Source organism: Pseudophryne corroboree, chromosome 9 (assembly GCF_028390025.1).
Source record: "Pseudophryne corroboree isolate aPseCor3 chromosome 9, aPseCor3.hap2, whole genome shotgun sequence".
Lineage (NCBI taxonomy): Eukaryota > Metazoa > Chordata > Amphibia > Anura > Myobatrachidae > Pseudophryne > Pseudophryne corroboree.
Genome location: NC_086452.1, coordinates 446,031,883 through 446,176,061, shown reverse-complemented (window position 1 = coordinate 446,176,061; position 144,179 = coordinate 446,031,883). Strand labels below are relative to the sequence as shown.

Genomic DNA, 144,179 nt, shown 5'->3' with positions numbered 1-144,179 from the left:
AATCAATATATATATATATAATATCACTAGTACTGCAGCCGGACAGGTATATATATTTATTATGTAATGACTGATGACGGACCTGCTGGACACTGTCAGCTCAGCAGCACCGCAGACTGCTACAGTAAGCTACTATAGTAGTATGTATAAAGAAGAAAGAAAAAAAAAAAAACAGGTAGGTGGTATACAATATTATATATATATTATATACAATTATATATATATATATATTAAACTGGTGGTGATTATTAAACTGGTGGTCAGGTCACTGGTCACACTATCAGCAACTTGCAAGTAGTACTCCTAAGCAGACAATCACAATATATATTATACTGGTGGTCAGTGTGGTCACAATGGCAGTGTGGCACTCTGGCAGCAAAAGTGTGCACTGTACGTTATATGTACTCCTGAGTCCTGCTCTCAGACTCTAACTGCTCCCCACTGTCAGTGTCTCCCCCACAAGTCAGATATACATTATACAGTCACACTATCTATCTATCACTTCAGCAAGTAGTAGTACTCCTCCTAATGCTCCCCAAAATTACTACTGTGTCTCTCTCTACTCTAGTCTCACTCTCTTCTCTATAAACGGAGAGGACGCCAGCCACGTCCTCTCCCTATGAATCTCAATGCACGCGTGAAAATGGCGGCGACGCACGGCTCCTTATATAGAATCCGAGTCTCGTGAGAATCCGACAGCGGGATGATGACGTTCGGGCGCGCTCGGGTTAACCGAGCAAGGCGGGAAGATCCGAGTCGCTCGGCCCCGTGTAAAAAAAAATTAGGTTCGGGCGGGTTCGGATTCCGAGGAACCGAACCCGCTCATCTCTAGTTTGTATGAGAAGAGAGTGGTCAACAGTGTCAAAAGCAGCAGAGAGATCTAGAAGAATAAGTAGTGTGTAATGGCCTTTTGATCTAGCAGTGACTAGATCATTCACTACTTTGGTCAGTGCCGTCTCTGTGGAGTGTTGGGCACGAAAGCCTGACTGAAGTGGGACCAATAAGTTGTGCGAGTTAAGAAAGTGTGTAAGGCGAGTGTAGGCAAGCCTCTCAAGTAGCTTGGAGGGACTGGGTAGCTGAGAAATGGGACGGTAGTTAGAGAGTGGATGTTTGGTGTGCCATTTTGGTGTTATTACAACGCCTTTCAAATGTTACATCATGGGTACTGCCCTAAATAGACCAAGTAGGGGGCATTCAATTCTGGGTGATACCCAGCGGCGCACATATCATCCAGTTTTCCCTTGCAACTCTATGGGAGTGAGGGAAAACTTCCAATGCCATAAGATGCGATGTGCTGTTCCGGAACAACACATTGCATTGATGACGGGGAATTGAATCACCCCTAAGCATACTTGCCTTCTCGGGAGACTCCACCAATGGAAGAGTATGCAGATCTGCTGCATCCCGCCCCCTTCCTAGTGAAGCGGGCAGGATGAGGAGATCATGCAGGCAACTGCAGTGCCATAAGGAGGGAGCGGAGCCTAATGACACAAATTTGCATCATTTAGCCCCTCCCTGCCAATGTTAGGGGCAGAGTCTAGTGATGTGCAGCCCGGCCCCGCCCCCTGCACTGGCAAGCAGCGTCTCCTATCTGGGCTTCTCCCGGAGAGGAGATTTTAAAGGTAGGCAAGTACGCCCTGTAGAGAGCCATGCTTCAATCTCTATTACTACAGTGTTAATTGCAGTATTGAGCTTATATAGTAAAAGCCTATAGAAGTGGACTAATTAAGCCTGCAGTATTAGAACAAGAGCATACATCATACCCAGTGGCCCCTGTGTCTAGGGGGGGCCCACACCGCACTCCCTGCACCCATTAGGAGCTGATTGGCTGGTACTTTGAGGTCTATGTACTAAGCCTCAGCGAGAGATAAAGTGGACGGAGATAAAGTAGCAGCCAATCAGCTCCAGTCCTAACTGCCATGTTACAGGCTGGGTTTGAAAAATGACAGTTAGGAGCTGATTTGGCAGAAACGCTTCCATTGTGAGCAGGAAGCCTCATTACTGACACCATAATTAGTCATATTCTTCTCTTTGATGCAGAAATTCTACACTGCTCTCCCCTTACATGTTATTACAGATGTCCCACTCGGGGAGCCCCTGCAGACCTCACAGGAGAAGAGACCAGTGTGCTTACATCTCATTATTTCTGCACACATTTGTCCATCGATGACTCTCAGAATTGCTTGATGACAGCTGGTGCTCAGGATGCTATAGAGTACTGATGAGTCTTACCATAGCGGGGAAGTAACGCTGCTGGCTCCACCATGAGCATATTATACCACAAGTAACATGGCCAATGGTCTGCTCCCCTGTGCACAAGCGGAGGTGGGGCTTCTCTTGTACCTCAAACCCTATTAGAGAGTGTTGATGCTACCAGTAGGGTGCAGGCAGGGCCGGTTCTTAGCTTTGTGGCGCCCCGGGCAAAATATAGGGGCGTGGCTTCAAATGGGGGCGTGGTCACGACGCTGAAAGAAAAGATTAAAAAAAAAAAAAAGTATACTTACCATCCCCGTTCCTGATCCAGACCGCTGCAGACCCCCTCCGCCGGCGGCGCCGCTCTTCTCCTCTCCTCTCTTCGATCTATGGGAGAGACGTTATTACGTCTCTCCCATAGAACAGTATAGACACTAGAGGTCAATTATGACCCCTAGTGTCTGTGCCACTATGCTGTGCGGTGCGCGATGACGTCATCGCGCATCGCACAGCAAAGGTCCTCTACATGAAGGGAAACTAGACCGTAGCGTCTAGTTTCCCTTCATGGAGAGGACCTTTGCTGTGCGGTGCGCGATGACGTCATCGCGCACCGCACAACTAAGGTCTTCTCAATGAAGGGAAACTAGACGCTACGCGTCTGGTTCCCTTCAAAGCGGGGGGGGCACAGCAGGGCACTGCGGGGGGCACAGTGGCGGATCTTGCCCTGGTGCGGCGCCCTCCGGATGGCGCCGGCGCCCTCCGGATGGCGCCGGCGCCCTCCGGAAGGCGGCGCCCCGGGCAAAAGTACCGCTTGCCTGTGGCAAGAACCGCCACTGGGTGCAGGGCTATTCAGGTGTGTGTGTGTGTGTGTGTGTGTGTGTGTGTGTGTGTGTGAGTCATGCAAACGCTATGCCGCCACCCACTGGGAGTGTATTTTAGCTTAGCAGAAGTGCGAACGATTGCAGTCGATTGCAGAGCGACTACAAAAAAATATTGTGCAGTTTCAGAGTAGCTCCAGACCTACTCAGCGCTTGCGATCACTTAAGACTGTTCAGTTTCGGATTTGACATCACAAACACGCCCTGCGTTCGCCCAGCCACGCCTGCGTTTTTCCTGGCATGCCTGCGTTTTTTCGAACACTCCCTGAAAACGGTCAGTTGACGCCCAGAAACGCCCTCTTCCTGTCAATCACTCTGCGGCCACCAGTGCGACTGAAAAGCTTCACTAGACCTTGTGCAAAACTGCATCGGCCTTTGTGAAAGTACGTTGCGCGTGCGCATTGCCCGCATACGCATGCGTAGAAGTACCGTTTTTTTACTTCATCGCTGCGCAGCGAACATTTTCAGCTAGCGATCAACTTGGAATGACCCCCAATGTGCACTGCAGGGGGGGGGGGCAGATATAACATTTGCAGAGAGAGAGTTAGATTTGGGTGGGTTATATTGTTTCTGTGCAGGGTAAATACTGGCTGCTTTATTTTTACACTACAATTTAGATTTCAGTTTGAACACACCCCACCCAAATCTAACTCTCTCTCTGCACATGTTACATCTGCCCCACCTGCAGTGCACATAGGGGGTCATTCTGACCCATTCACTCGCTGCATTTTAACGCAGCAGAGCGAACGGGTCCCTGCTGCGCCGGCACAAGCAAGACGGCCGAAGGCTGTAGCAGGGATGCGATCGCCTCTGCCTGATTGACAGGCAGAGGCGATCGCTGGGCGGGAGGGGGCGGAACGGCGGTGTTTGCCCGCCGTTTCGTGGGTTTGGTCCGGCCAACGCAGGCGTGGCCGGACCGAACGGGGGGCGGGCCGCAGCGGCTGCGTGACATCACATGCAGCCGCTGCGGGCTGGGGAGCGATGAGTAGCTCCCGGCCAGCACGCTAAAGCTGCGCTGGCTGGGAGCTACTCTTGAAGTGCAAAGGCATCACCGCTGTGCGATGCCTTTGCACTTCTGCAAGGGGGGGCAGGCACTGACATGCGGGGCAGGCTAGCCCTGTGCAGGGTGTTCCCCGTGCATGTCAAGGAAGAAGATCGTAGCTGTGCTAAATTTAGCACAGCTACGATCAACTCAGAATGACCCCCATGGTTTTGCCCAACTTCTAACAAATTTGCTGCTGCTATCAGGTCTGAATTAGGCCCCTAGTCCACAGCTCCATGTTTGTTAAACTGCCTCCAGTAGGGATGGCCAGTCTCAGAATACTCTCCTGAAAGTGGGTGTTACATAAATACAGTACCTACAATGTGTTAGATCCCAAGTTATTAGGGATTTATGGGTCTATGGGGGTCATTCAGACCTGATCGCACGCTAGGTTTTTTCGCTGTGCTGTGATCAGGTCAGAACTGCGCATGCGTATGCACCGCAATGCACAGGCGCGTCCTACGGGTACAAAGTGGATCGTTGCTGGGAGATGGATTTAGCGAAAAATCCATTCGCATGGGCGATCGCAAGGTGATTGACAGGAAGAGGGCGTTTGACCGTTTTTTGGGTGTGTTTGGAAAAACGCAGGCGTGTCCAAGCGTTTGCAGGGCGGGTGTCTGACGTCAATTCCGGGACCGGACAGGCTGAAGTAATCGCAGCGGCTGAGTAAGTTCTGGGCTACTCAGAAACTGCACAAAACTTTTTTGTACCGATCGGCTGCACATGCGATCGCACACTTGCGAAGCGAAAATACACTCCTCTATGGGCGGCGACTATCTGATCGCAGCGCTGCAAAAAACAGCTAGCGAGCGATCAGGTCTGAATTAAGTACCAGCCAACCAGATCCTAACTGCCATGTTACAGGCTGTGTTTGAAAAATGACAGGAGCTGTTTGGTTGGCACTGTATCTCTCCCTACTTTATCACTCTCCAAGGCTTAGGGGGAAATTTACTAAGCTCCCGATTTTGACCGAGATGCCGTTTTTTCATCAAAGTGTCATCTCGGTAATTTACTAAACACTAATCACGGCAGAGATGAGGGCATTCGTAATTTTTTGCAAGTCCATGTAAAAAATTACGAATGAATACACCATCGGTCAAAACGCGGCTGTTTAAGTATGAATCTCGGTCATTTACTAAGAAGTGCAAAGCAAAAAACAAACAAACACTGCCGTGAAAAATTACAACTCGTAAAAAAGTGCTAAAAAAAAACAGACCTACTTTTTTTTTTTGATTGGATAGGCATGCAGGGATCCATGAGATCCGTGCATGTATATCAGTGGGAAGGGGTGGGAAAGTTGTTATTTTATTAAAAAAAATTGCGTGGGGTCCCCCCTCCTAAGCATAACCAGCCTCGGGCTCTTTGAGCCGATCCTGGTTGCAGAAATATGGGGAAAAAAATGACAGGGGTTCCCCCATATTTAAGCAACCAGCATCGGGCTCTGCGCCTGGTCCTGGTCCCAAAAATACGGGGGACAAAAAGAGTAGGGGTCCCCCGTATTTTTAAAACCAGCACCGGGCTCCACTAGCTGGACAGATAATGCCACAGCCGGGGGTCACTTTTATATAGTGCCCTGCGGCCGTGGCATCAAAAATCCAACTAGTCACTCCTGGCCGGGGTACCCTGGGGGAGTGGGGACCCCTTCAATCAAGGGGTCCCGTCCCCCCAGCCACCCAAGGGCCAGGGGTGAAGCCCGAGGCTGTCCCCCCCCATCCAATGGGCTGCGGATGGGGAGGCTGATAGCCTTTGTTGTAAAAGAAAAGATATTGGCCCTCATTCCGAGTTGATCGGTCGCAAGGCGAATTTAGCAGAGTTACACACGCTAAGCCGCCGCCTACTGGGAGTGAATCTTAGCTTCTTAAAATTGCGACCGATGTATTCGCAATATTGCGATTACTAACTACTTAGCAGTTTCAGAGTAGCTCCAGACTTACTCTGCCTGTGCGATCAGTTCAGTGCTTGTCGTTCCTGGTTGATGTCACAAACACACCCAGCGTTCGCCCAGGCACTCCCACCATTTCTCCGGCCACTCCTGCGTTTTTTCCGGAAACGGTAGCGTTTTCAGCCACACGCCCCTGAAACGCCGTGTTTCCGCCCAGTAACACCCATTTCCTGTCAATCACATTACGATCACCGGAGCGAAGAAAAAGCAGTGAGTAAAAATACTTTCTTCATAGTAAAGTTACTTGGCGCAGTCGCAGTGTGAACATTGCGCATGCGTACTAAGCGGATTTTCACTGCGATGCGATGAAAAATACCGAGCGAACAACTCGGAATGAGGGCCATTGTTTTTAGTAGCAGTACTACAAGGCCCAGCAAGCCTCCCCCGCATGCTGGTACTTGGAGAACCACAAGTACCAGCATGCGACGGAAAAACGGGCCCGCTGGTACCTGTAGTACTACTACTAAAAAAATACCCAAAAAAAGACAAGACACACACACCGTGAAAGTATAATTTTATTACATACATACACACATACATACATACTTACCTTAAGTTCCCACGCAGGTCGGTCCTCTTCTCCAGTAGAATCCAAGGGGTACCTGTTGAAGAAATTATACTCACGAGATCCAGGGGTCCAGGCTCCTCGGGAAATCCAGGGGTAATCCACGTACTTGCATAAAATAAGAAAACGGAAAGCCGAGCCACGAACTAAAAGGGGCCCCATGTTTTCACATGGGACTCCTTTCCACGAATGCCAGAAACCCACTCTGACTGATGTCTAAGTGGGTTTCTTCAGCCAATCAGGGAGTGGCACGTTGTAGCACTCTCCTGATCGGCTGTGTGCTCCTGTACTGACTGACAGGCGGCACACGGCAGTGTTACAATGTAGCGCCTATGCGCTACATTGTAACCAATGCTGGGAACTTTCTGCTCAGCGGTGACGTCACTTTAGGTCAACCGCAGGGCAGAAAGTTCCCAGCATTGGTTACAATGTAGCGCATAGGCGCTACATTGTAACACTGCCGTGTGCTGCCTGTCAGTGAGGACAGGAGCACACTGCTGATCAGGAGAGTGCTACAACGTGGCACTCCCTGATTGGCTGAAGAAACCCACTTAGACATCAGTCAGAGTGGGTTTCTGGCATTCGTGGAAAGGAGTCCCATGTGAAAACATGGGGCCCCTTTCAGTTCGTGGCTCGGCTTTCCGTTTTCTTATTTTATGCAAGTACGTGGATTACCCCTGGATTTCCCGAGGAGCCTGGACCCCTGGATCTCGTGAGTATAATTTCTTCAACAGGTACCCCTTGGATTCTACTGGAGAAGAGGACCGACCTGCGTGGGAACTTAAGGTAAGTATGTATGTATGTGTGTATGTATGTAATAAAATTATACTTTCACGGTGTGTGTGTCTTGTCTTTTTTTGGGTATTTTTTTAGTAGTAGTACTACAGGTACCAGCGGGCCCATTTTTCCGTCGCATGCTGGTACTTGTGGTTCTCCAAGTACCAGCATGCGGGGGAGGCTTGCTGGGCCTTGTAGTACTGCTACTAAAAACAATATCTTTTCTTTTACAACAAAGGCTATCAGCCTCCCCATCCGCAGCCCATTGGATGGGGGGGGACAGCCTCGGGCTTCACCCCTGGCCCTTGGGTGGCTGGGGGGGGGGGACCCCTTGATTGAAGGGGTCCCCACTCCCCCAGGGTACCCCGGCCAGGAGTGACTAGTTGGATTTTTGATGCCACGGCCGCAGGGCACTATATAAAAGTGACCCCCGGCTGTGGCATTATCTGTCCAGCTAGTGGAGCCCGGTGCTGGTTTTAAAAATACGGGGGACCCCTACTCTTTTTGTCCCCCGTATTTTTGGGACCAGGACCAGGCGCAGAGCCCGATGCTGGTTGCTTAAATATGGGGGAACCCCTGTCATTTTTTTCCACATATTTTTGCAACCAGGATCGGCTCAAAGAGCCCGAGGCTGGTTATGCTTAGGAGGGGGGACCCCACGCATTTTTTTTTATTATTTTACAGTGTTTAATTAAAAATAAATAAATAAATAAACCCCAGCACGGATCACACAGATCCGGCCGAGATTGATTGTAAAAAAAGTCGGCAGTGTTTTGCTAATCACTGCCGTAAAAATAGAAAAAAAACCACGAATGACATCGACATCGGAACAAAAGAAAAACCCGAATACGACAGCTTAGTAAATTAGTCGTAATCAATTCAAAAAGTTGCAGTTTTACACTTTCGATGTCATTCGTGATTGAACTTTGACCTGAATCTGGAAAATACGAATCTTAGTAAATTTACCCCTTAGTATTTAGACCCTTAAGTATATAAAATGTAATGGTAGAAACCAGGGTCTCAGTAGGGCCTGAGATAAAAACATTTTTGCAAGGCCCTCAGCCCAACAGGTCTGGTAGGAAAGTTGGTGCATAACCATATAACATGGATTTTTGATGTAAGGATGCAAGGGGGTAATTATTCTGTGCTCCATTTAATTTTACAATACATATTTATCTAATTAGCTTTTCCTTATGTATATCTGCTCATGGCCCTCAAAACATTGATATTGAGGGGATGTGCCAAAACAGGGGAGCAATTGTCCCCTTCACCAGCTGTCCAGGGCTCCCACCAGGCCCCTCAAACAAGCCTGGGCCTGAGTGATTAGTACCTGTCCCCCAAATCTCAGTGCCCCTGTATCTGCACTGTGACTACATGATTGGGCAGATGGCTTAGGGGCATACTTGCCTACTCTACCTGGAATGGCCGGGAGGCTCCCGAAAATCGGGTGACCCTCCCGGCCCCCAGGACAAGCAGGCAAGTCTCCCAATTTTTCAGACCCCCCCTGCCCAGCCGCCCATTTTATGAGCAAAGTGGGCGGTTCGAGCAGTCGATGACGCGATTCTTGCTGAATTGCGTCATCATAGCCACGCCCCCTGCAGTATAATGCTGGTAATATCAGCATTATAGAGCGGGGGGGGGGGGGGGGGTGGCTTAAATGATGTGATGCGGTAACCATGCCTCATTCTGTCTCCACCCCGCCTCAAATCCGCCCCACCCCCTCTGCTCATCATAGCCCTGCCCCGCTCCCCTGCGGAGCCGACCTGGCTGCGGTCACAGCTACATCTTTTGAAGGTTACCCGTCTGTGACTTTATGTACATACCGCTACACAGTCCAAAAAGTCCTACAAAGTCCAAAGTGTACATTTGTGCAGTATAAAGTGAGATGTGTTTTCGTTAAATTTAGGGCGTCACTATTCCCGAGGCAGCTGGGCAGCCCCCAGGCTCACCTCCCTGCACGGTTTAGATGCACATGGCATCTAGTCAGGGATCACCCACTGCTTTGCAGTGCAGAACAGCAGTGTTGCGAGCGGGACACTGCGGCCGGCGGGTGGGACAGCGGGACAGTGTCAGAATAGCATGACTTTCCTGCTAGAATTGGGACTGTAGGGAGGTATGCCTTTAGGTGTACACTGTGTGCAATGCATGCGTCGTAGGAGATTTTTGGGATTTTTGTGCATGCGCAATAGCAGAGTCAATCAACTCCATGAGTATCGGCTTTGCATGCAGCTCGGAATCCGGCCCAAAGCACTTGGTGGTCGCACCAGGCACAGGATGCTGCACTGGTTACATAAGAATTAGTTTATATGCAACAATTACACGCAAGCTGCATGATTCATCAGGTCTTCCATTTCCACCATGCAGCATGTTCTATTCCATATGTGTTTAGCTGTAACTCTCTGCTTAGGCAAATGCGGGGGGGAAGTTCCAGTTGCCCAGAAACCCCCCTTCCTCACAGCCTGGCCAGTGGCCACTACATGCAGCGTATAGGGCGGAATGGAGCTGCTGCACATGCCCAATGGCAGCAGATTTTCCTACCAAGTCTTCTTAAGCCTGTATATGTCTGACGTACTGTGTGGGTCATTCAGACCCGATCGCTGCTGTGCGTTTTTGCACAGCAGCGATCGGGCCTGAACTGCGCATGCGCCGGCGCATGGCAGGCAGCCGACGGCTGTGTTAGGCTAGCGATCGCCTCTGCCTGATTGACAGGTAGAGGCGGTCGCTGGGCAGGAGGGGGCGTGCCGGCGGCGTTTGTCTGACGATTAGGGGGCGCGGTCTGGGCAATGCAGGCGTGCCCAGACCATTGGAGGAGTGGGCCGCGGCGGCTGCGCGACGTCGCACGCAGCCGCTACGACCCGGGCAGCGATGAGTAACTCCTGCCAGCGCGCAGTAGCTGCGCTGGCTGGGAGTTACTCCTACAGTACAAAAGCTGCTTTTGTACTTCTGCGACAGGGTAGGGCCTAACATGCGGGGCGGACTAGTCCTGTGCTGGGCGTCCCCCCGCATGTCAGTGTGCCTGATCGGAACTGTGCTAAATTTAGCACAGCTACGATCAACTCTCAATCACCCCCTGAATTACATACACCGCACTTTGTTTGGGCCAACGTACAGCTTGTTACATGCTCATTAGTTATGCATCCAAATGGGCTGGCGACAATCATTCTAAAATCTTTTGGAAACCCCCCTCCAGAAATCCTGCGTTTGCAAAGCTAGTGAGTGACAGAGCTGTACTGCAGGCAATTCCTTTGCCTGTTGCTGAATAGATGAGCTGAAGCCGTACAGATCCCAGACTTTTGCACACACTGAACTCTTCACTGCTGTTCAGACTGGTGGTGAGTTAGAATAACTTGTGGTAAACTGACCCCAGGGAGCCGGTAACAGTAACTCATTAGCTGTTGTTTTCAGTTCCTGCATAGCGGAAAAGCCCCCTGGACATTAAATGGCATCATCGGATATCACTAGACAGGTCTTGTGCAAAAGGAAAAATGATGCCTGTAACTACTGTATTGTAATTATATTGGGTCTCCCCTAGGAAATATTGCATGTTGTACGTTTGCTCTGAATAGTGTATTGGTATTCACTGCGATAGGATGTAAATCTTGCTAATATATAGGGCAAGCAGCTGGGGCGTTTTAAGAGAGTAGGGGGCCAGTGTGCAGACTCCGAGTGGGTCCCCTCCGCTCCACAGCGCCGTAGGCTCCGGCATTGTGTCTACTGCGTGTATGCAGGTCTCCAGAAACATGGCGCCCGCCATAGTCCGGAGGCAAATTTCCAACTGCGAATTTGCCGGCGGATATTTTGGAAGTGACTTTTGGCGCGGCTGCAGCACCTGTCACGGGACTTCGGAAAGGTAAGTATAAAACAACATGGGTGCAGAGTGTGCGGTGTGGGCCCCCTTGGACCCAGGGGCCCGTGTTCACCGCACACATTGCACGCATGGTAGAAACACCTATGGGGAGCAGAGTGGCTGAAGTGAAGCGGGAAGGTACATTTTTTTGCAAGAAGCCAATTATCCTACCAGTATGGTTTTGGAGTGTGGGAGGAAAGTGGAGTACCTGGGGGAAACCCAGGCAACATACTCACTCTACATAGTGAGGAATTGAACTCATGGCCTCGTGGCTGTGAGGCAGTAATGCTAACCACTTTGCTGACCACGCTGCCTCCACAGCATCTAATTTCCCATTTAACTAGCATAACGGGGCCTCAAATGTAGAGTTGGACATGTGCCAGTTTTATTTGGCATAAGATCAGCGATTCTGTGCTGTTTATGACCCACAATGCTTCTGCATCTAAACATGTACAAATATCGTAGACTTACGCCATCTGGAAAGGAATTGATCTGCGTAAGCAGAGTACAGCAAAAGTGCATTTTCATAAGTGCGACATAACCAAACGTGGACGTATCCCCCAAATACATCTCTAAAGAGGTACGACGGGTACTGGAGGGCTTGTGTAATGGTACAAATTTAGTGGGGATACAAAGAAGCAAAGAGAAACAACTATTTCTTTCTGGGGCTTGGTTTATTATTTACAATTTTATTATACACCATAAAAATATTAAATGAACACATGCATTGGATTGTGACTGCATCCAAATGGTGTTTAAAATCAAATATTTGGTTATAAGTAGATTGAAAAGATTGTGTGAATATTCAATTGATTATTGGGTATTCAATATATATATATACATATATATATATTTATATATATATATATATATATATATATATATATACCAAACAGAAACAGGTGGCACTCACAGACTTGTAGATAGGTGGAAAACAAACTTCACCCCGTGAAGAGTTTATTGAAGACAACAGGTAACGTTTCGGGGACACATCCCCTTCCTCAGACAATTAAACAGTGCAAAATCGTGTGTACTTATAGCATACAATAACCCCACTTACCCCCGCATCACGACTCCCAGCTGCGTGGACCACAGAGTGCCAGGGCGTCCCCTGTCCCACACTTCCGGTCTCGGCGTCACGGCCTGCCCGGAAGTGACGCAATCAGGCTTTGCCGGTCCCCATGGCAACGCGCTGAGAGCCCTGCAAGACAACAAAGCATAACTTTGTAACACAATTGCAGTGAATAAAAATGGCACACATACAAAGCGCTCACACGGAGCTGGAGTGTGCCTAACAGTGCAAACACATGTAAAATAGAAACAATCATAAAAACGTGATTAAAATGATTTAAAACAGAACGATGTGTCATCCGCAATTGAGAATAAAATATAGATCATACATTTCAAACCATCTAGTGCAGGTAAGTCAGTAAAATTGTCAAAAATCACTAGAGGCAGTCTGGCCTGAATGGCAAACCCCCAGGGGGGACCCTTGTAAACATTAACTGACCCTGACGTAAACAGGCCACTCAACTGCTTCCTTAACTAAACATAAATGTGATAATAATGTATCCAAAACAACTCCCCAGCACATATTATCCAAAAGAATGTAGATGCTAAACATTTTATAGGAAGGTGCACAGGATCAAAAAAATTAATTAATCCCAGGGACTCATTTAACCCTCTAGGGGCCAGACAATCTAGGCGGAAAATCCACCTAGATTCAAGGTGGAGTAGTCTTTTCCCCCTGTCACCTTCCCGTACGGAAGCTGGTACATGGTCTATGGCCCTGTATCTAAGGCTGGCCAAACTGTGTTGATGTGTGGCAAAGTGCCTTGCCACTGGCTGCTCGCTAGTCCCTGAATGTAGGGCTGCCCGAATGGCAGACCTGTGCTGGGTTAGCCGGACTTTCAATTGGCATTCAGTTTTGCCAACGTAATAGAGCCCACACGGGCACACTATCACGTAGACCACGAACCGAGACGTGCATGTTAATGGCCACCTGATTTTTAAACGTTGGCCCGTGTGTAGATGTGGGAAAGTCTCACCAACTAGAAAAAATTCTACACAAGGACACGGCGTTGTCTAATGAATATGTCGATTCCAGTGCTGATGTTCACCGTGAACTGTTTAAATTAAAGAAGAGGGAGATGGACTTTCTCTACCATAGTCGAACCCTGTCTGACTGCCACTGGGCGAAACAAATACCCCGGGGGTTCAGGGTACATAATATACCCACGATTGGTAGATACAACACCACCTTTTGCAAACGCTGGATCTCAATACTCAACAAATGCTCCATGGACCTCATCTTATTGGTCATCGAGGAGTCCACGAGGGAGCTGAGGTTAACAACAGAGAAGATCAGCGAGTTTGAAAAGGAACACATGACTACCATGACGTCTGACAAATCCACAGATTGGTTATCCAAATTACATACCCAATTGGATGAGTATAAAAACAATTTATTAAAGTACAAGAAAGAAAAGCACAGAAAGGTGGTCACAGATTACGCCCAACATCGGGTGTAAACATGGCTCGGTCAAGCGAACCAGTCCCGGGGACGTGGCCGGGGAGCTGGCAGCGTGAGAAGACCACAACGGGTCCGCTTCTCAAGCACCTCAGCAAGTGACAATGATGAAGCAGGGGGAGCAATCGTCGAAGCAAGACACACGGTGACCCCTTTTGTGGTAAACACCCGGGCAGGGGCCTCCACCCGGGGAAGAGCAAAACGAGACGGGGAGGCCAAGCGAGGAGGCAGAACAGTTGGAAGGCCACCCAAGCACAGAGCCACCTAATTTTTAATTTGTCTTCATATACTCTTCAAGAATCGGAACAACGACTCCTGAGTAAGGGACTTACGTTCATTCCCACTAATTTTGTGGATCCATTTAAATGGAAGGTTGAGTCGTTCAAATTGGCACGTTCACTAAAGATCAAAGAACATTTTTCTAAGCATCCCACTGTGAACACTGAATCATCACTACCTTGCCGTATTTCCAAACTTGGGAACCGATCCAGATTTGATCCACAGTCAAATAATGCCACTCTTAAAACCTTTCACAGACTAATGGATAATGCCATTGGGGTCAGAGCTCTGGCTGTGAAGCATAACCTGCCCAGTGATGAACGGCAAGCACTAAGGAACTTACAACAGAGGACTGATATCATTCTAAGAGCCGCTGATAAAGGCGGCTCGATTGTTATTCAGGACACGTCCTCATATGTTGCCGAATGTGACAGGTTACTTAGTGATAGCAAGACATATTGTCGGTTGGATCATGATCCTACTCCTGGCTTTAAGCAGGAGCTTGATTTATTGTTGAAACAAGCGGTGTGTGAGGGGTTGATATCACAGGTAATTAGTGACAAATTGTCCACAAAATGGCCAGTGGTCCCATTATTTTACACCCTTCCTAAGATCCACAAGGACGCACAGAGGCCTCCGGGGAGACCCATCATCTCTGCCCGGGGGTCTCTGTGCGAACCAATAGCAGTGTTTCTGGACACGTATTTGTAGCCATGCATCCAAGACACCTTTTCCTACTTAAAAGACACCAATATGCTGTTAGATAGATTAGCGGGGCTGGGACTAGTCCCTAGTGAAACGACCATGGTGACTTTGGACGTCACCAGCCTCTATACGTGTATTCCCCACGAGGCTGGGTTGGAGGCGGTTAGACGGCTAATCACGGGTAACAGGCTTTACACAGGTCCAGATGTTGATTTGTTCATTGAATTATTAGCCTTCACATTGACACATAATTTCTTTTTGTTTAATGGGAGGTTCTATAAGCAATTGACGGGGGGTTCGATGGGGTCCCCTGTGGCCCCGTCGTTTGCTAACTGTTACATGTGGGAGGTTGAGAGGGGGGTGTTTTTTGAAGATGTGAGAATTTCAGGAACAATATTGCTCTATTTTCGCTATATTGACGATCTCCTGATCTTGTGGAATGATGATATACAAAGATTGATTGAGATCATTATTAGACAAAACAACTCAAATAGCCCCATTAAATTGACCTGGAATTTCAGTAAATCAGAGATTTGTTACCTGGATGTATGCATACAGCTGAAAGAGGGGCAGTTGGTGACAGCTCTTTACAAAAAACCCACGGACAGGAACACCCTGCTCCGGGCTGAGAACTCTCATCCTAAAGCGATGATCCGTAGTTTGCCATATTCCCAGCTTCTCAGGGTATGTAGGAACAATACCAACCCAGGTACACGGGCGTTACAGCTTGATGAGATGATACTGAAATTCACCGAGAGAGGGTATTCACCATCAGAACTGAGAAAAGCACGAGAGAGAGCTTTGTGCAATTTTCAGAAACAATCTAAGCACCGTTCTAAAGCAGTACCCAGCGACACCATACCATGGGTGACGGAATACAATTCCAATAGTCCCGCGCTGGTGAAGCAAGTCAAGGGGATGTGGCAAACGGTCACATCCGACCCTGACTTGAAGTGTTTTCAAAATAGCAAACTGATACCGAGTTATTCCAGGGGCAGGAATTTGAAAGACTTGGTAGTCAAAACTGATATAACGGGTTTTGATGCCAAGACCGCATCCAAACATTTTTTAAGCAAGAAAAACGGTTGCTTTAAATGCTTAGGATGTACCACCTGTTCCTTTTTTCTAGTTGGTGAGACTTTCCCACATCCACACACGGATCAACGTTTAAAAATCAGGTGGCCATTAACATGCACGTCTTGGTTCGTGGTCTACGTGATAGTGTGCCAGTGTGGGCTCTATTACGTTGGCAAAACTGAATGCCAATTGAACGTCCGGCTAACCCAGCACAGGTCTGCCATTCGGGCAGCCCTACATTCAGGGACTAGTGAGCAGCCAGTGGCAAGGCACTTTGCCACACATCAACACAGTTTGGCCAGCCTTAGATACAGGGCCATAGACCATGTACCAGCTTCCGTACGGGAAGGTGACAGGGGGAAAAGACTACTCCACCTTGAATCTAGGTGGATTTTCCGCCTAGATTGTCTGGCCCCTAGAGGGTTAAATGAGTCCATAGACCATGTATCAGTGTCCGTACGGGGGGGTGACAGGGGGAAAAGACTACTCCAGCTTGAATCTAGGTGGATTTTCCGCCTAGATTGTCTGGCCCCTAGAGGGTTAAATGAGTCCCTGGGATTAATTAATTTTTTATAATTTTTTTGATCCTGTGCACCTTCCTATAAAATGTTTAGCATCTACATGCTTGTGGATAATATGTGCTGGGGAGTTGTTTTGGATACATTATTATCACATTTATGTTTAGTTAAGGAAGCAGTTGAGTCGCCTGTTTACGTCAGGGTTAGTTAATGTTAACAAGGGTCCCTCCTGGGGGTTTGACACTCAGGCCAGACTGCCTCTAGTGATTTTTGACAATTTTACTGACTTACCTGCACTAGATGGTTTGAAATGTATGATCTATATTTTATTCTCAATTGCGGATGACACATCGTTCTGTTTTAAATCATTTTAATCACTTTTTATGATTGTTTCTATTTTACATGTGTTTGCACTGTTAGGCACACTCCAGCTCCGTGTGAGCGCTTTGTATGTGTGCCGTTTTTATTCACTGTAATTGTGTTACAAGTTATGCTTTGTTGTCTTGCAGGGCTCTCAGCGCGTTGCCATGGGGACCGGCAAAGCCTGATTGCGTCACTTCCGGGCAGGCCGTGACGCCGAGACCGGAAGTGCGGGACAGGGGACGCCCGGGCACTCTGTGGTCCACGCAGCTGGGAGTCGTGATGCGGGGGTAAGTGGGGTTATTGTATGCTATAAGTACACACGATTTTGCACTGTTTAATTGTCTGAGGAAGGGGATGTGTCCCCGAAACGTTAGCTGTTGTCTTCAATAAACTCTTCACGGGGTGAAGTTTGTTTTCCACCTATCTACAAGTCTGTGAGTGCCACCTGTTTCTGTTTGGTGCATGTCGGTGGACTGGCATGTCCACAAGGAGGAGCTAATCTGGAGGAGTGCCGGGGCATATTCTGGATATATATATATATATATATATATATATATTATTTATCATTGGTCAAGACCACTACTCCCAGCAGTAGGGTACACTTATTATGCTCAAATATAATATATATAGATATAAAAGCAGTACTAATTTCATCACATACTGTAGATATAAAAGCCTTCACCACCACCACCATCCACAATAGAAGTTAGGTGAGTCCTGTTACATTGCAGGGCTCAATTGCATCTAGGAGCAGGGTGAAACATACGTGAGAGTAAGAGAGATGAATGGTACCTGTGTGTGGGGACATGCACCCTGTTTTCGTGTTGCTACGTTGTTGGCTGGGGGTTGTGCATATAATAAGGAAGGGTCAGGCATAATGACGCACGTTTCACTCATGCAGAGCTTGTTCTCATATCAGCCTGAGTCAATAGGAGTGTATAATTACTGTTTAAAAGATATAATAATGTAAAGAGAATCACATTTTCGTTATATGGTTATCATAAAGGCTTTGATGAACATACTTCATTCATACTTGCATGCAAGTGCAAACCCGATTTTTTCACAGATGAACGATTGTCAGTTTGCGCATGCTTATAAGTCAGACTGCGTCTTGTGACTGCGCTCGAAGAGAGGATTTATTTGCAAAGTGACAGTCAGGGACAGTTTGGGGGGAGGTAATGAGCAGTGGCGGCAGTCCGGAATTCACTCCAACCCCCCTGTCTTGTGTAATGATGCACAAAGATGACCATGATCAGGATCACTATGTAGTGGTTTTTTATTGGCTGACTATTATTGACCCCTCCAGTAGCCTCACAACTATATTATATTTTGGAATAGGGTATTATTTGAGGTATCACCTCTATATATGCACTATTCCTAATATTGTATCCATATTACATAAAAAGTATTTGTCCATTATTCATTATCCATTTGGACGACTGTTGGAAAGTTCTCCCACATCACTCTCTCTACTCCAATGAAGTGGGCGGGGCATGATGGCATGACTAGCTGTGAGAGTTTTTTATTTCTCTTTAACTGTTTCACGTAACAGGGCAAGTTCAGAAAACCACACTTAGGTGGGGAACCTTTGTTAATAATGCAATTTCTACAAATACTCAAAGTCCGTTTCAAGACGGCTACAGTTAAAAATGACAAAAGTTATCTAAAACTGATAGTATCTAAAGTCCTTATTACAATTAAGACCATCATTTGTGGATGTGGTGCTAAGTGGATCATTCTTTAGAATGTTAACATCAAATAGTTATTGCAATAATATGAGGCTTAATATGAAGTCATTTTCAATTCATAAAACTAGTAATAAAAACTGTCATGAATTCACTGAGACGATGCCAATCCCTATAATTGCAGATGTGAAATGCACTACTGCCCAGACTCCATGCTGCAGTTCCTTCAGGGAAGCTTCATTCTCTGTACCAAGATGGCCACCGAAGCAAATACTTGAGACTTTGTTATAATGCCCCAGTGAAAACTGTGATTACCTGCTGATTTAGCCACTGTTCCAGCATCCTGCATTGCTATTTGGTATCTAAATACACTCACCGGCTGGTGAGCTGTATGACACCCCACTCAAGCTCTGATCCATCAGCAGTGTACATGTAACAGTGAGTACGGCTGTACCTGCTATCTATCAATAAACCAACACCACTGGTTAAGTAACTGGGCTGTTCATAGTCTGAGTCACCCGCTAGTGTGTGTCTATATAACTCTGCAATATCAACACCTGCACACACATCATTTCCAACAGTAATAAAGCCAGAAGATGTACAGTACTAATGGATATAGAGAAAGCAGATACGTATATAATGTATACGCCTGTATATGCGTCATTCTAAACATCTGGCTGAGGATTGCTGACAGGTCACAGAATGACTTAATCCTCGCCAAAGAAAAGGCCGGGAGAGCCAGGTAATGATGTGGCTGACACTGGCTGTGGAGAGGTCATCAGGGACAAGCCTCTGGTCCTAGAGTGCAGACCTTTATGCTCCTGGAGATACCAAACCCGATGGAACCTGCTGTGTGCTGCTGTGCAGATGTGTCAGGCTGTGCGTGTTGGGTCCTGCCTGTGCAAAGCTTCTCTCTAAACCCTGTGTTTGCCTCCAGTCTCAGGTTACTTTATCGCATTTCCTGCGACTTGTTGCACGGTATGCTCTATTAACCTTTACATCATAAAAATAAGCCATCAATATATGCCGGCAGGGTTAATGGTAATTATGATAGAACACTGGAAAATGTGATCATCCAAATGTAAGAAGCAGCCCATGATATATTAATAATGGATATGTAAGTCTATTGATTACAGGTGTTGTTAATGAATTGGAAACTATGTGGATGCTTTGAGTATAATGCACCTAAAGTATGTTACTGCAGTCAGCGCTGCCAGGAGAGACCTCAGGGCCCCTGTGGGTTAGCGTCTCACCCATACCCCTGGGTTTGCCCTCCCCCCCCCCCCCCCCCATGCCCCCTTGGTAGGCAGGGCAACAACTATGGGTGTGCAATTATTTTATTTTATTTTTACATTTTGCTTACTTTCACTGTCTTGATTTGAACTGGAACCATACGTACAAAATAATATTTTATCCTATGAATGCCTACCATTTTTTCATATGAGACGATATGGGGGAGATCTGATCTTTGGCGCACTCCTCCCCCTCTGTGCAAAATCTTACTTTTGTGCATTCTTTAAGTAATTGTCTGTCAGTCATTACCTACGCCAGGAAATAACTACTAACTACTGTACAGATCATTTGAAAGAGAGGAGATATGGAGACTATGGCGAGATGGGGAGAGAGACTATGGGGAGGTGAGGAGGAAGATTATAGGGATATGGAGGAGAGATCATGGGAGATGGGGAGAGAGACTATGGGAAGATGGGGGAGAGGGACTATGGGGTGATGAGAGAGACTATGGGGAGGTGGGGAGAGAGATTATAGGGAGATGGGGAGAGAAACTATGGGGATAGAGACTGTGGGGAGGTGGGGAGAGAGATTATGGGAGATGGGGGAGATTATAAGAGATGGGGAGAGAGATTATAGGAAATTAGGTAGAGAATCTATGGGGAGGTGGGGAGAGAGATTATGAGGAGAGGGAAGAGAGATTATGGAAGATGGGGAGCGAGACTATGGGAGATGGGGGAGTGAAACTATGGGGAGGTGAGGAGAGAGGTTATAGGGAGATGGGGGAAAGAAAATGGGAGATGGGGTGAGAGATTATGGGAGATGGGGAGAGAGACTATGGTGAGAGAAACTATGGGGTGATGAGAGATTATAGGGAGATGGGGTGAGAGATTATGGGAGATGGGGATAGAGACTATGGGGAGAGAAACTATGGGGAGGTGGGGGGAGAGATTAAGGGGAGATGGGGGAGAGATTATGGGAGATGGGGAGAGATACTACGGGGAGAGAGATTATAGGGAGATGTGGAAGAGATCATGGCAGATGGGGAGAGAGACTATGCATAATGCATAACCTAGTCCTTAAGCTGCTCCTCCATCCCCCTGCCCCATGCCTTGGACATCTCTGCTTTGCTCGCATACCACTATCAGGCTTCTACCTGCTTGCTTGTACCTCATGTCATCGGTCTGTTGCCCCTCCCCACTAGATTGTTAGCTCTTCAGAGCAGGGCCCTCCTTCCTCTTGTCCTCTTCTTGACACATTTCACTCAGCGACCACCTTTACCTGCTTTCTCTCCCGCTGGTAAAGGCTCATCTCTAGCTATGGCCGCCAGCCCCAAGTAGTACAATGATTACTCCTTCGCTACTTACATCTAAGCTGTATTATGTTGAGAACTGTGTTGCTCTTTGTTACCTGCACTCCATTTTTGTTATTTATTTACTGTTATGCTAAGTTTTGTCTCCCTGTACTGTCCTTTGTACGGCGCTGCGAAACACTTGTGGCGCCCTATAAATAAAATGTAATAATAATAATAATAATGGTGAGAGAAACTATGGGGAGGTGGAGAGAGAGAGAGATTATGGGGAGATGGGGAAGAGATTATGGGAGATGGGGAGAGATACTATGGGGAGAGAGATTATAGGGAGATGTGGAAGAGATCATGGCAGATGGGGAGAGAGACAATGTGAGAGAAACTATGGGGTGATGAGAGATTATAGGGAGATGGGGTGAGAGATTATGTGAGACAGGGTGAGAGATTATGGGAGATGGGGATAGTAACTATGGGGAGATGGGGGATATTATAAGAGCTGGGTAGAGAGATTATGGGAGATAGGGAGAGAGACTGTGGGGAGAGAGTTTATAGGGAGATGGGGAGAGATCATGGAAGATGGGGAGCGAGACTATGGGAGATGGGGGAGTGAAACTATGGGGAGGTGAGGAGAGAAGTTATAGGGAGATGGGGGAAAGAAAATGGGAGATGGGGTGAGAGATTATGGGAGATGGGGATAGAGACTATGGGGAGATGGGGAGAGAAACTATGGGGAGGTGGGGAGAGAGATTATGGGGAGATGGGGGAGAGATTATGGGAGATGGGGAGAGAAACTATGGGGAGGTGGGGAGAGAGATTATGGGGAGATGGGGGAGAGATTATGGGAGATGGGGAGAGATACTATGGGGAGAGAGATTATAGGGAGATGGGGAAGAGATCATGGGAGATGGGGAGAGAGACTATGGGAAGATGGGGAGAGAAACTATGGGGTGATGAGAGAGATTATGGGAGATGGGGTGAGAGATTATGGGAGATGGGAATAGAAACTATGGGGAGATGGGGATAGACACTATTAGGAGATGGGGAGAGAGACTATGGGGAGGTGGGGATAGAGATTATGGGAGATGGATGAGACATTATGGGAGATGGGGAGAGAGACTATGGGGAGCTGGGGAGAGAAACTATGAGGAGGCGGGGAAAGAGATTATAGGGAGATGTGGGAGATTATAAAAAATGGAGAGAGAGATTATGGAGACATGGGTAGAGAGATTATGGGTAAATGGGGAGATGAGGAAGAGATTATTGGAGATGGGGAGAGAGATTTTGGGGAGGTGGGGAGTGAGATTATAGCGAGATGGGTGAGAGAAAATGGGAGACGGGGTGTGAGATTATGGGAGATGGGGAGAGAGACTATGGGGAGGTGGGGAGAGAGATTATGGTGAGATATGGAAGAGATTATGGGAGATGGGGAGAGAGACTATAGGGAGGTGAGGAGAGAGATTATGGGAGATGGATGAGACATTATGGGAGATGGGGAGAGAAACTATGGGGAGGTGCGGAAAGAGATTATAGGGAGATGTGGGAGATTATAAAAGATGGGGAGAGAGATTATGGAGAGGTGGGGAGAGAAACTATAGGGAGGTGGAGAGAGAAATTATGGGGAGATGGGGGAGAGATTATGGGAGATGGGGAGTGAGATTATAGGGAGATGGGTGAGAGAAAATGGGAGACGGGGTGTGAGATTATGGGAGATGGGGAGAGAGATTATGGTGAGATTGTGGGAGATGGGGAGAGAGACTATGAGGAGGTGGGGAGAGAGATTATAGGGAGATGGGGAGAGTAGTGTTGAATTTTCCACTTGGCAGTTGATGAGGCCAGATTATTATTATTTTTTTTATTACTTTTTTTTAGATTTTATTTTGGTGCTGACAGGAGTGGGACAATAGGCAGCAAATTGTGGTCTGGCAGGTGGTAGTGAAGTGTGGGCTGCTTTGGTGGTCTCGAGCTATCCGGACTGGCCCCAAAATGAAGGGGGAAACAATGTGATGAAGGGCTGCCAATAATGCCTGACTCCTAATTCCGCCCCTGGGGGAGAGATTATGGGAGTTGGGGAGAGAGATTATGGAGAGGTGGGGAGAGAGATTAAAGGGAGATGTTGGAGAGATGAGAAAGTGTAGGAAATAAACCCTGTACAATAGCGATCTGGCGAAGAACAGATCCAAACTCCTAATCATAGGCAAACGCAGGGGGGGTTTCCAGTTGCCCAGAAACCCCCCTCCTCTTGGCAAGTGCCAAATTATGACAACAATACCAATGGTATATAATACAATTACTAAAGTCACTGGTGCATCATGCCCAGTGGTAGTAGTTTTTTCTATTAAGTTTGCTGTGTGTGTGTGGTTCTGGGCCCTCATTCAGTGCACTGGACCAAAGAGTAGCTACCAGTAAGAAGAGACAGGTGCCTTACCATGAGGTTGGAGAATGTGTGTTTAGAAAGTGCAGTACTGGTTCTATAATGTTTGTGCATTTATTTATTATAGTATGTTTAACCTTTTCCTGACCACTTATTTATTTTATTGAAATATATTTGATTTAGCCTATACTATAGATCATCTATACTGTATTCCATATTCCGCAGAGTGGGATATTTGCAGATTGCATTAGAAAACCACCCTCTAGAAATCCTGCGTTTGCCACTGCTAGTTATATTATAAACATTTATATGCATCCTGACGGCATGTTGCATCTTGCTAGACAAGTGCCATTGCAGCATTTACACTCAGAACCTTCCAAGGTGTTACGCCACACTGATGACAGCTGTCATTCGCTGCTCTGTGGATGTGTCTTCTCCACCAGTGTGATGATAAATGCCGAGTGCTGAAAGAAACCATCACCAGTCGTACGGGAAACAACTGCATTATTATTTAATACTAGTTACCAACATAACAGTAATGTCTGCGTCAGTGGCTGTGTGCGCCCGAACGGAGCAACACTTGAATTGCTCCATCAGGCACCATCTAATGGTTGCCGGCGTGCAAAACACTTAAATTCCCCCCATAGAGGTGAGCGTAAGCCTTTATTATATAGGATGCCGGAATAGGAACACGGCCCAGCAATTCCAAGATTTTATACATTTAGGGGGTAATTCTGAGTTGATCGCAGCAGCAAGTTTGTTACCAATTGGGCAAAACCATGTGCACTGCAGGGAGGGCAGATATAACATGTGCAGAGAGAGTTAGATTTGGGTGGGTTATTTTGTTTCTGTGCAGGGTAAATACTGGCTGCTTTATTTTTACACTGCAATTTAGATTTCAGTTTGAACACACCCCACCCAAATCTAACTCTCTCTGCACACGTTATATCTGCCCCACCTGCAGTGCACATGGTTTTGCCCATTAGCTAACAAATTTGCTGCTGCGATCAACTTAGAATTAGGTCCTTAGATGGTCATTTTGAGTTGATCACTCGCTAGCAGTTTTTAGCAGCCGTGCAAACGCTAAGCCGCCGCCCTCTGGGAGTGTTTTTTATTTTAGCAGAAGTGCGAATGAAAAGATCGCAGAGCGACTACAAAAAAAAATTGTGCAGTTTCAGAGTAGCTCCAGACCTACTCCTGGCTTGCGATGACTTCAGAATGTTCAGTTCCAGAATTGACGTCACAAACACGCCCTGCGTTCTCCCAACCACGCCTGCTTTTTTCTTGGCACGCCTGCGTTTTTTCGAACACTCCCTGAAAACAATCAGTTGACGCCCAGAAACGCCCACTTCTTGTCAATCACTCTGCGGCCAGCAGTGCGACTGAAAAGCTTCGCTAGACCTTGTGTAAAACTACATCGGCCGTTGTGAAAATACGTCGCGCGTGCGCATTGCGCCGCATACGCAAGTGCAGAAGTGCCGGTTTATTGCTTCATCGCTGCGCAGCGAACATTTTCAGCTAGCGATCAACTCGAAATGACCACCTTACTGCATTGATTATTGGTAGGTTACTGAAAAGACCCTTGTAACTTAATAAAGCAATTCCTAGAAGTACAATGAAGGGATATATGACATATGTTGGCAGACCTCCCACACAGAAGAAAGGGGGAGAGAATTGCGGAGTCTACCTGTGAATGAACAGCCCTGGGGCCCTAAGATCTGTCAGACCGCAGGCTTCAGTTATTTCCTGGAGCAACCACAGCCATATTGAAGCATGAAAGGTCTTAATTCCTCTCCTAAATATTATCCAGTGTTTAAGCAAATATGTTATTCCACTGCCAGCTGCAGGCAGGGCCGTCTTTTCGTATGGGCTCAATGTGCAATTGCCCAGAGGCCCCAGGAATGGGATCCGGTCTGAAGATCGACAGTGTCTAGGTCGACAATGTTTAGGTCGACCACTATAAGTCGACAGTCACTAGGTCGACATGGATGGAAGGTCGACAGGGTTTCTAGGTCGCCATGTACTAGGTCGACAGGTCTAAAGGTCGACATGAGTTTTTCACATCTTTTTTTTTTAAAGATTTTTTCATACTTAACGATCCACGTGGACTACGATTGGAACGGTAAAGTGTGCCGAGCGAAGCGGTAGCGGAGCGAAGACACCATGCCCGAAGCATGGCGAGCGAAGCGAGCCATGCGAGGGGACGCGGTGCACTAATTTGGGATCCCGGTCACTCTACGAAGAAAACGACACAAAAAAAAAAAATTCCTCATGTCGACCTTTAGACCTGTCGACCTAGCACAAGTCGACCTAGAAACCCTGTCGACCTTCCATCCATGTCGACCTAGTGACTGTAGACCTATAGTGGTCGACCTAAACATTGTCGACCTAGATACTGTCGATAAAACGAACCACACCCCCCAGAAATATAAGGGTCCTAGCCTGATAGCTGAGGGTCACCTTTTTCCAGTGAAACCAGATTTTAGAAATTTGGCCATGGGGAACCGGAGATATCCGACTTCAAAGCAGTGGTCTCCATCCGAGCCTGTTAATTGCTCTTCCCAGCCAGATATCTCGAATTCTGTCCAACTTAGGGGTATATTTACTAAAATTCGTATTTGTCCCGATTTGGAGAGAGATTCCTCACGAATGACATCGAAAGTGTAATTGTGCAACTTTTTGGATTTGTTACGCCTCATTTACTAAGCTGTCGTATTTTTTTTTTTTTGTGTTTTCCGATGTCGATGTTATTCGTATTTTTGTAAGGTATAATGCGGCCGATTTAGTGTTTTGTCGGCCGTGTTATGAGTTTTTTTTTACGACTGCGTCACATTTCGGTTACGGCAGTGTTTATCCGTTCCCGGACGCGTTTTTTTTCTAAGTTTCGATTTTGTCACTCGTCCGTGATTGGTTTGATTCGTGATGGAGGAGTGTCTGTGCTCATTGCTATAAAAACGCCCCAAACCGGCCGCACCTCGTGGGTTTAGCTAGTGGAGAGGAGAGAGGAAGGTGTGTTAGGAGTTGGTGAGTTTTGTGGAGTTTGTGGAGGATTTGAGGCGGAGTTTTGCGATTGTTGAGTGCTGTACTGTGTGTGTAAGTAGTCTTGTCATACTAGTTGTGTAGTTATTTAAAAGTCTGTCTAGTTTTTTGTCTTTGTTTTTCTTTTACGTCTATTGTCATTGTTTGTGAGTGAGTGAGTGAGTGAGTGAGTGAGTGTGTGTGTGTGTGTTGGTGTGTGGTGTGTAGTGGTAGTGGAGGAGTGTGTTAATTGTTTTTTTTTTCTCAGTGTTATTTGTTGTTTGTCCGGATTATGTCCCAGTCAGAGGTGAGTGTGGTGGAGGAGGTGAGTGAGAGGGAGGAGGTGAGTGAGGTGGAGGAGGTGAGTGAGAGGGAGGAGGTGAGTGAGGTGGAGGAGGTGAGTGAGAGGGAGGAGGTTAGTGAGGAGGAGGGGGAGGTTGCTGCAGCGGCTTCCACTAATAGTGATAGTGATGGTGTTGTGGCTCCGCAGCCACGCACCACTACAAAGACGGGCCGCAATGTTAAGTTCAGTTACTCTGAAAATATGGCTCTGGTGCGGGAGCTGATGAGGCATCATCGGCAGTTGTTTGGACATGATGCTGCAAAGGTGTCGACACGCAGGAAGACTGTTCTGTGGGGGAAGGTCGTTGCGGCTGTGAATAGTGAGGGTGTGGTGAGGCGGACCGAGGACACCTGTCGTAAGCGCTTCTACGACATCAAGCGCCGTGTGAAGGCAAAGATGGCGAAGGAGGCTAAATCAGCCCGCCAAACCGGGGGTGGACACCCCTTCCGAGCCTCTTATCGAGATTGGGAGGAGCCTGTTCGTACGCTGATTCCGCCTGAAGTGGTTGGTGCAACTCATGTCCGGGATTCGGATCAGCCAAGGCAGGATGGTGAGTTTGTTTAATTTTTTTAAAGTAATTTAAACATCTGTGCTTTGTCCTTAGTTGTGTGAAATGTCTTTGCGCTAATTGTGATTGTTATTTGGTTCTTTCTTCTTATGTGTTGGTGATGTAGTGCAGGCCTGGGCAACCTGTGGCTCTCCAGCTGTTGTCAAACGACAAGTCCCATCATGCCTTGCCACAGTTTTGCTATTAGTGAATGCAAAATGTGTTGCCGGGCATGCTGGGATGTGTAGTTTCACTACATCTGGAGAGACACAGGTTGGCCAGGCCTGATGTAGTGTTACTCTCATTTCTGTTTTTTTTTGGCTTATGTATTGTCAATGTTTCTGGTTGGCTTGTCCTTTTTCTGGTGTCTGATTTTCCAAGTAAATGTTTGTCGGTGTATTTTAAAGAAGTGTGATTACTGTGTTTTATGCATATGTTTATATTTTATCAATTTCAATGGACTTATGTTTATTTTGTGTTGTTCTGGGTTGTCATTTGTGTTGTTTTTGTGTTTTTTCATGCCTTTGTGGATTTGTTTTTTTCAATTTTGTGCAGATATTTGGGGCTAGTGTTTTCTTGTTAGTGTCTAAAATTGGTAACTTAGCGTGCAATATTGTGGCTGTGTAAAGCTACGACGTTTGGGTTTTAAGTAGTATAATATTGTGCATTATGCGCCTTTGTGTATGTATTGTTTGGTGAAATTGTGTCGCATTTAAAGTATACACACCCAATGAAGTCATGCATTCAAGCCTAAGCATCGTTTAGTTTACTTCTCAGCAGGTACCACATATGTTTACATCCCAAAAAGTAATTTGCATAAACATATCAACCAAAGAGTATGTTCATATCGACATTCTTCATATTTCTACAGTACGCAGGAGAAGCAGCACAGCCAGGCCACATACAACATTGCCAAGAGATGCAGATGGTGGCAATGCAGGTAAGATTTAACTGTAACCACATATTCTGCAAACACATAGAAACACAAAATGTTAATGATTATCTTATCACATAGGTTCTTTGGCTAATCCACCTCCACTAAGGCGCCCATCACAGGGCTCGGTTACTGTGGCTACGAGGCCACCCAAGAGGCCCCGTCTTGAGGCTCAAGCTCCAGCACCAGCATCACCACCCTAACGGCGCATCTCCGCAGTGTCGGCCGTGCCACCACAAGCTCTTTTGGCCAGCCCCCAAAGTGAGGATCCACAATCCCCTCAGTTGTCTGGTGAGTAAACCTTACAATTTCGTGTAAATAAGTTAAAAAACAGTGGGGTACATTTATTAGCCTGGAGAAGGCATAAGGAAGTGAAAAAACACTGATATGTGCAAGATGATAAAGGCAGCAGTACAAAATAAACACAACTGTTAATGTACATATTGGAGCTGTTTGCCTTGTGCCTTTAGCACCTTGCACATATCACTGGCTTTTCACTTCCTTATGCCTTCTCCAGGTTTATACATCTGCACCACTGTTAGTACTGAAAAAGCAAAACACCAAATGACCAGTCATACTTGCAATAATAAACAACAACAATCAGATGGTGTTAAGGTATTTTTAGACGGTTAATTGTCATATGTGATGTTGGCCATATGAACACATTTTTTAAAATGTTTTTTTGGGCAAAAAAAAAGAAAAATGTTAAGTCTCATCCAATTGTTTTGCATGGCCAAAAACACCACTTCTAAACATAGGGCACCTTAAAACTTTTTCACCCATTGTTAATGTGTACATTTTACACCACTATATTAGTTAACGTTTTGGCCAGACCACTGACTGGCTTGAACAATGTATGAGTGTATTGGTCAACACATTTATTGTATTGTGTGTGTTGTTCCAAAGGAAGCTTCATACCCAATATGTAAATGTAGTACTTTGTATTTGTTAGAGTTCTTCGTGTTTCAACAGTAATTATGGCTCAGAATCCTACTATTCCCACAAACTTTAAACAACTGAGTAGTGAACGTTAGAAGCCACATATTTTTAATAAAAGGAGACCAACATAGTTAAGTTTAGGCCACAATCTATTTAGCTATTACATTAATATTAAGAAGTAATGCATGTTGACGTAAAGCTATCGTAAGACCAATGCTACATATGTACTAAATAGTGGCTGTCTTCAACCCCATACAGACCCAGGCATCATCACCGAGGATGTCCAGCAGGACCGTGACCAGGAGACCTTCACACTCCACCTGCAGCCCATCGATCCGACACAGCCAAACATGCCTCAGGACATACCCCAACCACCCCAAACATCCCAAAGCCCCCAATTGAGCACAACACAAATGGGCCCTGAGTTTTGGAGCCGTTATTCGTCACAACAGGCACAACACTACGCGTGCCTCACCACCCACAGCCAATACCTGTCAAGTCTGCCCCATCATTTGCCTAGACTGAGTCGCAACTCAGGCAGACTTATAGTGCAGGTGGGCAGAATCGCAAACTCCATGGAGCAGATGAGGGCAGACAACACCCAAATGCAGTCATTCCTCCAACGCATCTTGGATGAACAGCAACAAACACTCATCCAGATCATCCAACATAATCAAATGATCAATGATAATCTCTCAAGAATAATCGCAAACAACACTGTCGTTAATACGCAGCTCACAGCAAGTTTGAACAATCTTAGCCAAAGCCTAAGTGTGTTGGCTTCACACCATGTGACATCGAGCTCGGGGACAACAACACCAAGCCACACCCCAGTTCAATCCCCAGTTCGACGCTCAAGTCGAAGCCACGCCAACGAGCCTGCACAATCATCCGCACCCAGCACCCAAAAAATAAATAAATAATAATGCATGGCCAGAATATGGTGACCATTTAATTTTATTCAGTTTTTGTTGTGCCTAAATTGGTGTGTTAAAAAAAAAAAAATTGTTAACACAGAATATGTGTATTGCTTAATTCGCAACACAAACAACCTCCACATTAGTGTCTAGGGCCAGATGTGTATTGCTATAAATATATTGCCTACCCATAGGTGTCCTCAGCTCAACGTATGTCTAATCTATCACACCCAGCACATTGGCCATGGCCGCAAGATCACATAAAGCTACCCTGACTGCATGCCACTGCGACTCCTGGGTAGGGAAGCAGAGAGAGGCATCTATGTAGCCATCCAAGACATCCAAAACCTAAGTGGCCATTCCAAAATTAAAGGTGAGTGTCATGACCTGTAAGCAATACAATACTGTGTTCTATTACATTACAGAAGCAACACTTAGACGTAGACGTGTATGTATGTGTTAACTCAACTGAATTACATATTTTAAAAAGGTAACCTGTGAGATACTAATTACATCGGCAGTTACAGCCTGGAAGCTGCCAGTAGCCAGAAAGTGCAACACAGGCAGGAGTTTGTGCTGGCCTGAGACAGAGCGAGAGCTCTAGGTTCAGTTTGACAAGGTCATACAGAGTGAAAATATTATTTACATTTAGTCTGCTCATCTGTATAACATGGTCATCAGCAATTTTGTTATCGTTTAAACGCCCACTAAAAAAACAAGCCATGGCCAGCCTACGCGGAACATGTACAACCTGCTGACCCTGTTGATTTTCCTGGCCTGGGTTTATTGTAGCCTCATGGAGCAGTGTCAGGTATCCCCCAGCAAACAAGACAGCAGTACTACACACAGTAGCAGCCATTTCAGATTGAGAGAGGAGAAAAATGTGTTGGGGCCCCTTTTAAAGGTCCAAAAAGTCAGGTGTGACTAATGTAGAATTGACAACACATGTAAACACGCTTCTCAAAAGCAGGTCTACTTTTTTTTAGGCTTTTTGTACGATTAGTAATTTTTTGCGGCCGCAAATCCATTTTCACGGTAGAAAATACAAATACGAATGCTTAGTAAATGACCGAGTTCTATATCTAAACAGCCATGTTTGACCGATGGTGTATTCATTCGTACTTTTACTACACAGCCGTAATAAAAATATGAATGCCCTCATCACTGCCGAGATTTGTGCTTAGTAAATTCCCGAGATGACACTTTGAAGAAAAAACACCAAATCGGTCAAAATCGGGAGCTTAGTAAATATACCCCTTAGAATGTTTCTGAAGGTATACTCCAAAAGCTGAGACTCTCCCCTTTCGGAGGACACTCACAGCTTGCCTCTTCTATGCCCAGAACCAGAGATATCAGCCTTCCAGCAGCTGCTCCCTGCTCCAGCTCCACACGCCTGGTATGCAGTTTTATATTTTAGTTGGCGGATTGCTCTGGCTCCTGAACTCTGATCCCAAAGTCGCCAATATGTCCTGAAAGGTGGGACTGTCTTTTTGTTTCATCCCATTGAAAGCTAAGAAATCTATTTCCAGGAACTGGAGATATCTGCAGTCAAGCAAGCTGCCCTCCCACCGGAAAATGCTGAATATTAATCCCACTCCATTACCCGGGATGCAGTCAATTTACCGACAATCAAAATCCCGATGGTCAAAATGCTGACAGCAATTGACTCACGGTCAAAATACCGACATGGTCAAAATACCGACATTTAAAATACAGACAAGGCCAAAATACAGACATTTATAATGTCGACAGGTCAAAAAGTCGACATGTTTTTCATGATTTTTAATTGAAACCGACTTGTTCATACTTTACCATCTCAGTGGACCTGGAGGGGGAATATAATAGTGTGCCAAGCGCAGCTAGGCACCGTGCCTGAAGCATGGCGAGCGTAGCGAGCCATGTGAGGGGATGCGGTACACTTATATGGTGTCCATGTCGACCTATGTCGACATACACACACAAAAACCCACTGGAAAACGTGTGTCAGCATTTTGACCTGTCGACATTTTACATGTCGGTATTTTGACCTTGTCAGTATTTAAAATGTCGATATTTTGTCTATTTTGGGATTTTGACCTTGTCGGGAATTTGATTGTCGGTCAATTGCTGTCGGGATTTTGACCGTCTGGATTTTGATTGTAGGTATTTCATACCGATCCCCATTATCCACCTCTCCCTTGCATATAAAACACCCACTACCACCCAGTCATGTACTGGGGCCCCTTCATTCAGCCCAAAGCCCCCTTCTACAGCTTAGTGTTCTCCCTCCCGCCCCATCTCCCACCATCTGTGCAGTAAAGGAGTAATTAGCAGAAATAACTGCTCCAGGTCCTACATGCTGAGCGGAAGATAGAACACCCCCTACCGCCCGTGGGACATCAAAGCTGCCGCTGAGAGCACCCCCCACCCCTACCGCTGGAGGATGGGAGGTAGAGTGACCATATTATCCCTTTTACCTGGGACGCTCATGGATTACACAGGTTCTGTGGCTGATTAAAACCAGCTGAAATGTAGGCTTGAAGTCAGCCAGCCACAGAACCTGTGTAATCCCTGAGCGTCCCAGGTAATAGGGATTATATGGTCACCCTAGGGTAGGGGCCCCAGTGCATTGCTTTGCCCAGGGGCCTACACTGCTGTTAAGACAGCCCTGGATCCAGGCATATAGGCCAGATGCCAAATTCCTATTAAATATGTATATGCATCTACTGGCTAAAGCCACAGATGATGGGCATCCCACCGAGACGTCCGCTGGCTGAGGGGTACGCTGCTGTGCGTACAAAGACACACCACCGATTGCACCATCGGACATTGCGCCAATCCTATGGAGGCACAGAATGCCCGCCTGAACATGGCCACCGGTGCCAGTGTAACTGTGACAAAAGACGCAGTCACTGGCAGCAACACACCAGCATCTGGCTAGCTACTCCCCTGTTACCTCCCAGGAACGGCCACTGAAATTGGCTCTCTCTGCAACTAAATGTGTTCTGCGTTACTGTCCCGTTACTATGGGGATACATGCGCTGACTGAAACCAACGATTGCTTGCGTAGAGGCCATCCCTGCATCCACCTCTGAATCAGGCCCAGTATTTATCAGTACACTGCTGTCACATTAGAATGTCAACAGGTTGACACTGATCATATTGACATTCAGTGTCGATATGTTTGCGGCTCCTGGATTGCTTCCAGCAGAAAATATGACTAACCCTCCCCAGTAGTTCCTAACCCTAACCTCCACCCCTGCAGCCTAACCCCCCTAGTGCCTAACTGTAACCCAGCCTTCCTGTAGCCTAACCCACCCCCTAGTTCCTAACCTTAACCTTCCCTCCCATAGCCTAACTCCCCCCATTGCTTAACCTTCACCTGCCTTGCCATAGCTTAACCCTAACCTCCACCCCTGCAGCCTAACCCCCCTAGTGCCTAACTGTAACCCAGCCTTCCTGTAGCCTAACCCTAACCCACCCCCTAGTTCCTAACCTTAACCTTCCCTCCCATAGCCTAACCCTCCCCCTAGTGCCTCTAGTGCCAAACCCTTACCTCCCCTCCCATAGCCTAACCCTCCCCCTAGTGCCTCTAGTGCCTAACCCTTACCTCCCCTCCCATAGCCTAACCCTCCCCCTAGTGCCTCTAGTGCCTAACCCTTACCTCCCCTCCCATAGCCTAACCCTCCCCCTAGTGCCTCTAGTGCCTAACCCTTACCTTACCTCCCCTCCCATAGCCTAATCCTCCCCCTAGTGCCTCTAGTGCCTAACCCTTACCTCCCCTCCCATAGCCTAACCCTCCCCCTAGTGCCTCTAGTGCCAAACCCTTACCTCCCCTCCCATAGCCTAACCCTCCCCCTAGTGCCTCTAGTGCCTAACCCTTACCTCCCCTCCCATAGCCTAACCCTCCACCTAGTGCCTCTAGTGCCAAACCCTTACCTTACCTCTCCTCCCGTAGCCTAACCCTCCCCCTAGTGCCTCTAGTGCCAAACCCTTACCTTACCTCTCCTCCCGTAGCCTAACCCTCCCCCTAGTGCCTCTAGTGCCTAACCCTTACCTCCCCTCCCGTAGCCTAATCCTCCCCCTAGTGCCTCTAGTGCCTAACCCTTACCTCCCCTCCCATAGCCTAACCCTCCCCCTAGTGCTTCTAGTGCCTAACCCTTACCTCCCCTCCCATAGCCTAATCCTCCCCCTAGTGCCTCTAGTGCCTAACCCTTACCTCTCCTCCCATAGCCTAACCCTCCCCCTAGTGCCTCTAGTGCCTAACCCTTACCTCCCCTCCCATAGCCTAACCCTCCCCCTAGTGCCTCTAGTGCCTAACCCTTACCTTACCTCCCCTCCCATAGCCTAATCCTCCCCCTAGTGCCTCTAGTGCCTAACCCTTACCTCCCCTCCCATAGCCTAACCCTCCCCCTAGTGCCTCTAGTGCCTAACCCTTACCTTACCTCCCCTCCCATAGCCTAATCCTCCCCCTAGTGCCTCTAGTGCCTATCCCTTACCTCCCCTCCCATAGCCTAACCCTCCCCCTAGTGCCTCTAGTGCCTAACCCTTACCTCCCCTCCCATAGCCTAATCCTCCCCCTAGTGCCTCTAGTGCCTAACCCTTACCTCCCCTCCCATAGCCTAACCCTCCCCCTAGTGCCTCTAGTGCCTAACTCTTACCTCCCCTCCCATAGCCTAACCCTCCCCTAGTGCCTAACCTTTCCCTTCCGTAGCCTAACCCTCCCCTAGTGCCTCTAGTGCCTGACAGTATCCCTGCCCTCCTGTAGATTAACCCTAACCCTCCCCCTAGTGCAGGTGCATTTTAACAGAGGAGGGGGCCCGTGTGCAACTCAGGGTGGGCCCCCTTCTCTGTACGTCGCAGTAGGTCTCCGGAAACATGGCACCCACTATGTTCTGGAGACCAATTTAGCTACTGCACATGTGCGGTGGCCATTTTGGTGGTGATTTTTGCTCGACTCCTGAAAGGTAAGTATTAAAAAATGGTGCGGTGTGGCTCTCCCCTGGTCCCAGGAGCCTGTGTGCACAGCACCCATTGCACCCATTATAGAAACGCCTATGCCCTAGTGCCTAACCCTTACCTCCCCTCCCATAGCCCAACACTCCCCCTAGTGCCTAACCCTAACCCTCCCCGCCTGTAACTTATCTCTAACCCTCCCCAAGTGCCTAACCCTCCCCATAGTACCTAACCCTGCCCTTCCCTCCCGTAGCCTAACCTTAGTGCCTAACCCTTACCTCCCCTCCCATAGCCCAACACTCCCCCTAGTGCCTAACCCTCCTCGCCCGTAACTTATCTCTAACCCCCCCTAGTGCCTAATCCTCCCCATAGTGCCTAACCCTTCCCTTCCCTCCCGTAGCCTAACCCTAGTGCCTAACCCTTACCTCCCCTCCCATAGCCCAACACTCCCCCTAGTGCCTAACCCTCCCCGCCCGTAACTTATCTCTAACCCTCCCCTAGTGCCTAATCCTCCCCATAGTGCCTAACCCTGCCCTTCCCTCCCGTAGCCTAACCCTAGTGCATAACCCTAACCCTCAGCTGCTGTAGCTTATCTCTAACCCTCCCCATAGTGCCTAACCCTTCCCTTCTCTCCCGTAGCCTAACCTTAGTGCCTAACCCTTAGCTGCCGTAGCTTATCTCTAACCCTCCCCATAGTGCCTAACCCTTCCCTTCCCTCCCGTAGCCTAACCCTAATACCTAACCCTAACGCTCCCTTCCCGTAGACTAATTCTCCTCCTAGTGCCTATCTCCAATCCCTCCTCCCATTGACTAACCCTAACCCCCCCTTCCTTAGCCTAACACTTCACATAGTGCCTACCCCTAACCTGACGTGAACTTGGTAGAAGCTGCTACCACTGGGCATGTGCAGCAGCTCTGCTCTGTCCCTTAAACTGCATGATGTGGCGGCAGCTCTAGTAATCGTATTATATACCATTGTTATTTTTGTTATAATTTGAGCCACTTATCAAGAGAATGGGGGTTTCCGGGCAACCGGAAACTCCCCCTGCATTTGCCTATGTGATTCAGTGTAAGGACGCAGGGCCGGCATCAGACGCAAATGGCCTATGTTTTCAGTCTGCGCAAGCTTCCGATCCAATGGTTACTGCTGTGAGACGCAGATCGAAATTGCGCGCAGATCCATGCAATTTTGGTGGGCATTTCTAGGTTGTAGCTGGAGGGAGTCGGCAAGCCAGATGCAGGCGTGTTGTGGTTAGCGACTACATCTATACCTGCAAATACACTGACACCAGCCACCTTGTTCAGGTGGGCATTCTGCGCCTTCATCGGGCTGGTGCAAAGTCCTATAGTGTGACCAATGGTGTGTCTTTGTGTGCACAGCGGCAGACTAGCACTACAGCCGGTGCGTGTCTCAGTAGCAAGCCCACCAGTTGCGTCATTAGCATACAGGCGCAGGCGCTACTGTAATACAGTCCACCTCACAATCAGGCCAATTATTATTGACTGAAGTTTCTAATTGCACAAACAAATTAAATAATTCACTGTACAGAACTTGCATGATCCTGTACTTCACAATCACTTAAATCATCATTGCTTCATAAATTAGAGAAACTCCGGGCAGAGTCATCCTACAGCAATTACCATTTCCACAAAGCCGCAGAGTATTTGAGCCAACGACGAGTAAGAACAATGATTAGTATGATCTGCAAAGGCACATAGGCAATTTCACTGGAGTATAATTGAGGGAGCAGCTGGCCTCCTGGCCGGGGATTGCAGACATCCCTCGGGGTTGAATGTCTAACGATAGGCAGCAGAAATCTTCCGTTTGGGGCTATCATGTTGGATCTGCTCTAAATATTTATACACAGTCGTTTCCTCCTGTGTTCCCTATGCTGAGTCACCATTCTCTGTCTGCTCACTGATAATATATATTACAGGGATGTTCCACTGACACGTCATGGACCAATTTTTGAGGGATGTAGACAAAATCTTGACATGCACATATTGTCGACGTGTTTACAGTGTTGACATGTGAAATGTCGATATGTGAAATGCCAACATTCTGCAGGGAGCAGCAGGGTTGGGGTCAGCCTACAGGAGGGGAGATTAGTGTTAGGCACTAGAGCAGGGGTGGGCAATTATTTCAGCTGGGGGGCCGCTTAACACTTCCAGTGAATAGTCGAGGGCCACACACAAAATATCTTGTAAATCGGGTCTGAACTGCGCAAGCACCGCAGTCCCTACCTCCCTTCCCCTGAAACTATATAGCAGTCCCTACCCCCCTTCCTCCCCTCCCCTGAACCTATATAGCGGTCCCTACCCCCCTTCCCCTGAACCTATATAGCAGTCCCTACCCCCCCCCCTTCCCCTGAACCTAGATAGCAGTCCCTACCCACCTCCCCTGAACCTATATAGCAGTCCCTACCCCCCTCCCCTGAATCTATATAGCAGTCCCTACCCCCCATCCTTGAACCTATATAGCAGTACCCCCCTCCCCTGAATCTATATAGCAGTCCCCCCCCTCCCCTGAATCTATATAGCAGTCCTTACCCCCCTTCCCTGAACCTATATAGCAGCCCCCCCCCCTCTGAATCTATATAGCAGTCCCTACCCCCCTTCCCCCCCTCCCCTGAACCTATATAGTAGTCCCCCCCCCTCTGAATCTATATAGCAGTCCCTACCCCCCTTCCCCCCCTCCCCTGAACCTATATAGCGGCCCCTACCCCCCTTCCCCTGAACCTATATAGCAGTCCCTCCCCCCCTCCCCTGAATCTATATAGCAGTCCCGACCCCCCTTCCCTGAACCTATATAGCAGTCCCCCCCTCCCCTGAATCTATATAGCAGTCCCTACCCCCCTTTCCCCCCACCTATATAGCAGTTTTTATCTCCCCTCCCCTACCTCCCCTGAACCCATATTGCAGCTTAAGTACAGATCCATGTCAGGTACTGGCTGGGCAGGGGGTTTACCTTTTTTTCACAGTGGAAGATGATCCGCTACCTGATCCCCGCTGCCCATGCTTCACGGAGTCGCTGCTGCTGCCCGCTGCCCGGAGTCACTGCTGCTGTCCGCTCCCCGGAGTCATTGCTGCTGCTGCTGCCCGCCGCTCCTGCTGTGGCACCGCCCCCCGTGCCGCCCAGCGCATGACATCACAGAGGAAATCCCAGTCAGCAGACCCTGTGATGTGACCGGGATTTCCTCAGCGGCGCCGCGTCTGGCAGCAGTGTAGCGCAATGACAAGCGGCTCAGCCAGTCGGGCCGCTTGTCATTGCACACTGATGGAAGACAACGGGCCAGGCAGGATCGGTTTGCGGGCCGCATCCGGCCCGCGGGCCGCATGTTGCCTACCCCTGCACTAGAGGGAGGGATAAGGTTAGGGGTTACGTATACTAACCGCCGGAAGTGCCACTAGTTCCACTGGAAGTCATCATCAGCTGATCGCTAGCCCCGGAAAACACTGATGGAGCCACTGGTAACAGGCGAGTCGCCACTAGACCACCAGGAATGTGTGTCTTCATTCTAATCATGTTGACATTTCATCAGTGTCGGAATGTCGACCTAGTCAATGTCAACACTGCAAGCTCGTTGACCTTACGACCATGCTGACATTCTCATGTCGATATTATGACCATGTTGACACAATAAATGTAGACAAAATATATCACACCCGATTTTGTAACAACAGTTACATAATGATACGAATGATGATGACAATGATGATAAATAATATTATTTTATAGTTTATGTGCTGGACCTTTCGTTAGTGTTGTTTTGAATGGCAATCACAGGCGAATGTAGTCAGAGAATAACATCAAAGTAACTAATAGAACCCACAGAGGGGGTGGCACCAGGCAGGGCCGCCACCAGGGGGGGACTGCCAGGACTGGAGTCCTGGGCCCAGACAGAGCGGGGGGCCCAGGCCAGCAGCATATTGCAGACTGGCAGCCAGTCATGAAGACACAGTGGTGGCATTTCGAATTTGGCGTTGGCCATGTGCCAATCGTGGCTTTTTAATATGGTTCTGTCTTTTATATCTATGTAAAATCAATGTGACTTTCCCTATATATTTAGTATGGATTCTGGTTATCTGTCGTTGCGTGTGTGAATTTATAGCAGTTTTCTTGCCTATATTCTGTTTGTGTATAGTTTTATTTATTATATGATTGATTGACATGTTATAATAACACCCAACCCCAAAGCCCAAACTTTGACAATTTAAAAAAAATTGGTTTACACACCAATTGATGCTCCACCTCTGCTGTAGCTCCACTCATATTATCCACAGTTTCACCCTCCTCCGCACAAAGGGGGTCATTCCAAGTTGATCGCTAGCTGAATTTGTTCGCAGCGCAATGATCGGGCTAAAAAACTGCAGTTCTGCGCATGCGTATGTGGCGCAATGCGCACGCGCGACGTGCGGGCACAGCGAACGATGTAGTTTTGCACAGGGTCTAGCGATGCATTTCAGTCGCACTGCTTGCCGCAGAGTGGTTGACATGAAGTGGGCGTTTCTGGGTGGCAACTGACCGTTTTCAGGGAGTGTGCGGAAAAACGCAGGTGTGTCTGGGCGAACGCTGGGCGAACACTGGGCGTGTTTGTGACATCAAATCCGGAACTGAATAGGCTGAAGTGATCGCAAGTGCTGAGTAGGTTTTGAGCTACTCTGAAACTACACAAATTTTTTTTGCAGGCGCTCAACCGTTACAACAGGCGATACAACCGTTCGCACTTCTGCTAAGCTAAAATACACTCCCAGTGGGCGGCGGCATAGCGTTTGCATGGCTGCTAAAACTAGCTAGCGAGCGATCAACTCAGAATGACCCCTAAAGTAGGGTTGTTGATATTTTTTTTCTTTTTCTTTTTTTGTGGATGGATGGGGACTACCTATGTTGTCAGTACCGGGCCCCACAATTTCTGATGGCAGCCCTGGCACCAGTGTTGTGCTTACTATAGCCAAACCTGGCAGTAGCCAAGGGCAGCCCTAGACGGGAATGTAGTGGGCATCCCTACAATCACAAAATGTAGATATCTAAAAAGATATCCAATGAATTCATGTTATTCTCAATAAACTTTTTTAGAGTTAACTAAGAGTTAAAAAAAACAAACTTCATTCTTTAAATGCAAAATGCAGTACTTTTTACAAAAATAGTATTCATTGGAAAATGTATTTTTATTAAAATTAACTCAAAAAACCCCCACATGTCTGCTTGTCAGTGGTGCATCCGCAATAGACTCTCAGGGAAAACACGTTGAGCGCTGCTACACAGCAGAGGTGATCCTGGGCCAGCACCATGCGAGGTTCTGCTTGCTGGTCATCCTCTAGAATTACAGCTGCTATGGGAGAATGGAAAAGTGCGGATCAGGTTCCTGCCAGAGAATTGTTTTAATTTATCAATGACCTCATTATATGGAACAATGATTAACCTCCAGAGGGACAGTGGGAATAGTTAGCTGTGAGCGGCCTCCTACACGTCTGCGAGCTAGGAAATGAGACCCCGTGTTTCAGGACAGATTGTTCCACAGAATCTCCCTCAGAGCCGGCCCTAACCAATATGATGCCCTAGGCAAGATTTTGGCTGGTGTCCCCTAGCACCACCGCTGGTCCGCCTCTGACCTTGCACCTCTTTCCCAACACCATCACCCCTCATCCATAGCAGTCCTTATTTTGGGGTTTGTACCCCCTATATTTTAAATAGAAACAGTTCGCACATTTGGCGCACAGCCCAAAAAGGAGTGTGTTTTTGCTGGCAAGGGGCGTGGCCACACAATAGTAACCCCAACTCCAATTACGCCACACAGTACTGCAACTTTATTCACTTTTGATCATGCAATAGTGTCCATAATTCATATTACATCCCACAGTAGTATCACTTTACCTTATAAACGTTACTCCTCACAGTAGAGCCCCTTATTCATATTACATCACACTGAATTGCTCCTTATTCACATTACACCACACCATATTGCTCTTTATTCACATTAGACGACACAGTAGTGCCCTTTCTATACGCAACGCCACATAGTAGAGCACCTTATACACATAATGCCACACAGTAGTAATGCATTTATACACATAATTCCACACAGTAATGCCCCTTACACATATGAGATACATTATTAATGTCCTTATAAACATAATGCGCCTTACACATTATGACAACCTTTATTAATGCCCTTTTACACATGACACACATAATGCCCCTTACACATATGCCGAACACTACTGCACAACCAACCCACTCACATGCACACATCACTCACACTGCCACTAACACTGTGACCTCTGCCTCTACTTGGAACAGATGTGTCCTCATAAATCTTGCCTCAATGCTAACGTCGGGCACCTTTATTTATGAAAATGCATCTTATTTGCATTGCTTCTGCTGATTAAAATGATATGCAGCATGCCTATATACTGTGTGAGACTGTGGCTGTATCTGCATATGAAATGCTACACACAGAATATAGGCATGCCGCATATCATTCTAATCAGCAGAAGCTGCTGATGCCCCTAGGGCCTAGGCATATCAAATGCCCTAGGCAATTGCCTAGTTTGCCTATGCCTATGGTCGGCTCTGCTCTCCCTATATAATTATAGTGTTTGATTAAAAAACTCTATCTGTTGCCACAACAAAGAGGCGGCAGCTATTGTCTTATTTATTGGGATAGACCAATATTACTGATTAATTTAACCAATTAATTAACTCAGAACCAAGGACATTACTGTGGATTTAGAAAAATGCGTTAAAGCTGCATACATGCCACTTTGTGATGTCATACGTCTGTTCCCATGTGGCGATTGGTGCTGCTGCTCAGGGCCCAGGGTGTAGGCAGTGGCAAGGAGTGGGGGGAAGAGGGTACTAATTACCCGACCCAGGTCTGATGGAGGGGCCCTGTAGAGGCCCAGGAATGGACCCCTCCCCTCTTACCTAACAGCATATGCTGCCGTGTCCTGGGCTGCAGTGTGGCCGGGGAGGTGCTTAAAATAAGACAAAAATTCTGTTGTTTTTTTAAATGGGTACATGACCACGCCCCCTTTGATTAGGCCACACCCCTTAAGTACCTGGGCCCAGCCAAGCTCTCTACTGCCCTGGGGGACAGCACTTCTGTCCCCTACAACATCTGCAGCATTTAGAGCTACAGAAGAGCTACCTAGAGCATCCCTGCCCTTCCTCCTGGCAGGCCTCTCGGTGTGACGCCATGATGTCACATATTTGGGGGGTGAGCCCAGCACAGGGTGTAAAATTGCCCTGAACACTGAGGCACACTCAACATAGAAGGAGAATCTCTTTCTGATGCAACAAGAGGTAATGATGACGGCTGGCAGCACTAGCCACTTCTGATTGGCTGATTGCAGCTTGACCCATCCCACTGATAGGACTTAAGTCATAAGTGTCGCTGCTATATTATATTAAGTCACGCCCATCTGTTCACATGACCTAATTGATATTTCAGGAGGCCGCCGGTCACAGTACCGATGGCTACATCCTAACACCATCACAATCCCGACAGTCGGCATGCCAACTAACAGGGACTATTCCCACTCGTGGGTATCCACAACACCCATAGAGTGGGAATAGAACCTGTGGCGAGCATACTGAGCCCACACCGCAGGTGCCTGCCGCCCACCCACACACCGCACTCTGGCTGCAGCAAGCGCCATGGGCTGTGTGGGCGCCCGCTGCAGCCAGCACCATTGTCAGACGCTAGAGGTCCCTTTTGTATACTGTGGTGTGTAAGAATACTCAGAACCATGTAGGGGGAAGGTACTCACCAGAATATTGGCCCAACAGATGTCTCCACCGACCCGCCTCATCACGTAACCGCTGGGACTGAGAAGCCATCGCTGCCATTGGGACCAGGTAAGACAACACTACTGATTGCACTGAAATAGTAAATAGCAAATTGGGTGTTAAGAATTATAGCATTGCTATGGGCATAAGGCATCTGCTTTTATATTAGATTGCTTATGCACATGATGGGTTGCTATTGATAAATTGGAATGTTATCTCCTGAGGGCATGGCTGTGATAAATCTCAGTTGTTTGGTTTGTTTGGTTGTTTTCTTAAAAGTGTTTTATTACTAGTCATTGCTGGGGGAGGGGTGATTGGAGTTTGGGTGTAATCAGTGTATTCACATGCTTGGTCCATTACTTAAAGAGCATCAGGACGGCTTAGGCCGTAGGCTTGTGGGCCATTACTTCAAAGGACATTATTCAAAGGATAACTACAAGTTTAAAAATTATTTCGACGTTACACCGACGTTAAACCGAAGGAAAACAGAAGGACAACAACCTATCCACAATCTGGACCACTAAAGGACAACTTTCAAACAAATGTGAGTCCAGTTCCTCTACACCTCAAACTACTCCAGCCTGAGTAACCCATACTTATAACTTAAATCTGAGTTAGGAACGCTGCTAGACCTTTCCACTTCATCTGCAACTACTCAAATTAATGTCTATAGCTTACCAAAACCATCTGAATTCTCACCTGTACCAATGTTTATCTGTCTTTTTACACTATGAAAAGACATCCCCAAACTGCTCACTACAGCTCTCTCTTATGCAAACTCATGTATGTTTTTTGATGTAATGATTGGCTTGTAATTGGCATTGCATGTGTGGGGAAGTTGCACAGTGAAGCATAGTTTATTATTGCATGCTCTCTGGTGTTTACCTCCTTTGATCGTTTGCTCATTGTGGTCAGGTGTACTATATCTTTACATTTAGGGAGGTGTATTCATGGTGTAAAGGACACAGTGTGATTCCTGATTAGTAAAAAAAAACATATATATATATATATATATATATATATCAAACACTGAGCAACATCCCCAAACAGGTAATTTCAACTTTAAACTTGTCATTTAATTTGTACAGTCTGGACATGGCTACTAATAACAAATGCACAGACAAAATTCTTAAAGCTATGTGTGCAAATGCTAGGAGCTTAGGAGACAAAATTCCAGAGCTAATTGCGATAATGACAAGGGATAACCTGGATTTTGTGGCAATTACAGAGTCATGGTGCAATGAAAATCATGACTGGGACATAGCTATACCAGGATACAATTTATTTAGGAAGGATAGAATAGGAAGAATAGGAGGAGGGGTAGCAATGTATGTGAAAAAAAGCATAAATGCTACTTTAATACAAAATATTGAAGACAAAACTGAGGCCCTTTGGGTCACCATAGAAACCAAGGAGAAGGATGTTATTCGCATTGGGGTGATCTATAGACCACCAGGCCAGGGGCAGGATTTGGACAGGAACCTATTGTTGGACATCACTAAAATGGCTTTAAAGGGAGAAGTCATAATCATGGGAGACTTTAATTTACCTGATGTAAATTGGGAGGGGTCTTTTGCAAGTTCAGCTACAAGTGGCAAATTTCTACATTCCTTACAGGGAGCATCTCTCAAGCAATTGGTGACGGAGCCCACTCGCAAAGATTCAATATTAGATTTAATTCTTACAAATGGTGATAGGAAATCTGACATATATGTGGGTGAGCACCTGGGATCCAGTGATCATCAAGCAGTATGGTTTAGTATAAAGACAGGATCCAATTCCTGTCATACAAAAACAAAGGTGTTGGATTTTAGAAATGCTGATTTTGCAAAAATGGGGAGATGTTTAAGTGATTCATTGGCGGACTGGTGGAACTTGGAAGGAGTGCAGGAGAGGTGGGAAAAACTGAAAAGTGCAATACTAAGTGCTACTGATCTTTGTATCAAAAGGGTTAGGAAAAGCACCAGGAAAAGGAAGCCAGTGTGGTTCACAAAAGAAGTATCAACTAGTGTGAAAGCAAAAAAGATGGCTTTTAGGAAATAAAAACAGACTCAAAATAATAACGACAAAGAGGTGCATCTTGACAGATGGAAGGATGCTAAGAAAGTGATCAGACGTGCAAAGGCAGAAGCTGAGGAAAAAATGGCCCAGTCAGTAGATAAAGGGGGCAAAACTTTTTTAAGTATATAAGTGAAAGGAGAAAATCAAATGGAGGAATAATAAGACTTAAGACAGAGAGTGAGCATTTGGTGGAGGGTGACAAGGCAATAGCAGATCACCTAAATAATTATTTTTGCTCAGTATTTACTACAGAAGAAGGGATGGGGCCACAGTTAAGTTGCAAGGACATTCATAAAAATAAGGTAGATGAAAATAAGAATTTACTTACCGATAATTCTATTTCTCATAGTCCGTAGTGGATGCTGGGAACTCCGTAAGGACCATGGGGATTAGCGGCTCCGCAGGAGACTGGGCACAAAAGTAAAAGCTTTAGGACTACCTGGTGTGCACTGGCTCCTCCCCCTATGACCCTCCTCCAAGCCTCAGTTAGGATACTGTGCCCGGACGAGCGTACACAATAAGGAAGGATTTTGAATCCCGGGTAAGACTCATACCAGCCACACCAATCACACCGTATAACCTGTGATCTGAACCCAGTTAACAGCATGATAACAGAGGAGCCTCTGAAAAGATGGCTCACAACAATAATAACCCGATTTTTGTAACAATAACTATGTACAAGTATTGCAGACAATCCGCACTTGGGATGGGCGCCCAGCATCTACTACGGACTATGAGAAATAGAATTATCGGTAAGTAAATTCTTATTTTCTCTGACGTCCTAGTGGATGCTGGGAACTCCGTAAGGACCATGGGGATTATACCAAAGCTCCCAAACGGGCGGGAGAGTGCGGATGACTCTGCAGCACCGAATGAGAGAACTTCAGGTCCTCCTCAGCCAGGGTATCAAATTTGTAGAATTTAGCAAACGTGTTTGCCCCTGACCAAGTAGCTGCTCGGCAAAGTTGTAAAGCCGAGACCCCTCGGGCAGCCGCCCAAGATGAGCCCACCTTCCTTGTGGAATGGGCTTTTACAGATTTAGGCTGTGGCAGGCCTGCCACAGAATGTGCAAGCTGAATTGTACTACAAATCCAACGAGCAATAGTCTGCTTAGAAGCAGGAGCACCCAGCTTATTGGGTGCATACAGGATAAACAGCGAGTCAGATTTCCTGACTCCAGCCGTCCTGGAAACATATATTTTCAGGGCCCTGACTACGTCCAGCAACTTGGAGTCCTCCAAGTCCCTAGTAGCCGCAGGCACCACAATAGGCTGGTTCAAGTGAAATGCTGAAACCACCTTAGGGAGAAATTGAGGACGAGTCCTCAATTCTGCCCTGTCCGTATGAAAAATTAGGTAAGGGCTTTTATAGGATAAAGCCGCCAATTCTGAGACACGCCTGGCTGAAGCCAGGGCTAACAACATTACCACTTTCCAAGTGAGATATTTTAAGTCCACAGTGGAGAGTTGTTCAAACCAATGTGATTTTAGGAAACCCAAAACTACATTGAGATCCCAAGGTGCCACTGGAGGCACAAAAGGAGGCTGTATATGCAGTACCCCCTTGACAAACGTCTGAACTTCAGGAACTGAAGCCAGTTCTTTCTGGAAGAAAATCGACAGGGCCGAAATTTGAACCTTAATGGACCCTAATTTTAGGCCCATAGACAGTCCTGTTTGCAGGAAATGTAGGAAACGACCCAGTTGAAATTCCTCTGTAGGGGCCTTCCTGGCCTCGCACCACGCAACATATTTACGCCAAATCCGGTGATAATGTTGCACGGTTACATCCTTCCTGGCTTTGATCAGGGTAGGGATGACTTCATCCGGAATGCCTTTTTCCTTCATGATCCGGCGTTCAACCGCCATGCCGTCAAACGCAGCCGCGGTAAGTCTTGGAACAGACAGGGTCCCTGCTGAAGCAGGTCCTTTCTTAGAGGTAGAGGCCACTTCTCTGTGAGCATCTCTTGAAGTTCCAGGTACCAAGTCCTTCTTGGCCAAACCGGAGCCACGAGTATAGTCCTTACTCCTCTCCTTCTTATGATCCTCAGTACCTTGGGTATGAGAGGCAGAGGAGGGAACACATACACTGACTGGTACACCCACGGTGTTACCAGAGCGTCCACAGCTATTGCCTGAGGGTCCCTTGACCTGGCGCAATACCTGTCCAGTTTTTTGTTGAGGCGGGACGCCATCATGTCCACCTTTGGTTTTTCCCAACGGTTCACAATCATGTGGAAGACTTCTGGGTGAAGTCCCCACTCTGCCATTGCCCTCCTGCTTCTTGTGCCGCCCTGTCTGTTTACGTGGGCGACTGCCGTGATGTTGTCTGACTGGATCAGCACCGGCTGACCTTGAAGCAGAGGTCTTGCTAGGCTTAGAGCATTGTAGATGGCCCTTAGCTCCAGGATATTTATGTGGAGTGATGTCTCCAGGCTTGACCACAAGCCCTGGAAATTACGTCCCTGTGTGACTGCTCCCCAGCCTCTCAGGCTGGCATCCGTGGTCACCAGGACCCAGTCCTGAATGCCGAATCTGCGGCCCTCTAGAAGATGAGCACTCTGCAACCACCACAGGAGAGACACCCTTGTCCTTGGTGACAAGATTATCCGCTGATGCATCTGAAGATGCGACCCGGACCATTTGTCTAGCAGAACCCACTGGAAGGTTCTTGCATGGAATCTGCCGAATGGGATTGCTTCGTAAGAAGCCACCATCTTTCCCAGGACCCTTGTGCATTGATGCACTGAGACTTGGCCTGGTTTTAGGAGATTTCTGACTAGTTCGGATAACTCCCTGGCTTTCACCTCCGGGAGAAACACCTTTTTCTGGACTGTGTCCAGGATCATCCCTAGGAATAGGAGTCGGGTAGTCGGGATCAGCTGAGATCTTGGAATATTGAGAATCCAACCGTGCTGCCGCAGCACTACCTGAGATAGTGCTACCCCGACTTCCAACTGTTCCCTGGATCTTGCCCTTATCAGGAGATCGTCCAAGTAAGGGATAACTAAAACTCCCTTCCTTCGAAGGAGTATCATCATTTCGGCCATTACCTTGGTAAAGACCCGGGGTGCCGTGGACAATCCAAACGGCAGCGTCTGAAACTGATAGTGACAGTTCTGTACCACAAACCTGAGGTACCCTTGGTGAGAAGGGCAAATTTGGACATGTAGGTAAGCATCTTTGATGTCCAGAGACACCATATAGTCCCCGTCTTCCAGGTTTGCAATCACTGCTCTGAGTGACTCCATCTTGAATTTGAACCTTTGTATGTAAGTGTTCAAGGATTTCAGGTTTAAAATTGGTCTCACCGAGCCGTCCGGCTTCGGTACCACAAATAGTGTGGAATAGTACCCCTTTCCCTGTTGTAGGAGGGGTACCTTGATTGTCACCTGCTGGGAATACAGCTTGTGAATGGCATCCAATACTGCCTCCCTGTCTGAGGGAGACGTCGGTAAAGCAGACTTTAGAAAACGGCGAGGGGGAGACGTCTCGAATTCCAATTTGTACCCCTGAGATACCACTTGAAGGATCCAGGGGTCCACTTGCGAGTGGGCCCACTGCGCACTGAACTTCTTGAGACGGGCCCCCACCGTGTCTGCTTGTAAGGCCCCAGCGTCATGCTGAGGACTTTGCGGAGGCGGGAGAGGGCTTTTGTTCCTGGGAACTGGCTGTTTGTTGCAGCCTTTTTCCTCTCCCTCTGCCACGGGGCATAAATGAGGCGCCTTTTGCCCGCTTGCCCTTATGGGGCCGAAAGGACTGCGCCTGATAATACGGCGTCTTCTTAGGTTGAGAAGCTACCTGGGGTAAAAATGTGGATTTTCCAGCAGTTGCCGTGGCTACCAGGTCTGATAGACCTACCCCAAATAACTCCTCCCCCTTATAAGGCAATACTTCCATGTGCCTTTTAGAATCCGCATCACCTGACCACTGCCGCGTCCATAAACCTCTTCTAGCAGAAATGGACAGCGCGCTAACTCTTGATGCCAGTCGGCAAATATCCCTCTGTGCATCACGCATATATAGAAATGCATCCTTCAAATGCTCTATAGTCAGTAATATACTGTCCCTATCTAGGGTATCAATATTTTCAGTCAGGGAATCCGACCACGCCAGGCCCGCACTGCACATCCAGGCTGAGGCGATTGCTGGTCGCAGTATAACACCCGTGTGAGAGTATATACATTTTAGGATATTCTCCAGCTTTCTATCGGCAGGTTCCTTTAGGGCGGCCGTATCAGGAGAGGGTAGTGCTACCTGTTTTGACAAACGTGTGAGCGCTTTATCCACCCTAGGCGGTGTTTCCCAACGTGCCCTATCCTCTGGCGGGAAAGGGTACGATGCCAATAACCTTTTAGGAATTATCAGTTTTTTATCGGGGGAAACCCACGCCTCATCACACACTTCATTTAATTCCTCGGATACAGGAAAAACTACAGGCAGTTTTTTCTCACCAAACATAATACCCTTTTTAGTGGTACTTGTATTATCAGAGATATGCAATACATTTTTAATTGCTTCAATCATGTAACGTGTGGCCCTAGTGGAAGTCACGTTTGTCTCATCATCGTCGACACTGGAGTCAGTATCCGTGTCTGTGTCTGCCATTTGAGGTAACGGGCGTTTTAAAGCCCCTGATGGCGTTTGAGATCCTTGGACAGGCACAAGCTGAGTAGCCGGCTGTCTCATGTTGTCAACTGTCTGTCGTCACGCAATTCCTTCCATAAGCTCATCCACTCAGGTGTCGACTCCCCAGGGGGTGACAACTGTATAATAGGCAATTGCTCCGCCTCCATCTCATTTTCCTCCTCAAACATGTCGACACAATCGTACCGACACACCGCACACACACAGGGAATGCTCTGATAGAGGACAGGACCCCACTAGCCCTTTGGGGAGACAGAGGGAGAGTATGCCAGCACACACCAGAGCGCTATATATAAACAGGAATACCACTATAAATTGTGCTTTTCCTTTATAGCTGCTGTTAGTATCAAAACTGCGCCAAATTAGTGCCCCCCCTCTCTTTTTTACCCTTTTCTGTAGTGCAGGACTGCAGGGGAGAGTCAGGGAGACGTCCTTCCAGCGGAGCTGTGATGGAAAATGGCGCCTGTGTGCTGAGGAGATAGGCTCCGCCCCCTTCTCGGCGGCCTTTTCTCCCGCTTTTTTGTAAGTTCTGGCAGGGGTTAAAATACATCCATATAGCCCTGGGGGTTATATGTGGTGTATTTATGCCAGCCAAGGTGTTTTACATTGCTGCTCAGGGCGCCCCCCCCTAGCGCCCTGCACCCTCAGTGACCGGAGTGTGAAGTGTGTATGAGGAGCAATGGCGCACAGCTGCAGTGCTGTGCGCTACCTTGTTGAAGACTGATGTCTTCTGCCGCCGATTTTTCCGGACCTCTTCTTGCTTCTGGCTCTGTAAGGGGGCCGGCGGCGCGGCTCTGGGGCCGAGCTCCGAGGCTGGGCCTGTGTTCGGTCCCTCTGGAGCTAATGGTGTCCAGTAGCCTAAGAAGCCCAATCCACTCTGCACTTCAGGTGAGTTCGCTTCTTCTCCCCTTAGTCCCTCGATGCAGTGAGCCTGTTGCCAGCAGGTCTCACTGAAAATAAAAAACCTAAAACTAAAACTTTCACTAAGAAGCTCAGGAGAGCCCCTAGTGTGCACCCTTCTCGGCCGGGCACAAAAATCTAACTGAGGCTTGGAGGAGGGTCATAGGGGGAGGAGCCAGTGCACTCCAGGTAGTCCTAAAGCTTTTACTTTTGTGCCCAGTCTCCTGCGGAGCCGCTAATCCCCATGGTCCTTACGGAGTTCCCAGCATCCACTAGGACGTCAGAGAAAGTACATTTACAGAGGAGAAGGTACTAAGAGAACTTTCACAACTAAAAGTGGATAAATCAATGGGACCAGATGGGATACACCAAGGATACTCAAAGAGCTAAAAGATGTGCTGGTTACACCATTAACAGAATTATTTAACCAGTCACTAAATACAGGTGCTATTCCAGAGGACTGGAAAAGAGCAAATGTAGTTCCACTGCACAAAAGTGGAAGCAAGTAGCTACAGACCAGTAAGCCTTACATCAGTAGTGGGGAAAGTAATGGAAAAACTATTAAAAGAAAGAGTTGTGGAATATCTTAAATCAAACCACTTACAGGATCCAAAACAGCATGGATTTACTGGTGGGAGATCATGCCAAACAAATCTTATTGACTTTTTTGACTCTGTGATGAAAATAATAGATCAAGGGGGAGCTGTAGATGTAGCATATCTAGACTTTAGTAAGGCATTTGACACTGTCCCACATCGCAGACTGCTAAATAAACTTGAAAGCGTGGGGGTGGATTATAAAACAGTTAAATGGATAAGAACCTGGTTGCAGGATAGGAAACAGACAGTTGTAGTTAATGGAGTGCAATCTATGGAGGGAAATGTTACCAGTGGAGTACCCCAGGGATCTGTACTTGGTCCAGTTCTCTTTAATATCTTTTTTGGTGACATTGCAGATGGTATTGAAGGGAAGGTATGCCTTTTTGCAGATGATACAAAGATATGCAACAGGGTAGACACACCGGGAGGGGTAAAACAAATGATTGATGACCTAGGTAGGCTTGAGAAATGGTCAAGAACGTGGCAACTACAGTTTAATGCTAAAAAAATGCAAAATCATGCACTTAGGTCTCAAAAACCCAAAGGCTAAATATAGTATCAAGGGTACTATAATGGAAACTATTGAGGAGGAAAGGGATTTAGGAGTCACTATTTCAAGTGACTTGAAGGCAGGAAAGCAATGCAACAAAGCAATGAGAAAGGCAAGTCAGATGCTTGGTTGCATAGGGAGAGGAATCAGTAGTAGGAAAAAAGAAGTGATAATGCCACTGTATAGGTCATTGGTGCGGCCCCATCTGGAATACTGTATCCAGTTCTGGAGACCATATCTCCAGAAGGATATAAATACATTAGAGAGTGTACAAAGAAGGGCAACTAAAATGGTGCATGGCCTACATCACAAAAAGTACCCGGAAAGGCTAAAAGATCTTAACATGTATAGTTTGGAGGAGAGAAGAGAAAGGGGGGACATGATAGAAACTTTCAAATATATCAAGGGTCTTAACAAAGTTCAGGAGGGAAACATTCTTCAAAGGAAGAGAAATATTAGAACTCAAGGACATACACTGAGACTGGAGGGGGGGGAGGTTCAGGGGAAATTTAAGGAAAAATTACTTCACGGAAAGGGTAGTGGATAAGTGGAATAGTCACCCATCAGAGGTGGTAGAGGCTAAGACTGTAGAGCAATTTAAACATGCTTGGGATAGCATATGAATATCCTTACAAAGAATTAAGGTTCAAAAAGGGTTGAGATTACCTAAAGGATAAAAAAAGGGGCAGACTAGATGGGTCAAGTGGTTCTTATCTGCCGTCAAATTCTATGTTTCTATGTTTCTATGACACTGCTAGACCACCCGGGACGGTTTGTCATTATTCTATCATATCGACATTTCATCAGTGTCCACATGCTAAATGTCGACTTAGTATCCCACCCAACAGTACAAGTGTTATAGTAGCGCACTGCGAGATCTTATTTAGCACCCCCTTAGTACATTTATTAATCCTTCTGGTCTTTTAATTACAACTTCTTCACTAGTATATTAATTTTTGTATATAGATTTTGCTTTCTTTTTATTGACACGTACTAACACTTTACCTTCTCGCATTGTGCTGCCCTGGGGTGGCTGGCCTTTGCCGGTGTGTGGAGTTCTGCACCCCAGGCCCAGACCTAGAGCCAGGGACCACCAGCATCAGGGAAGCCTTGTCGGGCCTTGTGGCTTCATCACATATTTGCAAATATATGTAACTAAGACCTCTGGATTTCTATTTTATATATATATATATATATATATATATATATATATATATATACAGGGGTTAAAGTGGGCCGGAACGTGGCAGAACTGCGTTCCGCCACCTCTAATTGAAGGCGGAACCAGTTCCGCCTCCGTCCGTCCACCAACAAGTAAATACTTCAGGTCCCAGCAGTAGTTGGAGGCAGCAAAAGCAGCTGCCAGCCAATCTCTGCTCGCTGGACCGGCGTCAGAGCCAATCACGGCTCATGGATCACCAGCCAATGAGAAGCAGCCAAGTGGCAGCTTTTCATTAGCTGACGGCACGCGATCCGTCATTGCTTCAAATGAGCGTCCCCTTCGTTATAGCAGGCAGTTGCGGCGGCAGCGCTGCCAGGCAGCCGATCCGTAACTCAGGACTGTCTGACGGCCGCTAACAGCCGCGACCTGATGCTCGTCGGATGCGGAAGGTGGATATGATCATGTGGGGAATGAGCAGCAGGGGGTGAGATGGCGGGGCTGGGGGGGATGATGAAAAAGCGGGAGGTGAAATGGGCAGTGCAGTGAGATGGCAGGGGATGACTAGAGCTGCAGGTGGTGAGATATTGGGGGGCAATGATGAGAGATGCAGGGGGTGAGATAGTGGGGGGCAATGATGAGAGCTGCAGGGGGTGAGATAGTGGGGGGCAATGATGAGAGATGCAGGGGGTGAGATAGTGGGGGGCAATGATGAGAGCTGCAGGGGGTGAGATAGTAGGGGGCAATGATGAGAGAAGCATGGGGTGAGATAGTCGGGGGCAATGATGAGAGATGCAGGGGGTGAGATAGTGGGGGGCAATGATGAGAGCTGCAGGGGGTGAGATAGTGGGGGGCAGTGATGAGAGCTGCAGGGGGTGAGATAGTGGGGGGCAATGATGAGAGCTGCAGGGGGTGAGATAGTGGGGGGCAATGATGAGAGAAGCAGGGGTTGAGACGGGAAGGGGATGATGAGAGGAGCAGGGGGTGAGACGGATGATGAGAGGAGCAGGGGGTGAGACGGATGATGAGAGGAGCAGGGGGTGAGACGGCAGGTGGATTATGAGAGGAGCAGGGGGTGAGACGGCAGGCGGATGATGAGAGAAGCAGGGGGTGAGACGGCAGGGGATGATGAGAGAAACGGGGTGAGACGGCAGGGGGATGATGAGAGGAGCAGGGGGTGAGACGGATGATGAGAGGAGCAGGGGGTGAGACGGATGATGAGAGGAGCAGGGGGTGAGACGGCAGGTGGATTATGAGAGGAGCAGGGGGTGAGACGGCAGGCGGATGATGAGAGGAGCAGGGGGTGAGACGGCAGGGGATGATGAGAGAAACGGGGTGAGACGGCAGGGGGATGATGAGAGGAGCAGGGGGTAAGACGGCAGGGGATGATGAGAGAAGCAAGGGTGAGATAGGTGGGGGAATGATGAGAGAAGCAGGGGGTGAGATTGGGATGGGGTAGAGAGAGGAGCAGGGGGTGAGATTGGTAAGAGTGGCATGGGGTGAGATGGGAGAGTAACACCCCTTTCAGACCGCATAAGGCAGGTTGCACCCTGGAGCCTGACACGGAAGCTCCCAGCGTGCGACCCACCTCAGGCGCCCCGCCGCCGCTGACTACAACCCGGCATATTGTCGGGTTTGTGATGTCAGCAGTGACACAGAGGGGGACGGTGCTTAGAGATCACATGATATCCAAGCACCACCCGTCCATACACAGTGAACAAGTGCCAGGTCACCTCAACCCGGCTACCGTTCACACCGCACAGCGAGTTGAGTTGAACATGTGTTCAACCTTGCTCACTACCCAAGTTGGAATACTGGGTCACTCGACCCGGTATTTCAATCCTGGCACCTTTCAGACCGCACATGAACATGGGTTATGCACATTCATGTGCCAATAACCCGTGTTCAGAGGTGGCGGTCTGAAAGGGGTATAAGAGAAGATGTGGCTGAGATGGGAGAGTGAGGGGCACAGGGGTGAGATAGAGGCAGAGCCTGAAAGGGTAGCAGGGAGTGAGAGGTGTAAGGGGTAAGTAAAGGAGAGAAAGATTTAGGTGATCAGACACAAAGGAAAGTACAGTATACAGGGAGTAAGGGTTGCCTAGGATGAAGATATAGACACAAGGAGAGTGACAGACAAAGGAAGCAAGAAAGTAGAAAGGACACATGGAAGACATAGGAGAGGTGAGCAAAGGTTGTTCAACATATCCTGCTATATTGTGCTTTTCATCTAAATGTAAACACATAAAAATCCCTATAGCTTCGGGGGGGTTGTTAGGGGCATTACTCCTACTGTGGGTATTGTGTGTGTAAAAGGGCACTGATATGTGGGGCAATGTGAATAAGGTTATGCTGCTGTGAGGCGTTATTTTGAGTCGGTACAACTGCGTGGCCACGCCCCTTCCTAGTGATGCCACACCCCCTTGGCGCGCGGGGTATTGAGTCCAAGGACCACTTTAAGCTCTGTATATATATATATTTATATATAGATAGATAGATAGATAGATAGATAGATAGATAGATAGATAGATAGATAGATAGATAAGGTCGCACTCACGTATAGACGCTAAAACAGCAGCTGGGGTGTCATCCACAAATCCTCTCCAGAGAATCCACTTGTAGAAACAAACAATGGAGCACTCTCCAGTCTTTTCTTAGTTAGATATCAACAGGAATTTATTAACCAGACAGCACAAAGTTGACTGTCCACTGCAGTCCATCACAGATTCACAGGTCCTCTCAAACGTTTTCGGTCATAAATAGACCATCATCAGGAGACACAAACTTAAGTACAGAACTGTCCCATCATAGTAAGCATGGGATCCGGTCTGAAGATCGACAGTGTCTAGGTCGACAATGTTTAGGTCGACCACTATAGGTCGACAGTCACTAGGTCGACATGGATGGAAGGTCGACAGGGTTTCTAGGTCGACAGGTCTAAAGGTCGACATGAGTTTTTCAAAATTGTGTGCCAAGCGAAGCGGTAGCGGAGCGAAGGCACCATGCCCGAGGGGACGCGGTGCACTAATTTGGGATCCCGGTCACTTTACAAAGAAAACGACACCAAAAAAAAAAAAATCCTCATGTCGACCTTTAGACCTGTCGACCTAGCACATGTCGACCTAGAAACCCTGTCGACCTTCCATCCATGTCGACCTAGTGACTGTCGACCTATAGTGGTCGACCTAAACATTGTCGACCTAGATACTGTCGATAAAACGAACCACACCCAGTAAGAATACCAGCAGCCTATCTGACCCTGCCTCACCGGCTCCTTTTCTACCCTCTATTCAAACAACGGCGCCAAAATGATGTCACAGGCTGGGCAGAGCCAGACTAAATTATTAATTCCCAAAAGGGAAATACCAGCCACCATATGTATCCCACATCTTACACCCAAACGGTGTACATACCATATACACCTTACACTAACGGTCTGCGCTCCCACATAGGGCGCATCCGCCACTTCCAGCCTCCGTGTTCCACGTCGTATAGAGGCGGAGATGACGTCCCCAAGCGGTTGCCGAGCAACCGTAATTGGGAACACCCAGCATCCATCGGCGCCCAATTGTGACCGCAGTGTGCCCAAACGGAAATGACGTATAGGGATGGTTGCCAAGCAACCACCCGAACGCACATACATAGTAAACAGAAGGAACAGTACTTGTTCCCTACTTTTAAGTCCTAGGGGATATATCATCATAGATTTATACATTTATATAGAGGGACACATATCCACCATCATTAATACTTAGGTTATAAGCCAATCCCACGGAAGAAATTAGTACAGCTATGTACCCAGGGTTAGAATAATGGGATACCATCCTGGCAGACCTCAGGTATAAGCCAGGTATAATTAATATACAGCACCAGATGATTATTTAAACTATACTGTGTAGGTAGTAGGAGCCAGTGAGGTACGGGAGACAGTACTTCATATGACAAAACCACAGATAGACAAATACAAAACACACATATATAAAGAGATCACCTTATACACACACACTCACTCTCTTTCCAGACACTTACCTACAGACGTCTGGCTGGCCGAAGCTGTAGCAGCTCATCCTCCTGCTGCAGCATGGTCCCGTCTAGCGCCGCCCCTTATTCCCATCTAGCTCCACCCCTTTTGGCCCCCGCCCGGCCACTGAGTGTCACACAGGGGAGCGGGGAGAGAGAGGAGGTTTTGTGCTGCCGGCGCAGAGGGGGAAAAGGGGTTGTGTGCTGCTGGCGCCACTGCATGTGTGACAGCAGCCGGCAGCAGCAGGGATAGCCGCAGCAGCTCAGCACAGGGATGCAGAGCAGGGAGAACGCCTCTCCTTCCTGGTGCCTCCCTGCACTGCATCCCTTTGCTGAGCGGCTAGTGCCGGCCCTGTGTGCAGTGTCACTGACACTGCACAGCACTCTCACCTTTTACACTGATTCAGCCAGTCACTCAGTTCTGCCAGCCAGTCACTATTGTTAGCACCAGTGTCCCAACGCGCCGCATTACAGGGAAGTAGATGCACTAAATAAACTACAGCTCCCAGCAGCCCTTAGCACCGAAGCATTCCGCCCCTTAATGCTGCTGGGAGCTGTAGTTTATTGAGTGCATCTTCTTCCCTGTAATGCAGCATGTTGGGACACCGGCGCAAACAATAGTGACTGGCTGCTGTGCGAGTCTCCGGGAGAGCCACTGCCAAAGGGAGGACAGCAGCTTAGCTGCTGACAGGAGGAGAAGCAGGTTAAGCATTACCTCCCCCTCCCCCACTCACAGTACCTCTGGGTCCCATCCGCGGCACCCCCACACACCCCCTCCATCACCAGTGGTAGCTCCGGACCCCTTCCCCCACCCGCAGCAACCCCGCACCCGCCCCTCCCACCGCACCACCACATTCACCCCTCCCCCACCCGGCGCACCCCCCGCAACTGCTCCTCCCCCACCCGCGGTGGCTCCGGACCCCCACCTGTGGCACCACCGCACCAGCCCCTCCCACACCTGTGGCACCACTGCAACCGCCCCTCCCCCTCCCACAGCCCCCCCGGATCCCATCCGCGTCTTCCCCGCACCCGCCACTCCCCCAACCAAAGCACCTACTAGGTGATTCATCAGGTTCTGCGTGCGCTGTTCACCCCATTGCAAGGGGCTTCAACCCCTTAACCATCACACGCCCTTTGTCTGTGCAATATTTAACCACTCACACAATTATGATTGGAGGTAATACTCCCATATAATAAAAATATTGCACGCCACAAGGGTGTGCAAGGGTTAAGGGGGCGTAGCCCCTTACGACGGTGTGAAGAGCGCCTGTAGGGCACGATGAATCACCTAATATATATATATATATATATATATATATATAAAATAGAAATCCAGAGGTCTTAGTTACATACATTTGCAATATATATAGTCTTTCATGTCTTGGTACAGGTACACCTTAGTGTGCTGGGGGACATCGGGGGTTAATCCCTAATGTATTTCAAGTGTGGTCATAATAAATATTACCAAGGCATAAAGTATCAGCTCTTTGGTGACAACAGTAAAGTAATACTGGATTTTAGTGCAACTGTGCAGGTATCTAAGTAAAAGTGGATTATATTGAGAGATGGTCTGATATCACCCCTCCCCCAGTCATTAGGTCGACCACTATTGGTCAACATGCAGTAGGTCAACATGGTCATTAGGTCGACATGGTCAATAGGTCGACATGTACTAGGTCGACATGGAAAAAGGTCGAAATGAGGTTTTTTTAAACTTTTTTTGGTGTCGTTTTCTTCGTAAAGTGACGGGAAACCCCAATTAGTGCACCGCGTCCCCTCGCATGGCTCGCTTTGCTCCCCATGCTTCGGGCAAGGTGCCTCGCTCCGCTACCGCTGCGCTCGGCACAGGTTACCGTTCCCAATTGTAGTCCACGTGGATCGTAAAGTATGAAAAAGTTCAAAAAATAAAATAAAAAAGTGAAAAACTCATGTCGACCCTATTTCCATGTCAACCTAGTACATGTCGACTGATTGACCATGTCGACCTAAGTACTGCCGACCTAATGACCGTAACCCTATCATTGCTAGTTGCTCATGGGGATTGCACATTGAGTGGCATTGCTTAGAGATGAGCGGGTTCGGTTTCTCTGAATCCGAACCCGCCCGAACTTCATGTTTTTTTACACGGGTCCGAGCGACTCGGATCTTCCCGCCTTGCTCGGTTAACCCGAGCGCGCCCGAACGTCATCATCACGCTGTCGGATTCTCGCGAGGCTCGGATTCTATCGCGAGACTCGGATTCTATATAAGGAGCCGCGCGTCGCGGCCATTTTCACATGTGCATTGAGATTGATAGGGAGAGGACGTGGCTGGCGTCCTCTCCGTTTAGAAATTAAAATAGATAGGAGAGTGAGACACTTCATTTACTTACTGGAGCTTAGGAGGAGTTATACTAGTGACTGATGACCAGTGACCTGACCACCAGTGCAGTTTTATCATTTATTATTATTTAATAATCCGTTCTGTTCTTGTTCTCTGCCTGAAAAAAACGATACACAGTGACTCAGTCACACTCACATACCATATCTGTGCTCAGCCCAGTGTGCTGCATCATCTATGTATAATATCTGACTGTGCTCACACAGCTTAATTGTGGGGGAGACTGGGGAGCAGTTATAGGTTATAGCAGGAGCCAGGAGTACATATTAAACAGTGCACACTTTTGCTGCCAGAGTGCCACTGCCAGTGTGACTGACCACTGACCACTGTGACCAGTGACCTGACCACACTGACCACCAGTATAGTATATTGTGATTGAATGTCTGCCTGAAAAAGTACACTCGTCGTGTGACTTGTGTGGTGTTTTTTTATTCTATAAAAATTAAAAAACTCATTCTGCTGACAGACAGTGTCCACTCCAGCAGGTCCGTCATTATATAATATATACCTGTCCGGCTGCAGTAGTGATATATATATATTTTTTATATCATTATTTATCATCCAGTCTACTAGCAGCAGACACAGTACGGTAGTTCACGGCTGTAGCTACCTCTGTGTCGGCACTCGGCAGTCCATCCATAATTGTATACCACCTACCCGTGGTTTTTTTTTTCTTTCTTCTTTATACATACTACATCTCATTATCATCCAGTCTATATTAGCAGCAGACACAGTACAGTACGGTAGTCCACGGCTGTAGCTACCTCTGTGTCGGCACTCGGCAGTCCATCCATAATTGTATACCACCTACCCGTGTTTTTTTTTTCTTTCTTCTTTATACATACTACATCTCATTATCAACCAGTCTATATTAGCAGCAGACACAGTACGGTAGTTCACGGCTGTAGCTACCTCTGTGTCGGCACTCGGCAGTCCATCCATAATTGTATACCACCTACCCGTGGTTTTTTTTTTCTTTCTTCTTTATACATACATACTACATCTCATTATCATCCAGTCTATATTAGCAGCAGACACAGTACAGTACGGTAGTCCACGGCTGTAGCTACCTCTGTGTCGGCACTCGGCAGTCCATCCATAATTGTATACCACCTACCCGTGGTTTTTTTTTTCTTTCTTCTTTATACATACTACATCTCATTATCATCCAGTCTATATTAGCAGCAGACACAGTACAGTACGGTAGTCCACGGCTGTAGCTACCTCTGTGTCGGCACTCGGCAGTCCATCCATAATTGTATACCACCTACCCGTGGTTTTTTTTTTCTTTCTTCTTTATACATACTACATCTCATTATCAACCAGTCTATATTAGCAGCAGACACAGTACGGTAGTTCACGGCTGTAGCTACCTCTGTGTCGGCACTCGGCAGTCCATCCATAATTGTATACCACCTACCCGTGTTTTTTTTTTTCTTTCTTCTTTATACATACATACTACATCTCATTATCATCCAGTCTATATTAGCAGCAGACACAGTACGGTAGTCCACGGCTGTAGCTACCTCTGTGTCGGCACTCGGCAGTCCATCCATAAGTATACTAGTATCCATCCATCTCCATTGTTTACCTGAGGTGCCTTTTAGTTGTGCCTATTAAAATATGGAGAACAAAAATGTTGAGGTTCCAAAATTAGGGAAAGATCAAGATCCACTTCCACCTCGTGCTGAAGCTGCTGCCACTAGTCATGGCCGAGACGATGAAATGCCAGCAACGTCGTCTGCCAAGGCCGATGCCCAATGTCATAGTACAGAGCATGTCAAATCCAAAACACCAAATATCAGTAAAAAAAGGACTCCAAAACCTAAAATAAAATTGTCGGAGGAGAAGCGTAAACTTGCCAATATGCCATTTACCACACGGAGTGGCAAGGAACGGCTGAGGCCCTGGCCTATGTTCATGGCTAGTGGTTCAGCTTCACATGAGGATGGAAGCACTCAGCCTCTCGCTAGAAAACTGAAAAGACTCAAGCTGGCAAAAGCACCGCAAAGAACTGTGCGTTCTTCGAAATCCCAAATCCACAAGGAGAGTCCAATTGTGTCGGTTGCGATGCCTGACCTTCCCAACACTGGACGTGAAGAGCATGCGCCTTCCACCATTTGCACGCCCCCTGCAAGTGCTGGAAGGAGCACCCGCAGTCCAGTTCCTGATAGTCAGATTGAAGATGTCAGTGTTGAAGTACACCAGGATGAGGAGGATATGGGTGTTGCTGGCGCTGGGGAGGAAATTGACCAGGAGGATTCTGATGGTGAGGTGGTTTGTTTAAGTCAGGCACCCGGGGAGACACCTGTTGTCCGTGGGAGGAATATGGCCGTTGACATGCCTGGTGAAAATACCAAAAAAATCAGCTCTTCAGTGTGGAGGTATTTCAACAGAAAAGCGGACAACAGGTGTCAAGCCGTGTGTTGCCTTTGTCAAGCTGTAATAAGTAGGGGTAAGGACGTTAACCACCTCGGAACATCCTCCCTTATACGTCACCTGCAGCGCATTCATAATAAGTCAGTGACAAGTTCAAAAACTTTGGGCGACAGCGGAAGCAGTCCACTGACCAGTAAATCCCTTCCTCTTGTAACCAAGCTCACGCAAACCACCCCACCAACTCCCTCAGTGTCAATTTCCTCCTTCCCCAGGAATGCCAATAGTCCTGCAGGCCATGTCACTGGCAATTCTGACGAGTCCTCTCCTGCCTGGGATTCCTCCGATGCATCCTTGCGTGTAACGCCTACTGCTGCTGGCGCTGCTGTTGTTGCTGCTGGGAGTCGATGGTCATCCCAGAGGGGAAGTCGTAAGCCCACTTGTACTACTTCCAGTAAGCAATTGACTGTCCAACAGTCCTTTGCGAGGAAGATGAAATATCACAGCAGTCATTCTGCTGCAAAGCGGATAACTGAGGCCTTGACAACTATGTTGGTGTTAGACGTGCGTCCGGTATCCGCCGTTAGTTCACAGGGAACTAGACAATTTATTGAGGCAGTGTGCCCCCGTTACCAAATACCATCTAGGTTCCACTTCTCTAGGCAGGCGATACCGAGAATGTACACGGACGTCAGAAAAAGACTCACCAGTGTCCTAAAAAATGCAGTTGTACCCAATGTCCACTTAACCACGGACATGTGGACAAGTGGAGCAGGGCAGGGTCAGGACTATATGACTGTGACAGCCCACTGGGTAGATGTATGGACTCCCGCCGCAAGAACAGCAGCGGCGGCACCAGTAGCAGCATCTCGCAAACGCCAACTCTTTCCTAGGCAGGCTACGCTTTGTATCACCGCTTTCCAGAATACGCACACAGATGAAAACCTCTTACGGCAACTGAGGAAGATCATCGCGGAATGGCTTACCCCAATTGGACTCTCCTGTGGATTTGTGGCATCGGACAACGCCAGCAATATTGTGTGTGCATTAAATATGGGCAAATTCCAGCACGTCCCATGTTTTGCACATACCTTGGACAGGGGCGTGCAAGAGATGCTGTCGGTGGCCAGAAGAATTGCGGGACACTTTCGGCGTACAGGCACCACGTACAGAAGACTGGAGCACCACCAAAAACTACTGAACCTGCCCTGCCATCATCTGAAGCAAGAAGTGGTAACGAGGTGGAATTCAACCCTCTATATGCTTCAGAGGTTGGAGGAGCAGCAAAAGGCCATTCAAGCCTATACAATTGAGCACGATATAGGAGGTGGAATGCACCTGTCTCAAGCGCAGTGGAGAATGATTTCAACGTTGTGCAAGGTTCTGATGCCCTTTGAACTTGCCTCACGTGAAGTCAGTTCAGACACTGCCAGCCTGAGTCAGGTCATTCCCCTCATCAGGCTTTTGCAGAAGAAGCTGGAGACATTGAAGGAGGAGCTAACACGGAGCGATTCCGCTAGGCATGTGGGACTTGTGGATGGAGCCCTTAATTCGCTTAACAAGGATTCACGGGTGGTCAATCTGTTGAAATCAAAGCACTACATTTTGGCCACCGTGCTCGATCCTAGATTTAAAGCCTACCTTGGATCTCTCTTTCCGGCAGACACAAGTCTGCTGGGGTTGAAAGACCTGCTGGTGAGAAAATTGTCAAGTCAAGCGGAACGCGACCTGTCAACATCTCCTCCTTCACATTCTCCCGCAACTGGGGGTGCGAGGAAAAGGCTCAGAATTCCGAGCCCACCCGCTGGCGGTGATGCAGGGCAGTCTGGAGCGACTGCTGATGCTGACATCTGGTCCGGACTGAAGGACCTGACAACGATTACGGACATGTCGTCTACTGTCACTGCATATGATTCTCTCACCATTGAAAGAATGGTGGAGGATTATATGAGTGACCGCATCCAAGTAGGCACGTCACACAGTCCGTACTTATACTGGCAGGAAAAAGAGGCAATTTGGAGGCCCTTGCACAAACTGGCTTTATTCTACCTAAGTTGCCCTCCCACAAGTGTGTACTCCGAAAGAGTGTTTAGTGCCGCCGCTCACCTTGTCAGCAATCGGCGTACGAGGTTACATCCAGAAAATGTGGAGAAGATGATGTTCATTAAAATGAATTATAATCAATTCCTTCGTGGAGACATTGACCAGCAGCAATTGCCTCCACAAAGTACACAGGGAGCTGAGATGGTGGATTCCAGTGGGGACGAATTGATAATCTGTGAGGAGGGGGATGTACACGGTGATATATCGGAGGATGATGATGAGGTGGACATCTTGCCTCTGTAGAGCCAGTTTGTGCAAGGAGAGATTAATTGCTTCTTTTTTGGTGGGGGTCCAAACCAACCCGTCATTTCAGTCACAGTCGTGTGGCAGACCCTGTCACTGAAATGATGGGTTGGTTAAAGTGTGCATGTCCTGTTTATACAACATAAGGGTGGGTGGGAGGGCCCAAGGACAATTCCATCTTGCACCTCTTTTTTCTTTCATTTTTCTTTGCGTCATGTGCTGTTTGGGGAGGGTTTTTTGGAAGGGACATCCTGCGTGACACTGCAGTGCCACTCCTAGATGGGCCCGGTGTTTGTGTCGGCCACTAGGGTCGCTTATCTTACTCACACAGCTACCTCATTGCGCCTCTTTTTTTCTTTGCGTCATGTGCTGTTTGGGGAGGGTTTTTTGGAAGGGACATCCTGCGTGACACTGCAGTGCCACTCCTAGATGGGCCCGGTGTTTGTGTCGGCCACTAGGGTCGCTTATCTTACTCACACAGCTACCTCATTGCGCCTCTTTTTTTCTTTGCGTCATGTGCTGTTTGGGGAGGGTTTTTTGGAAGGGACATCCTGCGTGACACTGCAGTGACACTCCTAGATGGGCCCGGTGTTTGTGTCGGCCACTAGGGTCGCTTATCTTACTCACACAGCTACCTCATTGCGCCTCTTTTTTTCTTTGCGTCATGTGCTGTTTGGGGAGGTTTTTTTGGAAGGGACATCCTGCGTGACACTGCAGTGACACTCCTAGATGGGCCCGGTGTTTGTGTCGGCCACTAGGGTCGCTTATCTTACTCACACAGCTACCTCATTGCGCCTCTTTTTTTCTTTGCGTCATGTGCTGTTTGGGGAGGGTTTTTTGGAAGGGACATCCTGCGTGACACTGCAGTGCCACTCCTAGATGGGCCCGGTGTTTGTGTCGGCCACTAGGGTCGCTTATCTTACTCACACAGCTACCTCATTGCGCCTCTTTTTTTCTTTGCGTCATGTGCTGTTTGGGGAGGGTTTTTTGGAAGGGACATCCTGCGTGACACTGCAGTGACACTCCTAGATGGGCCCGGTGTTTGTGTCGGCCACTAGGGTCGCTTATCTTACTCACACAGCTACCTCATTGCGCCTCTTTTTTTCTTTGCGTCATGTGCTGTTTGGGGAGTGTTTTTTGGAAGGGCCATCCTGCGTGACACTGCAGTGCCACTCCTAGATGGGCACGGTGTTTGTGTCGGCCACTAGGGTCGCTTAGCTTAGTCATCCAGCGACCTAGGTGCAAATTTTAGGACTAAAAATAATATTGTGAGGTGTGAGGTATTCAGAATAGACTGAAAATAAGTGTAAATTATGGTTTTTGAGGTTAATAATACTTTGGGATCAAAATGACCCCCAAATTCTATGATTTAAGCTGTTTTTTAGTGTTTTTTAAAAAAAAACACCCGAATCCAAAACACACCCGAATCCGACAAAAAAAATTCGGTGAGGTTTTGCCAAAACGCGGTCGAACCCAAAACACGGCCGCGGAACCGAACCCAAAACCAAAACACAAAGGGCGGGATGTATTAACATACATCGCCGCCCCTCGCCAGTTACCGCAGCGATGTTGATCGCATATGTACTAACATATGCGATCAACATCGCGATGCGGTGACGGAGGCCCCCCGCGATACCTGTTAGGTGGTCTGCGGGGGGTCTCCGTCACCTCCCCGGGGTCCCCACACTGGCTAGATGCCGGGAAGCAGCAGCAGGCTGCCCCCGGCACCTCCTCCTCCCCTCTGCAGCCGGAAGGACGTCCGGCTGCGTTGCTAGGGGGAGGAGGACACTACCTTCCGGGTCCAGGGCAGCCTGGAGGAAGGTAAGCCAGGGGGAAGGGGGGTCGGCGTCTGCGGCGGGGGTCGACGGTGTCGGCGGGTTGCGGCGGTCGGCGAAAAGAAGCCCATAGGCTTCTATAGGGTTTCGCCATCCAGAGATGGCGAAACCCTGGACGCCGAAAACGCTGCGGTAGGGTCTTAGTAAATATGAAAATGCGGTAAAACCCCCGTTTTCGGGGGTTTTACCGCATTTTTGCTTTAGTACATCCCGCCGAAAACCCGAAAAATTTCCGGCGCTCATCTCTAGCATTGCTAGTCATGTAACATAACACATACAAAATGCAATCCACACAAGCTGGAAGGGTATCCGGATTCCAGGTCGACAACAAAAAGGTCGACACACCTTAGGTCGACGCCAATTGGTCGACACACTTTAGGTCGGCATGGACAAAAGGTCGACATGGACAAAATGTCGACGGGAACAAGGCCGACATGGAAAAGGTCGACATGAGCTTTCACGATTTTTTTCTTTTTTGGAACCTTTTCATACTTAACGATCCACGTGGACTACGATTGGAACGGTAATCTGTGCCGAGCGAAGCGGTAGCGGAGCGAAGGCAGCATGCCCGAAGCATGGCGAGCGAAGCGAGCCATGCGAGGGGACGCGGTGCACTAATTGGGGTTCCCGGTCACTGTACGAAGAAAACGATACCAAAAAAACATAAAAAACTCATGTCGACCTTTTTCCATGTTGACCTTGTTCCTGTCGACCTTTTGTCCACGTCGAACTAAGGCGTGTCGACCAATTGGCGTCGACCTAAGGTGTGTCGACCTTTTTGTTGTCGACCCTCAGTCCCAGACCCGCTGGAAGTACATAGGATCGAAATAATGCAATATGAGGATAGTACTGCGGAATATTAATACCGGAGTGTTTGAGTACTTTAAATTACTTGTCAAAGTCATACTTCCTTTTGTTAAACTGCCCACTTATTGGGAATAATTGCACGAGAGGTAAAGTGGAGAGAGATAAAGTGCCAGCCAATCATCTCCTAGCTGCCATGTTGCAGGTTGTGTTTGAAAAATGACAACTAGGAGCTGATTGGTTGATACTTTATATCGCTCCACTTTATCACTCTCCAAGGCTTAGTGCATCTGCCCCATTATTGGGGGTCATTCCGAGTTGTTCGCTCGCAAGCTGTTTTTAGCAGCTTTACACACGCTAAGCCGCCGCCTACTGGGAGTGAATCTTAGCATCTTAAAATTGCGAACGAAAGATTCTCAAAATTGCGATTACACACCTCTTAGCAGTTTCAGAGTAGCTTCAACCTTACTCGGCATCTGCGATCAGTTCAGTGCTTGTCGTTCCTGGTTTGACGTCATAAACACACCCAGCGTTCGCCCAGACACTCCTCCGTTTCTCCAGCCACTCCCGCGTTTTTCCCAGAAACGGTAGCGTTTTTCCGCACACACCCATAAAACGGCCAGTTTCCGCCCAGTAACACCCACTTCCTGTCAATCACACTACGATCACCAGAACGAAGAAAAAGCCGTGAGTAAAATTCCTAACTGCATAGCAAATTTACTTGGCGCAGTCGCACTGCGGACATTGCGCATGCGCACTAAGCGGAAAATTGCTGCGATGCGAAAAAAATTACCGAACGAACAACTCGGAATGACCACCATTATCAGAACAATTGCACTTTTCAGAGAGTTGCTGGGGCAATGACAAGCCTTGCAATTCATTTACGTTATTTACTGAATAATTATTGATCTACTAGGTGCTTCATCGCGCCCTACGGGCGCTCTTCACACCGTCGCAAGGGGCTACGCCCCCTTAACCCTTGCATGCCTTTCTGGGGTTTAATATTTGTATTATATGGAGTATTACCTGCATTCCTTTGTTAGTGGTTAAATATTGCACAATGAAAGGGCGTGCGATGGTGAAGGAGGCGCAGCCCCTTGCGACGGCGTGAACAGCACCTGCAGGGCACGATGTACAGAATGTAGCGGGTGCGGGGGGGACTGCGGATGGTGTCTGTAGATGCTGCGGGTGGAGAGGAGGCAGAAGTGGGGGTGGGGCCCGGATGGGGAAGGTTCGGGAGGTGCTGCGCGTGGGGGAGGGGCAGAGGAGTGGGGGATGCAGATGGGGGAGGGGTCCGGAGGCACCGCAGGTGGGGGAGGGGCAGGGGTGCCACGGGTGGGAGAGGGGCAGGTGTGGGGATGTTGTGGATGGGTGAAGGGTTCCGGAGGTGCTGTGGGATGGGAAGGGACGGGTGTGCCGGGGGTTGGGTAGGGGACCGCAGGCACCATGGGTAGGGTAGGGGCAGGTACGGGTGTTGCAGCGGATGGGAAAGGAGGTCCGGAGGTGCTGCAGGTGGTGGAGGGGCAGGTGCAGGGGTGCCATTGGTGGGGGAGGGGTGGGTGAGGGGGGGGACCGCTGATGGAGGAGGGTGTCTGCAGATGCTGCGGGTGGAGGGGGGCAGGTGTGGGGGGAGACGTATAAGGGGGGTGAATGGTGGAAGGGGCCTGGAGGTGCTGTGGGTGGTGAAGGGGTGGAGGAGTGGGAGCCACGGGTGGTGTAGGGGGTCTGGAGGCACAGCATGTGGGGGAGGGGTGGAGTGCCGCATGTGGTGGAGGGGAAGGTGCGGAGGTGTGGTGCATTGGGGAGAGGTCTGGAGGCGCTGCGGGTACTGTACATGCCATAAAAGGTAGTTGGAGGGTATGCAGTAACAGGGCCAGGACAGGGGTGACAGGGTCAGTACAGGGTTGACGGGGCCAGGACAGGGGTGACGGTGCCAGGATAGGGGTGACGGGGCCAGGACAGGGGTGACGGGGCCAGGACAGGGGTGACGGAGCCAGGACAGGGGTGACAGGGCCAGGACAGAAATGATAGGGACAGGATAGGGGTGACAGGGCCAGGGTAGGGGCGGCAGGACCAGGACTGGGGTGACGGGGCCAGTATAGGGTTCACAGGGCAAGCACAGGGGTGACAGGGCCAGGATAGGGGTAACAGGGCCAGCATAAGGGTGACAGGGCCAGGATAAGGGTGAAAGGGCCAGAATAAGGGTGGCAGGGCAAGGCCAGGGACATGACAGAACACAGGGCACGGGAGAGATTGGTATTAGGGACAAAACAGTGGTGACAGACAGATGTGTCTTACCGGAGTCACTGCTGCTGGCTGCTGCTGTTCCATTCCAACCTGTTGGGATCTGCTGCTGCTGGAGACTTGGCATGGCTGACTCTCTCAGGCTGGAGTCCTGCTTTCTCTGCCAGTCCGCATCCCTCCCCCCCCTCCTCAGTCACACACCCCAGACCTCGCGCAGCTGCCGGGCACTGTGGTAAGGTGAGACTGGAAATGACTGGTTAGCCCCCAGGAGATGCTGCGGCTGGAGGGAGGAGGGGGTCATAGCATGCACGTGGCGCGGACCTCACGGCTTCCGGGCACTGTGGTAAGGGGAGACTGGGAGTGACTGGTTAGCTCCCAGGAGACGCTGCGGCTGGAGGGAGGAGTGGGTCAGAGCCTGCAAGCAGCTCGGATTTCTGCAGCGCTACCCGCCAGCTAAAGTGTGTGAATGAGCTGGGCGCACTCCACTGCGGGTGGCAGCGCTGCAGCTAGCGGTGGGGTTGCCGGGGCTGGAGATAACAGAAGCAGTATGGAACCTGCACAGCGGCAGGTGCCTCACTAAACTGCAGCTAAGAAGCGTGGAGTGTGTCAGAAAGTGACGCTCCTCCGCACCAGAGAGACCCTGCTGAGTATGCCGATGTGGGGGGTCAAGCACACAGTGAGCCGGTGCCCGTCTGTCTGTATGACATACCCCTCACACACCCCCATACCTCCCAAATGTCCCGATTTTCGCGGGACAGTCCCATTTTTTGGGGTCTGTCCCGCTGTCCCACCCGCGGGTCGCAGTGTCCTGCGGTGGGGGGGGGCAGTTGGAAAGCTCCTGTACTCGCTGTTCAGCTTAGCAGAGCAGCGGTGAATAGTGGAGACAGAGGGAGAGGGGGCATCAGGGGGTACGGATTAATGGGGGGGTTCCAGCAGCAGAGCCGGATTAAGGGGGGGGGGGGGGATACGTACTGTTGGCCCCACAGTTTTAGAGGCCCCCCCGGCTGGAGTAGCTCTGTCCCAGCTCAGAAGCTCCCCCCCCCCTGTCCTGCCAGCAACAGTGGCAGCATTGTGCTACAGTCAGCACACGCTGCTGCATATTGGCAGGTCTGTGGTGTTGCAGGGAGGCAGCAGTCTCCCTGCTTTCTTCTCCCTGTGCGGGTGTGTAGGGGGGAGCGACTGAAAGGATCCCTACCTCTCTTTGATTACCTCGATGTGATGGCCACTGACGTCAGTGAGAGCAATCCTTAACGTTACACATAATACACGACACCATGTAGTTAAGAATCACTCTGCGTTTATTGTTCATAACAATGGTATATAAGGCATCATTGTCTAGGGAGGGATTGGAATGTCCAGGGAGGGGTAGGCAAAAGTAAATACTTTATTGGTTTAACTTTACTGCATAGGAGGGATAAAACAGGCTACATGGGGGGGATGTAGGATACAGCCTAGTACTTCATCTAGGGGTGGTGATTTCACACAGTTCCCAACAAACTATGGGTGGAACTATATTTATTTTATGCAATGCAAGCTAAATCCAAGGCAAAAGAAAAAGAAACAATATTTACACAATGCACAATGACAGAGGAGATTTAACCCTTCAATCCCCTCTTAGAATCATGATTGTTATACGACATGATTCTTCTGTAGAGCCCCCTTTTTGTTTCTCCAATTTTTTTAGATATTGAACATAATCATCGGGTCCCTTACTATCAGAGGAGGTGACAGGACTGGGGGTTATATCATAGTACATCAGGGCCTTATCAATGCCTTTGGAGGTAAGTTTCTTTCCACAGGGAATTACACAATAAACTATAATGCCTAAAAGAATTAAAGTTACAAGTATGAATATGCTTATTTGCACCAGAGCCTGTTTCCAATTTTCAAACCACCCAAAATATTGGCTCCATGGGTTATCAATACCTGAATTTTTCTTGAGTTCTATGGATAAGGTTTCTAACTTGTTTATGGCTAAAGTAACCTTACCATTGGGACCAGTGTTGTCAGGAATATATGTACAACAGCCTTCCACCTTACTAATGTAAACACATGTACCGCCTTTTTCTGCTAGAATCATGTCAAGGGCCATTCTATTTTGAAATGTCATTTGGGAAGTGGCTTCTAGCTGTTCAGCTATACCTTTAAGAGCATCTTTGGTATCATTAACAAATCTTTGTTGATTATAATATATATAATTAATCCAGGCTACGTTTTTATTTACAGTTACTATAGGGAACAATGATTCAAAACCCGCAGCCACCTCATCTCTAGCTTTGAACTCATTTGGAACACCTCTTGGGACCCCTATAGCATCAATGTATACGTGGGGGTCAAAGCTACCTCCTGGGAGTGCTCTTTTCTTTCGATTAGCAGGAGTATTAGAGGGAGGAGTGGGGTCATCGGTGATCATTAGGAGTGGCATTATGACTTTGGCCAGGGCACACTCACCATACCATGGTGTGTCTAATTTAGTTCTAAGCTTCATATCCCCACATATATAATAAATGTCACCTAGTGATCTAGTTTGGTTAACTAAAACAGTTGTTCTTTTATTTGCACAATACCCTGGTGGGAAGGTTTTTAAATTTCTACCTGTGGTAGTGTTAGATGTATAACAGGTATAGTTTCCAGGATATATGGTTATGGTGCTTCCTGGGTTGGGATTTTTTGACAATATGGGATATTCCCTTTTCCACATTTCGCACTGACTGTCATTTGTTTTGGTGTCATTAAAAAGGCTGAAAAAACAATTTTCCTGTTCTAGGGGTATATTAAGGGGCACTGTACCTAGGTGGGGCCTAGATTTGCCACAGACATAACAGTTACTTTTATTATGTTTGCTAGCACTATACTTCATCCATTCTAACCAGAAATTGATGTCAGAGAAACCAGTTTCAATAGCTAGGGTGTCTTTAAAGGTAGGATTGTTAACGGCCATCATATCCTTGAAGGTGGTTATATGAGGTTTCAAGAGGTTGGGGCGTGGTTTAGGGGGCTTGAGCTGGGCATACTTTTCATTGTTAAACATATCCTGTAACAAGAATGGTGTAAGGGATGGGTTTAAAAAAAAGGATTCACCTAGGACATAGGTGCCTGCATCAGTAGACTGGGGATGTTTTATGCTTAATATGAATTTACTATCACATCTGTTTTGTCTATGAAGGGTAAGACGGGTAAGCAGGGACTCACCATATTTGTCTTTTCTTGAGAGAGCCTCTTTGGGCTGGTATCCATAACTATGGCCAGAATTCCATCCCACTGATCCCCAATACGCACATTTATTTCCCCAATATTTACTAGTAACACAAATATAGGCTTCAGTGGGGGTATTACGTGTACCATACTGATCACACTGCCAGGCATAATGTTTGTTAAGACAGGGAGCAATGGTACAGAAATCTATTTTATAGGCGGCAACCTCAGTATTGGAGGAGTTATACCAAAATGTGTAGGTGCCGGATTTTTGTGTAATGTCTACTTCAGCTGTAGCTTGGCAAGTGAGGACCATTAGGATTATCAACATAGTCCCCAGGATAGAGGTAGGGGACAGGTTCCTCATCCTCCTCTGTTCTTCTGTCTTCGCTAGGTGGGAGGTCAGGGCTGTCTGCCCCCGTTTGTACCTCGCTGGAATCACTTGCTTCCCTCTCTAGGTCTGGTCTAGGAATCTTTTTCACTCGGGATGCATGGATCCAGGTGGGGCTTTCCTCTGTCAGGACTGCTGTTCTGGTTACTGCTACGACCTCTGTCTCTGGACCGTAGGTAAAGTCTCCTGGGCTCTTGTTCCTGGGGAGCACCTTCACCACGACTCTGTCTCCGACTTTAAAGGGGTGTGTAGGTTCCTGTGGATTCAAAGGGTTTTTACAAACAACCTCATGTTCAATTTCATTCAGTTTTATTATCAGGGACCTGACATACTCTTCTCTGATGAGTTCTAGATCTCCTTCCTGTATTACTAATGGTTTCTTAGCCCAAGGTGTAGGGAAGGGCCTACCCATTAATATTTCAAAGGGGGAGTAACCCAAAGTCTTTTGTGGTGTCATTCTAATTTCTGCCAAGATAATGGGAAGGACCTTCTTCCATTTATGGAAGGTACCCCCTGTGGCCTTCCTAAGCTTGTCTTTGAGGGTCCTATTCATGCGTTCTACGACCCCTGAACTCTGCGGGTGATACGGGATGTGGAATTTCCATTCCACCTGCAGGGTCTTTACCAGAGCCTGTGTAATTTTTGCTGTAAAGGCGGAGCCTTTATCACTATTGATTTGCAATGGGCACCCCCATCTGGGGATGATTTCCTGAGTTAGGATCCTAGCAACTGTCTTTGCATCCTCAGATTTAGTGGGGAATACCTCTGGCCATCGAGAGAACATGTCTACAATGACCAGGGCATATTCCTGTTTACCAGTACCTGGGATATGGGTGAAGTCAATTTGCAGGTGTGTAAAGGGTGTGGTGGGGTATTCAAGATGCTGATGTTTTGCCTTGTCAGGGTTGTTGGGGTTGTTTCGCAGGCAAGTGATGCATCTACTGACATACTGATCTACTAATGACTTGGCATCCGTGACATAGAAATCATTACGTAAGAGTAAGGTAGTTGTTGCCTTACTGTGGTGTCCTATGCCATGGTAGTGGGCAATAAACAAGGGTGCACTGGACTGGGGTATACAAGGTTTCCCCTCTTTGCAGATTAATCCTGTTTTAGGATTCTTCTGCAAAACTGGGTAAGTCCAGTCAGCTAGGTCGGCATTGGAGGCTGAGGCCTGTAACTGGGTGATCAGGTAATGGTTGTCGAGAGCTGGGGGGGTCATGATGGTCATGTGGGCCTGAGTGATGGGCTGTGAGGCTGCATGTTTGGCAGCAGAGTCAGCAAGGGCATTTCCAAGGGAGACTGCATCCTTCCCCCCGGTGTGTGCCCTGCAATGGAGGATTGCAATGTCAGAGGGTAAGGTTATGGCATGCAGAAGGTCAGAGATGAGTTGGGCATGTGATATGCCTTTTCCATCAGCTCCAAGGAAACCACGGCGTTGCCAAATGACCCCATGGTCATGCACGACGCCGTACCCGTATTTGGAGTCAGTGTAGATGGTGACTGGTTTATTCCGGTAAAGGTGACAAGCCCTTGTGAGAGCAATGAGCTCTGCAGCCTGTGCTGACTGGTAAGGAATGGGCTGTGCTTCCAGAATAATGTCAGGGAGAGTGACAATAGCATAACCCGCTTGGTACGTGGTGTCATTGGGTCTGCTACAGGAACCATCTACAAAAATGACATCCGCGTCGGGGACAGGGACAGGGGACATGTCCAGTCTGGGGGATGTTTCTGACTCAATGGAGGCCGAGCAGTCATGGGGTTGAGGAGGGTGGTCTTCAGGACCTTTGAGCCCCAGTAGAGCGTTGAGAATGGGTGCAGGACCTGAAGAGTTGGTGGCATACTTAATGGTGAGGGAGGGGTTGTTCAAAAGGAGAACCTCATATCCACTGAGGCGCTGAGCTGACATGTGTTGTGTGTGTAACCCTTTTAAAATGGTTAGAACATCATGAGTGGTGTGAAGTATTGTTGTGTGGCCTAGGGTGAGTGTGGTGGCCATTTCAGTTACCATTGCACAGGCTGCAAGTGCCCTGAGGCAAGCAGGCATACCTTGCACAGTGACAGGCATTACTTTGGAAAAAAATGCCACTGGGCGCAACTTTCCTCCATGAAACTGTGTGAGCACCCCCGCCATGGTTTTACAATTGTCCCTTGCAAACAAATGAAAAGGTAGTACATAGTTGGGGAGGCCAAGTGCCGGACTTTTCATTAACATACACTTTAAGCTCTCATATGCAGTTAACATTTCCTGTGACCATTGTACAGTGTTAGGTTTGTCTTTCAGTGTGGCTTGTCTCAAGATGTTATCATAATAGGAACAATCAGATATCCACTGTCTGCAGTAATTTACCATACCCAGAAAAGACAGCAGTTCTCTCTGGGTAGTTGGGGTGACCAGGCCCAATACAGACTGAATGCGCTGTGGACTGACTTTCCTTTCCCCCTGAGTGAGCACAAAACCTAAGTAATCCACATGCTTCTTACACCATTGCATTTTTGTTTTGGACACCTTGTGTCCACATTCACAGAGCCAGTTTAACAGTGATATACCATCCTCCCGGCAGGCCTCCTCAGTTTGACTACAGAGCAGCAGATCATCTGCATACTGTAGCAGGACTGAACCATGGTGAGGGTGCCAGGGCCCCAATGTGGCCTGGAGTACAATGCTATACACAACAGGTGCGTCAATGAAGCCCTGGGGTAAACGACACCAGGTGAGTTGCTTGCCCTCAAAAGAAAATGCAAAAAGTAACTGTGTCTGTGCATCCACTGGAATGCTAAAAAATGCATTTTTTAAATCAATTACCGAAAAAAATGCAGCATCTGCAGGGATAGCTGAAATGAGTGAGTTAATGTCAGGTACAATGGGTGCTATAGGCACAATGAGTTGGTTAATTGCCCTAAGGTCTTGTACAAACCTTACACTGCCATCTGACTTAGCAACAGGGTTGACTGGTGTGCAGTAAGGTGAGATTACGTGTCTGAGAATGCCTTGTTGGAGAAACTGTTGTATCATTGGTCTAAGACCTTCAACCTTCTCTTGTGACAAGGGGTATTGCTTTTGATAGACAGGTTGTGTGTCAGGTTTCAGGGTTGCTCTATATGGTGTGCAAGGAATGAGGCCAGTGTCATAGGGACCCTCCGACCATAGAGCAGGGTTTACTTTGTCAAAATCAGGTGTAATGTCTGTTGCTTCCCACACCGGTAGGTGTGGGGACTCGACCTCCAGGCCACTGCTAGTGGGTGAAGGGAGAATGGAGATTTCGAGTTTGCTAAGAAGATCCCTTCCCAGAAGATTAATTGGACATTCAGGTATTACAGTGAAATTGTGTTTACCCATATACGTGCCTCCCGTGGTTCTGACACTAAGGGCATCTGTCAGGTAAGCATCTGTGGGTATCCCATTGATTCCCATTGAAGGAGCAGTCTTTTCCAAATGACCATCGTACAGGTCGACACACAAAACACTAGTAGTTGCCCCGCTATCCACCAGGAAAGGGATTGCTCTCTTTCCTATAATCAAGGTTAGTAGCGGTGGGTCCTTCCAGTGTCTGGTGAGTTGGGCAAAGGCTGGGATACCCTCCTCCGGGCCCCGTCAGTGGGAGGGGTCCTGCCAGTCAACTCGGAATCGGACATGATCCTGAAAGGGGTTGTTGTGTGACTGTCGGGGATGATCCCGGGAGGGAGCCGGAGCTTGGGGCTGTCGGTGGTTTTGTGAGGGACAAGGGCAATCCCTTGCCCAGTGATCGTCCCTTCCACAGTTGAAGCAGGAGGTTTGTTTCCTGCTGGCAGAGTCAGGGGGGTGGGGTGGCCTGGCTTGTGGGTTTTGATATCGGGCTGGATTACGGGGTGGGCCAGTGGAGTGCTGCTGGCGTCTATCTCCCCGACCTCTCTGATTTTGGTAATTATGAGTTGGGGCATTCTGCAAGGGTTTTTTAACATCAAAGCATCCTGCAGCTTCCTTTTCATATAAGTGCTTTTCAAATTCCTTAATATTATCAGAGGTCCAGGAAGAAACACCTTGCTTAACTGGGACCATAACAGATGGCAACAAGTTATTTACAAAGGTAGAAATTAGTAAATGGTCTGTATCTACAAGAGTAAGACCTGCATCTTCAGACCAACACTTTTTAAACCTCTTCCAAAACTCAGTGACAGTTTCAGTGGGCTTTTGTTTACATGCTACGGCAATAGGAAGAGAAGCTCGGGTTTTAAAAATCTCTTTCATATGGGTCTCAATTTCCTTCCACATCTCCGTTACACCGTCCCCAGTATTGAGAGGGTAGCGAACGGCATCGTTAAGGGTGGTAGGAGTGTTTATGGTGGGAATCTTTTTCCAATCCCACCCGTTGTAATGGTCTATAACCCCATCTATGATCAGCTTCATATCTTCTTGAGTATAGCTGCGTCCTGTGCAAGCCTTTTTCAAGTAAGCTATGCAGCCGTCAGGTGCAACAGTGGGTTTGGGACAGTTCTTAACAATTCTGTCTAAATCCTCTATTTCAATGGGTTTCTTTAACAACTGATCCCCTACTGTCATGAAGGGCAGGTGGGTGGCGACACCGAGGAAACCAGTGCCGGATCGCGTTGTGGAGGGGGTGAGAGGGTTGTCAGTAGCAATAGTTAAGTCAGCGTTGCGGCGGGAGACGGTTTGTCTGTTAGGAGTAGGGGCACTAGGGGCGGGGGTGGTTACGTCTATGTGGAGGGTACTGTCAGGGGGGGCTATTCCTCCTGAGCCTCCTTCTCCTTCCCCTTCCCCTCCTCCCCCTCCCCTTTGCATCGGAATTCGTGACAAAGCAACTGCAGCTAAAAGATCTGTGTCTTTTAAGGAGGGGTATAGGGGAGTGTAAGGCGGGGGAGAAGAATTTTTCAGAAACTTGTTGCTTCTAAATTCCTCAGCTTTATGCAGTCTGGAAGTTACAGATTTTATTCTACGCTGTTTCTGCTTGATATTCTTGTCATACCAATGAGGTGCTATCGTGAGCCATTGCTCTCCTCCAGCACGCATATATGTCATGTCCCATTGTGGGTCATGATCATACCATGGCCAGGCTTCCTTATCTTCCAGACAAAGACCTTTGACCATGTCCATATAAAAGGGATAATTAATACCGTCACGGGGGAATGGACTGGGGCTGCCAACTTTCTCTGTCCATCCTGCTAAGTTATCCACCCAAGGGTTAACTAAATAATAATCTGTGGTGGAGTTACGGGCAACATACTCTTTACATGTCTCCCCTGGTAAAGGTGGAGGATAAATGACTGTCTTACTCTGACCCCCTCCCATAGTAAAGAATACAATCTACACCAGCTTTCTACGCAATTTCTACAACAACTTATAACAACTGTCTATGCAATATCACAACAAAAATGCAGTTTACAAAAAAAACATTCTATGCAATTTCACAACAAAAATACGTTCTATGCAATTTCACAACAAAAATACGTTCTATGCAATTTCACAACAAAAAATGCAATTTAAAAACTTTCTATGCATGCATTAGCTAACACCAGTTAATTAGTCATTGACAATATCACAATATTATCTGTATAATGAGAACATGAAATCTTTTGACGGGTACGCTTACCTTCGTACAAGATGTCAGAAAAAAATACAGCGTTTTAAACAGGAAGCAAGAAAAGAGTTTTGAGTAAAGATATCTGGCAGACGAAAACTTACCAGCCGTCTGAACCAAATATAAGAACTTATCTCACTACAACATACAAGAATATATATATAGACGATCAGATCGAGGTATAGTCTACGTTACGTATAGACCCCAGGTCTATTTTTTTTTTTTTTAAGTATCCCAGATACTAACGTCTTTGGAGAATTGCGCTTTTCTCAGACGTATCTTTAAGTCCCAGACATTAAAGATTATATGGTATCCCTGATACCTGTTTTATGGCTTTACATAAAACTACGTAATATTAAGTCCCGGACTTAAATATTACCTTGTCACGTGTTCCCGGAACACGGAGCGAGTTCAAATTCAGTGTTTGAACGCAATCCCTTACGGAAAAGACAGACAATGAATTCTCTATCTTACCGATTCGGGGGCGATCAACTGAATCCAGGACTGAGCCCCCACTTGAAAGGATCCCTACCTCTCTTTGATTACCTCGATGTGATGGCCACTGACGTCAGTGAGAGCAATCCTTAACGTTACACATAATACACGACACCATGTAGTTAAGAATCACTCTGCGTTTATTGTTCATAACAATGGTATATAAGGCATCATTGTCTAGGGAGGGATTGGAATGTCCAGGGAGGGGTAGGCAAAAGTAAATACTTTATTGGTTTAACTTTACTGCATAGGAGGGATAAAACAGGCTACATGGGGGGGATGTAGGATACAGCCTAGTACTTCATCTAGGGGTGGTGATTTCACACAGTTCCCAACAAACTATGGGTGGAACTATATTTATTTTATGCAATGCAAGCTAAATCCAAGGCAAAAGAAAAAGAAACAATATTTACACAATGCACAATGACAGAGGAGATTTAACCCTTCAGCGACCACCTCCTCTGGATTTAGCCCTAGCTGAGGGGCCAAAATCCCATAAAAAAAATAAAAACAAAAATCGGAATTTGCATAAGGTGGCGTGGCCGCGCGGGCCGCGATTAGGCCACGCCCCCAACCCCCAGCAGACACAGCAATGAGATAGGGCTCCCCTGTCTCAAGTGCCCTGGGCCCCCCGGACTCATAATCAGCCCCTGGGGGCATGCCAGCAGCTCACAGAGCGCTGGGCATGCCCCCTCACTGACGAAAACGGGGACCCTCCCGTGAAGCCACGCCCCCTTTTCGCCGAGTGTTTCCCTCCTTCTGCCTGGAGAAAGCTCCTGCAGAAAGCTGGGAGGTATGCAGCCCTGTCTGTGACATGCCCAATGTCCATGCTATCTGCTTCTGCTCCTAGTCTCCTGTAGATTTGGCCAGATCTCTGTGACTCATTTGACTAACTCCGCCCAGTGTTGTGACTCCGCCCAGCGTTAGCAAATGAATCACAAGGTCACAGAATAGGGCTATTATATAGGAGATTGATGCGGTCTGATATATTTTTATTTTTTCTAAAATATAAGAAGTTAACCATAATTACGGCAGAGAAATGCACCTAACAGCTCAGTATTTAGGGCCTAATTCAGACATTTGAAGATGTCGCCGGCCAGAAAGAGTGAAAATCCGCCCCGTGCAAGTATGCGTACGCCGTGCAAAAAGCTTTGCAAATGCTAGCCAGCTGCAAATCCGTTCGCAACTCACTCACCATCGAATGATTTTTCCAGTCTGTGTATAGTCCAGGACTAAAGGGCCCCATGCACTAGAATAATAATGCCCGATTTCATCCGATTTCCACCTTTCGGGCCGATAAATCGGATGAAAAGTGGCAAATCGGATGTGTTTTACATCCGATCCGATGCGCGGTTCCATGAGCCCCTACATCGTTAGTGCTGCACTCGTGATATGTCGGTTCCCGCAGGCATGGCTGGGATGGCATAAGATACAGCGTATGCAAAAGGGCCGCATACAATATATCCTAGGCGATCCTGACGCCCGGGAGGCTGCCGGGGCGGTTCAAGGGAAATCTTATGTGACATGAGGGTCCGACATGTCACTGTAGTGTAAGGGGCCCTTTACTCCTACAGTGCGATACAAATAGGCTGATTGGGGCCGGAGCTGACGTCACACACCCGCCCTGAACACTCGCAGAAAATGACCAGTTACCACCCACAAACGCCCGCTTCCTGTCATTCAGCCTGCGTTCGCCTAGCGATCAAAAAAGTTGCTGGATTTTTTTGCAGTTTGGCCTCACGCCTGCGCATTATGATCTGTACGCATGCGCAGTCGTTCGACAATCGGCCACTGTGCAATTTCGCACAGCAGCGATCGGGTCTGAATTAGGCCCTTAGACAGGGCCGGTTCAAGCCCGCTCTGCGCCCTGGGCAGGAAACGGGACGTGGCTTAATACAGGGGGCATGGTCAGTTACGCCCCCTGTACAGCCATAGCGCCGCTTAAATGCTGAGCGGTGCTACGCGTTTAGTTCCCTTCACAGGAGGCACAGACGGGGAACACAGCGGGCAGCGGAGGGCACAGCAGTGGCGGATCTTGCCATGGTGCGGCGCCCTCCTGATGGCGCGCCCTCCGGAAGGCGGCGCCCCGGGCAAAAGTCTTGCTTGCCCGTGGCAAGATCCGCTACTGCCCTTAGATCGTCTGAAATTGAACGCAACAATGGTCTTCTGATACAGATCTAAGAGGAGAGTGTCCGTATGAAATCCTCTTATACAGCTCTCATTAGACTCCAGTAAATGGTAGTTCCCTCTTCAGGAGGAATGTCTCCGCAGATGTAAAGCAGAAGCTTTTATGTCTCTGTGTTCACCCAGAGGTTAATCGCATGATGGAAATGTGAACATTATCATTATTATGTGCCAGAGGCTCCGATTCGCACGCTATGTTACCAGGTCCCGGAATGCAGACGACACATCTAAAAAACACATCATTTGATTCTTTTCATCATGTGCAGGTGGAAGCGTCATGCTCAGTGTACACTGGAAGCAAAAGAATCACATCACTCGGGCCAAAAAAACCATCTCCAGCAGCCGTAGGCTGATTTCTGCTCTCAGGCTGGGGTCTTATATACCGGAGGTGTCCTCTGTTTATGGGTTCAATTTAACTCACCTCTAAACTGGTCCAAAACTAGGTCAAAGGGGATTAATACTACTGCAGATGGGGTATTGGCTCAGTAGATAATAGACATGGCCATTGCTATATGGACGGTGTTATGGTGAGCATTGCTGCCTCATAGCCCTGAGGTCTTATGTATGTATATATATATATATATTACTGGACAAATCTTTGCCCGGACAACGCTTTCACCTTTTGCGGAGTGGATACTGTTGCATCCTCTGGTCAGGGCCGGTTCTAGCCCTTGTGGCGCCCAGGGCGAAAATAGGGGCGTGGCTTCATACAGGGGCGTAATCAGTTATGCCCCCTGTAGAGTTGTGCCCCCATTTGTGCCCCCTGTAGAGTTGTGCCCCCATTTGTGGCCCCAGTTGAGTTGCGCCGCTTACAAAAAAAAATAAAAAAATTAATACTTACTATCCCCGCTCCTGATTCCCGACCTGCTGCTGACCTCCGCCAGCGCCGAACCTCGGATCTATGGGAGAGACGTCATGACGTCTCTCCCATAGCACAGCATAGACACTAGAGGTCAATTATGACCCCTAGCGTCTATGTGCCAGTCCCACAATGCTGTGCGGTGCGCGATGATGTTATCGCGCACCACACAGCAAAGGTCCTCTCCACGAAGGGAAACTAGACGGGTAGCGTCTAGTTTCCTTCACAGCACCGGGGGGCACTGACCAACAGTAGCGGATCTTGCCATGCGGCGGCGCTCTCCGGATGGCGGCAGCGCCCTCCAGAAGGCAGCGCCCCGGAAAAAAATCCTGTGTGCCTGTAGCAAGATCCGCTACTGCCTCTGGTGTAGATTTTGGCGCACTACTGCAAGGGACTATCAGACTCAGATGGCGTTGAGTGTTTGGTTGCGAGGTCTCTGTCCTATTTAGTCATTTCCACCTGGTGGTTCCTTACCTGTAATGCTATGTTCCCCGCCTGCCATCGGTGGAGCTGGAAAAGAGGTCGGTGTTTCGGCATGTCATTTGCTTTAGACCAGGGGTGGGCAATTATTTCAGCTGAGGGGCCACTTCACATTTCCTGTCAGTATCCGAGGGCCACACACAAAATAGCAGCTCCCCCCACTTAACAAAAATATAGGGACGTGGCTTCATGTGGAAGGGGTGTGGGCAAAAAATAATACAGATTCATATAAGGCTGCACAATAGTCTCCATTATTCAAATTGCGCCACACAGCGCCACTTACACACATTACAGCAGGTAGAGCCCCCTTTTACACATTAACATTTTATTTAGGATAATTATTGCGCAGCAAGCAAATTATCCAGTGTCTTATAGCCCCTGGGGAAAGGTGTGACACAGTGATAGAACACGGGGGGGGGGGGGGGGGTGACACAGTGACAGAACATGGTGGAGGTGACACAGTGACAGAACACAGGGGGTGACACAGTGATAGAACACGGGGGGGGGGTGACACAGTGACAGAACATGGTGGAGGTGACACAGTGACAGAACACGGGGGGTGACACAGTGATAGAACACGGGGGGGTGTGACACAGTGACAGAACATGGTGGAGGTGACACAGTGACAGAACACGGAGAACACGGGGGGTGACACAGTGATAGAATACGGGGGGTGTGACACAGTGACAGAACATGGTGGAGGTGACACAGTGACAGAACACGGGGGGGACAGTGACAGAACACGGGGGGGTGACACTGTGTCAGAACACGGGGATGACACGGTGACAGAACATGGGGGGGGGTGACACGTGACAGAACACAGGGGTGACATGGTGACAGAACACAGGAGGGGATGGTACAGCGAGAGCTAAAGTTCTCTCCCCGCAACCTAAAAAAAGTCTGACTCCACTGCCCGCACACACAAATATACACACACTATCACACACACACTCTCTCTTACACACACACACACACACACACACACACACACACACACACACACACACACACACACACACACACACTTTCTTTCACTTTTCCCAATAACTTACTGATCTGGCTGGCAGTGGCAGGAAGGATGGATCTGTAGCAGTTTGCCTCTTGTCCCGTGTAGCTCCGCCCCCTGAGGTCCCGTGTAGCCCCCCTCCATCGGCACATAGCCCCGCCCCCTTTTCGGCTGAACACAGCCGTTGTCACTGTGGACGGGAGGAGGAGGCTGCTACAACGCAGCAGGGGAGAGAGGCGCCGCCGGCAGCTTGGAGGTACTGCAGTGCAGAGCAATGACAAGCAGCTCAGCCGGTCGGGCCCTTGTCATTACTCGCTGGTGGGAGGCAGTGGGCCGGGCAGGATCGGTTTGCGGGCCGCATCCGGCCCGCGGGCCGTATTTTGCCCACCCCTACTTTAGAAGTTAGAATGACTCAACCTTGTACTGATAGCCTCTGAGTACGGTATCTGACGTAGAACCTTGTGAAAAATAATGCTAAGCAGAGGCACATAGGGCGGGATGTATTAACATACATCACCGCCCATCGCTGCGGTTGATCGCATATGTACTAACATATGCGATCAACATCGCAATGTGGTGACGGAGGCCCTCCGCGATACCTATGAGGTGGTGTGGGAGGGGGGGTCTCCGTCACCTCCCTGTGCTCTCCTTCTCCTCAGCTGCCGGGAACAAGGCAGCAGGCTGTCTGCGGCTCCTCCCCCCTTCTCCGCACCCAGAAGGATCTCCGGCTGCACTGCTAGGGGGAGGAGGAGTTTACCTTCCGGGTCCAGGCTGTCTGGAGGAAGGAATGCCGGGGGGAGGGGGGGCGGCATCTGTGGCAGGGGGGAGGGGGGCGGTGGGTTGCAGTGGCCGGTGATAATAGGGTATCACCATCCAGAGATGGCGATACCCTGGGCGGCGAAAAACCGGCGGCCGGGTCTTAGTACATTTGAAAATGCGGTAAAACCCCCGAAAAGGGGGGTTTCACCGCATTTTTCCCTTAGTACATCCCACCCATAATAAATTGCAGGAGCTGATAACTAGAACATACAGAAATTCGTTAAACACCACTGTACTTTATTTACTTGACTAGTAATTATCTTTTGTCTTTTATTCCTTCTCATTACATGATATCCCTTGGGAACAAGTTACTATCAATGTGAGTTGTAAGAAGCACTTTTATTATTACTCAGTGCAGTGCTGCCAGTTATTGGAGCTAAGTATTGCTCCTGACCTGTCCTGTGGGCTCTGATCCAGATATGGGCGCAGTCTCTATCTTTCCGCTGTTGAGCAGTTTGTTTGCTACTGAGCATATGCGACAATTCCTGGAAACCGTTAGTGCGCACTTGCAAACCCAAGTGTCCGATGGCATTTCTACAACATCACTAACACTTGAGAAGGGGGTTGCAATCCCTGGAATTTTCAGGGTGGATACTGGGTGGTGACCTAAAACCCGCTGATTTCATGGGCGGGTAATGGGTGTGTCCTAGGTGTGTCTTGCACTGGCGTATTTATAATGGGTGCAGTGCGTGTCTTGGAACACTGCTCCCAATCACAGATACAATGCTTCGGAGACAATCTATAGTTGGATTACAGGAGATTAGCTAGAGCAGACTCTAGGCTACAACAAATACTAGAGTGTTTATAGGGGGTCATTCCGAGTTGTTCGCTCGTTATTTTTTTCTCGCAACGGAGCGATTATTCGCTAATGCGCATGCGCAATGTCCGCAGTGCGACTGCGCCAAGTAAATTTGCTATGCAGTTAGGTATTTTACTCACGGCATTACGAGGTTTTTTCTTCGTTCTGGTGATCGTAATGTGATTGACAGGAAGTGGGTGTTTCTGGGCGGAAACTGGCCGTTTTATGGGTGTGTGCGAAAAAATGCTACCGTTTCTGGGAAAAACGCGGGAGTGGCTGGAGAAACGGAGGAGTGTCTGGGCGAACGCTGGGAGTGTTTGTGACGTCAAACCAGGAACGAAACTGACTGAACTGATCGCAGATGCCGAGTAAGTCTGGAGCTACTCAGAAACTGCTAAGAAGTGTCTATTCGCAATTCTGCTAATCTTTCGTTCGCAATTTTGATAAGCTAAGATTCACTCCCAGTAGGCGGCGGCTTAGCGTGTGCAATGCTGCTAAAAGCAGCTTGCGAGCGAACAACTCGGAATGACCCCCATAATCTCCATCTCAATAGCACAGACCACAGATCCTGAAAGAAGACGCATTAAGGTCCCATACAAGTTGCCATCTGGTGAGAACTTAGATTGCATGACCATGCTTGCAGCCAACCTTCCCCAATATCTTTTTTCTTGTTCAATCCCTACACAGACCAGATCAAACTGCAAGTATGGACTTCACCAAGGCTTATGATGAACCAACAGGTATCTCGTTATCATCATCCATTATCAAATTGGGTAGTTTTCTTAAATAAATGTCCCTGACACTACAGTAATACTCATTGTAGCTCCCAGTGGTGATTTAGCTTCACAACACCTGGAGATTGGTTGCCTATGACTTCTCTAGGGCAGAGGCGTGCAACTTGAGGTTTGGGACAAAAAGTGGGTTCCCAGAATCTGTTTTGGTTACAAACCTGATTATCAGATATTAGTACATTCTGGAGGAATGTAATAGACTGTACCCTGTAGGCATTGCAAGCTTCCGGTGAGTCAGCCCAATGTTTTAAAATGGCAGTCACTTAAAAGGCCAAACCAATTTAGTTTTGCTTTTTATAACTATTGCCCTATAAAACAGCAAGCAGGCCCGCCGGGGACTCGCATATGCCTGCATTACTACATTTACTGTACTGCTCTGTCGGGAACAGAATGCTTTTACCTCTCTGCCAGAAACAAATAGCTTCTGTGGTCACAGAACAATAGTCCACTGGAATAATTCAAACTGCTCTATGAGGGGTGTGCAGTGCATACTGTAGGTAGAGTAGACACAATCTGACTGGTGGTGAGCTGTAATATCTGACTAAAGTTCTTGTGATATGTCAGGGAACAGAACCGTGTATAAGTAGCCCTGTACCCTGAAGAAGTTTCACTTCCTTCACAAAGTCATAATGGAGCTCAACAGAGGCAACTGGAGAGCCATGATCTTCTACGCAGTGGTGTAAGTTCGTCCCAGGCGCCCGGAGGCATGATAAATGTTGGTGCCCCCCTACATATACACACACATACCATATGTAGCTATCCGGCACTCAGGGTGAGCAGTAGCAGCGTGCTCAGGTACCTTTCCCAATAGTAATATAGATACACATAGAAAGTGGACGCACTCCAAGTCAGTCATTACAATAAAACAGACACCAGCATACCATTATAGCACACCTACAGTGCTCCATCACCCGCCAGCAGGTCTCGATGGAGATGCTTTGGCGCAGCGGTGTGCCGATATAATTAGTGTTCACTCTAGGATTTTTTTAGGACAGGGTGCTGATCACGGGGAGGGCACATTTTTCCATTCGGGAGGGCACATTTTTAAGTTAGATGGGCAAACTTAGGTACATACTATAATGCTTGGTGCTCCCATTCCTATAGGCAAAAACATGGACAGTGCGCACCGAAGGCGCGCAGCAAAAATCTAGGGGCGTTGTTTCGTGGGAAAGCGGCGTGGCCACATAATAGTGGCAATTCACATTACACCACACAGTAGTGCACCTAATACACATTGCACCAAGTAGAACCTGCTATACACAATGCGACAGGTAGAGCACGTTATACATATTGCACCAGGTAGAGAGCACTGAGGCACACTGCACCAGGTAGAGAGCACTGAGGCACACTGCACCAGGTAGAGAGCACTGAGGCACACTGCACCAGGTAGAGAGCACTGAGGCACACTGCACCAGGTAGAGAGCACTGAGAGACACTGCACCAGGTAGAGAGCACTGAGGCACACTGCACCAGACAGAGAGCACTGAGGCACATTGCACCAGGTAGAGAGCACTGAGAGACACTGCACCAGGTAGAGAGCACTGAGGCACACTGCACCAGACAGAGAGCACTGAGGCACATTGCACCAGGTAGAGAGCACTGAGAGACACTGCACCAGGTAGAGAGCACTGTGGCACACTGCACCAGGTAGAGAGCACTGAGGCACACTGCACCAGGTAGAGAGCACTTAGGCACATTGCACCAGGTAGAGAGCACTGAGGCACATTGCACCAGGTAGAGAGCACTGAGAGACACTGCACCAGGTAGAGAGCACTGTGGCACACTGCACCAGGTAGAGAGCACTGAGGCACACTGCACCAGGTAGAGAGCACTGAGGCACATTGCACCAGACAGAGAGCACTGAGATTGAAGTTTACAGCTGCAAAATACTTACAAGGTTAATTTAGCCCAGGGGGAATCTCATGTGCTTACCGGGTCCGGCGGCGCACGGCTGGGTCCGGCGGCGCACGGCTGGGTCCGGCGGCGGGGCGGGGTCCGGCAGGCAGCAAACGGCGGGGGGGCAGGGCGCACAAAAGCGGGCAGGGCGGGATTCAGCTGTCTAAAAAAGGGGCAGGGCGCAGCACCCTGTGAAAGACACCTAGCGTGAACACTAGATATATATATAAAAAAAACACACAAACGCCTCATTCACTTAAACACACACGTCTCTTTCACTTAAACACACGCCGCTTTCACACACACACACACACACACACACACACACACACACACACACACACACATACCCCCTTCACTTAAAAACACACATGGCACTTTCACACACACACACACACACACACACACACACACACACACACACATGCCTCCTTCACTTAAAAACACACACGCCGCTTTCACTTAAACACCCACACATGCCTTTCACTTACACACACACATGACTTTCACTTACACACACACACACACACACACACACACACACACACACACACACATTCAGAACGGACACCCCTCCATATATTTACAAGGTAGCGTGTACCCAGACCAGGTGTGTGCTCTGTACATCGTCTTGTAGAAATGCTCAAATGCCTCCTTTAATCCTTTCCTCTCACACACATACCTCTCACACACAAACACACCTCTCACACACATGCCTCTCACTTACATACACATGCCTCTCACTTACATACACATGCCTCCCACTTACACACACACACATACATGTCTCTGACTTACACACACATGCCTCTCACTTACATACACATGCCTCCCACTTACACACACATACACGCCTCTGACTTACACACACACATGCCTCTCACACACCTCTTTTACTTGAATGCACAACTTTCCTTAAAAAAACACATACCTCACTTAAAAATAAGCACACAAAACACAGTGCTCCCCCCCCTCCCCTCCCTTCCAAATACACCTATCCCGGCCCCACCCCCCACACAGTGCCTACCTTTGGCTATCATCAGGCTGACGGAGGAGCAGAGAGCTTCCCTCGGCCTGCTTGCTTAACTAGAAGGGCCCGGGAGGAGCTGCGCTCTGGAGCTCCCCCTAGCTGCAGCCAGTGCCAGCTCTCTGTAAATACAGGAGGCAGCTTCCGTGTCACTGGCACAGCTCCTCCATCTGCAATAGCAGCGAGCGGTCTTCAGGCAGCTGGAGACAGCGGAGGAGATGTGCCCCTTTGCGGTCAGGAGCCCGGCGGCAGCCGACTCCACTGCCTCCCACAGTTCCGCCACTGCTTCTACAACTACAAGAGAGGTCTGCAACAGCAGGAGAGTTTTGATCTGCTTTTGGGGGTAGCACCATCTTGAACCACTGTATTTATTTTTTTTGTCCCCGGAATACGAGGAGCGCTGCAGCCAACCTGTATTCGCCATCACTGAGGACAACGAGGCTGCCATGCGGGCGACAATTGAGGTGGGCACCAGGGTGACCGTGGCCCAGTTAGAGAAGCAGAAAGGCATTGGGATCCATCTGCTCGATACTCCGTGAAAAGCTTCATCTGACTTCAGAACAGAAGGAGGCTCAAGTGACTTGGTGCCGCAACATGCTGACCAGGTCTGATAACGGTCACTAAAACTTTGTCTGGGAGATCATCAGTGGCGATAAATCCTGGATCTACAGTTTTGACCCCGAGACCAAACATCATTCGGCCCAGTGGACCCCAGTTGGAGGTGCGCCACCAAAAAAGTTCTGACATGAGTGCAGTGTGGCCAAGCAGATGGGGCCTGTTTTTGTGCCCAAGACTGGTCATGTAGCTACTGTACCCCTCGTGCAGCAGACCGCCATCACTGGGGACTGGTAGGTGAACCAATGCCTGCCGCAAGTGTTGGAAGCCAATTCCAGGTGCCGTCCAATAATTTACGCTCGTGGGGCCCTTCTCCATCACCACAATGCACCTGCTCACACATCCAGGAAAGTGGTGGATTTTCTTGCCCATGAAAGCATCCAGGAGTTTGATCATCCGCCATACAGCCCAGTCTCTGCAACTTCTTTGTGTTCCCAATTCCCACAAATGAAGCACAAGATGGGCGGGATTCGTTTTGAGTCACCGGAAGCTGCAGTGGAGACCTTCACCCAGCGGGTGTGGTATAAAAGATAGACAGTGTCTAGTTAGACAGTCAATAGATAGACACCATATGTTAGACAGACATTAGGTCGACAGGGTCAAATGGTCGACATGAAAAAGGTACACAGTACAAAAGGTTGACAGGGTTAAAAGGTCGACAGGGTCAAAAGGTCGACATGAAAATGGTCGACATAAAAAAGGTAGACACCATGTTTTTTGCATTTTTGTGGTTTGTGTGGATAGTTTTGTCATCTGGGACCCCCAATTGTAGAAAGGCTTACCCTCGCAGGGCTCGTTTCGCTTGCCACGCTTCGGTCTCGCCACAAGGTTTTTGAACCAACTCTATGCCGTCATGGATAGAGAAGGTATGAAATAGTCCAAAAACATGTTCAATTTTAAAAACATTTGTCTATCTTTTTTTATGTTGACCATTTCATGTCGACCTTTTGACCCTGTCGACCTTTTGTACTGTCTACCTTTTTCATGTCGACCTTTTGACCCTGTCGACCTAATGTCTGTCTAACATATGGTGTCTATCTATTGACTGTCTAACTAGACACTGTCTATCTTGCAGCCGGATACCCGCCCAGCATGTAGAAGACATTCTTGCTTAGGACTGATCCAGCCGCTTCACCAAGTGGTTTAGCGCTTGCGACTTTGCATACACAATACTTTAAAAAAAATATGTTCACTTTGTAAATATAATACAATATAATACTTTTTGCATACATCCCAACTGTCCCGATTCCACAGTCCCGCTTTTCGGACATTGTCCCGCTGTCCCACCAGTGGGCAGCAGTGTCCTGCGGGCGGGGGGATAGTTGGGGGATGATCACCTCTGCTCTGCAAAGCAGCGATTGATCTCTGAATAGATGCCGTGCGCTACGCCGCCCGAGGATCCCGAATCACTGCTGAAAAAAGTTGGGAGGTATGCTTTCTGTGCATCCGGAAACTTATTGCACACCCCTCGTATAGGTAACACAGACATGACATTCATGCGGACATTGGGGGTCATTCCGAGTTGATTGTAGCTGTGTTAAAGTTAGCACAGCTACAATCATTTACACTGACATGCAGGGCGACACCCAGCACAGGGCTAGTCCGCCCCGCATGTCAGTGCCGCCCCCCCCCCCCCCCCCCGCAGAAATGCAAAGGCATCGCACAGCGGCGATGCCTTTACACTTCCAAAGTAGCTCCCGACCAGCGCAGCTTTAGCGTGCTGGCCGGGAGCTACTCGCCACTCCCCGGCCCGCAGCGGCTGCGTGTGACGTCATGCAGCTGCCGCGGCCCGCCCCCCCAACGGTCCGGCCATGCCTGCATTGGCCGGACCGCTCCCCCTCCCGCCCAGCAACCGCCTCTGCCTCAGAGGCGATCGCTAGGCAACGACGGCTGGCATGCACTGGCGCATGCGCAGTTCCGACCCGATCGCTGTGCTGCAACAAACTGCAGCGAGCGATCTGGTCGGAATGACCCACATTCTACAGTATTCTAAAACATTGGACATTGGCTGCTAGCAAAACAGACATCCTACAAACTCATCTATGTTGTTTTATATCAGGACAGGAAAGAATCTTAAGAATTCATCAAATTCTCCTAAATTCATAGATAAAATGATTTTCTTTACATCTTGCTGCTGTCACAACATCATTACATTTTTTCATGACATTGCATCTGTACTGTACGTCATTTGTTACAGGGTGTGATACAGGTTACCGGTGCTGGGGATCACACGACCGACACCGGCATTTCGACCATGAGAATGCCGACAGGGGATGTGGTAATTATTTTACCCCTCCCCTGTCCCCCCACCCTAACCCGCCTGTGGTAGCGGTTAGTGCTAAGACACAGGAAGTGACGTCTAGGGCTAAGACACAGGGGGAGGTGGCTAGGGCTAAGACACAGGGGGAGGTGGCTAGAGCTAAGAGTCGGGGGTGTCGGCTACGGCTACCCCCCTCCAGTGCCTGACCCTTACCCCCACAGTGATCCCGATACTTACCTTCAGAATGCCAGCGGTCTGTGTTCTGGTGTCGGGATTACTTCGTTGGTCACATGACTAACCGCGTCCCTGTTTGCATCATGACACATTACTAGTTCAATTCAATTACCCACAAATTTCAGGCACAATATACAGGACCATGATGCAGATGTGATGAAGGGGGCAAGAAGTACTGTAATTGAACCAACCCCTATAAATAATGGATTATAATAATGATAATTGAGTTTTTGTCTTTGAAAGCAATGGTCCCATTACTGAGCTCATATACTCTAAACTGCTGTTCTGGAGTAACCGCTTCTTAACGACTTTTCCAAGAGTTTAAAGGGTAATAGGCGAGGATATAAAGCAGGACTGCAGGTGACTGTCTGCAGTTACGCTGAGCGCCATACTTTGTGTGGTAAGGTGGACCCATGTCTAATGATGTCCCGGCTAATTACAGGTAACGTTTTCTTTTCAGGAAAGAGTGAAAGACAGAAATGATGAAGTACAGTGTCTGCTGGAAGCAGTTATGTGGAGGTTTCTGTAGGGAGCCCCAGCGCAATGATGTCTCTGGAATGCTGATCTCCTTCAGGGCTTATGCTTGGGACTCTTGGATTCATGATCAGACGGGCTGGGTCTCTACTTTGGCCCGTGGGCTTATTTTGCTCTAGTGAAAACACTTAGGACCAGAATGTAGAGTCAGAGTAACCAGATGTAAATGGGAATTGACAATGTGTGTTTTTTGCGGCAGATTAAATAGGAATTGCCACGTTTATTCCTACAATTTTCTATTTAATGGTGAACCTCAATGTTAAGGTCAATACACACTGGGCGATTTTGAGTCTCCTACTGTGGAAAGTGGTTCACCCCTGTGAACATCGCTCAGTGTGCACATGTCCATGATCATCGCTCTACATACACGCTGGGCAAAAATGGGCAGTGTGTATGCACCTTAAGTCTGGGGCCACACATAGCGGGCAAGCTTGGCCGGGAGGGGAGGGGGGGGGGGGGGGTTCGTGTGCACACGGATCCTGTTCTGCGGGATGCCACAGAACAGGATCTGGTCAGTGATACACGGGATTTCAATGGAACACAGTGCGGCACAGTGTGAACACATACATTGAAATGTATGTGTTCACATTGAAATCCCACCGTCCTGTCATCCAGCTCAACCGCAGCATGTGCAGTCTCCTTGCGGCCAAGCGAGTCCCGCTGAATGGGACCCGCTTGGCCGATATGTGTTGCCCCAGCCTAAGGGTGACCAGGGGTGGCTCCAGAGGTGGGGCTGCATCTCAGTTCAAATTTCAAATAGGGGAACCACACCAACTGCCAGTGAGTCAGTTTGAAGTGGCAGTTGGAGGCAGTTGGTGTGGCTCCTCTATCTGAAATTTGAACTAACCTGTAGCCCCTCCTCTGGAGCAGCCACTGTTAGGGAACTTGACTCACATATGGTACTTCTGTGATACAATGTAGTTCATTGTGGTTAGTGGTAAGATCTCACTACTCAACCAATAGAGAGCGGTCATTCCATGCTCTGACCAATCAGAGTGGTCACTCTTTGCTGATTAGCAGCTGAATGTCTGCGCAGTCTGATGGTTGCATTGCAGCCAGTTCTCTTCTTACTCTGGGCTTTTCATTTGCTCCCCAATGGATTATAAGCAGGAAGGAGGATAGAGGCCACTCTCCAAAATATAGGTGAACAATAAAGTAAGCGTGGCAAAATGCTGGCATTTGTAGTACTACAAGCACTAGAAACACAAGCAGCTCTAGCAAGCAAGGACTTGCTGGGACCAGTAGTGTACCAGTAAAAAAAACAACAACACCTTTATTACTAATAGTAAGGAATGTTGCAAAGAGCCCTAAAGCTCTCAGTATGGGACTGTTTTGTTTTTCTACTGGGGGAGCCCATTGGTTTGCGGGGGAATTCAGCCCTGTGTTGAACAGGAGTGCAGTCAGACAGTCACCGATTAGAATGTCGACAGCATGTTGACATGGCTAAACTCTCCGCATCACTAAAGTTGACACCTTCACAATGGCAACACTGACAGAATGCTGACATGTTATAATGTCAACATTTTCATTAGGGTTAGGCTCGCCATTAAGATTAGGGTCAGAATTACAGCAAAAACTGTTTGCCGACATAACATCATTGCCGACATGGCCACACATGTTGTACATGCTATGGCTGCTACATTATAACAAAGTAACCTCACTCCGCAGCTTTCATTGTTACAGTGTCACCAGCCCAGCCTGTCACAGCCTAGTGTTATTAATAATATGCCTGTAGACTCTGTTCCAGGTGCCAGTGTTCTAGGCGACCGCCTTTGTCTGCCAGGCGGTACTACCAGAGGGTGAGGAATGGGTTAAAAGACAGTGCTTGTGTGTATATGTATTTGGAAGCAGATACATTGCTGAATTCTGGGGGTAATTCCAAGTTGATCGCAGCAAGATTTTTTTTAGCAGTTGGGCAAAACCATGTGCACTGCAGGGGAGGCAGATGTAACATGTGCAGAGAGAGTTAGATTTGGGTGTGGTGTGTTCAATCTGCAATCTAATTTCCGGTGTAAAAATAAAGCAGCCAGTATTTACCCTGCACAGAAATAAAAAAAAAACACCCAAATCTAACTCTCTCTGCACATGTTATATCTGCCTCCCCTGCAGTGCACATGGTTTTGCCCAACTGCTAAAAAAAATCCTGCTGCGATCAACTTGGAATTACCCCCAATGTGAGCACTTAACCACAAAACATTATTATATTTAATGTTATTAAATACTTGATGTTACTACTTGTTAATTCTAGAAAATCAATCCTGTAAAATGTAACCACATGTTTTCCCACATTATTGCACAGAAAATGGTACGTAATGGCCAAAATACACAAATGACTCCTAGCTGAGAGAGAGATATATGTAAAAGATGTTTCCTATGACATAATACCTTTATGTACTGCCATCTCTTGACTTGGTATAATACTCTAGGTGGTCATTACGAGTTGTTTGCTCGCTAGCAGTTTTTAGCAGCCGTGCAAACGCATTGTCGCCGCCCACTGGGGAGTGTATTTTCACTTTGCAGAAGTGCGAACGCCTGTGCAGCAGAGCGCCTGCAAAATCATATTGTGCAAAACAAGACCAGCCCTAAACTTACTCTTCGTGTGCGTTGATTCTAACGTTGGAGGGTTGGCTTTTGACGTCACACACCCGCCCAGCGTTCGCCCAGCTACGCCTGCGTTTTCCCCGACACGCCTGCGTTTTTTGAAGCACTCCCTGAAAACGGTCAGTTGACACCCAGAAACGCCCCTTTACTGTCAATCTTCTTGCGGCCGCCAGTGCGAATGAGAACGTAGCTAGAACCTGTGCAAAACCACAAAGGACTTTGTACCCGTACATCACGCGTGCGCATTGCGGTGCATACGCATGCGCAGAAATGCCGCTTTTTAGCCTGATCGCTGCGCTGCGAACAACGGCAGCTAGCGATCAACTCGGAATGACCCCCCTAGTCCCCAGGAAAGACGTGTTGTGCATCTGCAGTCCTATTACATACTTCTGTCTGCTAAGTTCTATTACAGAGAGGGGGAGGGCCCAGACTATTCTGTTCATACTCACATTATACATACAGCTGAATCCTCCAGGCTCCACCTCACAAGTACATAGGTTAGAATTGTTAATATATGCTTATGTTAAACTAGAGACACAGCAAACAATGGGCGGGATGTACTAATGTACATTGCCGCCCATCGCCACGATGCTGATCGCATATGTACTAACATATGCGATCAGCATTGCGGAGGACAGCTCTTCCGATAAGAGCTGCCTCCGCGATGCGCAGCGGCAGCCTGACTTCAGGGATTCGGCCCCAGGAGTCAGTCTGCGCATGCGCAGGGTGACGGGGGCGGCCGCAGGGCATGCTGTGAGGGATCTGATCCCTCACACAGCGCCACGGAGAGAAGCCCATAGGCTTCTATGGACATACGCCCCCCCGCCGCGGCGCTGTCCTGCCGGCCGGGGGTTAGTACATCAGGAAAATGCGGTAAACAGGGAGTTTACCAAATTTTCCGCTTAGTACATCCCGCCCAATGTAACAGCAAACATTTGAAAGTCACGTCATCACTTTCTTGCTTTTTAATCGCATCTGTTTGCATCGCGCAAAAAAGCAATGTATATATACTATGGGGAGAATCCAATAGGGTTTGCTGCGCAGGGAATAGCTCCGGGTTTCACGCAAGGAGCTATTCAATTAATCTGCATTTTCCCTGCATGGTAAACCATGGGTTAATGCGAGCTAAAACGTAGATTCCGCGCAAAGTGCTGGACGCAGCGGCAAATTGCACCTGCGTTTATCTCTCCTCCTAATATTGCTGGGAAAGGATATAACCTGATAGTATCGAATTGTCTTTGTGTTCTATGCTTTGTAGAGACCTATAGAATTAATGAAAGAATCATAATGCATTATGGATCGAGGCGGTTACCGCTCCCTGAGTTACAGGAGACAATCCGGTGTTTTAACTTGCACAGACCTCTCTGCAAACATATTTTATTAAATACAAATACTTCATACTGCCTGGAGCATGCATGCAGCGATGGAGATAGCAGCCATTATTCTATGCACAAATTGTATTTATTTCCCCATCAGTCAAATTCAGGCACATTTTATATGACCCCGTGCTCCAGTAATAGACACAGTGGAATGATTTAGAGGCTATTTCCTCTGTACCTTCCTCATAACCCTAGATAATGATATGATGACACTGCTGCAGATCTGTAACTAGATAAACATAGTCTTTTTCCATAATGATGAGCTCAGAACAGAATATAAAAGATGACAACACAAAAGTTTAGTCATGGGAAATTTCAATTTATCTGGTTCTGCAATTAGCACACCCTGGGTCAGCGACAGCCCCAGCACGTGACGTCATGAAGAGGATGCAGGAGCAGGAAGCTGACTGCTGGGCATGTCCTAAAGGCATGATGAAACCACGGAGGGTCCAGAATGTTCTGCTACTAATGCAGTTATGGCCCCTTGTTCTTTCTTAGGGATTCCCTGTGATCTCCCCTGACTCCCTCAGATTTCCTGGACCATAAGAGTGTCAAACAGGAGGAGGCAAGCTAACAGCTAGTCAATAAGTAGACACTCAATCATCTTCTGAACCAATCCCTACCAAAGTCAAAGTATTGTGGCAAATTTCCCGGGGGTTCCAAGGGGACCTCTCCCTGTCAATGTGGTTCTTCTTCAGGACAGCACAGTCTAAGGGTTCTGTTAGACTAGTCTAGGGATCACATCTTCAAAGCCACTTTGCACATCCACCAAAAGTGGGAAGACATTGGACTTGGCTCCTGGTAGTAGAAGAAGCACATGGGACAGCAGACATCACTCCAAGGAAATCATTTACTATAGCTCTGTTGAGAAGGGTTGTGTTGTAGGACCCTTGTTCATTGAACCCTCTTGCCAACAAAGTACAATTGTAAGGTCCTGTTGCTTTTCTAAGTGCTTCTGAACCCATAGACACACTGGGGATCTCGGATAAGTCATAAGTGTACCATCAGGCTAACCAGCTAAACTGAGAAGCAGGGCCAGATTAAGGTTTGTACAGTAGGTACCAATAACACTGTCAATAGGGGGTGGTCTTCTGTATGCCGGCGGCCGGGCTCCAGACGTCCAGCATCCCGGTCCCGGAATCCCGACCGCCGACATACCGACACTTATTCTCCCTCTTGGGGGTCCACGACCCCCCTGGAGGGAGAATAAATAGCGTGGCGCGCGTAGCGCGCCACCGTGCCCGCAGCGTGGTAAGCGCAGTGAGCCCGCAAGGGGCTCATTTGCGCTCGCCCAGCTGTCGGTATGCCGGCGGTCGGGATTCCGGCGCCGGTATGCTTGTTGCCGGGAGCCCGGCCGCCGGCATACACTACTACACCCGTCAATAGGATATGCATGCAGAAGTATTAAAAGGAATACTGTGTAAATACTCCTAGCAACACAAATGTGTTAGACATACGGCGGTGGCCCCAGCTCACATTCTGCCACAGTGCCCGCTGGCGATCTAGCTGTGTTTGGGTGCCCATGGGCGGCTGCCCTGCTGTTAATCCGGCTCTGCTGAGCAGTAAAGAAAGCGAAACATTAACCTATTATCCTCACAACACGCCCACTTTAAAATCACAGTGGCTTCATTGGAATTGATTTTGCTGGATGAAAGACTTCAGCCCGCGCCTCTTACTCACGTTCCTCTTTTCTGAAGAGGTAACGGTTGGGTTCTCCATTATTCTGTGTGTCGTACTTCCCACTTTTCATGCTCTGTTTATGCAATTATTGGAATATCAGGAGCATACCTTGTCTGCTAGCCCACACCGGGTGTGGTATGGAAGGTAGATAGTAACTAGGTCGACCACTGTTGGTCGACAGTAACTAGGTCGACATGGTCTTTAGGTCGACATGGTCTAGGTCAACAGGTCAAAAGGTCGACATGAGTTTTTAATGGGGGTTTTTGTGTCGTTTTCTTCGTAGAGTGACCGGGAACCCTAATTAGTGCACAGTGTCCCCTCGGCCTGCTTTGGGCAAGGTGCCTCGCTCCACTACCGCTGCGCTCGGCACAGGTTACCGTTCCAATCGTAGTCCACGTGGATCATTATGTATGACAAGGTTCAAAAAAAGAAAAAAAAACTTGAAAATCGCATGTCGACCTTTTGACCTGTTGACCTAGAACATGTTGACCTAGAGACCCTGTCGACCTAGTTACTGTCGACCAACAGTGGTCGACCTAGTTGCTGTCGACCTAGAGACCGGATCCCGCCCAGATCAGACTGCCCTATCCATCCAGGCCATAATCCTGAGTTATCCAGGTCACGAAAAGTGGCCTGCAAATTATCTGGGCGGTCCCACAAAAATGTAGAAATGCTAGTTTCTTGTTAAACACTTGTTACATGGCACTAAAATTCTATGTTGACAATTTGACTGTCGACATGCATACTATCAACATTTTGCCCGTGGAGAGGAGAAGGTTTTACAGCCTTAACTTTTTATCATCTGTAATATTAGTAACAGAGGGTACTGAAAAAAAAGAATTTATTCTCATCTTCTGAACGCTGTTAGGGTCTCCTGCCCTGTGCTGCCACGTCGTCATGGCAACCGGGAGACAAGTGCTAGCGGAGTAACCTGAGCGCAGCTGATACTCCGGTTCGGGTCTTTTGCTGTGCAGTGGTTATAGGCTCTGTGCACGGCAGGGGATCCGGTGCTGGTTTTTGTGCTCAGTCTGTGAGGTCTGAGTGGGGCGTGGACAGCACCTGCTTTATAAGGCCTCTTTTCAGGGTAAGCAGATGCTGCTGAATCTTTGTTGGTTAGTCAGTTCCTGAAAGTTAGCTAGTACTGTGTAGCTTTGTATTTGTTTGTTGCTTACTGCAAATAGGCCTGGGGATTTGGTACTACACTCTGCCAATCCAGACCTAGCAGTAAGACTGGAGTCAGTCGTTTAGCTTGCTGGGGTTCTGTTACTACTCTGTGAACTTAGCAAGTTTGCGGCTGTATTCTAAGACTTGCCTGTCTAATCCTGTCTCACTGTGCTAGGTGTCAGGGGTCAGTTTAGTGGCAGTAAGCTGAACCTGTGCACTGCAAGTGAGAATTAGGATTGTGGAGACTCTCCTTGTGTCTATCATTCCATCTCTGACCAAGGAGTTTACTGCCACACCCGTTGGTAACCCTTTAGGGTTTTGCTGTTGCCCTTAGCAACAGCATTTCGGGTTCTCTACGTATTAAAACACAACATCTTGCTTTTCCCATCTGAGCAGTTCTAATACAAGGGAGATACCCAGTTCCTTAGCCTCTGGGCTTCTCTGTTCACCTTGTGTGTATTTTGTTACCCTATCACCATCTGTGTACGTTATGTCATATTCCCCAGTCTGTCTGTGAGTCCATTTGTTTTGCATAACAGTTCAGACACCAGTGCATTCCTGCAGGCACTGGAGTGCATAACAGTTCTGACACCAGTACTTTCCTGCAGGCACTGGTGTGCATAACATATTCAGCAGCCTAATACTCCTGTTGAAATTTTGTGGGAATATGGAGCATACCCCTCAAAATACGTTGCAACAGGTGGTCGATCAGGTGCAGGTCCTGACTCGACAATTTAATGATTTGTCCATTAAAATGCACACCTCCCAGGCTGCTGGCGGAGCTCCCGCAGCAGCAGCACCTGCAGGGGTTAAGGAGCCGAAAGTAAATCTCCCGGATCGTTTCTCTGGAGATCGCTCGCAGTTCTTTTGTTTCAAGGAGAGCTGCAAGCTATACTTCCGGCTTAGGCCTCAGTCTTCTGGGTCGGAGATTCAGCGGGTGGGCATAGTGATTTCCTTGCTACAAGGAGACCCACAGGTCTGGGCATATGGGTTGCAGCCTGACTGTCCGTCGCTTAAAAGTGTTGATGCTTTTTTTACGGCACTGGGCATGCTGTATGATGACCCTGACAAGACGGCCTCAGCCGAGGCTCAGATTTCGATCCTTAAGCAAGGGCGAAGGCCAGTTGAGGTTTACTGTACGGAGTTTCGGAGGTTGGCCCATGATACCCAGTGGAATGACCCAGCCCTGAGACACCAGTACCGAAGAGGTCTTTCTAACCAGATAAAGGACCAACTGGTACAATATCCCTTGCCTGATAGCTTGGATCAGCTCATGCAGTTATCCATCCGGGTGGATAGACGGCTGAGAGAGCGTAGGCTTGAAAGGGAGACTGAGATTTCATTCCTTCCCAAGGGAACCTCAGACTCTGAGGAATTTTCCGAGGAGCCTATGCAGATTGGGGCTACCCGCCTCTCCACGCGTGAGAAGACGCGGAGGAGACAGCAGGGGTTGTGTTTGTACTGTGGGAATAAAGGTCATGTGGTAGTATCATGCCCAGAAAAGCCGGAAAACTTCAGGGCCTGAGGGTGATGGGAAATATCCTGTCAGGCCAGAAGTCAGAATTTCCCAAGAAGACTTTTATCATTCCGGTGACCTTGAAGATCCTCGGTCAAACTGTCAAGACTGAGGCCTTTGTGGACAGTGGGGCCGACGGGGTTTTTATGGACCGCCAATTCGCCCTGAAACACTCTGTTCCCTTAGTACCCTTGGCATCGGAAATTGAGATTTGTGGGTTAAACGGGGAACCATTATCCCAAGGTAAAATTACCTCTTGCACTAGCCAGATTTCTTTGTTTATTGGAGCCACACACTCTGAAAAATTGTCCTTTTATGTGACTGTCTGTACTTTTGCCCCATTGGTGTTGGGGTTACCCTGGTTAAGGGCCCACAATCCTCAATTTGACTGGGTCTCTGGGGAAATTCTTAGTTGGGGTACTGATTGTTTCAGGAGTTGCTTGAGCCTTCCAGTCAGGCTCTCGCAGTTAAGTTTGCCAGGATTGCCAGGGTGTTATGCAGATTTTGCGGACGTGTTCTCCAAAAAAGTTGCAGAGGTACTACCTCCCCATCGCCCCTATGACTGTGCCATTGATTTGTTGCCAAATGCTAAGCTTCCCAAGAGCAGGTTGTACTCCCTGTCACGTCCTGAGACTCAGGCTATGGCAGAGTACATTCAGGAGAACTTGGCTAAGGGATTTATCAGACCTTCACAGTCTCCAGTTGGGTCGGGGTTCTTCTTCGTGGGTAAAAAGGACGGTTCGTTGCGACCCTGCATCGACTTCAGGGAATTGAACCGTATCACGATTAAAAACTCATACCCACTGCCTCTCATTTCGGTCTTGTTTGACCAGCTTCGTACTGCCACCATTTTTTCTAAGATTGACCTAAGCGGTGCGTACAATCTAATCCGAATAAGAGAGGGGGATGAATGGAAGACTGCCTTTAATACCCACTCAGGGCATTATGAATATTTGGTGATGCCTTTTGGGCTCTGTAATGCCCCGGCAGTCTTCCAGGATTTCATGAATGATGTGCTCAGGGAATATTTGGATAGATTCTTAGTTGTATACTTAGATGACATCCTAATCTTCTCCCATTCCCTGGAGGAACATCGGAAGCATGTACGCTTAGTCCTCCAGAAACTCAGAGACCACCGGCTTGGGGCGAAGCTGGAGAAGTGCGAATTTGAAGTTCAGCAAATCGCATTTCTAGGATATATTATCTCCCCAGAAGGTTTCCAAATGGAGGGTTCCAAGGTACAGGCAGTCCTGGATTGGGTGCAGCCCACTAGTTTGAAGGCGCTTCAGCGTTTCCTGGGCTTTGCGAATTTTTATAGACGATTTATCGCTGGATTTTCGTCTATATTGGCGCCCTTGGTGGCACTCACTAAGAAAGGGGCGGATGTTGCTCACTGGTCTTGTGAGGCTAAAGCGGCTTTTGCCCGTCTCAAAAGGGCATTTGTTTCGGCCAAGGTGCTGCGACACCCAGATCCAGAGCGTCCTTTTGTGGTGGAGGTGGATGCCTCTGAGATGGGTATTGGGGCAGTGCTTTCTCAGATGGGAGTGTCTGATAATCGCCTTCATCCCTGTGCTTACTTTTCCCGTAAATTTTCGCCTGCCGAGATGAATTATGACGTGGGTAACCGGGAATTGTTGGCTATTAAGGATGCACTCGAGGAGTGGAGACACTGGCTTGAGGGGGCTAAGTTTGTGGTCTCAATTCTCACTGACCATAAGAATCTGGCATATTTAGAGTCAGCAAAGCGTCTCAATGCCAGGCAGGCACGATGGGCTTTGTTTTTTGCTCGCTTTAATTTTTTGATAACATATCGCCCTGGGTCAAAAAACATCAAGGCTGATGCGCTCTCGCAGAGTTTTGCTCCAATCCAGGAGACCACCGAGGAGCCGTTGCCCATTGTTTCCCCATCATGTATTAAAGTGGGCATTACCCAGGACCTCTTATCATTAGTCCTTAGAGCACAGGAGCAGGCTCCTCCAGACCTTCCGGTAGGTCTTTTGTTTGTGCCTCCTAGGTTAAGACAGCGAGTGTTCCTGGAATTCCATGCCAAGAAGTCGGCAGGTCACCCGGGTATTGCCAGAACTCGGGAGTTGCTATCTAGGGCGGTGTGGTGGCCCTCGGTGGCTAAGGATGTGGATCAGTGGGTTCGGGCATGTGACATCTGTGCCCGAAATAAGACTCCTAGAGGGGTTCCTGTTGGCCCATTACATCCACTCTCTATCCCATCTAAGCCATGGACCCACATTTCAATGGATTTTGTGGTGGACTTGCCCAAATCCTCGGGGATGACAGCCATCTGGGTTGTCGTTGACAGGTTTTCGAAGATGGCGCACTTCGTTCCACTGGTTGGGCTGCCATCGGCCAGACGCCTGTCTGAATTATTTATGCTGCATGTTGTGCGTCTCCACGGGTTGCCACTTGATGTGGTCTCTGACCGCGGATCCCAGTTTGTGGCCAAATTCTGGAGGGCATTTTGTTCCGATCTCCAGATTTCTGTCAGCTTGTCGTCAGGCTACCATCCGCAGTCTAATGGGCAGACTGAAAGGGTGAACCAGTCCTTGGAGCAGTTCCTCAGGTGTTATGTCTCCAAGTGTCAGACTGACTGGGTTGCTCATCTGTCCATGGCAGAGTTTGCCTATAACAACGCGGCTCACTCTGCTACAGGGATCTCTCCCTTCCTTTGTGTGTATGGGCATCATCCTAAGGCCAATTCTTTTGACCCCCTGGACTCCACGCCTGGTGGTTCCTCTGTGGTTTCAGTCCTTAGAGGTATTTGGCGGAAAGTGAAGAAAGCCCTTGTGTCTGTGTCATTAGTGACCAAAAGGGTTTTTGATAAGCGGAAAAGACCCTGCAGCTTCAAATTAGGAGACTTCATCTGGTTGTCTACCAAGAATTTGAAGTTGAGACAGCCATCTCATAAGTTAGGCCCCCGGTTCATCGGCCCTTATAAGATCACCAGGGTTATCAATCCGGTGGCATTTCAGTTAGATCTGCCCCGTTCTTTGGGTATCAATAAAACATTTCATTGTTCCCTTTTAAAACGGGCGATTAGTAATCCTTCTTCCAGTGGAAGACCTTCCCCTCTTCTGATACGTGGCCAGAGGGAGTTTGTTGTTGAAAGGATTCTTGACTCCAAGGTGGTTCGGGGTCGGCTGTCATTTTTGGTGCACTGGAAGGGGTATGGCCCGGAGGAGCGGTCGTGGGTGCGCAGTTGTGATCTTCATGCCCCCAGACTGATACGCTCTTTCTTCTCGCAGTTCCCCGATAAACCCGGTGGTAGGGGTTCTTTGACCCCTCGTCAGAGGGGGGGTACTGTTAGGGTCTCCTGCCCTGTGCTGCCACGTCGTCATGGCAACCGGGAGACAAGTGCTAGCGGAGTAACCTGAGCGCAGCTGATACTCCGGTTCGGGTCTTTTGCTGTGCAGTGGTTATAGGCTCTGTGAACGGCAGGGGATCCGGTGCTGGTTTTTGTGCTCACAGTCTGTGAGGTCTGAGTGGGGCGTGGACAGCACCTGCTTTATAAGGCCTCTTCTCAGGATAAGCAGATGCTGCTGAATCTTTGTTGGTTAGTCAGTTCCTGAAAGTTAACCAGTACTGTGTAGCTTTGTATTTGTTTGTTGCTTACTGCAAATAGGCCTGGGGATTTGGTATTACACTCTGCCAATCCAGACCTAGCAGTAAGACTGGAGTCAGTCGTTTAGCTTGCTGGGGTTCTGTTACTACTCTGTGAACTTAGCAAGTTTGCGGCTGTATTCTAAGATTTGCCTGTCTAATCCTGTCTCACTGTGCTAGGTGTCAGGGGTCAGTTTAGTGGCAGTAAGCTGAACCTGTGCACTGCAAGTGAGAATTAGGATTGTGGAGACTCTCCTTGTGTCTATCATTCCATCTCTGACCAAGGAGTTTACTGCCACACCCGTTGGTAACCCTTTAGGGTTTTGCTGTTGCCCTTAGCAACAGCATTTCGGGTTCTCTACGTATTAAAACACAACATCTTGCTTTTCCCATCTGAGCAGTTCTAATACAAGGGAGATACCCAGTTCCTTAGCCTCTGGGCTTCTCTGTTCACCTTGTGTGTATTTTGTTACCCTATCACCTTCTGTGTGCGTTGTGTCATATTCCCCAGTCTGTCTGTGAGTCCATTTGTTTTGCATAACAGTTCAGACACCAGTGCATTCCTGCAGGCACTGGAGTGCATAACAGTTCTGACACCAGTACTTTCCTGCAGGCACTGGTGTGCATAACAAACGCTTAATCAAACATATCAAGATCCATTGTATTTGGTCATTTCTTAGAGGTCACACAGAGTTTTAACATAGTTGTTGATATTTTAAAAAGTTGCAGATGGGCGGGACGGGATCCGGTCTCTAGGTCGACAGTAAGTAGGTCGACAATGTTTAGGTCGACCACTATTGGTCGGCAGTAAGTAGGTCGACAGGGTTTCTAGATCAACAGGGTCTTTAGGTCGACATGTTCTAGGTCAGTGGTTCTCAAACTCGGTCCTCAGGACCCCACACAGTGCATGTTTTGCAGGTAACCCAGCAAGTGCACAGGTGTATTAATTACTCACTGACACATTTTAAAAGGTCCACAGGTGGAGTCAATTATTTCACTTGTGATTCTGTGAGGAGACCTGCAAAACATGCACTGTGTGGGGTCCTGAGGACCGAGTTTGAGAACCTGTGTTCTAGGTCGACAGGTCAAAAGATCGACATGAGTATTTCACATTTTTTAAATTTTTTAAACTTTTTCATATTTAACGAGCCACATGGACTACGATTGGGAATAGCAACCTGTGCCGAACGCAGCGGTAGTGGAGCGAGGCACCTTCGCGAGCCGTGCGAGGGGACACAGTGCACTAATTGGGGTTCCCGGTCACTGTACAGAGAAAACTACACAAAAAAACCATTAAAAAACTCATGTCGACCTTTTGACCTGTTGACCTAGACCATGTCGACCTAAACACCCTGTCGACCTAGCAACCCTGTCAAACTACTTACTGTCGAGCAATAGTGGTCGACCTACTTACCATCGACCTTACATACCACACTCGGCGGGGCAACGGGTGTGTCACTGTGAACGCGTTTCACCCCAAATTCCATCATCAAGCCCACTGGCTGCTTGCTTCAATGGTAAAGTGAGCAGATTCAGGAGACAGGCCTACTGTCTCAAGAGCCAAGGTAACATATTGACAGACTTTTTCTTCACTTGGATCTTGCTCTAGAATAGTTAGATTTATAAAATAATAAAAATGCCCATGAATAAGATAACACTGCATGTACACAGTATATCCAACATTTTCAGTGTATCACAGCAACCAATGAGCAATAAGCTTTTATTTGTCCTGAAATGAAATAAAGTGTATTATTGGTTACTATGGTGTGGTTTAGTGCGAGAATGTTAATAAATGAGCCTTCCTGTCTCTATAAGTAAAATCCAGCCATAAATGTTATTTGATGTCTCATCCCAGCTGTTTTAGTTACCCATTACAGTGGGAGCATTCCACTAATCCCCTCATTACTCAGGGAGATGACATAAACATGTCTGGAAACAAGTACAAATCACTACACGCTAACTAGGAATGTTAATAATCCCCGAGCACCCACTAAGGACACTTTATAGTGAATTCAGAGCTCCTTATACACATGGGTGCAAGCCGTTAGCTGTAGTTTAATCCTTAATATGGGCCTGTCACCAACATACATACTGAAGGCAGCCATTTTGTGGTCCGAACCAGTATGCATGAGAATGCAGCCTATCAGCTCACTAGGGACCTGTGACATTACCAAGACACCTCATATCCAATAATCAGGTAGTGCTCAGACGGAAGCCGTGTACAGTAGAAATATAGGACACTTTTGTGCAGATGTAGCTTGTTTAATGGTGACATTGTTCAACACTTTCCATGACATGCAGGAAAAAATAGGATTTTAATTACCTACCGGTAAATCCTTTTCTCGTAGTCCGTAGAGGATGCTGGGGTTCCATTTAGTACCATGGGGTATAGACGGGTCCCTTGGGAGCCATGGGCACTTTAAGAGTTTAATAGTGTGGACTGGCTCCTCCCTCTATGCCCCTCCTACCAGACTCAGTCTAGAAACTGTGCACGAGGAGACGGACATACTCCGAGAGAAGCAAATACACAGATAGTGGTGAGAATCACACCAGCTCACACCGAATTTAAAAACCATGCTGACCAGCATGCAACATGGAGAAGCCATGCCAACCAGCATGCAACATGAAGAAATCATGCTAACCCGCATGAAGCATGAAGAAACCAAGCCAACCAGCATGCAACATGAAGAAACCATGTCAACCAGCATGAAACATGAAGAAACCATGTTAACCAGCATGCAACTAACCAGAAGGAACTAGAAGAAACCCTCCTAACCAGCATGAAATAGGAACAGCAACAGCTGAACCAATACTTAATCAAGTAACAGTGCAGAAAAACGAAGCACTAGGCGGGCGCCCAGCATCCTCTACGGACTACAGGAAAAGGATTTACCGGTAGGTAATTAAAATCCTATTTTCTCTTACGTGGTCCAGATTAGTACCATGCTGGGGTCCATATTAGTACCATGGGGATGTACCAAAGCTCCCAGCACGGGAGGGAGAGCGCGGAGGCACCTTCAGAACAGATTAACCAAACTTTAGGTCCTCAGAGGCCAAAGTATCGAACTTGTAGAACTTAGCAAACGTGTTCAACCCTGACCAAGTAGCTGCTCGGCAAAGCTGTAACGCCGAGACACCACGAGCATCCGCCCAGGAAGAACCCACTTTACGAGTAGAGTGGGCCTGAACAGATTTTGGACACGGCAAGCCTGCCGTAGAATAAGCATACTGGATAGAAAACCTGATCCAGCAAGAAATTGTCTGCTTAGAAACAGGACACCCAACCTCGTTGGGATCATAAAGGACAAACAGAGCGTCCGACTTTCTGTGACGAGAAGTTCTCTTCACATATATTTTCAAAGCCCTCCCAACATCCAAGGACTTTGAGTAATCGAGGAGTCAGTAGCCACTGGCACCACAATAGGTCGGTTGATATGAAAAGCCGACACAACCTTTGGAAGAAATCGTTGACGCGTTCTGAGTTCAACTCTATCCTCATGGAAAATCAAATAAGGGCTCTTGTGCGACAATGCCCTGTGACAGCATTCCAAGTAAGAAACTTTACGTCCACCTCCTGCAAAGGTTCAAACCAATCCGATTTCAGGAACTGCAACACCATATTAAGATCCCAAGGTGCCGTAGGAGGCACAAAGGGTGGTTGGATGTGCAGAACTCCATTCAAGAATGTCAATTGTTTCTGGAAGAAGATGGACAAGGACGGAATCTTGACTTTTATGGAGCCCAAGCGTAGGTCCACATCCACACCTGCTTGCAGAAAGAGGAGAAAAGGTCCTAGATGAAACTCCACCGTAGGAAACTTCTTGGATTAACACCAAGAGAAACACTTTTTACCAAATCCGATGGTAATGTTTTGATGTTACTCTCTTCCCAGCCTGTAGGAATGACCTTTTTAAGATCTGGCGTTCAACCTCCATGCCGTCAAACGTAGCCGCGGTAAGTCTTGATAAGCGAACGGCCCCTGTTGAAGAAGGTCCTCGCGAAGAGGAAGAGGCCTCGAATCCTCCAAGAGTAATCCCAGAAGATCCGCGTACCAAGCCCTTCTTGGCCAGTCCGGAGCAAAGAGGATCGCCTGAACTCTTGTTCTATTTATTAGTTTGAGAATCCTTGGGATGAGTGGAAGTGGAGGGAACACATACACTGACTGGGACACCCACGGATTTACCAGGGCGTCCACCGCCACTGCCTGTGGGTCTCTTGACCTGGAACAGTTCCTCTGAAGCTTCTTGTTGAGGCGAGAGGCCATCATATCTATCTGAGGTACACTCCATCGGCTTGTTACCTCTGCGAATACCTCCGGATAGAGGCCCCAATCTCCTTGCCCGACTGAACTTGAATGGCTTGATCTTTCAGAAGATGTGCCGCTTGTAGAAGGCCATTGTATATGGCCCTTAGTTCCAGAATGTTTACCTGAAGGAGAGCTTCCACTTTCCTTGGAAGTCCTCCCTTTTGGGTGACTGCTCCCCAACCTCTGAGACTTTCATCCGTGGTTAGAAGAATCCAATTCTGAATCCCGAACCTGCGGCCCTCGAGTAGGTGAGAAGTTTGCAGCCACCAGAGGAGTGAATTTCTGGCTTTTGGTGAAAGGCGTATCCGCTGGTACATGTGAAGATGTGATCCCGAACATTTGTCCAGGAGAGCCAGTTAGAAGAACTGTGAGTGGAATCTTCCATACTGTAAAGCCTTGTAGGAGGCTACCATCTTCCCCAGAAGGCGAATGCACTGACGAACCGATACCCGGGCTGGCTTCAGGACATCCCGGACCATTGATTTGATCACCGACGCTTTCTGTCGGCTCCAAATGTGACTTTGAAAGGTTCGGGATCCACCCAAGATCCTGGCGTAGGCGAGTTGAGAGAGCGATACTCTGTAGCCGCATCTCCCTGGAAGATGCTTTTAGCAGCAGATCGTCCAGATATGGAATTATGTTCACTCCCTGTCTGCGGAGGAGTAGCATCATCTCTGCCATGACCTAGGGGAACACCCTCAGTGCTGTGGAGAGGCCAAATGGCAGTGCCTGGAACTGATAGTGACAGTCCAGCAGCTCAAATCTTAGATAAGCCTGGTGAAGCGGCCAGATCAGAATGTGAAGGTATGCATCCTTGATATCCAGGGATACTAGAAATTCCCCCTCCACCAGACCTCAGAGACTCCATCTTGAATTTGAATTCCCTCAAGTAGGGTTCAATGTTTTTCGGTCTAATATTGGCCTTACCGAACCATCCGGTTTCGGTACCACAAACAGGTTTGAGTAATAACCCTTGTGTTGTAGGTGAGGTGGAACTGGAACAATGACATTTGTTTGGCAAATGTTTGAATAGCTTCCAGCAGTAATGTGCTTTCTGTCCGAGAAGCTAGTAATAATCTGTGAGGCGGGAGTACTAGAAACTCCAGTCTGCACCCCTGGGCAACCTGTTTCCAGGGGTCTAGGCAGGATATCGCCGACGCCCAGATGTTTAACTGAAATCTTTTTAGTCTCGCTCCCACCTGCCTGATCCCCAGGCAGTGAGGTCCACCGACAAACCGAAGGGTTTGAGAAGGCAGAATCCGAAATCCGTCCCTGGGAACCTGGCGGTGCAGGTTTTCTGGATTTTCACCAACGTCCTCTAAAGGAAGTGGAGGAACCCTTGGACTCATGTTTAAACCTTGTGGTTCGAAGGGATTGCAGTGTAGGTGTAGGATATAATTTCCTGGTCTGTGCAGCTGCGGAAGGAAGATATGTCGATTTACCCGTAGTTGGCATGGACATTCACGTACCCAGTGTGTCCCAACAGGGCCTCACCTGTGAAGGGCGGCCCGCCATACCTTTCTTGGATTCTTAATCTGCAGTCCATTGGTGTAGCCACTGTCCCCTGCTTGTCTAAACTGCCAGAGTAGTGGCCCATGCATGACGCAGGCCAATCTCCTTCATGGCCTCCAGCCGTGGAGCCTGTAGAATCCTGTAAGTGACATAGAAACAAGCAAATGTCACTCCTATACATAGAATCTAAATCATCAAGTAATGAGCCTGACCACGTAACTATAGCCCTAGAGATCTACGCAAGTGAGGGTCTCTGAGCCACACCTGTAGCAGTGCACAGTATTAGACAGTAGTCTCAATCTGCCATCAGTCTAATCCTTTATGGAGGTTTTACTAGGGACAGGTAACACAACCTTCTTTGACAATTTAGACACTCTTTAGGGGGGATCCGGTCTGAAGATCGACAGTGTCTAGGTCGACAATGTTTAGGTCGATCACTATAGGTCGACAGTCACTAGGTCGACATGGATGGAAGGTCGACAGGGTTTCTAGGTCGACATGTGCTAGGTCGACAGGTCTAAAGGTCGACATGAGTTTTTCACATTTTTTTTGGGGGGGGGGGATTTTTTCATACTTAGCGATCCACGTGGACTACGATTGGAACGGTAAAGTGTGCCGAGCAAAGCGAAGGCACCATGCCCGAAGCATGGCGAGCGAAGCGAGCCATGCGAGGGGACGCGGTGCACTAATTTGGGATCCCGGTCACTCTACGAAGAAAACGACACAATTTTTTTTTTAAATCCTCATGTCGACCTTTAGACCTGTCGACCTAGCACATGTCGACCTAGAAACCCTGTCGACCTTCCATCCATGTCGACCTAGTGACTGTCGACCTATAGTGGTCGACCTAAACATTGTCGACCTAGACACTGTCGATAAAACGAACCACACCCCTTTAGGGATGTGGATTATATCTCTGGGTGTACCCAGGTTTTCCCAAATAAGGAGTTTAATGCTCTAAATAGTGGGAAGGCAGCCATTTACATATATAAATATTCCTCATCCCTATTAGCCTCAAACTATATGTTGCACCCCTCATATGTCAGTTGCATTATATGGCAAGTGTACGCTGTTCAGGGTACGTATTTGGGGTGAGAGGCACAGCTGTGGGATTTGATTCCCCGGACATCTCAAAACTGTGGCTTCTTCCCAGCATGGGACATATTTGAAGGAATATATGTGAAAGTACACTTTATGGAGGCCACCCCAGGGGGATCTGCCACACAAGCCTGAGAATTTGTACAGTTTTGAGCATGGTATAGACTCCCCAGGAGAAGATATACGTTCTGCAGTACAGGACAAAGTCCCCCAAATATGGTACAGTGGGTTACACACACACAGGAAATGTCAGTACAATTTCTCCCCCAGAATACCTTCAGAGAGTCACAGAGTACAAGGAGTCAGCCACACCGTGCCCTTATAGGCTTGTATTATGATAAAGAAACCCTCTGACTAGCTGAACCTTAACAGGGTAGCTAGTATCGAATTACACTCCCCCCCCTCCCCCCTCCAGTGTTACCTATGTGGAGAGCAGCGCTCCCTGCCAGCGTCTCTGTTGATGAACTGCCCCCTGTAATGACGCCCCTTCCCGCACTTATTGTATTATACTGGTGTGATACCCTGAAACTGCAGCCCAAATCAACTGTGGCACTACAGGTGCCAGCATGACTTTAATAAAAGTAAAATGTTTGCTGGAGTTGCATAGCACTGTGCCAGCAGCCTACAGCTTGCAGCACAGAAGGAGTTAACAGCACAGCTCATAGCTATACAGATCAGTCTGCAAAATGCAAAGGGCATGACTCACTCATTTGCAGACTCAGAGCGGGAAACTGAGAGCGGGAAAAACAGAGCGGGAAATCCCAGATAGAATGTGTACCTGGGAATGCAGGGTTATAAAAAGGTTGTCCTGCAGCAGCCTAGGGGGAGGACACTCAGTCAGTGAGGAGCAGACAGACAGTGAGGAGAAGCACGTGTTTTAGCTAGCTGAAGTGTGGTGGATTAACCAGAAAGATGTAGCCCCAGTGAGGGCTCCACACATGTTTAGGTGGGGAGTGATGCCAGCCACAGCAAAGCACTTGACGACAGAGGGAGACATCGCAGTGTGAGAGCAGCAGTATGCAGAATCCAGTGAAAGGGTGATGCCAGGAGAAAAGTGTGCTTATGGTGTGAGTCTCAAGAGGTATCTGGGTGAAGTGGTTGGAAGCCACGCGGCGTGAGTAAGCGCCCCATGGAAAAGTATCTCGAGAGGTATCTGGGTGAAGTGGTCGGAAAGCCACGCGGCGTGATTAGAAGCCCCCCAAGGAAAAGAATCCTCGCTAAGTAAGAGAGAGAGAGAGACGGCAACCTGATGTGTAGCACTACTGGTCACAGAATGCCCTGGTATGTACTGATGTTCGCTATAAATATGCCGCTGCGACTAAGCGATGCGCTGGAGGAGGTGCCCTGATGTGTGATCCACTGTAACTTATGCTTTGTGCTGGAGGAGTGTTCACAAGTTATCCCTGCAATATCCCTGTTTGATGTTTAAATAAACTTTATGCTGTTTTTCTGAGATGGACTGGCGCCCAATTCTTTATGCGCTGCACCGACACCTGTAGTCCACACCCACAATGCACTTGTAGTTAAACACCTGATTCTTCAGGGGACCCTCTGGTAACAGTGCCTGAACCCATGACAAGCCGGGGCAAAGTAAGTGTGATGTACTATACACAGTGACTGCAGATTTTGCATACTAGATACCAGTAGGGTATTACATTGGCCTGAGGTATTTTTTCACTAACAGCGGGATTAGCCCCTGTTAGCAGTGTTGACCAGTGTAGGGTGATTGCGCTGGCCCAGGACGCCCCTCAGCGCCGTACACAGTGTGCCGCTGAGCCTTCCGGAGTGCAGCCTGTCAGAGCTGCGCTCCCATCCTTGTGCCGCCATTCCCGCCGGCGACCCGCTCTCTGGGCCGCTGGCGCGGTACTCACCACTCTTCTTTCTTCTGGCTCTGTTAGGGAGTGGCGGCCGTGCTGTGGGAGTGAGCGGTCGCCTCGTGGGCTTGCGCCCTCAGGAGCTCAGTGTCCTGTCAGCGGAGATAGCGGCCATTAACCTCTCTAGGGTTGGACACTACTCCCCCCTAAGTCCCACGAAGCAGGGAGGCTGTTGCCAGCAGTCTGCCTGTGCCTAAATAAACTCAGAAAGGGCGGGATGTACTAAAGCAAAAATGCGGTAAAACCCCCGAAAACGGGGGTTTTACCGCATTTTCATATTTACTAAGACCCTACCGCAGCGTTTTCGGCGTCCAGGGTTTCGCCATCTCTGGATGGCGAAACCCTATAGAAGTCTATGGGCTTCTTTTCGCCGACCGCCGCAACCCGCCGACACCGTCGACCCCCGCCGCAGACGCCGACCCCCCTTCCCCCTGGCTTACCTTCCTCCAGGCTGCCCTGGACCCGGAAGGTAGTGTCCTCCTCCCCCTAGCAACGCAGCCGGACGTCCTTCCGGCTGCAGAGGGGAGGAGGAGGTGCCGGGGGCAGCCTGCTGCTGCTTCCCGGCATCTAGCCAGTGTGGGGACCCCGGGGAGGTGACGGAGACCCCCCGCAGACCACCTAACAGGTATCGCGGGGGGCCTCCGTCACCGCATCGCGATGTTGATCGCATATGTTAGTACATATGCGATCAACATCGCTGCGGTAACCGGCGAGGGGCGGCGATGTATGTTAATACATCCCGCCCAAAATAATAAAACTAGAAAAACTCCTAAGAGCTCCCCTAGCTGTGACCAGCTCCTGTGGGCACATTTTCTAAACTGAGTCTTGTAAGAGGGGCATAGAGGGAGGAGCCAGCCCACACTATTAAACTCTTAAAGTGCCCATTTATACCTCATGGTACGAAATGGATCCCCAGCATCCTCTAGGACGTAAGAGAAATTTATATTTCAAGGGGCTATCATGAAATACAGAGTACCTTCTGACTAGGGTTAGTGTTAGGCTACAATAATACTGTTCTGAAAATGATGACATCACGTCAGTGTCAACAGTTTGAACATGTAGAAATCCTGAATATAAGCATTATGGCGTCGACATAATAAATGTCGGTCTGCTGCATGTTGACATCATACCACATCTGCGGTGGCTGGGTGTATTCGACACCCAGGCTAGGTAGCTTAATCCAGCCTACATGAGTAAATGGAGCAAGTGAAAAATGGCTGCTTTGCAGGACTACTGTAGAAGCTCAGTGGACAGACGTACAGAGAGACTCCACCATCACTAAAACAGAGAGAAATATAATAACCTTACATTTTATTATTGTAGCATTGAAAACAGAGACCTATACTTAAAGAAGAAAATAGGAAAATGATTTTCCCTGCTAAAGTCCGTTTCCCTGGATTGAAAAACTAGGTATTACGGGTCATTAATATTGCAACGTTAAATGTAGGTGACGTTACATAAAACGGTGGGGCAGACCTTTTATTGCAACGCTTTCGTTTTAAATGATTTTTACGCATACCGTTGGGCCAGATAAATCTTGAGACAACCACCCATCATGGTACAGATAATTTATGGCTCGTTCATGCCCTCGAGTACAAACACAACTCACCAGTCTCTGGCCTGTTACTCAGAGAGGGGATTTCGGCAGCTGGCAGGATACGGCTTGCCCCTGCAGCGCGGAGACATTCAGGAGTTCTGGATTCTTTCCATGTCTTCCCCACCTAAGAACATGTGGATAAGAAGACAAGACAGAATTCCACCCTGCCCTATGAGGCTTACAGCCGGGATAACCGTGTCTGTAGCCTTGGGAACATCTCCGCACCAACTACAATTAGCTAATACATCTCAATGAAGACATGCTGGTGGTGTGCCAGGATCTTACCTGGTGCCTTTAAACAAGGCGTTGTTCCTGTGTGTTCCTGCAGGAACAATTATGTTCTGTCTGATGTGTAACAGCACCTTGCACCCTTTCACTGCCAGACCGAACACGGCGAGGCCTAGGCAAGTGTAAATCTGTATGACTCGCCCAGTGTACTACAAGTGTACGCTCCTATAGCCTAGTCCATAAACGCACGTGATTTTGGTTCAGTATACAGTACATGACTATTATATAGGTATGTCCTGTTCGTTGCACAGTGAATGTGGGTGTTACATACCTGCCAATGTTTAGCCAAGCAAAATAGGGCCAAAAACAGGACCCTCCGCTAATTTGCCCATCCATGCCCAGGTCTGCCTACATCCACATTCAGCCACAGACACTTTCTGACATGCAGCATCTGAAAACAGTTACATGGGGAGATGTATCAAGCCTTGGAATGAGATAAAGTGAAGAGAGATAATGGGCCTGATTCTGAGACGGATTAAGTTCTTTGGACACAGCAGCAATGTGGAAATTTGCTAATGCCATAGGAGGCATCTTGTGCAGCATCGGATCACTCTGTGAAAACAGCGGCCATTTTTGGTGAGCCTGGCACTACTCACATTGGCCGCCGCAGCTCCATAGCCTAGGCCAGGAAATATGCATCAGAAGACACAGATCCTGGCCTCGGGACTCCCAGAAAATAGAGGCCAAGCGCTGTTTTTGCGAACGCTGGCCATCCCCGCCCCCAAATGGCCGCAACCTGTCAATCAGGCTGCGGGTTTGGGGAACTGCGAGAGATGTCACAGTTGAAGACGGATCCGGTCCATGCACTGATCTTTTAACATCGGGGTTGCGTACTATTCTGAATCAGACCCTTAGTACCAATCAGCTTCTGTCATTTTTCTAGCACATTGTTGTGCTGAGAGCCATGGATGGGACCAGCATTTGGAGGGCATGCTGGTCCTTGTAGTGCCATTTGGATGATCTAGGGGTGAATTCAGAGCCACGACAGCAGTTGGACCATCTGGATTCCTGATTCATGTCTTTTTGAACAATTGCTGGACTGTACATTTATCATCGGAACGGATTCCTGCAGCGTTTGGATACTTGTGGACTGCTCTTACAGGGCCTAATTCAGATCTGATCGCAGCAGCAAACTTGTTAGCTAATGGGCAAAACCATGGGGGTCATTCAGACCTGATCACACGCTAGGTTTTTTCGCTGCGCTGCAATCAGGTCAGAACTGCGCATGCGTATGCACCGCAATGCGTAGGCGCGTCGTACTGGTACAAAGCGGATCGTTGCTGTGCGATGCGTTTTACAAAGAATCCATTCGCAAGGAGATTGACAGGAAGAGGGCGTTTGTGGGTGGCAACTGACCGTTTTCTGGGAGTGTTTGGAAAAATGCAGGCGTGTCCAATCGTTTGCAGGGAGGGTTCCTGATGTCAATTCCGGCCCCGGACAGGCTGAAGTGATCGCATCGGCTAAGTAAGTTCTGGGCAACTCAGAAACTGCACAAACTTTTCTGTATCGCACGGCTGCACATGCGATCGCACACTCCCCTATGGGCGGCGACTATCTGATCGCAGTGCTGCAAAAAATAGCTAGTGAGCGATCAGGTCTGAATTAGGCCCCATGTGCACTGCAGGGGGGGGGGGGGGGGTGTAACATGTGCAGAGAGAGTTAGATTTGGGTGTGTTTAGGTTATTTTGTTTCTGTGCAGGGTAAATAGGGGCTGTTTTATTTTTACACTGCAATTTAGATTTCAGTTTGAACACACCCCACCCAAATCTAACTCTCTCTGCACATGTTACACCTGCCCCACCTGCAGTGCACATGGTTTTGCCCATTAGCTAACAAATTGGCTGCTACGATCACATCTGAATTAGGCCCACAGTCCATTGACATCTGCTAAAGGACAGCTCGGATTCATCTATTCATAACTGGGTAATACCTTTGCAGATAAATATGGACCATTTTTATTGGAGAGTCCCAATACTAAATGAATGACTGACATAAGAATCAGGCTAGTGTCATGCTACTTTTATTTATTGTATGAACTTGTGACACATATATTTATATATTCATTTTTTTTTTAAATACCGGTTTATCTATTGTGGTTTTAATAAATTTGCATTTTACTACCTTAAACCATCCATGATCCATCAATGTGTTTACAATTTGGTAAATGTAGCGCTGGTACTTTTATTACTTTTCTAGTCATATTGACACATTTGGGGAACAACAACCCCCCATACCGGTTACTAGTAACAGTGCACTGGGCTTTCTTTACAATTTTCTATCACAGCCTGTAAAATGACAGAAGCTGATTGGTTGGCACTTTATCTTTCTCTCCAAGATTTGATCAATCTCCCCCATAGTCCAGGACTATTGGGTTATCTAGTATTGCACAGACAAAAGACGTGCATGGATAGAAACATAGAATCTGACGGCAGATAAAAACCACTTGGCCTATTTGGTCTGCCTAATAGTGATTGGATGGTGCCAAGCAAATCTATTCATGATTGGTCAAGAGTCAAGACTCTTAAGTTGTGCAACCGAGTTTGTTGCTAACTGAACCTGTCCCTAGGACTGTTTGGTGGCTCATATACCTGCTCCTTATTTCACCTGCCCAGAATGGATAGTGGCTCATAAAAAATCTAACCACATGATATGATTAGGGTTGATGATAATTTTATTACACGGATATTAAATAATGAAAATCTACTGATACAAATTACAATAGAAGATCTGGAAAAAAAAAAAAACTTTGCTAAATTTGCAGCCAGCTATTTAAAGGGAAGGTCAACGCGGTCAAACTGCCAACATGCCCCGCCCCGTACAGCCTATCCTAAACCCTGCCGGAAGTGTCTATCCCTAAGCACCGGCGTTCTCAGAAAATCGACATTTCACATGGCTTTCGACAGTGTTTTTGGATGTTGATCTGGTGCCTGTCGACAGTTTCAACTATTCTGATATCTACATGGTTACTATCGACTTCACCTGATACCCCATCAGTGTTGCACAAACTGTATGGCCTATAAACAATGGGTAACACAACAGCATATACTGTAAGTGCCGTCAAGCTGCATCCAGAATCTCAGATGGGGAAGATGGATCCTAAAGCATAGCAATATGTCAAACGTTAGCTGAACAGATAGCACATACTGTAACTAGACAAAGCATACATTTAGTGTTTGACATAGAAATAGGATATCTTCTACATTGTACCAGCATGCTGTAAGCAGCTTAAATATTCAAGAGTAGTATGTGAACTGTCCAATATACTGTCAGGAGCAGAAGCTATCACTCCCACCTGATCCATCCGTTCTTCCTTCAGTTCCACCCTGGTCACCTCCTCTCATGCTCACCTCCAAAGATGTTAATGTTCTACCCCCCTCCTTTGGGACTCGCTTCCCTCGCCAAGTCAGAGTTTCTCTCAGTATTGCCAGTTTAAACGGTCTCAACTTTTCATCAAAGCTTAACACCCCTCCTCCTAAATAGTCACCATTCTCTCCTTCCAGTCCCTCGCTCATACCTCCCAACATTTATAAAATGGATACTTTATGTGCGGCTTCGCAGTTCCCGCCTGAACAAGGGGCGTGCCCTCGGGAAAAGGGGGCGTGGCTTCGTGGCAACGCCGTGGCCGCCTGCCACACCTCCCGTTTTCGTCACGGAGGGGGCATGCCCAGCTCTCTGTGAGCTGCTGGCACGCCCTCTCTCCCTCTGGGGGACATTTACTAAGAAGTGATAAGAGCAGAGAAGTGAGCCAGTGGAGAAGTTGCCTATGGCAACCAATCAGCACTGAAGTAGCATCTATAATTTGCATACTACAAAATGATACAGAGCTGCTGATTGGTTGATGGGGAAACTTCTCCACTGGCTCACGTCTCCGCTCTTATCACTGCTTAGTAAATGTTCCCCTCTGTCTCCTGTGAAAAGACGCTGTGTGCAAGAGCACAGCGTCTATTCACAGCTGCTCTGGTAAGCAGAGCAGCGAGTGACATGACAGAGCATCCCAACTGCCCCCCACCCCACTGCGGGACACTGCTGCCTGCGGGTGGGATAGTCCCAAAAAAACGGGACTGTCCCGCGAAAATCGGGACAGTTGGGAGGTATGCCTTTGCTTCCCAAATCAGCCTAGCACAGTGGTTCCCAACCTCGATCCTCAAGTACCCCCCAACAGTACGTGTTTTCCAGGTCACCTAGCTGGTGCACAGGTGTATTCATTACTCAATGACACATTTTAAAAGACCCACAGGTGGAGCTAATTATTTCACTTGCAGTCCTGTGAGGAGACCTGGGAAATATGAACTGGTAGGGGTACTTGAGGACCGCGGTTGGGACCCACTGCCTTAGCATGTAATCTCTCACGAGCGGGGTCCACCTCACTCATGTTCCTCCCCAACACTATCCTTGATTCCAGGGACTGGCTAAAGGTTCATTGGGTGCTGAACTCCTTCCCCACAAAAAAAAAAAGTCACCTCCACTAGCTTGTCAGGAAACTGGGAGTCCCCAACCCTCATTTTATAAATATATATATATATATATATATATATATCCAACAATATAGGCGGCACTCGGAGACTTGCACAAAGTGGGTGAAAAACCAGCAAGGTGAGTTTATTCAGGTCAACGTTTCGGGGGACGTACCCCCTTCCTCAGGACACAACACACTGTGTTGTGTCCTGAGGAAGGGGGTACGTCCCCCGAAACGTTGACCTGAATAAACTCACCTTGCTGGTTTTTCACCCACTTTGTGCAAGTCTCCGAGTGCCGCCTATATTGTTGGCTACATATTGGGGTTCACCCCCCTGGGAGGGCACCGGAACATATACCCCTACGGGGAAGCTGAGTGCCGGACTCATCCATGGACTATATATATATATATATATATATATACTCCATTAGAGAACCCGCACTCCTCCTTAATGATCAAATTGCTCTGGTGCTCACTGGAAACATTCAAACAACATTCCATAAGGCGAAAATCAGCGGCACTCAGAGACTTTTAACGATGGCCGGAACCAGGAGATTAGTCTCCTCTGATGCCAGGCGGCACCCGCCGTCGAGTCACTTTCGGTGACCAGATAGGCGCCTGTGAATATGTGTGCAGCCTGGACGTGCTCATAGAAAACCGGTGTAACTAATTGGATGTTTAAAGGGGTGAACACACACGCGCCGGAAGCGGAAGTCCATGTATAGTATGGTGTTTACTGATTGCACTAATTGTGTGTGATGTTTCACAGATGTTAAGGGTTATATTTCATCACCATATTTCCTTTGCTGGCACTAGCACTTTTGGCAGCCCTGGAGGAAGGTGGCAATATCACCGAAACAATATCGTCAGCTGTATTATGGGGAATTCTTGAAACCCTGGAAATGTGATGGATTGGGTGACTATAAATATACCCATTGTACCGACTGCAATATGATGAGCTGATTAACTCTCATGCCGATGCATTGGTTTTTATGACTTTATGGAATTAAATATTTTTGCATAGATATGAATGGTGTGCTGGCTACCCGCACTTTTTTTGTACCCTCTGGGGCCTGGAAGGGCATGGACCACATGTTTAACTATTGATTGCTGGCACCCAGATTGCTGACTTGGAGACGTGTGCGATTCAAGCAAGTTGTGAACTGCTGTAGCAGGACGCCGCTAAAAGGGCAGGACGCATTTTGCAGTTTAAAAACAGTGAAGACTATACAGGATGACTGCATCCCCTCTGCCCAGGAGCTTCCATTGTCCATTACTAACACAGTCTCAAGAAATCATATTTTGTCAATAACCATGAACAAATGAAACCACGTTGGCAGCATTTTGCTAAACCCCATACAGGGGCAATATATGCTACAACTGTATATCATGCCTCACAACTGTCCCGCACGCTATTTGGACCCTGTCCCACTCTTGGGCAACAGTGTCCCGCGGACAGGGGAGCACTTGGGAGAGTCTTTGATCACCCGCTGCTCTGCTCTGCAGAGCAACCGGTGATCACTGAACACATGCTTTGCGCACGTGCGCGGCATGTATTAAGAGCTAGGAGGGGAGCGAGGGCTGCCCAGCTGCTCGGCACGCCCCCTAAAGGCAAGAAAATGGCCCGTTTGATGAGGCCACACACCCTTTTCGGCCCAGATTTCGCCAAGGAGAAAGTTGGGAGGTATGGTATATTATAGAGTACAATGGCCCTCATTCCGAGTTGTTCGCTCGCTATCTGCTTTTAGCAGCATTGCACACGCTAGGCCGCCACCCTCTGGGAGTGTATCTTAGCTTAGCAAAATAGCGAATGAAAGATTAGCAGAACTGCTACTAAATAATTTGCTGCAGTTTCTGAGCAGCTCCAGACCTACTCCTAGACTGCGATCACCTCAGTCCGTTTAGTTCCTGTTTTGACGTCACAAACACGCCCTGCGTTCGGCCAGCCACTCCCCCGTTTCTCCAGCCACTCCTGCGTTTTTACCTGGCACGCCTGCGTTTTTTAGCACACTCCCTGAAAACAGCCAGTTTCCGCCTAGAAACACCCACTTCCTGTTAATCACACTACGATCACTCGAGCAATGAAAAAAACGTTGCTCGACCTTGTGTAAATCTACAAAGTTTTGTGTGAAAGTACTTAGCCCATGCGCGCTGCGTACCATGCGCATTTTTGCAGTTTTTTTACTTAATCGCTGCACTGCGAAAATCGGCAGCGAGCGAACAATTCGGAATGACCACCCATGTAAGGTAAAGAAAGATTAACAGTATATATAAATGCAGCTTGGCACCAAGGCATAGAGGATATTTGCATGTTAACTATAGAGAGATAATGATAAAAGTTTGTGCAGGCTACAACAAAGCTACATCTTACATCTCTATCAAACATTCAGCTGATTTATGGAGGCTGTAAAGTTACAACTGAGTTTCCTACACAAAAGAATCGAGATTTACGTTGGATCACGTTGTTTGAAAACCGCCTGTAACTTTTTAGCTGCATTTCTCTGTAACATGTCAGGGCTGCCCATAGCAACAAAATATAAACCCTTTAGGTGTAGCCTAATCTCTTCTACCTTACTATGGAATAGACCGTAAATGGCAATGTGCTGGGGCTAGAGAAATGAAAGGAATTCTAAAATGAGTTAGATTTAAAGCAGCTATCGATGTGAAGTATCAAATTTCAATTCTATTTTTTTATTTACTACATTACCCTTTTTTGACCACTAGATGACACTACTGACAAAATCAAACTGCACATGTGATAATGGGGGTCATTCCGAGTTGTTCGCTAGCTGCTAGCTGCATTCGTTCGCTGTGCAGCGATCAGGCAAAAGATCGGCACTTCTGCGCATGCGTATGAAGCGCAATGCGCACGTGCGGCGTACTATTACAACGAACGATGTTGTTTTACACAGGGTCTAGCGATGCTTTTCAGTCGCACAGGCAGCTGCAGAGTGATTGACAGGAAGTGGGCGTTTCTGGGTGTTAACTGACCGTTTTCAGGGAGTGATCGGAAAAACGCAGGTGTGCCAGGAAAAATGCAGGCGTGGCTGGGCGAACGCAGGGCGTGTTTGTGACGTCAAATCCGGAACTGAACAGTCTGAAGTGATCGCAAGCGCTGAGTAGGTCTGAAGCTACTCTGAAACTGCACAATTTTTTTTTGTAGCCGCTCTGCGATCCTTTCGTTCGCACTTCTGCTAAGCTAAAATACACTTCCAGTGGGAGGCGGTATAGCGTTTGCACGGCTGCTAAAAACTGCTAGCGAGCGATCAACTCGGAATGACCCCCAATGTCTTGAATTTTCTTCATTATGGTGGTATTGTTTTTGGTGATAGATAGATCTGTTCTATTGCACGTTACGTGCTGGAGGTTGCATACCCTTTTCCCTATATAACGGACGTTCTATCACAATAAAGAACTAAGGGGGACATTTACTAAGCAGTGATAAGAGCGGAGAAGTGAGCCAGTGGAGAAGTGACCCCATCAACCAATCAGCGGCTCTGTATCATTTTATAGTATGCAAATTCCATATCTTACTTCAGTGCTGATTGGTTGCCATGGGTAACTTCTCCACTGGCTCACTGCTCCGCTCTTATCACTGCTTAGTAAATACCCCCCTTAGTGTCTGATACTAAGCTGGATGCATGCACAGATATATATGTATACATTTGCCTGCATAGATCTTGCGGTGAAACTGACACCTATGGCCCCTTTTACATTAGCTGGCAAGGACCGGCATGGCAAACTCCCAGACTGCTTTTTGCCGTCCCGGGATTGTAATGATTACTCAGCTCCAATGGGTCCTTTCACACGGCACGGACACGGTACGGTCGCCGTGTTGCAGCCGGATCTATCCATTGAATAAGACGGCTGACTGAGGCAAAGCAGAAAGCTGTACCAATGAGACGGTCCCTGCCAGAGCCCACAGCGCATCAGCCTAATGCTTGTTAATAAGCTGTATTATCAATATCTACCGGCCGGCTCCACTGCGCATGTGTGAGATCTCGCAACCACTGCAATAATACCAGCCAATATGTAAAAAAAACAAAAAAAAAACAATTAAAAGCAAATGTACACTTATTGGGGGTAATTCCAAGTTGATCGCAGCAGGATTTTTTTTTAGCAGTTGGGCAAAACCATGTGCACTGTAGGGAAGGCAGATATAACATGTGCAGAGAGAGTTAGATTTGGGTGGGTTATTTTATTTCTGTGCAGGGTAAATACTGGCTGCTTTATTTTTACACCGCAAATTAGATTGCAGATTGAACACACCCCACCCAAATCTAACTCTCTCTGCACATGTTAAATCTGCCTCCCCTGCAGTGCACATGGTTTTGCCCAACTGCTGAAAAAATTTTCTGCTGCGATCAACTTGGAATTACCCCCATTGTTTAATACAGCCATACAATTGTATGGTGACGGGTGAAATCGTTATATGCTGGTATAGAAAAGTGATTTTACTCTATGGTATCTGCTTTCATATATACTGGGTCTTCCTGTAACTGTCACAAAGCGCTGGTCATAGCCCATTTGACACTTAACACCTCTTCGTACATCTCCCCCCCCCCCCCCCCCCCAGTTCTTAAGGTGCCTTAACAGTCCAGATTTTATGAATATCCATGCTTGAGCACAGCTAGTTAAATTAAAGGGTCTACTACGATTGGCCGGCGGTCGGGATCTTGACCGCTGGAATTCCGGTAGTGGGGCGAGCGCAGAAGAGCCTCTTGCGGGCTCACTGCGCTCGCCACGTAGCGGGCGCAGTGGCGCATTACACTATTTATTCTCCCCCCAGGGGTGTCATGGACATCCCAAGAGGGAAAACAGTTGTCGGTAACCGGCGGTTGGGTTCCCGGCGCCGGTATGCTGAGCGCCGGGATCCCAACCGCCGGTATATCGAGTGCCTCCCAAATTAAACTGACTGATGTACTATAACAAAATAAAAACCAATCACATGTGCTTAAATATGGCTATCCTTAAAACCTAGAGGACTGAGTTTGGGAAACACTGTTGTACAGGTTAATAAACAAGAATAAACGGACATATTACCTGACGGAAAAGACAAAACTAGTACAAAAATATATATATATATGTTGCCGGGGGGCAAAAATCAAATTGAGACCTTGGGTACATTCCGGCCCTTTCCCCATATTCTTTAGATACAAAAAAAAAAAAGCAAAAACCTGTTTTAGTCTCTCTTCATTTTACTAATTTGTTCAGCATGTACTAATCCCTCCCGTCTGCGGCTTTTGTAATCTCAAGTAAGATAACATCTCTGTAAATGATTTAATGTCTAATGTCATTTAACAATCACACGTGTCAAAATAAATACTACACTCAATCTGCCCCAACAGAGGAAAGAATTTGAAAAAGTTTGGACGGTTTCTATTCACATCTGTAACAAAAATGGAAAGATTTCCCCTCCTCCACCCTGTGTCCTCTCTCACACCAGAGTGTAAACTTTATAATCAACTCTACGAGGTCACTGCTACCCCTTTCACACTACCTTAAAATCCCTGGTTTTGCGCGTGAACAGACATAAACACGAGATTTAGGTAGGGCTTAACGCAAACGACTCACGCAACTCTGCTCCGGACCAGGGTCACAGAGCTGAGAGAGTCTCAGAGTGGCAGCTGCTGGGAGAATATCTTCCAGCAGCCACACAGTGGGTATTTCTGACTGGTTTCATCTAAAGATGTGCGGCGCGGGCACTTTTCGTGTTTTGTGTTTTGGTTCTGGTTCCATCCTCGTGTTTTGGATCTGGATTGGTTTTGCCAAAACCACCCTTTCGTGTTTTGGATCTGGATGATTTTTGAAAAAAAACTGCTAAAATCACAGAATTTGGGGGTAATTTTGATCCTACGGTATTATTAACCTCAATAACATTAATTTCCACTCATTTCCAGTCTATTCCGAACACCGAACAATATTGTTTTTAGGCCTCAAAGTTGTACCAAGGTAGCTGTATGACTAAGCTAAGCGACACAAGTGTGTGGCACAAACATCTGGCCCATCTAGGAATGGCACTGCAGTTGCAGACAGGATGGCAGATTTAAAAAATAGGCCCCAAACAGCACATCATGCAAAGAAGAAAAAGAGGTGCAATGAGGTAGCTGTATGACTAAGCTCAGCGACACAGGTATGCGGCACAAACACCTGGTCCATCTCGGAGTGGCACTGCAGTTGCAGACAGGATGGCACTTAAAAAAACTAAGCCCCAAACAGCACATCATGCAAAGAAGAAAAAGAGGTGCAATGAGGTAGCTGTATGACTAAGCTAAGCGACACAAGTGTGCGGCACAAACACCTGGCCCATCTAGGAGTGGCACTGCAGTTGCTGACAGGATGTCACTTACAAAAACTAGTCCCCAAACAGCACATCATGCACAGAAGAAAAAGAGGTGCAATGAGGTAGCTGTATGACTAAGCTAAGCGACACAAGTGTGCGGCACAAACTACATGGGACGTGCTGGAATTTGCCCAGATGTAATATATGCACAATATTGGTAGCACAGGAGAGCGTACCTCTAAACCACACACACACACACACACACACACACGGCAAAGCCGGTAAAATTAATTTGTATAATAATAACCCTTTTATTTGTAGCTATTATAATAATATGCAGCACAGGCGAGCGTACCCCTACACCACACAGGGCAAACCATTTAAAAATTATTTGGATAATAATATAAGTAATGTATATTAGTCTTTTATTTGGAAAAAATAATATACAGCACAGGACACCACCACTGGACTTATGGCAGCACAAGACAGCACCACTGGACTGATGCAGCAGAAGACAGCACCACTGGACTGGACTTATACAGAAGTACCCCCGGACTTATACGGCAGTACCCCTGGAGTTGTACGGCAGTGTCAGACAGGATGGCACTTTAAAAAACTAGTCCCCAAACAGCACATGATGCAAAGAAGAAAAAGAGGTGCAAGATGGAATTGTCCTTGGGCCCTCCCACCCACCCTTATGTTGTATAAACAGGACATGCAAACTTTAACAAACCAATTATTTCAGCGACAGTCTGCCACACGACTGTGGCTGAAATGACTGGTTGGTTTGGGCCCCCACCAAAAAAGAAGCAATCAATCTCTCCTTGCACAAACTGGCTCTACAGAGGCAAGATGTCAACCTCATCCACCGATTTCTCACCACTTTCAGTGTGTACATCCTCCTCCTCACAGAGTATTAATTCATCCCCACTGGAATCCACCATCACAGGTCGCTGTGTACTTTGTGGAGGCAATTGCTGGTAAAGGTCTTCCCGGAGGAATTTATAATTCATTTTGATGAACATCATCTTCTCCACATTGTGTGGAAGTAACCTCCTACGCCGATCGCTGACAAGGTTACCGGCTGCACTAAACACTCTTTCGGAGTACACACTGGAGGGGGGGCAACTTAGGTAAAATAAAGCCAGTTTCTGCAAGGGCATCCAAATTGCCTCTTTTTTTCTGCCAGTATACGTACGGACTGTCTGACATGCCTACTTGGATGCTGACACTCATGCAAGCCTCCACCATTCTTTTAATGGTGACAGAATCATATGCAGTGACAGTAGACATGTCAATAATCATTGGCAGGTCCTTCAGTCCGGACCAGATGTCAGCACTCGCTCCTGTCTGCCCTGCATCACCTCCAGCAGATGGGCTAGGAAATGTTATCCTTTTCCTCGCAGCCCCAGTTGCGGGAGAAAATGAAGGAGAAGCTATTGACGAGTCACGTTCCGCTTGAGTTGACAATTTACTCACCAGCAGGTCTTTGAACCTCTGCAGACTTGTGTCTGCCGGAAAGGGAGATACAACGTAGGCTTTAAACCTAGGATCGAGCACGGTGGCCAAAATGTAGTGCTCTGATTTCAACAGATTGACCACTCATGAATCCCGGCAAAGCGAATGAAGGGCTCCATCCACAAGTCCCACATACTTTGCGGAATCGCTTCGTCTTAGCTCCTCCTTCAATTTCTCCAGCTGCTTCTGCAAAAGCCTGATGAGGGGAATGACCTGACTCAAGTTGGCAGTGTCTGAACTGACTTCACGTGTGGCAAGTTTGAAGGGTTGGAGAACCTTGCACAAGACGGAAATCATTCTCCACTGCACTTGAGTCAGGTGCATTCCCCCTCCTTTGCCTATATCATAGGTGGATGTATAGGCTTGAATGGCCTTTTGCTGCTCCTCCATCCTCTGAAGCATATAGTGTTGAATTCCACCTCGTTACCACCTCTTGCTTCAGGTGATGGCAGGGCAGGTTCAGGAGTGTTTGATGGCGCTCCAGTCTTCGGCATGCTGTGGCTGAATGGCGAAAGTGGCCCGCAATTTTTCGTGCCACCGACAGCATCTCCTGCTGGACTTATTCAGCCCTTGCAATCACTTCAGTCTGTCTGGTTCCGGTATTGACTTCAGACACCCGCCCTGCAAACGCTTGGACACGTCTGCGTTTTTCCAAACACTCCCTGAAAATGGTCAGTTGACACCCACAAATGCCCTCTTCCTGTCAATCTCCTTGCGATCGGCTGTGCGAATGGATTCTTCGTTAAATCCATCGCCCAGCAACGATCCGTTTTGTACCCGTACGTTGCGCCTGCACATTGCGGTGCATACGCATGCGCAGTAGTAACCTTTTCGCTGTGCTATGAAAAACGGCAGCTAGCGATCAACTCGGAATGACCCCCCCATATTAGTGGCGTTGTCCGATATCACAAATCCCCAGGAGAGTCTAATTGGGGTAAGCCATTGTGCGATGATGTCCCTCAGTTTCCGTAATAGGTTGTCAGCGGTGTACCTCTTACAGAAAGCGGTGATACATAGCGTAGCCTGCCTAGGAATGAGTTAGCGTTTGCGAGATGCTGCTTCTGGTGTCGCTGCTGTTGTTGCGGCTGGAGGCAATACATCTACCCATTGGGCTGTCACAGTCATATAGTCCTTAGTCTGCCCTGTACTCTTCCTGTGAACCGGCAGTAGCTGGTTTCCGTGGTTTACCTCTAGCGGCGGTAGAGGAACCTCTGGCCTTGCCCCAAAAATTAACAATGCGAAAGGACTGTAAGTTGGATCCTGAATAGGCCTTCCTAGCTGGGGGAGCTGCAGAAGGTATGTGGACTTACCCACAGTAGCTTTGGAGATCCATTTGTCTAGTTCATCTCCAAATAAGGCCTCACCTGTGAAAGGTAGGCCTTAAACGCCTTTCCTGGAGTCCACATCTGCAGTCCACTGGCATAGCCATAAACCCCTGCGTGCAGACACTGCCATAGCTGTAGTGCGTGCATTAAGCAAGCCTCTCTTTCTTTTATGGCTTCCACCATAAAGTTTGCAGAGTCCCGTATATGTTGCAGGAGCAAAATAATCTCCCCTTGAGGCAAGGTATGTAACCCCTCAATTAGGTTACCCAACCATTTAGCAATGGCTCGCGTAATCCACCCACATGCTATAGTGGGTCTCTGGGCCACCCCAGCAGCAGTATACAAAGATTTGAGTGTAGTCTCAATCTTACGATCAGCTGCATCCTTTAGGGAGGCTGCACGAGGAACAGGTAACTATTTTACGCAAGAGCCTGGAGACCGATGCATCCACTACTGGTGGATTCTCCCATTTTTTCCCTATCCTCAGGAGGAAAAGGAAAAGATGATAACAGTTTAGGGATTTGAAATTTCTTATCAGGATTAACCCACGGTTCTTCAAACAGGGTATTTAGTTCCTTTGACACAGGAAAAGTGGCTGTGGATTTCTTCTTTATGTTAAAATAAGATTCCTCACTCTCCTCTGTCACCTTATCAGGGATATTCAGAACTTCTCTGATTGCCTCTATGAGAGCCTCTATTCCCTGCGACAGAGTACCCTCCCCCGCCTCTGAGTCCACCTCACCCTCCTCCATTTCTGACTGCAGGATAAGGGCAAAAGTACGTTTTTGCAGACAAATGGCAGGGGACTGAGACGCTGGTTTGGGACTGAGTCTTTTTTCATAAACTCACTCATAGATTGTCTTAAGTATTGCGTCTCTTACTCCTGCCGAGATAACTTAGTAGAAATTGTGGAAATCATTCCCCTAATGGAGTCCAGCCATGCTGGTTCTGCCCCACTAGCCTGGGAAGGGATACTACACTGAGTACACACTAGTTAACCCCCTGGAGAAGAGGAACACTGTGCCTTACATGAAACACACTCTTTGCCTGACATACTGTAACAGTGACAGCACACAATATCGGTAGCACAGGAGAGCGTACCTCTAAACCACACACACACACACACACACACACACACACACACACACACACACACACACACACACACACACACACACACACACACACACACACGAAAAGGTTAAATTAACCCACAAAGAGCCCTTCCAGGGAGACACAGAGAGAGTATGGAATCAGCACATGACGCCCTTATTGCTAATGCCAAGCTTAGCCGGGTCACAGACTAAGTACCTAGATTAGGGATTTGGTGTCACAATCTGGGTTACAGGACACCATTACTTACCATTCAGGTGTCTCCTGAGGCTGGCTCAGCGTTCCAGGGCCGGGTCTCAACCATGCTACTAATCATCCTTATTTCATATTTCCTCTATGCCAGTCTGCGGGTGCTGTCACAAGGAACCCTTATAAGTGGAATGGTGTTTCTAGCCCAGCGCGGCCTCCGCCGCCATTACTGCACTCTCAGCACTTGGACGGCTCTGCATAGCATCTCCTGTCAGTCGCGGCCTCCGCCGCCATTGCTGCGCTCTCAGCGCTTGTATGGATCTGAGTGGCGTCTCCTGTCAGCTGCAGCCTTTGCCGCTATTATTACAGTTTAAAGCACTTACGGGTCTGTGCGGCGCCTCTCGCCCGCTGTGACCTCTGCCGCCGGCTTTGTGAGTTTCTTGTGCAGCTTGACGTCCACTGTTCCCTTCGGCTGCTGCCGCCATTACTGTAAAAGCTCCATATGGGATTACAAACCAGGTTTCCCTCCAAAGGCCAGTATGGGCACAGCCATGTTGGTTCTGATCACATGATACTATTTCCACCAATCTACAGAATCTCTGAGTTCTGCCTGATTGCTGATCCAATCCCTGTACTGCTGAGGGTATAAAAGGACTGATCCTAAACCAGGAAGTTGTCAGTGCTTTGGTTGTCATTACCAGTGTATCCTGTCTCTGCTCTCTGTGATTACTGTGTTCCAGGTATTCCAGCTCCTGAGTCTCCAGTACTTCAGAGACCCGCACCAATCACCACCCTGCGGTGCCTGCCTGACTCCATAGTATCCTCATTGCCTTCTGCTATTGGCAGTGCTCTAAAAACACCGGCTTCCAGCATTTGGCTCCCAGCGGTGTTCAGCTTCCTGATGTCATCGGTGCTCCGCCATCGGTGTTCCTAATATCTTCAGTGTTCAAGTCATCTGTTCTTCAAATTCATCGATTTCTACCATCACCAGTGTCATTCAACTCCTCTGCTAACACTGGTTCATCTGCCCTTCGTCCACAGTTCTTTGTTACCGGTTCCATCCGGCAAAACCGGCAGTCTTCGTGTACTACTCAATCTACAGTACGTTCAGCCTCTATACAACATCTGCTGACCAGTTCCAGCCTTCATCTACCATACAGCACCTAGGTGTTGGTAAAAGGACTTTCCATCTCCTAATCTCCCAAGCCAGCCTTGTGCGGATACCACACCTAAGGGAATACTAACTATTGCTATTTCTTGTGGAACTGTGTACTGTTTTTAATCATTTCTCATATCATGTCTTTGCAACTGCCGATGTACCATCAGAACTGTGTTCAATAAACAAACATTCATTTTATCCTTGTTGTCGTGGTCACACCTTCGGGCACTGGTGGTACAAGTCATCTGTATGTCTAGGAGTCCTATTCTGCCGCCCAGATTTATATTTACACCAGCCCCTACAACTGAGGCTGTCTCAGGTCAACACCAGCCCTCAGTTGTGACACTTAGTACATTAATAATCGCTCCACCCCTGCTATGACTCCCTGGTACTGCTGAGGTAATCTGGAATCTCTCTGGCAGAGCTGCGCATCCTTGTCAGTCAGCGTCTGTGTCAGCTGCAGTAGGGAAAATGGCGCTTGTGAGCTGCTGGATTCACTCATAGTCAAGCCCCGCCCCTTCAATGACGCACGGTTTTCCCGCTCTTCTTTATACTGGCTGTATGTGTCTATGTGCATAAAATGGAGAGACTCCTTTTACGGCTTTGTTGCCAGTCTGGGTACTGTGTCCGCTGTTCAGCGTCTGCGTCTCTCAGTCGGGAGACGCAGTCTGCCCCGTTTAGAAGCCGTGCGTCTCCGTACCCTCATGCCGCCATAATGGCCGGCGACCCGCTAACCGGGACGCCGGCTTAGTACTCACCACTCTTCATTCTTCTGGCTGTTAGGGGTAGCGGAGTGCTGCGGGAATGTACGCTCGCCGTGGTGGGGCTTGCGAATAATTCCCTCAGGAGCTAGCGTCCAGTCAGCGGGAAACGGGACCATTAACCCTGAGAGATGTTGGGCCATTCCCCCTCACTAAGCAGGCAGGCTGGTGCCATCCAGTCCTGCCTGAAAATAACAAACAAAAAAATAAATGCAGAAAACTATTCAGGAGCTTTCAGAGATGTGACCGGCTCCTCCATTTTCTAAATGGAGTCTGGTAGGAGGGGCATTGAGGGAGAAGCCAGCACGCCTAGTCAAACTTCTATAGAGCCCATGGCTCCTAGTGGACCAGTCTATACCCCATGGTACTAAATGGATTCCAAGTATCCCCTAGGACGTAAGAGAAATAGTATAGAAGTTTAATAAACCACAAATAGTAGATACCCAATTATCAGAGGGGAGAGAATGCATGTATATTCAAAGTTGTGGTTAATCCAGAAATTGCACATACGACACAAGGATCAATCTTAATTTGTTTTGGTCACTCTTTGCTTTAAGGTTGGCAGAGTTCTCTTTGTGAGTGTCACATAGGAGAAGATGACAATCCAATGATGAAGTAGACAGCTCTCCACTCAGACTTGATCCCTGAGGCAGAGTAGGGATAATAATAACTTGATTGATGTGGAAACGTGACAACTTTTGGAAGAAAAGAGGGTTTGGTTTATCAGACTACACTCTTTTGATGGAAAATCCCTTACAGCTATCTGTGAGACACTGGGTGAGCTGAGGAAATGTTCATTAAAAATACTTTCTCCCGGGTGGGGTGGGGGGGGGCGTGGCTTGGCCGAGCATGTGAGTGGTTGCTAGGTGTAGGAGCTCCGTATTAATTACTTTTATTATCCCCCCCCCCCTCCCCCGGTGAACGTTTCTATTTTCACCCTACTGACTTGCCAGCCTCTGCTGACACTTTTGAGCCATTCTTCACCCTCTGGGTCTCTCCGGAACAGCCCCTGCCCACTTTTTGGCCTCCGCCGCCCTGCCTCTTCAGCTCTGCTATTCCGGAAGTGGAGCGCCGGGTCCTTCTGTGGATGTCCAGAAGTCCCGCGCTCAGTTTCCCCAAGTCAAGAGGAAGCTCCGTGACCATCAAATGCAGTACTCCATGTTGTTCCCGGCTCGTTTGTGGGTTGTGCATGATGGCTCCACACACTTCTTTAATACTCCCCAAGAGGCGGAGGCCTGGCTGGACCGTAGACCTTGTGTCCCTAATTGAGGATGGTTGACCAAGTATATTTTGCTTACAGATGCTGGGTTTTCCACTTTTGTCAGGAATTATTGAGTCTTATGGGTTTAACACTACTGGCGTTTTATATTTTTGGATGTTCACTATGCGGGGCTGTTTTCTGTTCTAGGAGCTGAATGCTAAGATATAGGCCCTCATTCCGAGTTGTTCGCTCGGTAGCTGCTTTTAGCAGCTTTGCACACGCTAAGCCGCCACCTACTGGGAGTGAATCTTAGCTTTGCAGAATTGCGAACGAAAGATTTGCATAATAGCGAATAGAAATTTCTTTGCAGTTTCTGAGTAGCTCGGGACTTACTCTGCCACTGCGATCAGTTCAGTCAGTTTCGTTCCTGGTTTGACGTCACAAACACACCCAGCGTTCGCCCAGACACTCCCCCGTTTCTCCAGCCACTCCCGCGTTTTTCCCAGAAACGGCAGCGTTTTTCCGCACACACCCATAAAATGGCCAGTTTCCACCCAGAAACACCCAGGAGGAGAGGGCTGGAGGATCTATTCAGAAGATTTGTGATCCTCAAGGCACACTGTTTTATACCACTACTGAGATAGCCCAGGATTTCCAGTCCTTTTACTCCTTACTGTATACCTCTAAATCAGCCTATACCCAAAGCCAACGGCAGCAGTACCTTTCTCACATTCAATTACCCCAGTTGTCACGACACGTCAATTACCCCAGTTGTCACGTCATGTCACGATTTTTTGGACGCTAGTATATCCATCAAGGAAGTTGAGGCAGCTCTTGCCTCCTTCCCCAATATAAAGGCCCGGGTAGTAACAGCATACCAGTTGAAGTCTATAAACAATATCGTACCTATTTTGTCCCTTCTCTTTAAAATTATTCAACGCCTTGTTAGAAGATGGTTGCTTGCCGCCCTCTATGTCTGAGGCAATGATTGTAGTGATCCTTAAGCCGGGTAAAGACCCTACAGTCCCGGACTCCTACCGCCCAATCTCATTATTATTCACTGATGTAAAAATGTTAGCGAAGATTCTTGCACTTCGCCTTAATAGTGTCATTACATCCATTATTCATGATAACCAGGCAGTATTCATGCCGGGCAAATCTACTCTCCAAAACTTGAGTTGGCTGTTTTGTCATTTGCAAGGGGGGAATTACTCAGGCAAAGAGTCGAAGGCTGTGGTGGTTTCCTTGAACACTGCCAAGGCCTTCGACTCAAATACTTGTGGGAAGTCCTTCGCAAATTTGCTTTTGGCCTCAAAATTATACGTTGGTTACAATTGCTTTACTCCTCCCCTATGGCTCGAATATCTGTTAATGGTTACATTACGTTCCCCTTTGCTTTATATCGGTGTACCAGGCACAGCTGCCCGTTATCCCCTGCCCTCTTTGCCCTGGCCATCGAGCTTTTGACATGTTCTGTACAGGAATCCCCCGATGTTAAAGGAATTACTATTGATGTACATGAGGATGTTGCATTATATGCTGATGATATGCTCCTGTTTATCAATGATGCGCACTCTTCACTGACCTCCCTTCTCCATATTGTTGATACCTTTGGATATTATTCAGGCATTTCCATTAATTGGAGCAAATCTTATATTCTTCCCATATCGGGTGCTATCCCTGACCCTTTGCCTATTGTATGTTCACTGCAATGGACCCTGCGTTTCCGGTACCTTGGTGTCTGGATCACTCCTACAGTTACAACTTTTGTACAACAAAATATAGACCAGGTCACGGAGGACCTGAAGTGTCGGCTCCACATATGGAAGAAGCTTCTCCTCACTGTCACAGGCCGCATCAATCTCATTAAAATGGTGATGCAGCCAAAATACCTTTACTTATTGCAACACTCTCCTATTTACATCCCCAAGAAGGTTTTTAGTAGTATTGATAGTGTTCTCTCCATTTATTTGGGGCAATAAGACGCCTAGGGTTGCCCTGAGAGCTCTGGTTAAGGTTAAAACTGATGGAGGATTGGGTTTTCCTAATATGCACGCTTATTATCTGGCTGCTCAGCTTGTACATTTGTCTAATTGGATCTTAAACAGGGATGGTTCCACATTCGAGAGTCTTTGCCGAGTGTGTAGGGTCCTACTTCTCTCCTGTCCAATTTCTCCTTTCTGCTTCTTCTACTGCTGGTCTTCACCCTCTACTCAGTCAATCACTACTTGTGTGGCGACAGACTCACTCTTACTATGATTAGAAGGAAATGAATACTGATACGCCACTTTGGTTTAACACAGCATATGGGGAACGGTTACATCTCTCACAGTATAATGTGTGGTTTGGGGCGGGCCTTACAAATATTCACAATTATTTGTAAATGGCGTTTTTAAATCTTTCGCGCAGCTGCAAGAGGAGCTTGATATACCCAATAAGTTTTTTTATCGTTACCTCCAGCTCCGCCATGCAGTACAGGCGCAATTCGGGGTCTCACCTCCATCCATTTCCGATTCGCCAATTAAAGAACTGGTCATGGATTTAGGTACGAGACGCCAGATATCCATCTTATATGCCAATCTCGGTACACATATTTGTCCAACTGTTTTTGACCCGCTTAAACTTAAGTGGGAGCGGGACATTGGTTCACTTGAGGATAACCAATGGCCCCAGGTGTTGTGCTCTCTTTAGTACACTACTCCGTGTCAAGTATAAACAAGTCTTTTTTTATCCTTCATGGAGCATATAAAACCCCAGTCTCTCTATGTAAAGCGGGTTTGAGACCTAGTGTGGTATGTCCGTGATGTGGTGCCCCTGAAGCCGATTTCTGGCACTTGCTATGGTTATGCCCAATGGAGTATGCTTTTTGGGAAGCAGTCTGGATAAATATACTACTCACTGAACCGGTATTGCCCCCCCCCCCCCCCCCCCCCCCCCCCATCTCTCCTAAACTGTGCATATTTGCTCTAGATCTAGAGAAAACTTACTCCCCAGCAATATATAAATATGTTTTATGCCCGACGAACTTGGCGAAAGTGATTATAGCAAGGAACTGGTTTGCTGCATCCTCTCCTAACCTTTACAACTGGCAGGCATTGGTTAACAAGGTATCTGGGCATGAAAGGTTTACACATAGATCTAGAGGGACCCTGCCTCATTATTTTCATAAATGGGATAGATGGAATACCTTCCGTCTGGCTCCAGCTCAAATCTCTGATTAATCGAATGAAGGATGAGAAGGCGCCTGATACATCAGAAATTTCTAATGTGGTACTTTCTCCTTTTATTTTCTGTTCGCCTTTAGAACTTTTCGCTATTCTGCTCATCAACTCTCAACATTTTGAATGTATGTGATTTTGATATATTTGTGGTTGGTGACCACGGATTATCTGTTTTACTGCTGACATGATGACTCTTTTTATGGTTATATTTATGACATTGTGACATGAACGTTATATGCTTCTTCTTTGTATTTTGTTCCTTTTTCTGTTTTGTATGTTTGTTTTTTTCTTTGTGTGAAAAAATAAGAATTTACTTACCGATAATTCTATTTCTCGTAGTCCGTAGTGGATGCTGGGGACTCCGTAAGGACCATGGGGAATAGCGGCTCCGCAGGAGTCTGGGCACATCTAAAGAAAGCTTTAGGATCACCTGGTGTGCACTGGCTCCTCCCCCTATGACCCTCCTCCAAGCCTCAGTTAGGATACTGTGCCCGGACGAGCGTACACAATAAGGAAGGATTTTCAATCCCGGGTAAGACTCATACCAGCCACACCAATCACACTGTACAACTTGTGATCTGAACCCAGTTAACAGCATGATAATAGAGGAGCCTCTAGAAAAGATGGCTCACTACAGCAATAACCCGAATTTTTTGGTAACAATAATTATGTACCAGTATTGCAGACAATCCGCACTTGGGATGGGCGCCCAGCATCCACTACGGACTACGAGAAATAGAATTATCGGTAAGTAAATTCTTATTTTCTCTGACGTCCTAGTGGATGCTGGGGACTCCGTAAGGACCATGGGGATTATACCAAAGCTCCCAAAACGGGCGGGAGAGTGCGGATGACTCTGCAGCACCCAATGAGAGAACTCCCGGTCCTCCTCAGCCAGGGTATCAAATTTGTAGAATTTTACAAACGTATTTGCTCCTGACCAAGTAACTGCTCGGCAAAGTTGTAAAGCCGAGACCCCTTGGCAGCTGCCCAAGATGAGCCCACCTTCCTTGTGGAGTGGGCATTTACAGATTTTTTTTTTTTTGGCTGTGGCAGGCCTGCCACAGAATGTGCAAGCTGAATTGTACCACAAATCCAACGAGCAATAGTCTGCTTAAAAGCAGGAGCACCCAGCTAGTTGGGTGCATACAGGATAAACAGCGAGTCAGATTTCCTGACTCCAGCCGTCCTGGAAACATATATTTTCCGGGTCCTGACAACGTCTAGCAACTTGGAGTCCCCCAAGTCCCTAGTAGCCGCAGGCACCACAATAGGTTTGGTTCAGGTGAACGCTGAAACCACCTTAGGGAGAAACTGAGGACGAGTCCTCAATTCCGCCCTGTCCGAATGGAAACTCAGATAAGGGCTTTTACAGGATAAAGCCACCAATTCTGACACGCGCCTGGCCCAGGCCATAGCCAACAGCATGACCACTTTTTCTGTGAGATATTTTAACTCCACAGATTTAAGTGGGTCAAACCAATGTGACTTTTGGAACCCAAAAACCACCTTGAGATCCCAAAGTGCCACTGAAGGCACAAAAGGAGTCTGTATATGCAGTACCCCTTTAACAAACGTCTGAACTTCAGGGACTGAAGCTAGTTCTTTTTTGGAAGAAAATCGACAGAGCCGAAATTTGAACCTTAATGGACCCCAATTTCAGGTCCATAGATACTCCTGTTTGCAGGAAATGTAGGAATCGACCCAGTTGAATTTTCTCCGTCGAGCCTTACTGGCCTCGCACCACGCAACATATTTTCGCCAAATGCGGTGATAATGTTTTTCGGTTACATCCTTCCCGGCCTTGATCAGGATAGGGATGACTTCATCCGGAATGCCTTTTTTCTTCAGGATCCGGCGTTCAACCGCCATGCCGTCAACGCAGCCGCGGCAAGTCTTGGAACAGACAAGGTCCCCGCTGAAGCAGGTCCCTTCTTAGAGGTAGAGGCCACGGATCCTCCGTGAGCATCTCTTGAAGTTCCGGTTACCAAGTCCTTCTTGGCCAATCCGGAGCCACTAATATAGTGCTTACTCCTCTCCATCTTATCAATCTCAGTACCTTGGGTATGAGAGGCAGAGGAGGGAACCCATACACTGATTGGTACACCCACGGTGTTACCAGAGCATCTACAGCTATTGCCTGAGGGTCCCTTGACCTGGCGCAATACCTGTCGAGTTTTTCCCAACGGTTTATAATCATGTGGAAGACTTCTGGGTGAAGTCCCTACTCTCCCGGGTGGAGGTCGTGCTGAGGAAATCTGCTTCCCAGTTGTCCACTCCCGGAATGAGAACTGCTGACAGTGCTATCACATGGTTTTTCGCCCAGCGAAGAATCCTTGCAGCTTCTGCCATTGCCCTCCTGCTTCTTGTGGCACCCTGTCTGTTTACGTGGGTGACTGCCGTAATGTTGTCCGACTGGAACAACACCGGCTGACCTTGAAGCAGAGGTCTTGCTAAGCTTAGAGCATTGTAAATGGCCCTTAGCTTCAGGATATTTATGTGAAGTGATGTCTCCAGGCTTGACCATAAGCCCTGGATATTCCTTCCCTGTGTGACTGCTCCCCAGCCTCGCAGGCTGGCATCCGTGGTCACCAGGATCCAGTCCTGAATGCCGAATCTGCGGCCCTCTAGAAGATGAGCACTCTGCAACCACCACAGGAGGGATACCCTTGTCCCTGGTGACAGGGTTATCCGCTGATGCATCTGAAGATGCGACCCGGACCATTTGTCCAGTAGGTTCCACTGGAAAGTCTTGCGTGGAATCTGCCGAATGGGATTGCTTCGTAGGAAGCCACCATTTTTACCCAGAACCCTTGTGCATTGATGCACTGAGACTTGGTTTGGTTTTAGGAGGTTCCTGACTAGCTCGGATAACTCCCTGGCTTTTTCCTCCGGGAGAAACACCTTCTTTCTGGACTGTGTCCAGGATCATCCCTAGGAACAGAAGACAAGTCGTCGGAACCAGCTGCGAATCTGGAATATTGAGAATCCAATCGTGCTGCCGCAACACTACCTGAGATAGTGCTACACCAATCTCCAACTGTTCCCTGGATCTTACCCTTATCAGGGAATCGTCCAAGTAAAGGATAACTAAAAATTCCCTTCCTTTGAAGGAATATCATCATTTTGGTCATTACTTCAGTAAAGACCCGGGGTGCCGTGGACCCTCCCTACGGCAGCGTCTGAACTGATAGTGACAGTTCTGTACCATAACCTGAGATACCCTTGGTGAGAAGGGTAAATTTTGACATGAAGGTAAGCATCCTTGATGTCCCGAGACATCATGTAGTCCCCTTCTTCCAGGTTTGCAATCACTGCTCTGAGTGACTCAATTTTGAATTTGAACCTCTGTATGTAAGTGTTCAAAGATTTTAGATTTTAAAATCAGTCTCACCGAGCCGTCTGGCTTCGGTACCACAATAGTGTGGAATAATACCCCGTTCCCTGTTGCAGGAGGGGTACCTTAATTATCACCTGCTGGGAATACAGCTTGTGAATGGCTTCCAAAACTGCCTCCCTGTCAGCGGGAGACGTCGGTAAAACAGACTTTTTGGAAACGGCAAGGGGAATACGTCTCGAATTCCAATTTGTACCCCTGAGATAACACCTGAAGGATCCCGGGGTCTACTTGCGAGTGAGAATACAACGCACTTATACTTGATGCCAGTCGGCAAATATTCCGCTGTGCATCATGCATATATAGAAATGCATCTTTTAATTGCTCTATAGGCAATAATATACTGTCCTTATCTAGGATATCAATATTTCCAGTCAGGGAATCCGACCACGCCAACCCAGCACTGCACATCCAGGCTGAGGCGATTGCTGGTCGCAGTATAACACTAGTATGTGTGTAAATACATTTTAGGATACCCTCCTGCTTTTTATCAGCAGGATCCTTAAGGGCGGCCATCTCAAGAGAGGGTAGAGCCCTTGTTCTTACAAGCGTGTGAGCGCCTTATCCCCTGTAGGGGGTGTTTCCCAACGCACCCTAACCTCTGTCGGGAAAAGGTATACTGCCAATAACTTTTTAGAATTATCAATTGTTATCGGGGGGAAACCCACGCATCATCACACACCTCATTTTATTTTTCAGATTCAGGAAAACTACAGGAAGTTTTTCCTCACCAAACATAATACCCCTTTTTTTTTTTTTTGGTGGTATTCATATTATCAGAAAAGTGTAAACATTTTCCATTGCATCAATCATGCAATGAGTGGCCCTATTGGAAATCACGGTTGTCTCTTCACCGTCGACACAGGAGTCAGTATCCGTGTCGGCGTCTGTATCTGAGGTAACGGGCGCTTTAGAGCCCCTGTATGAGACGTCTGGACATGCACAAGCTGAGTAGCCGGCTGTCTCATGTCAACCACTGTCTTTTATACAAAGCTGACACTGTCACGCAATTTCAACAGTACATCCACTCAGGTGTCGACCCCCTAGGGGGTGACAACACTATTACAGACACTCTACTCCGTCTCCACATCATTTTTCTCCTCATACATGTCGACACAAACGTACCGACACACAGCACACACACAGGGAATGCTCTGATAGAGGACAGGACCCACTAGCCCTTTGGGGAGACAGAGGGAGAGTTTGCCAGCACACACCAGAGCGCTATATATATATATATATATATATATATAGGGATAACCTTATATAAGTGTTTTTCCCTTTATGTTTATACTGCGCCTAATTTGTGCCCCCCTCTCTTTTTTAACCCCTTTCTGTAGTGTAGTGACTGCAGGGGAGAGCCAGGGAGCTTCCCTCCAACTGAGCTGTGAGGGAAAATGGCGCCAGTGTGCTGAGGAGATAGGCTCCGCCCCTTTCTCGGCGTCCTTATCATCCGTTTTTCTGTATGTTTTGGCAGGGGTTAAATGCATCCATATAGCCCAGGAGTTATATGTGATGCATTTATTTTAGCCATATAAGGTTTTTATCGATTTATTGCGTCTCAGGGCGCTGCCCCCCCAGCGCCCTGCACCCTCAGTGACCGGAGTGTGAAGTGTGCTGAGAGCAATGGCGCACAGCTGCGGTGCTGTGCGCTACCTTATCTGAAGACAGGATCATCTTCTGCCGCCGATTTCACCGGACCTCTTCGCTCTTCTGGCTCTGTAAGGGGGCCGGCGGCGCGGCTCCGGGACCCATCCAGGCTGAACCTGTGATCGTCCCTCTGGAGCTAATGTCCAGTAGCCTAAGAAACCCGATCCACTCTGCACGCAGGTGAGTCCGTTTCTTCTCCCCTTAGTCCCACGATGCAGTGAGCCTGTTGCCAGCAGGTCTCACTGAAAATAATAAACCTAAACTAAAACTTTCACAAAGAGCTCAGGAGAGCCCCTAGTGTGCACCCTTCTCGTCGGGCACAGAAATCTAACTGAGGCTTGGAGGAGGGTCATAGGGGGAGGAGCCAGTGCACACCAGGTGATCCTAAAGCTTTCTTTAGATGTGCCCAGACTCCTGCGGAGCCGCTATTCCCCATGGTCCTTACGGAGTCCCCAGCATCCACTAGGACGTCAGAGAAATTAATAAAAAATTACACAAGTAAAAAAAACAAAATACATTCTCCCAAGTCAGGTATTTGATGTCAACCTTTTCCAATGGTTCAAATGGAAGCTTCTGTAAGGTGCCAAAAGGACTAGACCTGAGAAGGAACGTGTGGAACAAGTGGAGGTTGTACATGTGTTGCTTCTTGCAAGAATGTCTGGACCTTAGCCAACTTTCTTTGGAAGAAAATAGATAGGTCTAAAGTTTGAATTTCGAGAGATGATAAACTCAGCTCATTATCCAATCCACAGTAACCAGGGTAAACCAAACGATGTGTGTGAACCTGTTTCTCACACAAAGATACATACTGTATGCCTTCCAAATTGTGTGATAATTCTGAGAAGAGAGAAGGCAAGTCTTGCAGTGATAATGGTCCCTAACTTAGATCTAGGGGAGCAGGAAGAGGCCAAAGTGGTTTCCACTGTTAGACTGAGGTCTATGAATCAGGATTGTTGAGACCAATTCAGTGCCACTAAGATTACTTGTACTTGTTCCTTCTTGAGAAGTAAAGGCAGAGGAGAAAAATATATACTAGTCACATGGCATGGACTAAGGGAGTTTGGATCTCGGGTTCTTGTCCCTTAAAGAGGTAGTATGTGATTCAATCTGGATGCAATTAAGCCCACATCTGCCATGCTCCCATCTTCTCACGGTTGTATGAATACCTCCTGGTCAACAAAACCAAAACCCCCAGATAAACTCCCTGTGGTGGCTCAGGTAGTCTGCTTCCCAATTTGCAATGAAATTGCTCGAACATATTTCTCTGCCCACTGGAAAATTCTTCTTGCACCCACTGCCAAGCAGTTCCATATCCTGTCCTGGTGTTTGATGATGGCGACCGCAGTTGAGTTGCCTTATTGGATGCAGATTGTCTGCCGCAGAGAACCAACTGAGCTTGTACACAAGCTCTTAATACAGCTCAGAGTTGGAGGATATCCATCGGTAGATTTGCTTCTTAAAGGGACCACAACGAGTTACTGCCCCCAGCCATGTAAATGGGCATCCACTGTAAAAATTGTTGATGGACAGTAGACTCACTTTGGCCAGATTTATTCTGTTAAACCACCAGAGAAGAGACTGTTGTGTTGGTAAAGAAAGTGAATCTCAGAATCTCTAAGTGTTGGATTCGACTTCTTCCACCTTGCTAAGATTCGTTGAAGAAGCCTTGAAAGAAAGCACGTATATGGAACAGAACACCAATCGCTCAGGTAGTTTCATGCACTACAGAACGACACTCTACTGAGAGACAGAGTTAAATCTGTTTTCTGATCTTTAGAATTTTATCTTCTGGAAGGAAAACAATCCATTCTGAAAACAAGTCCTAAGCATTGAGACGGGATCAAATCTGATTGATGAAAACTGCATATACAACCATGCCTGTGCAGGGTCCCCGCTTCTAACTGTAGCCTAGGTCTGAGCTTGGTATCTGTGCCAGCTTTGCTTGACTAAATAAGAGACTATAGTAAACTGTAACCCTGCCATCAACATCATCATTTTTGTAAAGACCCAAGAGGCTGTCACTAGACCAAAAGGGAGAGCATGGAAATTTAAATGTTGCAAGGCGACTACAATCCTCAGTCGACCCTGGGGCCCATCGCAAATTGGTACATGAAGCAATGGACACTAGGGGGCACGTGTAATAGGGTCCAAACTTGGACCCTATTACATATGACCCCTAGTGTCCGTTGCATCATGTATCAATTTGCAAAGGGCTAATCTGAAGAACAAGACTCCTTTTTCCAGCATCTCAGATCTCTATATATATTACACTATGTGAAAATCTCAGCAATTCAGTCAGAATAAAATAAGACAACTATTAACCACTTGCCTGGCATGGCACTTCATTTCAACCACATTAGGTTGTGCGTTATCTGATCCGCGACCAGTCAGAAACACAAAAACTAACCGCACCCCCACCCCAGGAGAAATCAAAGATGGTTTCCAATGTTTCGATAGTGATGATCCAATGTTGTTGTTTTTAAACACAATATTTTATTTTTTTAATTCAAAATAGCTTTGTTTAAGTTTAAATACATGTTCTTTACCTAATTCACTCATTAAAAAAAAACTATTTGCCGGTTAAGTGGTTAATACGCTGCTGACAGTTTCAAGAGCTCCTCACAAGGCCATGGGTTCTCAGCTCCAGTCATACCAACAGGTCATGCTCTGTGAGGTCATTCCGTGTCAAGGCAACACACTGATTTTACCTCACCAGCTCAAGATTTTGATAAAACGGTATATGGAGAAGAAAAAAAAAAAATTATATACAGTTGTGCTCATAAGTTTACATACCCTAGCAGAATTTGTGATTTTCTGGCCATTTGTCAGAGAATATGAATGATAACTCACAAACTTTTCTTTCACTCATGGTTAGTGGTTGGGTGAAGCCATTTATTGTCAAACAACTGTGTTTACTCTTTTTAAATCATAATGACAACAGAAACTACCCAAATGACCCTGATCAAAAGTTTACATACCCTGGAGATTTTGGCCTTATAACATGCACACAAGTTGACACAAACGGGTCTGAATGGCTACTAAAGGTAACCATCCTCACCTGTGATCTGTTTGCTTGTAATCAGTGTGTGTGTGTATAAAAGGTCAGTGAGTTTCTGGACTCCTGAAAGACACTTGCATCTTTCATCCAGTGCTGCACTGACGTGTCTGGATTCTGAGTCATGGGGAAAGCAAAAGAATTGCCAAAGGATCTGCGGGAAAAGGTAATTGAACTGTATAAAACAGGAAAGGGATATAAAAAGATATCCAAGCAATTGAGAATGCCAATCAGCAGTGTTCAAACTCCAATTAAGAAGTGGAAAATGAGGGATTCTGTGGAAACCAAATCACGGTCAGGTAGACCAACAAAAATTTCAGCCACAACTGCCAGGAAAATTGTTTGGGATGCAAAGAAAAATCCACAAATAACTTCAGGAGTCTCTGAAAAAATAAGATTTTACACTTGCCG

At 47.8% G+C, this 144,179-nt stretch overlaps 1 long non-coding RNA gene across 1 annotated transcript; it reads right to left on the bottom strand.

The window, feature by feature from the left end:
• Nucleotides 1–40,094: 40,094 nt before the first annotated feature.
• Nucleotides 40,095–114,322, bottom strand: LOC134957125 (uncharacterized). The gene is made up of 3 exons (XR_010186479.1): nt 114,165–114,322; nt 42,718–42,828; nt 40,095–40,277 (listed from the first exon to the last, which is right to left on the bottom strand). It is a non-coding gene; the product is annotated as an uncharacterized LOC134957125 (long non-coding RNA).
• Between the last annotated feature and the right edge of the window lie 29,857 nt (nt 114,323–144,179).